The sequence below is a fragment of the Hyperoodon ampullatus genome (genome assembly GCF_949752795.1).
Source record: "Hyperoodon ampullatus genome assembly, chromosome: 17".
Taxonomy (NCBI): Eukaryota; Metazoa; Chordata; class Mammalia; order Artiodactyla; family Ziphiidae; genus Hyperoodon; species Hyperoodon ampullatus.
In genome coordinates this window covers 10,997,936-11,136,743 of record NC_136930.1, presented here as the reverse complement: position 1 = coordinate 11,136,743, position 138,808 = coordinate 10,997,936, and the positions used below count along the sequence as shown (strand labels likewise).

General features: G+C 40.0%; 1 protein-coding gene and 1 pseudogene across 3 annotated transcripts; one reads left to right on the top strand and one right to left on the bottom strand.

Moving 5' to 3' along the window:
- Positions 1–30,980: 30,980 nt before the first annotated feature.
- PDE7A (phosphodiesterase 7A) lies at positions 30,981–136,668 on the top strand (the record flags this gene model as incomplete). 2 transcript variants are annotated; one of them, XM_079722800.1, is made up of 13 exons in its annotated part: positions 30,981–31,118; positions 90,913–90,973; positions 94,179–94,262; positions 113,064–113,215; positions 115,007–115,070; positions 120,661–120,756; positions 122,596–122,696; positions 127,776–127,907; positions 128,102–128,193; positions 131,099–131,243; positions 131,683–131,779; positions 132,442–132,522; positions 136,460–136,668. In XM_079722800.1, 13 exons carry the CDS (start codon positions 30,981–30,983, stop codon positions 136,666–136,668), a joined length of 1,452 nt encoding a protein of 483 aa, XP_079578926.1. The 2 variants fall into 2 exon arrangements, with proteins under 2 accessions (XP_079578926.1, XP_079578927.1); XM_079722801.1 differs by lacking the exon at positions 30,981–31,118 and adding an exon at positions 83,560–83,619.
- Positions 78,557–78,712, bottom strand: LOC307065766 (large ribosomal subunit protein eL39-like; annotated as a pseudogene). Its single transcript has one exon. The product of its transcript is annotated as a large ribosomal subunit protein eL39-like (transcript).
- Positions 136,669–138,808: the final 2,140 nt, after the last annotated feature.

Here is a 138,808-nt window from a genome sequence, read left to right as displayed (position 1 = left end):
TGTCATATAAAACCACAAGATTGACCAAAGTTAGTCTCAGTTATTAAAATAAAAGAAAATGTATTACAGTTAATTTAACATGTATAAATTTATTATTATCAATCACACTAAAATATAAGATAAATTCTAAGTAGAGTACAAATAATGATTATAGCAATACCACGTGTATAAAACTTTACAGTGTACAAAAATGTTTTCACAGACATTATTGATATGCATTGATTAACTCAACAAATATTTATTGAAAATTAATTATGTGTTAGGTATTTGTGCCCGGAGAGAATAGTATAAAAAATAAACATGGTTCTTGCCTTCTCAGAACTCACAGTTTAGTGGAGGAAGTTATACCTTGAAGAAATTACTAACCAAGTAATTAATAAATTACATTTGTGATAAGTACCATGATGGAGAGTCTCCAACAGGGGAGCCAGACCTAGACTAGGGCATTGGGGAGAGTTTCCCTGAGGAAGTGAAAGGAAGGTTGAGACCTGAAGAATGCATGAATCATCGTTAGCAAAGAGGAGTGTGAGCGCGAGAAGCCAAGGAAATAGCTGTGCAACAGGCCTGAGTTTGGAAGGGGTGCAGCCTATTCTAGGCAGTGAGGAGAGAACACCTGGGTGGCTGGGCATCCAGATCCCAGAGACAAGTCACATGAGAAGAGAGAGAATAGGCAGGGAGACTTGGGCTCACATCATGCTGAGTTTTGAAGACTACCATCTTCTGAGAATCTGATCACAGGACCTCATAAATTAATACATACTGGTGGATAGTGCGGGGCAAAGCCAGGCAGTAATGCATGGGTGGGTTCCACGTGGCTTCATTTCGTCACATCAAGGAAAGTTGAATGCCCCGTATCAATCCAGCTGGCTACAAACTACAGTAGCTAACAGCTGTAGAAGAGTTACCTTGGCTCTCTAAGTATCTAAATGACTTCAGAGAGTCAGGGTATTGGCGGTTAACAGTCAAGCTTTCTCACCTTAATTCCAATTCTGACTCATGGCTTTATGACTGTGGGCAAACCTTTAGCTACTCTGAGCTTCAGCGTTTTTGTTTACAGAATGGAGATAATTTTTGCCTCACCTGGTTATTGTGAGGATTAACAAAGGAAAGGACTTTGCAATGATAAAAATAAATGCTCGATGTTTATAGTTTTATGATTCTGACTCATGCCATGTTTTCCTTAGTGAAAGTCTTGAGTAATATTTTATTCTAGAAGATTTTAGAATGCCCTCTTTCATATGCCTAAAAGATAGCTTGGTGTAATAGAAAAAGCTTTGGCATTGGAAAAACCTGAAGTCAAATGCCAGTCCTGGCACTTCCTAGCTGGATGACAATGGGAAGATTGAGCCTCAGTTTTTTCATCTGCTAATTGGGAGCAATAGATGATACCTCTGTTGTTACTGTAGGTATTAAATGATATAGCATTGGTGATTCTCATACTATAGTGCCTATTACATAGCAAATCTGCAGTAAATGTCTGTGCCCTACTTCTAGCTCTCTTTCTCCAAGGAGAAAAAAATTTCTGTGTTGCATTTAAGAAAGCAGGGTAGACTAGTGCTTCACAGACATCAAATATGCATAGGAAACACTTGGGGATTTGCTAAAATGCAGATTCTGATTTGGTAGGTCTAGGATGATACCCAAGATTAGGCATTTCTAACAAGCTCCCAGGTGATGCTGTCCCAGCTGGTCCACACATCACAGTTTAAGTATCAAGGGGCTGGATGATCTTCCTAGTTTACTAATATCATCAAACTGCTCTCCACATCAGAATAAGTTAGCTAATATTGGGATGTATCTTAGTAGCCTTCCATGCTTCCTGGAAAAAAATTTAGGACTTCTCATTGTTTGATTTCATTTACATTTCTTGATCCAGAAATAAGAAACATATGCCTAGAAAATCTAGGTGAGATAGAAAAATCTAATAAGAATCATTTTTAATATAGAGGTTTGATGATCAGTCATTTGAGGGTCTCTCAGGCATGCTAAGAAAAACTAAAGATGAGCAAAAGCATGCCCATTGCAAGGAAAAACAAAGTTTGTCTTGCTTTTCAACTAAAACAGTGATTATGGAAGCCAAGAAATTACATTACTAAATATGGCAGAGGAGGCAACAAAGGATAAAATTCTTCTTTTGTTTTTATTGTGGTAAAATATACGTAACCTAGGGCTTCCCTGGTGGCGCAGTGGTTGAGAGTCCGCCTGCCAATGTAGGGGACGCAGGTTCGTGCCCCCGTCCGAGAAGATCCCACATGCTGCGGAGCAGCTGGGCCCGTGAGCCATGGCCACTGAGCCTGTGTGTCCGGAGCCTGTGCTCTGCAACGGGAGAGGCCACAGTGGTGAGAGGCCCGTGTACCGCACACACACACACACACACACACACACACACAAAATATATATATATATATGTAACCTAAAATTTACCATTTCGATCATTTTTAAGTATAAATTCACTGGCGTTAAGTACATTCACATTGTTGTGCAACCATTCACCACTATTTATCTCCAGAACGTTTTCATCATCCCAAACAGAAACTCTGTACTCATTAAAAAATAATTCCCCATGCTCCCTCTCTTAACCCCGATAACCACTATTTTACTTTCTGACTCCATAGTTTTGACTCTCTGGGGCTCCTCACACAAGTGGAGGCACACTCTATTTATCCTTTTGTGTCTGGCTTCTTTCACTCAGCATAAAGTCTGTAAGGTCCATCCATGTTGTAGCATATGTATCACAATTTTATTTCTTTTTAAAGCTGAACAACATCCCATTTGTCTGTATGTATTTGCCACATTTTGTGTATTGCATTCAGCAATTGATGCACTTTGGAGTTGTTTCTACCTTTTGGCTATTGTGTATAATGTTGCTATGAGTACTGATGTACAAATATCTTTTTATGTCCCAGCTTTCAATTCTTATGGGTATATGCTCAGAATGGGATTTCTGGGTCATACAGTAATTCTATTTCTAATTTTTTGAGGAACCACCGTACTGTTTTCCACAGAGGCTGCACCATTTTACATTTCCATCAGGAATGCCTGTCTCTTCTGAAAAGAAGAAAAATCATGTTTTTCAATAAGGGCTCATTTTTTAAAAGATGCCATGGGGGGACTTTCCTGGTGGTGCAGTGGTTAAGAATCCGCCTGCCAATGCAGGGGACACGGGTTCGAGCCCTGGTTCGGGAAGATCCCACATGCCACGGGGCAACTAAGCCCGTGCACCATAACTACTGAGCCTGTGCTCTAGAGCCCACAAGCCACAACTACTGAGCCCGCGTGCCACAACTACTGAAGCCTGCGCGCCTAGAGCCCATGTTCTGCAACAAGAGAAGTCACCGCAACGAGAAGCCCACGCACCATGACTAAGAGTAGCCCCCTCTCGCCACAACTAGAGAAAGCCCGTGTGCAGGAACAGAAACCCAACGCAGCCAAAAATAAAGAAGATGCCATGTGACGGCAACTTCCTCCTAAAATGCACTACCTTTTAGGGCCTCTGATGAGACAAATGAGCCGACTTTGCTGACTTTACTTACTTATTATTTACCACATATTTTCCCCAGAACTTTATTTTCTTTTTGTTTCTCCTGGTTCTTCAAAGGACCTCCTTTAGACAGGGAAGATAGTGTGCTGTAGCAGAAAGAACAAGGCGTTTTTGAGTGATGTATCAGAAAGAACAGGGATTTGGGGCTGTAGTATCTGGGTTCTAATCCTGACTGCCCCATACTGGGTGTGTGACTTTAAGTAAGTCACTAAGCCACTCTAACTCATTTTTCTCAAGTGTAAACTAGGAACAATAGAAATGCCTTCCCCATTGATGTGGAGGCCAAATGAGGCATGTCATTGGTTTTCATGGAAGAAAGTGAACCCCAAGGCAACACCTCCCAACCAAAACACACACACACGTACACACACACACACACACACAGAGTAAACTTCATCAGAGCAACTCCACTTTTATTTTACATATTAGTTTTCCCTGTGAGACTGATTTGAAGAAACAGCTCTAACAGAAACTGAAAACCGTTGAAATATGTGGACCTTTCTCTCTCATTTTTTTCTTTTTAAGTAGTTTGAACTGTTTTTGCTCTCTCCTGGCCATCTTCATACATGCAGGTCTCTTCTCCAGTGGAGAGAAAGTGGAACAGGGCAACTCTTCTTTTAACCCCTTCCACTCCTCCCAGATAATTTACTATTTTTCTACTTTCTTCATTGCTAAATTCTTACAAGGAGTGACCCTACTTTCTGCTTCTATTTTCTCTCCACTACTCTCCCTTTACTCCCTTATTATATGAATTCCGGCCAGAGGATTCCATTGCAACTATGTACTTAAGCTCAACTTCTCACTAAATTCCATCCCCATTCTCTTAGCAGCTTTTGAAATAGTTTACTCCCCGCTCTCTTCCTCGAACCCCCTTTCTTCCTGGTGTTCAGAGATGCAGTGAAATTCTGGCATGCCCCCTGTTTTCCCTGGCAGCTGCTTCCTAGACTCCTCCTGTCCGAGGACAGTGGTGGGTCCCCGAGGATCAGCCCTCCCTCAGAACTCTTGTCCAGCTTCACAGCGTCAGCTGTCACACTGTGAAGACCCGAGGTGTAACTAGGACCACTCCTCAGCTCCAGTTCCCTGGCTTCAGTGACCTGCTGGACTTTTCATTTCACATGTCTGGCCCTGACAACTGCTGATTAAACCACTTACCTAGACCCAAAATGCCTCCCCCTCCAGACTCCCTGTTTATGCTACGGCATCGGCAGTCTCACTGTTCTGAGATTTAACGTCACCCTCATGCTTGCTAATTCCTGTCCTCATCCCTCTACTCCCGTATCTGATCCGCCACAAACTTCCACTGACTCTTACCCCTCAGTGCTTCAGAAACCTCTTCCCCCTTCTTCGCCCCTTTTGCCTCTGGCCTTCTAGTCCAGACCCTTTAACAGGACCATGGCAGTCGTCTGCAAAGACTTATCTTCAGAGTCCGCCTTCCCTCAGCTTCTCCCGTGCACCATTTCTTTACTTTTGCCAATCTCCTATTCAAAACCTTTCATTTCTCCCTTTCACCTCTAAGACACAATTCAAACTCCTTAATCTGGCACGCTGTGCCTTCTACAACCCGACCTCAACTTACTTTTCTGAACCTATTTTCTGTCTCCCTTACTTTAAGTTGTATCTTACTTTAGTCAAATATATGACCTCACTGACTTCAGTTCCAAGAAGTGAGAGTTCTAAGAAGAGAGAGTGCTATAAGTTTATTTTATTATTATTATTATTATTATTATTTTTTGCAGTACGTGGGCCTCTCACTGTTGTGGCCTCTCCCGTTGCGGAGCACAGGCTCCGGACGCGGCTCACGGGCCCAGCCGCTCCGCGGCATGTGGGATCTTCCCGGACCGGGGCCCGAACCCACGTCCCCTGCATCGGCAGGCGGACTCTCAACCACTGCACCACCAGGGAAGCCCTATAAGTTTATTTTAAATAAAAGGCCCAACGCTGGTCTAGTTGGCTACCGTCTAGGAGTCAGGGTCATGCTCAGGTTTGCCTTCTCTGAGTATGGATAGAGGAGCTTTCTACCTTGGAAGTACAGGCAAGGAGAAAATTATTGCTAGTACTGAGAAAATGCTAAGCCAGTGCCAGCACCAAGAAAAGGGTGGGGGCAGGCTCTACCCGCTCCCCCTGACCCACCCTAATTGTCATACATCTTCCTGTAATGTGTGTGGACGTAAACGATCACTAGGAGCTTCCTCAGTCTTTTGTAAATGTAGTCTCCGGTCCCCTCCCCCACTGCGACAGGCTGCAGCCCAGAAGCCCCTGCCTTCTGAGATACCTGAGACCAGTCACTGAAGGTCTGTCTGTACAGGGATGGTTCCTTTGTTGGACATTTGACTTGGCCAAAATGACAGCTAAATTAAGTTTATTTGCATATTTTGTTTTGAGGCTACAAAATATGATAATTGTACTAAAAATATTAGAAACTAAAATTTGATATCCCATACATACAGGATTGGTCCAATATTTTGCTCTCTTGACTCTCTGATCAATTATTAGGACGAATAACAGACCCTACTGCGTATATGAAGCCAGAAGGACACTAGTTATGACAACTCACTTTTATTTACCTCTTTACCAAGATATTTTGGATTCTATGTTGCCCTAAATAAAAGCTCATGTCAAGTTTATTCATGTCATAGAATAAATATTAAACTTTAGCATAACTATGAAGAACTATTTTAAGAGAATGGAGGAAATGTAGTGACTCCAATGAACAGGTGAAGAATTTGATATTGAAATGAATTTGTCAACAAAGTAAGAAAGAACATGTTAGTGTCTTCACATTGTGTAAGAGATAGAAATTCTGTTATCTAAAGAGATGTTGTAGAGCAACTAAGTTAAACAGTCTTATTTTTCTTTTTTATAGCTTTATTGAGATGTACTTCATATGCCATAAAATTTACCCATTTAAAGTTTATAGTTCAGTGGTTTTTAGTATATTCACAGAGTTGTGCAACCATTACAAGAATCTAATTATAAAACATTTTTGTGGATTAAAAGAAGCCTGACAACCTAGCCCCTGACAACCATTAATCTACTTTCTGTCTCTGATTTTCCTATTCCGGACATTTCACATGCATGGAATCATACAATATCTTTTCGAGGTTCATCCATGTTATAGCTCATGTCAGTATCTTGTTTCTTTTTATGGTTGAATAATACTCTGTTGTGTGGATGTGCCACATTCTGTTTGTCCAGTTGATGGATATTTAGGTTGTTTCTACTTCTTGGCAATAATTAACAATGCTGCTAAGAACATTTATTTTGGTGTGGACATATGTTTTCATTTCTCTTGTATGTATACCTAGTTGTAGAATTGCTAGGTCATATTCTAACACATTATATGCTATATGATATACATACATATATATAAAGAATATATTAAACACTATATGTAAAATATATTAACTTTGTGTTTAATATTTTTAGGTACTGCTAAACTGTTTTTCATAGTGGCTGCACCGTATTACATTCCCATCAGCAGTGTACTAGGTTTCCAATTTCTCTTCATTCTTGCCAACACTTGTTACTGCCTGTATTTTTTGTTTTAACTATCCGAATGAATTTAAAGTAGTATCTCATTGTGGTTTTGAATCATTCTTATTTTTAGCAAGAGGAAGCAAGTCTTGAGTCTCGTGCTTTGTCTCCCAGCTAGTCATGGGCAAAATCTGATCTATAGAGCTGTGTTGTCTTAGAGAAAGGTATGAGAAAATACCTAACTAATTGTGAGTTTTAGTTACTAGAAGGTAGCGATTTAGGAAAGGAAGCGGGGAAAGACTATTAACTTTTTTCTTTATGTTCATCTATTGTTAAAATGAGCATTTTACGTATATGTTTTTTTGTTTGTTTGTTTTGTTTTTTATTTATTTATTTATTTATTTATTTATTTATGGCTGTGTTGGGTCTTCGTTTCTGTGCGAGGGCTTTCTCTAGCTGTGGCAAGTGGGGGCCACTCTTCATCATGGTGTGCGGGCCTCTCACTATCGTGGCCTCTCTCGTTGTGGAGCACAGGCTCCAGACGCGCAGGCTCAGTAATTGTGGCTCACGGGCCTAGTCGCTCTGCGGCATGCGGGATCTTCCCAGACCAGGGCTCGAACCCGTGTCCCTTGCATTGGCAGGCAGACTCTCAACCACTGCGCCACCAGGGAAGCCCTATGTTTTGTTTTAATAATTAAAACAAAACTGTAAGAAAACAAAATGAGAAAATCCATGTCTTCTGATTTCCAGTTCTGTAGTTAATCCTTTGGGGGTTTGGGTTAAAATCTTTTTGTGTATAAGGATTACCTATAAATGTATATAAGTTATATAATATAGTTATTAGATAATACATTTAATAATAGACGTATATAAAAACTTACTTAAAATACTGGCAGGCTCAAACTTGGCCAAATAGAATCTGAGTATTCTGTGGCAAGTGTTACACAATGGCTAATGATTTGCTGGAATGTTTGAATAAAAGTGTTACACTATCAGTATTTTCAGATTATGGAGCATTTGCCTGGAAGAAATTTGTTTTTTTGTGAGTAAAATGCAGTAGAGGTATAATGGTTCATATTCTCCTCACAATCCTTGAACAGTTTAATAAACAGAAAAGGCTTTTGACTTGATAAGCACCAAGTTGTGCCATTTGGCAGATTTGCTGCCATGCTTCTGGGGACTGATTTTTCTGATCTGGTATAGCAGTCTACAGAAAGTCATTCATACTGGCTTAGCAGTTCACAAACCTCTATTGAGTCATTCTTCCAACACAAAGAACACAATAAATTTAACTAATTGCAAATACTTAATGACAATAAAACCAACATGTAGATTAAATGTAGTTCCTCAAATGGATAAAATTTATGAAATTTTTTAAAATGAAGCTTAATGCAACTTCTGTATATCTTCTCAAAACTTTTTTGATAAAATTTTTTTTTTCCTAAAGTCTTGGCCCAGAGGCCAGTGACCTTGGTAACTGTTTTTTTTTTTTTTTTTTTAATATGTATTTATTTATTTGGTTGCACCTGGTCTTAGTTGTGGCTTGCAAACTCTTAGTTGTGGCATGCATGTGGGATCTAGTTCCCTGACCCCGGATCAATCCTGGACTCCCTGCATTGGGAGCGCGGAGTCCCATCCACTGCACCACCAGGGAAGTCCCTGATATAATATTTTCTATACATCCATGTTGCATTAGGATGTGTGGAAAACATGATGGATGCAATCTGTTTCCCATAATTGGATTTTCTAAATGCTTTGTTGTGCTCCATCGCAGTTTGAGCAAAACTGTCTAGTAGTTCTTTTAGCAGAGCTCAAGCAAAAGAGAGAGAAAAGCAGACAGAGCAGGATCTTAATAGAGTCTCAATCCAGTTATTATCATTAATCAACTACATACTGCCTGTAAGATTTATACTGGAGAATGAAAACCTGATAATAAATACTCCAGAAAAAAGGATCTAACTCCAGAATGAAAAGATAAAAATTCAAGCAGCAGCAGAAGTAGAAGACAGTTTCTTTGTGCTTTTCCTGCAATACCATTACCCTTCATTATGAAGGTCGGTAAATTGGAAACCAAGAGTGAATAGCACTTTTGAGGGCTTTGGGAACATGTTTGGGGTAGATAAGATCAGAAACTCCCAGATCTCACAAAGATAACAAGGAATGCAAATTCCAGACACAAGAATCTACCACCAACAATGTGCCTTTGCTTGCCCCGGAAATTCAGACCTTTGGAATGAAGAGCAAGAATTAACTAATCATCCTAACAAGAATTTATAGAGGCAGCACCAAGAAAACTGGTTCTAAGACACTGTAATAATCTATAGCTTGACATGTCACTGACACTTAGTTACCCTTTCTAAGGAGCTGAATTTGTACATACCCTTGAAATGAAAAGTAGGCTCCCCTGGACAGAACCCTGCTTAAGTAGGTAGGAAAGACAATTCAATTCAATAATCCACTGAGTACCTTACGTATATGTTTTGGGCTTATGTTGTTTAGAGAAAATTCCTCTAATATAAATAGAAGAATTCATAAAAAATTCTGGTGACAAAAACACCCTCAAAAGTAAGTTTTTTAAAAAATGTTTAACATTAATATTCCTCCAGTGCTAAGCAACTAATAGTATATTTTGGAATAGGAGAGAAGAAGTGGAGCTCAAAAAATACAGTAAAAATTTAAACATAGAAGCAAGTCACATACTTTCCCTTATGTAATCTCATCTAAACCTATGACCATCATACCCACCAAGAAAAAATATGTTTTTATTTTTAAAAAAAGATACGTCTTGCTCCCTGCCTAGCTTATAGCACCTTGACTATTTTTATTTTTACTATTTTTCTTACTAACTTCATTCCTTATTTGATTAGCTCATTGTGTCAGATGCCAGGGATCAGCTTGACTTAGATCATCTCATTTCATTCAGAGGCAGATTCAGGTTTTGTACAGATTCAAGCTTACATAACTGGGGGCCCTTCTTTATATAAAAGAATACACAATTATGGGGCTTCCCTGGTGGTCCAGCAGTTAAGACTCCACACTCCCAATGCAGGGGGCCCAGGTTTGATACCTGGTCAGGGAACTAGATCCCGCATGCCGCATCTAAAGATCACGTGTGCCGCATCTAAAGATCACACGTGCCACAACTAAGACCTGGCGCAGCCAAATAAATAAATAAATATTTTTTTAAAAATAAAGTTATCTGTTAAAAAAAAAACAAAGAATACAAAAATGTGAATGCAAAATGAGGTTAAAAATTAGAAAGATAATACAAATTACAATAAGTTAAAAACATTCTAATGCTGACAAATAGCCATTACTGACAAATAACCATTAATAATAAAAACTCCAGGAAAATTACATGATATTTTTATTAATTAACTTCCTGACATACCATTATATTACTTTTCTTATACATTTTTTTGGTTTAATGCACTTCGGTAGCTTCTTTATACAACAGCTATTTTGTAATATCATCTTCTATGAAGAGAATAGAAAAATAATTCAGTCTTTCTTGTGGTATAGTTGATCAAAATTTGTTTTACATATTGACACTTGGGATGCATAAATCATCACAACCTCATACACAGACATACTTGCTGTTTTTAGTACTGCTGCAAGTTTGTGCCCTAAAATCAAAAGAATTTTGATCAATTCTATTTCACACAATTCTCATCACAAAAGAAAGACATATATGGTGCGTTGATAATTGTACATTACATCATCATGTATATTCCAACTGGAAAGCCATGGTTATGCCTAGGCTTCTATGCAAACTGAATCCTGTACTCACAGTTTTTATACATCTGATGATTGGAAGAATTTTCCACACACTAGCTTAGGACATTTCAAGCACGTTTCTCCACCACTTGCCTACACAATCCTGGTAAGAGGTGTGATGGGACCCATTCATGTTGTATAAACCCGGCTTGGCCCCTTTATGTCATGGCGCCCTTTATGTCATGGCGTCCTGGAAACTATTCCTTCACCAGGACACCTAGCTGTAGCTTAACTTACCACAGAAATGACTGCAAACCACATAAAGATACCCTATGAGACCTAAACTAACAGTATCACCAACTTAACTTCCACTTACCAGGATCCTATAATGTCCACAGCCACTCCAGCACACCTAACACAAGGACAAACACTACAGGGGGCAAGTCAAAGGGGCGAGAGAGTACTGTTAACTGAGAGTGGCTTAAATATCTTCATTTTACAAATTTTGCAAAAACATATGGCACGTGAACACATTGCTTAGGCCTTTCCCAAAGCCTTGGAAAGACCTATGTAAAAAGAGGACCTGAAGCTTCAGCATCCCCTACTTTAATCCATCTGCTCCTGATCCCATCTTTTTTTTTTTTTTTAATAATTTTATTTATTTATTTATTTTTGGCTGTGTTGGGTCTTCGTTGCTGCACGCAGTCTTTCTCTAGTTGCGGTGAGTGGGGCCACTCTTTGTTGTGGTGCGTGGGCTTCTCATTGCGGTGGCTTCTCTTGTTGCGGAGCACGGGCTCTAGGCCTGCGGGCTCAGTAGTTGTGACTCGCGGGCTCTAGACCGCAGGCTCAGTAGTTGTGGTGCACGGGCTTAGTTGCTCCGCAGCATGTGGGACCTTCCCAGACCAGGGCTCGAACCCATGTCCCCTGCATTGGCAGGTGGATTCTTAACCACTGCACCACCAGGGAAGCCCTCCTGATCCCATCTTATCTCACTTCTGGTATGCTCACCCGGCGAGCCACACATGGAGAAGCCTGTACATCTCTACACAGAAATAAATCATGATTTAAAAGAAGTTAGTCTGCTTCTCCAGAAGAAAGAAGTTCACTTCCTATTATAGCGAATAAACTTGACAAGTAACTGAAGCCATATTTCTCTGAGACTTCAGGAATTTTCAGTAGAATTTCCTAGGGACGATGAAGGGAAATTACCTAGTTGAGAGAATAAGGAACAAATACCGTGGAAATGAAGCCCAGGCTCAATCAGGGAGAATCCTCTGAGTGCCCACCCAGCCAGCCTGCCTAGACCGCTAGCCCATGGCTGTCCTCACGGGTGTGAGCCAGGCAGGGCACCAGGTAGGGCCTGGAAGAAAAGAGGCCCCACAGGGGAAATGGGAAACATCAAAGAGGAACTGGGCTATCTCCAGAGTTAATGCCTGGGGCAGATTTTACCAGGCGCCCTAAAAGAAATCTAGATGCAGAATCTGAGGCCATCCCAGCAGGTCGGCACAACCGGAAGGAAAACCAACAGTGTTGAGAAAAGCGTTTTAGCTCCCTACAGAAAACTTTCCTTCCAGATTAGATCAAGACTTATTTGTACCTGAAAGCAGGAGTGATTAGATGATTTCTTACAGCATTCGTCATCAATCTATGATATCATGTGAAAAAAGGATGAAAATTTATTCTCAGGGGAGGATGAATGACAAACGTGTGGATTTGAAAACTATTCTTTTAATGCTCTATAAATCTTATAGGCTCATTAAGCCTTTCAGTATTCAAGATGTTATAATTTTCCCACTTGAGAAAACAGAAAAGAAGCAGTGAGATGATTTTAAATGTGCCTTGAAAATACCATAGAAAAATCACCGAAATGTTATTCTCTAATGGATTTTCTTTAAGTTCTTCTCAATTAATTTTTCCATTTCTATTTGAATAGGAATATAACAGAATTTTCACAATTATGATTAGGTAATATGTAAAATCTGAATTCATAACAGACCATTAAGCTAGGAAAACCAACACTTCTTTTGCAGTAGTCTCTCTAGATAAATAGTACAGCTTTAATGATCCTTAGAACACTAAATTAGAAAAAATCATGGACCTTCAACTGTCCCTAATATTTTCATTTCCTAGGAGATTCGACCTCCTGACAAGTTAAAGCTTTCCTTTCCTTTTATTTCTCCTTTGTAATTGTGACACTCTTGACAATTTTCTCACGTTCATTGTCCTGGTGATGTCACGTCTTCCATGGCAACGCTTTGTCAGTCTATTGTAAATAAGCTACAAAATTCTTGGTTGTATATAAAAAAAAATTATATAGTTCCTTAAAATGTCAGATATTATATCTGTTTATTTTCCCCCCAAATTGAATGAAATATTGGGGGTGGGATACTTTAAAATATGAGCAGAAAATGAAATTTAGGCCAAACTGGGGAGGTCAGATAACATGCTAGAGATGTGAGTAATCAGTGCTAAGATTATGTAACAACAACGCTTTTCTCTCTGGCCCTTCACACTTGATGTTTATGAAGCCAGGCTTAGTTAAATGTCACCCAAGGAGGTAAACGGCAACAATGACTTTTGAAAAATGAGCTTTTGAATAATGCCATTATTTTAAGAAAGAGGATCTGAAATTGCAACCACACAAATATATATTTACCTGTCAACAGGACTGGAAGGAAATATGCAAAAATGAAAAGAATTTTAGCGTCAGGGGTGAGAGAGTAATTTTTTCTTTTCAAAGTTTTTAATCTCATTGTTCTCTCAACATCTCCGTAACAATGATTTGAATCATGCGTGCATCATTTGGTTTAAAAAAAGAGAATCATGTAGTCTGGCTTTGCTGCCTGCGACCTCTCAACCCGGTGCATCTGGAAGCCAACAAGACAGTAGCTGTGCTCTCCAAGGAAAGACTAAATCTGGGAATTTATTTCCATACCTCACTGCGAGGGAAGCAATAACAGAAATCATTTTATAAGCTTAACACCTCTCAGGACAAAGGGCTAGACAATAAACAGCTGAGTCCTCTCCCCCAACCTGCTCCAGAGGTTTCTTTTTATTTCTTAGCTCTGAAAGAGAAAGCTTGTCCCACTCCTAGCGACAGTTATCTATGACAGAAGCCATGTGGACCTTAATTCCAAGTTTTAGAGAGTCATCTACAAATTCAAGGATTCTGTGAGACTTTGGTAAAATAATAAATTATCAATTTCATTCTTTAATGGTTAGAAAAGAGAGGACAGCACTGAAGTAAAAATGGCATCATACCACCTTAATAAATCATTTGTCTAATTCTGAATTTAAAAACAGCATTCAGGGCTTCCCTGGTGGCGCAGTGGTTGAGAGTCCGCCTGCCGATGCAGGGGACACGGGTTTGTGCCCTGGTCCGGGAAGATCCCACATGCCGCAGAGCGGCTGGGCCCGTGAGCCATGGCCGCTGGGCCTGAGCGTCCGGAGCCTGTGCTCCACAACGGGAGAGGCCACAACAGTGAGAGGCCCGCGTACCGCAAAAAAAAAAAAAAAAAAAAAAAAAAAAAAAAAACAGCATTCATCTAAGTGCTTAATTGTTACAATGAAGAGTAAGACTTGAGACAGGGGAATGATATCTGTGTTTAAAACATATTTAATGGGGCTTCCCTGGTGGCGCAGTGGTTGAGAGTCCGCCTGCCGATGCAGGGGACACGGGTTCGTGCCCCGGTCTGGGAGGATCCCACATGCCACGGAGAGGCTGGGCCCATGAGCCATGGCCGCTGAGCCTGTGCATCCGGAGCCTGTGCTCCGCAACGGGAGAGACCACAACAGTGAGAGGCCCGCGTATCGCAAAAAACAAAAAAAAACAAAAAAAACGTATTTAATGAATTAATAGAACCTTGACATCACAAAAGATTCAGAGTTGGGTGTATAGTTTGCCTTTCAAGTCTTGTCTGTTTCTGGAACACTTCTGATGATTTTATCTCTTGTTAAGATGATGTACTTAGAGCAGCCGTGCTTTTGAGTTTCCTTTCTCTCATTCTTTCCATCTTCTCTCCTTTTTCTGTCCCACTGTCTTCCTTCCTTCCTTCCTTTCTATCTTTGTATCTATCTATCTATCTACCTACCTATTTATCATGGTTTTCCCAAGTATCTCTTCTCTATCTGTTTTCCTGAGGGACCAGAAAATTGGATTCATGCTATGGCTTTGTTAGCAGTTAAAGTCTGTGACAGGGGGAAATTTTCATTAAAGCTGGGACTTGTCAGATCTGACTTTATCCTGTATAGATTCTTTTTTTGTAATTGAGATATAATTGACATGTAACATTGTATTAGTTTCAGGTGTACAACATAGTCGTTCAATATTTGTATACGTTGCAAAATGATCACAATGAGTCTGGTTAATACTGGTCACCGTTAATAGTTACATTTTTTTCTTGTGATAAGAACTTTCAAGGTCTACTCTCGGGAGTTCCCTGGCAGTCCAATGGTTAGGACTCTGCCCTTCCACTGCAGGGGGCATGAGTTCGATCCCTGGTTGGGGAACTAAGATCCTGCATGCGGCACAATGTGGCCACCCCCCCCCAAAAAAAATCTACTCTCTTAGCTACTGTCAAATATGCAGTACAGTATCATTAGCTGTAATACTGTAGCCCCCACGCTGTACGTTACATTCCCATGACTTATTTATTTTATAACTGGAAATGTGTACCTTTCAACCTGTTCACCTAGTTCATCTGCCTTCCACCCCCTGCCTCTGGCAACCACCAGTCTGTTCTCTTTATCTATGATCTATGACCCCCCCTTTTTTTTTCAGATTTCACATATAAGTGAGATCATATGGTGTTTGTCTTTATCTGACATTTTCACTTAGCATAATGCCCTCTACGTCCATCCGTGTTGTCACAAATGGAAAGATTTCCTTCTTTTTATGGCTGAGTAATATTCCGTTGTGTGTATACACACATGCACGTGCACACACACGCACACACCCCACATCTTCTTTATCCATTTATACATTGGTAGACACTTATGTTGTTTCCATGTCTTGGCTATTGTAAGTAATATTGCAGTGAACATGGGGGTGCAGATATCTTTTTGAATTAGTGTTTTTACTTTCTTTGGATAAGCACCCAGAAGTGGAATTGCTGGGTCATATGGTAGTTCTACTTTTAATTTTTTGAGGAACCTGCATACTGTTTTCCATAGTAATTACTCTTATAGAGACTAGATCTCCCAAAGATCTTCTAAGGTAGGATGCCAGGCCAGAACTTCTTTGCAAAACCATATATAAGGACAATACACAAAAGAGTTTTGAGTTCCATGTAAGAAAAATATCACATAAATAATAGACTGAAATTTCTCTGAGCAGCCTTTGATACTCAGTATTCCAGTCTAAGCCATCTATTTCCTTTCTCTTTTACTTTAATAAGTAACAAAATGAAAGCTAAATAGTCCTAAGATCTCTATCATTATTCTACATGCTCTAATGTTTGAGTTGATATAAACCAGTAAGAAAACTGTAAGCTTTTTTAAATTGATAAACAGAAGATATGGAAGAAAACTTGGGGGAGGGTCTGTAGGAAAGGGCCTCAGGAAAAGAAAAAAATAGAGAAAATTAGATGAGGAAATAAATCATCTACAGAGTAAGGAAAAGGAAATTTCCTAAAAGGGAGAAATAATGAGCAGCTGATGAGAGAACAATTGAAGGCTGATGACCCCTTACAGGAAAGAAGCTGCTTCTGGCACGATGCTGAGAAAGCAGTAACTATGCTCATAAGAGTCAACAGATGCTCTTTCATAGAATTATAGCCGACCCTCAGTATCCGCAAGGGTTTAGTTCCAGGACCCTCCTGATACCAAAATCCTCAGGTGCTCAAGTCCCTTATATCAAATGGCTGTATTATAGTCAGCCCTCATATCTGCTGGCTTCTCATCCAGGGATTCCAGATATGGAGGGCCAACTGTATCTTGTTGTAACTCGAAATATCCTAACTTTTTTTTTTTTTTTTTTTTTTGCGGTACGCGAGCTTCTCACTGTTGTGGTCTCTCCCGTTGTGGAGCACAGGCTCCGGACACGCAGGCTCAGCGGCCATGGCTCATGGGCCCAGCCGCTCCGCGGCATGTGGGATCCTCCTGGACCGGGGCACGAACCCGTGTCCCCTGCATCGGCAGGCAGACTCTCAACCACTGCGCCACCAGGGAAGCCCGAAATATCCTAACTTTTGATGAGTGAGAATTTGCTTTTCCTTGGGATAATAACTTCTTCAAAGCTGATTAATAGAGTGGACAGTTTCAATGGCTTTTCATTTTCTACTAAAATAATCAATTTTATGACACTGAATTCTATTTCAAAAGCAATAAGCCCAAATGATTGAAATACCATCTTCAATGCGTAATAATTTTTTCATGGAATTTCTGCCAAAAATACTCAACTAGCTAAAATGTAAAAGAAATCAGGAAAGTAAAACTCACAAAATCAAAACAAAGTGCATTCTGGAAGTAGAGACAGAAATAATAACCTTTCCCACCAAACCAAAACAAAACAAAACCCTCTTTGAAAGAAACTTTATGTTGAAGGCCACCAAAACATGGATCTGGCAAATCAGCAGTTGGAATGGAATCCCCAGGGTTGAAAGGAGATTATTCTTGAGAATTTTGCTGTGCCATTTCTAGAAGGTTTCATTTGGAAAGATAGTGTCTAAAGTACACCAATCTTCACTGCTTTGCTCGAATTTAGAGTTAAAGGCAGTCTGATGAAAACAGATGCCTTGATCTGCCACAATAATCTTAATGACTGTTATCAGCAATGCCACAACTCTCTCCTTGAAGCAAAAGGGAAACCAGTTTGGCTTGCAATGTAGGTCTTATGGATATCTTCGGGTCAGAACTGGACACTGCAAGGTCACAATGTGGTAGCCAGACATGTGTTTCTAAGCAGCATAGCTTAGAAAGACAACCAGTATTGTTAAGAGTGTTTTATGTCTAATTTTTAAAATGTTAGAGAATGCACTGTGTGGTCTTGGGCAGTTCACTAACCCTCTTTGAGGCTTGTTTTCTCATCTGTAAAATGTGAGTAAAAATACCTACTTCATTGGGTGGTTGTGAGAATAAATGAGATAGTATTTACGAAGCACTTAACAAAGTACCGAGTACATAGAAATGACTTCAGTGAATGGGTAACTTCATTATGTAATGATCAAACTTGACCTATCCAGCCTTGCAGAGACTGTCCTCTGATAATAGTTTTTGAGCAGATGACCGCTGTAAGTCAGGAAGGGAATTCCAGAGAGCAGAACCAGGGTTTTGCTGGGAAAGCAAAAGATCTGATTGGAATAACATAGCAGAGGCAGCCATACCTGGGCAAGAGCAAGAAAAAGATGGAAGGAAAAACTCATCATGAGTTTTCAGAACTCATAATTCGTTTTTGCTAAGAGACGCTGGAGATACTCTGGATTTTGATTATAGATTTCGGGGAATTCTTAAAGCTGGAGGGGAACTTAAAGAGATCATTTCTCCAAACTTATTTTACAGATGAGGAAACTGAGGGCTAGAAAGATGAAAAACTCTTCTGAAACTACATGATCAGTTAATGACCACAGTGGGTTTCAGAACTGTCGACTTTGATTCTAGTGTTTTTTCCATGACTTAATACCCTTTGTCACATAAAAGTGAGCAAGGCTTCACGAGAGGTTTGGACAGGTGCATCTGGGTCGTTTGCACCCAAAGGCAGTGGTGTCATTAGCATAAGGAGAAACAGAGGAAGAAATTTGGGCAGGGAAGATGATCATTTCCACTGTAGATTTAGTGAGTTTAAGGTTTTTTGTTTTTTTTTTTTTGCGGTACGCGGGCCTCTCACTGTTGTGGCCTCTCCCGTTGCAGAGCACAGGCTCCGGATGCGCAGGCTCAGCGGCCATGGTTCACGGGCCTAGCCGCTCCGCGGCATGTGGGATCTTCCCGGACCAGGGCACGAACCCGTATCCCCTGCATCGGCAGGCAGACTCTCAACCACTGCGCCACCAGGGAAGCCGAGTTTAAGGTTTAAAGAGGCAGCTCGGTGCAGAAATCTCACAGGCAGTCAGAAATAAGGGGCTGAAACTTGAGAGAACCATAGGACTGAAGATGGGAATGGAGATTTTGGAGTCACATTTATAGAGGTGAGAGAGAGTTTAGCAGTGGAGAGATGGCCGTGGTGGAGGGATATGCGTATCTGAGTGTGTGAATCTACACTCTTGTCAGTAGTGTAGACTGACAAGAGAATAGGGTCCAGGAGAGATCTTTGGAGAACATCTGTATTTAGGGGTCTGGAGAGATCATTTATGTACACAATAAAGAATATCATACCATGCAGAAATGGGAGTGCCTTAAGAGAAGTACAGATGGTCTTACAGGACCTCCTAAGAGAGAGATTGCTTCCAGCTGAGAATTCAGGAAAGGCTTCATTGAAGATGGATATTTAAACTGCATCAGATGATGTATGGGATTCGAACTTGGGGAACCTGGGTGGGCTGGGTGGGAAGGAATGGGCCCTCAATTCAGAGAGAATAGCATGAGCAAAGACGTGTAGACAAAAGGGCAAGGCCCTCGTGGGAACAGAAGTTTAGAAATGCTAGAGTGAGGGCTGTGAGGATACCAGTAACTCCAAAGACTCCGAGTCATGTGAGCTGTGCAGAAGCCAGAGCATTCTCTCCCCTCACTGCCATTTCTGGCCACTTGTTTTCCAGAACAGTTGGCATGTTTTTTCACTGATAACTTTTATTCATGCCTGTGCAAACATTTTTATTTCTACTTCTCTGAGAATTTTCATCATTGCTGCATTTGTTAATAAGTCTGAACAGCGTGATTTCACTTGAACGTGATAGAGTGCGGGAGGGGCGGCTGTGGGTTATTTGTCAGGTGAAACTCTACACAGATTAAGGAAAACATTTAGTCCAGTTATCTCTTTCATGAGACTGAACTTTGTCTAAAGTAAAAGCAACTTGTTTCTTGTGGTTCCAGAGGTATTTTTATTTATTTATTTAATTTATTTATTTTTGGCTGCGTTGGGCCTGCGTTGCTGCACGTGGGCTTTCTCTAGTTGCGGCGAGTGGGGGCTACTCTTCGTTGCCATGTGCAGGCTTCTCATTGCAGTGGCTTCTCTTGTTGCGGAGCACGGGCTCTAGGCTCGCGGGCTTCAGTAGTTGTGGCACGTGGGCTCAGTAGCTGTGGCTCGCGGGCTATAGAGCGCAGGCTCAGTAGTTGTGGCCCACGGGCTTAGTTGCTCCGTGGCATGTGGGATCTTCCTGGACCAGGGCTCAAATCCTTGGCCCCTGAATTGGCAGGCGGATTCTTAACCACTGTGCCACCAGGGAAGTCCTGTTGCCTATTTTTAAACTGAGTTGTTTGTCCTGAGAAAATTTTTTAAAAGTTTTGACCTTGGATCATTTCATTTTCTAGAGTCATGACCATTATTACTAATTATATTCACTTATTTCCAAATGAACAAATTTCACTTTAAGCTTAACTGAATTTTGAATACTGACTCCTTTCACTCTAAGAATTGTGAAGTTTTACTAATTCTTAGACAATGTGAGATTTCTAAATACTGTAAGTAGAAGAATTATTTTGGTTGCATTTAAAAATTGATTCGATACTGCTAATATATACATAATATTTTGCTATACCTTGTAAATTTTTAATTAAAAAAGTCGTTTACCTAAAAAAATTAATGCTGAGATTTTCCAATAGCAATTTCATTTTTATTCCTCAACTTTACAGTTATTTTGTTTTTGAGCTGTGAATAAGATGTTCTAAATGGATGTTAACTGGTTTATTCAGAAACTCTGGCTAGCATCTGCTCTAAAGAAGTTCACGGGCGGACTTTCCTGGTGGTCCAGTGGTTAGGACTCTGCACTTTCACTGCCGAGGGCCCAGGTTCAATCCCTGGTCAGGGAACTAAGATCCCACAAGCTGCATGGCGTGGCCAAAAGAAAGGAAGTTCAGTGGATGTGGAAGAACCCCATGATTCTGTGATTTTTAGCTTGAAAAGGGGATGATGTTTGTTGGCTTAGACGGTTATCTATAAATAACCACCATCTCTCTTTCAGGCTATTTAAAAGCTGTTCACCTGATCTCCTTGCTTCCACTTTTTATCTAGAAACCATTGTCTACAGAGCATCCAGAGAGATCTTTAAAACATATAAATCAGAGAATGTCACTTCTCTGATTAAACAAAGCAAAACAATAAAACATTCCAGTGGCTTCCCGTCACACTTAGGATAATATCCAAGTCCTTAACCAGGCCTATCAGAGCCTGCATTGATTTGGTCTCATCTCCCTTCCCTGCGTCTCAATCACTGGATTCCCTCGACATCGGCCTTACTCATGTGCCGGGTGTTTGTACTGTTTTCCTCTATCAAGAAAGTTCTTCTGTACCCACTGATCCTTGCCTAGCTTACTTCCTTACTTCATTCAGGACTCAGATGTCATCTTCTCAATGATACCTTCCATAAGCTTCTAAATACCACTTTCTAATACACTTCCCTGTTTTATATTTCTTCACAGCACCTAAAACTAGCTTGTTGCGTGATGCTATGTGTTTATCTGTTTACCGCTCTTCTCCATTAGAGTTTTCACTTCATTCAGACAGGGACCTTTCTCTGTCTTATTTTATCTCTAGTGACTAGAGGAGGGCTTAACACATAGTAGTCACTCAACGACTATTTAATGAATAAACAAATGAATGAAAAAACTGGAATTGAAAAAATTTTAAAGGACTCTTTCCCTCACCCCAGGTATTATAATTTTGATAAAAGCCCTGAATATTTATTTTTTTGGACATCTTGCTTTATTTATTTATTTATTTATTTGGCTGCATCGGGTCTTAGTTGCAGCGCACGGGCTCTTTGTTGCAGCGTGTGGGCTTCTCTCTAGTTGTGGCATGCAGGCTCAGTAGCTGCAGCACACGGGCTGTAGAGCACACGGGCATAGTTGTCCTGCGGCATGTGGAATCTTAGTTTCCCCCACCAGGGATTGAACCTGTGTCCCCTGCACTGGAAGGTGGATTCTTAACCACTGGACCACCAGGGAAGTCCTAGCCCTGAATATTTGTTTCCCAGGACTGCTGTTCAAAGTTTCACAAACTGGGTGGCTAATGGTAAATTTTATGTTATGCTGTATAATCTGGGTGGCTTAAAACAAGAGAAATTTATTCTCTCACAGTTCTGGAGACCAGAAGTTCAAAATCAAGGTGTCTGCAGGGTTGGTTCCTTCTCAGTGCTCTGAGGGAGACTCTGTTCCATGTCTCCCTGCTAGTCTCTGGTGACAGCCAGTGATCCTTGGCTTGTAGATGCATCTGTCCAGTCTCTGCCTCCACCTTCACATGGCTGTCTTCTTATGAAAACACCCGTCATAATGGATTATGGGCCCATCCTAATTCACTATGACCTCATCTTAATTCAACTAACTATATCTCTAATGACCTTATTTCCAAATAAGGTCACATTCTGAGATACTGCGGGTTAGGATCTCAATGTATCTTTTTTTGAGGGGGTGAAGAGGGTGAAGAGGTGGGGAGGAGCTGACATAATTCAACCCATAACACCCTGTAACCAACTGCTTTAAGACCTTCAATATCTCTTTTTTTTTTTTTTTTTGCGGAACACGGGCCTCTCAGTGTTGTGGCCTCTCCCGTAGTGGAGCACAGGTTCCGGACGCGCAGGCTCAGCAGCCATGGCTCACGGGCCTGGCCGCTCCACGGCATGTGGGATCTTCCCAGACCGGGGCACGAACCCATGTCCCCTGCATCGGCAGGCGGACTCTCAACCACTGCGCCACCAGGGAAGCCCAATATCTCATTATTTTTAAGAAGATATTGGACCCTAAGACAAGACACTGGAATTAAAAGTGTAGGAAACGTAAATAACACCAGTGGTTTCTTTAAATCTGTTACTATTTCATACAAAAATGGCAGTTAACAAGTTCAGAGATACTTATTAGTTGGATAAAATGTTTAGTAATCAATGTTCAGGTCCACTTTAAAAGAGTTTGCTGTTTTGGGGACTTCCCTGGTGGCACAGTGGTTAAGAATCCGCCTGCCAATGCAGGGGACACGGGTTCGGGCCCTGGTCTGGGATGATCCCACATGCTGCGGAGCAACTAAGCCCATGCACCACAACTACTGAGCTTGCACTCTAGAGCCACAGCTACTGAGCCCGCGTGCCACAACTACTGAAGCCTGCACACCTAGAGCCTATGCTCCGCAACAAGAGAAGCCACCACAATGAGAAGCCCGTGCACCGCAACGAACAGTAGCCCCCGCTCACCGCAACTAGAGAAAAGCCCATGCACAGCCATGAAGACCCAATGCAGCCAAAAATTTAAAAAAAATTTTTTTTAATTAAGAAAAGAAAGAGTTTGCTGTTTTGAATAATGTTCGCTCTGTTCAACATTTTACCTTATTATTATTGTGCAGGGTGTGAAGGAAGAGGGCCCTATCCTTATAACTATTCTTCTCCAGAGACAGCAGGAGAGAAGGGTATCTTAAAAAACAGAAAGTAAATCTCAGGCAGGCGTACACTTAAATATTTATAACTAGAGACCAAAATTCGTGCTTCACATTTGCCAGTTCTCCCACGTCCCTTAATTGAACAGATGGGTTTTATACTGTGCCCTAAAAAAACAAACAAAAAAAACCCCAGCTAACTTGATTAGTTTTTTTTTAACCTCAAGTGTGGAAATGTACTTAGAAGAATTGACCCTCTGTCAAACAGCTCCTGCTCCAATTCGGATACACAGAAGTTGAGTAACACGATTGTATTAGTTTCCTTAGTTCCTGTGGTAACAAATTACCATAAACTGGGTGACTTAGAAAGACAGAAACGTATTCTCTCATAGTTCTGGAGGCTTGAAGTCCAAAATCAAGATGTTGGCAACGCCACGCTCCCTCTGAAGGCTCTAGGAGAGAATTTGTTTCATTCCTTTCTCTTAGCTTCTCGTGGTCGCTGGCAGTCCTTGATGTTCCTTGGCTTGTAGACTTAACACTCCAATCTCAGTCTCTGTCTTCACATGGCTTTCTTCCCTGTGTGGGCCTACAAATCCCCCTCTTCTTACAAGGACACCAGTTGTCGGTGTCAGGCCCACCCTAATCCCATATGACCTTACCTTAACTTGATTACATCTGCAAAGACCCTATTTCCAAATAAGTTCATAAGTACCAGAAGTTAGGACTTAAACATATCTTTTGGGGAACACAGTTGAACTCACTATAATTATTTTAATTTTTTTAAATAAATTTATTTATTTTTGGCTGCATTGGGTCTTTGTTGCTGTGCACGGGCTTTCTCTAGTTGAGGCGAGCAGGGGCTACTACTCTTCCTTGCGGAGCACAGGCTTCTCATTGCAGTGGCTTCTCTTGTTGCAGAGCATGGGCTCTAGGCATGTGGGCTTTAGAAGTTGTGGCATGTGGGCTCAGTAGTTGTGGCTCACGGGCTTAGTTGCTCAGTGGCACGTGGGATCTTCCCGGACCAGGGCTCGAACCCGTGTCCCCTGCATCGGCAGGCAGATTCTTAACCACTGGGTACCAGGGAAGCCCTATTTTAATTTTTTAATGAGAAAAATAATACATAGCTTTTAGAGTTCAATAGTTCTACTATATTATAATAAACCTAGGAGCGTCTTGTTCCATCTCAGTATTCTACCAGTTCCTGCTCTGCTGAGGCAAGAATGTTCACTGTTTTAAATTGCTCCTAACAATATTTAGCTCCATATTATTAACTCACACCCCAATTTTAGATATTATCTATTAATAGATATTATTGGGTTTTTTTTTTTGGAGGGAGGATTCTATTGTTTCTGTTTCTTCTTGTTTGTTTTTCTGTTTTTTCTATTGTCTCTCATTTTATGATATCTATTCAAATTCTGGTAATGCTTGATTGTTCTTTCACATTTAAGAATGAGACACTGATAATGCTATTTGTAACTCCATGTATATGGGTAGGACTTACCTTAGATTTATGTGTGGACCCACTTATTTGGTTGGAAGACTCCAAACTGATAGAACCTGTAAAACTTTTGCCTTCGATAGGTTCACTTTCTAAAAGAGAAATCTTCCAACCCCTTGCCTCAAGGATATTAACTTGGCTGTCAACAAGTAGACAGATTCTCATTTATTCCACTGCTTTCCATATGGTACTCTCACCCCACTCTCAGTTCTGCCTGGTGAACCCATGTCCAGAGCTTGTTTGGTTCAATCTATCCAGTCTTCTGCTGAGGTGAAGGAGAGCACAAGGTTGTGGAGGAGATCTGGGGTTCTAACCACTTGTTTTAAAGAACTTCAATTGATCTGTTTCTTTTTCAGCCCACTTACATCCTTGCCTTCCAAAACAGCTAGGGCCTCTAATTTCTGCAATTATTCTGGTCGTTGCAGCAGGAATTGGGTGGATATAGACCTCCCCATTTGTAAGCTTAGGTTTTAGCTTCCTGTTCTGCCAAGACATGTACAACTTGTCCATTCCCTTTCAGTTTCTAGAAGACAAACTTGTCAGTTTTCATTTCCCCTTCTTTTCTCTCTGTCTTTCTGGGTTTATGCCTTATTTTCTTCCTTCAGTGTCATTTACTTAGGGTTTGGGGAGGGAACAATGATGGATGCATGTATGTAATCTGCTGTGTTTAGCCAGATGTCCTCTGACTGATTATTCATCAGTGTACCACCAAGAAAGGTGCTTGTCAATTAGTGTTGAGCTACTAAATAGTCTAGAGCAACCAACCCTCGGGTGAAAATTTCCTTCAATTGTCTTTTATTTCATTAAACATTCATCATTGCATTTTAAACATTTTATTTTTATTCATAGTTTATATTTTTAACAAATTAATTTTTGTTACAAAATAACATTTATCTTAGAAAACTTGGCAAATAGACTTGATCAAGAAAACATTTTAAACGAAAAGGAAAAACCATAATCCGACCACTTCTAACATTTGGGGGATGTACCTTGGGGACTATTTGGAGGGAAAGTACAGAGCTTACTTTATAAGCATTATTAAGTAGAGAAACTGAATTAATAATTTTAAATCCTCCATAAAGAAAAATCCAGGTCCAGATAGTTTCACTGGTGAATCCTATCAGATATTTATGTAAAAATACAGTCAGCCTTTTCCTCCATCAACCCCTGGCCTTGCCCAACAGACTCATGAACAACATGGCCATGGTGGCAGGATGAGGGTTAGATGTGGCTTTAGCAGGATTGATTTTCACTCAACAAGACCAATCTGGCTACAGCTATTGCTTAAGTGCTCAAGTTGCCTACAGCTGAGTGTAAGACTAAGCTTCCATTTCCTGGAGGTATCACTTAGCCATCAGGTACATTGCATTAAGCCTCTTCCATTATGCAGAAGCAGCCCTTTTTTTCTCCCTAAATAGATACTTATTCTGGAAATGAGTTTCCTTCCCCGATTGCCATGCTTCTATCAAAACCACCATGCATGGACTTAACACCATCACACTATTCCACCCAGTGTTACTTCTAACCAAGAAACTCATTCTACAGCAAATAAAGCAATGGGTTCCTGCTCATAGAATTTACTGGTCTTATTATGTTGCCTATTACCCTGAAGTAGCTGGCTTAATAGGACGATCAAATGGCCTTTCTCTTCATTGTGATAAAATTACAATTTTAACCATTTAAAAATGTACAATTCAGTGGCATTAAGGACATTCACAATGCTGTGCAACCATCACCTCTATCTAGCTCCAGAACTTTTTCGTTACTCCAAAAGGAAACCCCATACCCATTAAGCAGTCTCCCCATTCCTCCCTCTCCCCAGCCCCTGGCAAGCACTAATTAGCTTTCTGTCTCTATGGTTTGCCTATTCTGGATATTTCATATAAATGGAGTTATACAATATTTAGCATTTTGTATCTGGCTTCTTTCACTTAGCATGTTTTAAGGTTCATTGGAATGGCCTTTTGAAGACTCAATAATCAATCATACCAACTGGGTGGCAGTACCTCATGTAGCTAGGATAATATTCTCTGTGTTTTGGCATATGTTCTAAATCTAAATGTATATCCATGATCCAGGAATCAAGGAGTGGGACTGGGAGTAGATCCTCTTACTCTTACCCCTAGTGCAAAATTTTGCTTCCCATTCCTGCAACTTTGGGCTCTCCTGGTCCAGAGCCCAAAGAGGTCTTTGTTTTCAAAGAAGAATGTTTCCACCAGGGTACACAGCAAGAGTTCAATTAAACTGGAAGTTGAGACTGCCACTTGGCCATTTGTCGAGCCTTGTGCTAGTTAACCAACATGCAAAGAAAGGGGTTACTCTACTGCCTGGGATGATTGACCCTGGCTACTAAGCAGATTTTGAGCTGTTGCTACACAATGGGAAAAGGGAGGAATATGGCTGGAATGCAGGTGATTCTCTGGGGGTGCCTCTTAGTACTCCAATGCTCCGTGTTATGACAGTGGAGAACTACAACCAAGAATATGTCTACCGATAGCAGTAGAACCTCTGCTGGCCCAGATCCTTTAGGAATGAAGGTTTGGGTCACTCCACAAGGCAAGTGGAGTGACCCACATCATTTTCAGCGGAGATGCTTGCTGAAGGCAAACGGGATATGAGACAGGTAATGGGAGCAAGAAAATAGTTATAAATAGTAATTATGATCATGTTGTCAGTTGCAGATACAAGGACTATAACAGTTCTGAGCATTTTTCCTAATTTTGATATGAATTTATCTGTGTATTTATTAACCAATTATTTTCTTTTACTCCTCTCTCATTCCCCTATGATGTGTTAATAGTAGGTAAACTTATATCTTAGTATATAAGTTACAGGATAGCCAAGGTATATACTGTGACTCGTCAAGAAGAGGAATTAACATCACTCAAAGACTCTATCCTCTTGGGGAAGGAGGGAGCTGTTTTGGGTTGTATGAAAGAGAGTTGCACCATATGGACAGAGGCATGATTTCGCTATCGTCTTTATTTGAAAATTAAATACGATTAGAAGAGTGTATGGATGGATGTCGAGTTGGCAAGTGTTGGACTGGGGTGGCTATGTTCTGACAGCTTAGCTAATTTGGAACTACATTTCCCAGAATTCTCTTCCTTTTATAGTTTTGGTTATGGTTGGCCACAATAGAAATTTGCAAAAGAATTAAAAAGTGGAAGTGAAGCACCAGCCATTACACTTGAAAGGTCCCTGCAGGGTCCCAGGCACCACTGTGATTTTGCACATGATCCAATAGCTCTGCTCACTGGCAAGGGGGCAGCTCCTCCAGCTTCTCTACCCTCTGGAGGAGGAACATAGGTGGCAAATCAATCTTGCTCTCTCTCTCTCTCTCTCTCTCTCTCTCGCTCTCCCTAGCTCTCTCTCACTGGCTCTGTATTTACTCTATAGATTCTGCTTTTCTGAAGAACCCTAAGACACTCTCCAATACAGTAAAGAACACTGAAAACAGCTGAAGTTCTGGTCTTGAGCAACCACACGGTGTGGTGGAAATGCATGGCTCTGAAATCATACAGAACAGAGTTCAGTGGCACAAATGATTTATGGCCTCGAAACCTGATTCCCCATCTGTAGAGTTGGGATCAAGTTTTTACTTTTGCAGCTGTTGCATAGGGCTAAGTTAAACACTATATAGAATACCTATCACAGTTCACAGTGGGTGCATGGTAAATGTTAGCTCCCCTCTCTGCTGAGGGAGATCTGAGTCTTGTTAAATGATTTCATCAAGTCTCTTAGATGTTATTAAATATGACAGAGTTACTTGGCATATACTGTCTGATATCACACCAATACAGCTTTCTGGGTGTTTAGATGAACACAGAATTCAGACATTATTTGAGGTAAGTTCTGCCATTTATCTGTGGAAGATCTAAGGCAAGTCATGTTTCCCTGAGCCTCCTTTCAATTTAGAAACTATTACCTCATGGGGTTTTTGTCAGATGTAAATACGAGGGAGAACTCAGCTTAATCACAAGTATACAGAGGATGCTCAAATCTGCTAGACGTCGTGGGAGTAATTAGGGTTTCAAAGATGACTTGGGTCAGTTGTTGGGAGACAGGCTGGGACCTGAGACCCTCTGCTGCAATGCTTACACCTAGACCAACAGCTCCTCAAGCAAGAGAATACAAAAACAATAAGGGACTAAAAATAAATGCATGCATACACAGCTGGGGCAAATTATGAACAAGATACAAAAAGACCAAAAACCCACCTGCCACTTCTGAAGTGTCCAGAGCAAAAGCAGGGTACTGTGCAGGATCCCTGCACACAACACCGTCAAAGGGGTGGGTAGACTACCTAAGCCACCCCCCAGCACGACCCCAGGATCCTCTCCTCCCTCACCCCATCTAAGGGGCCAGCTCAGGACCTCCCCCTCCCCTGCCCGCCCAGTTAGCAAGGGAACCTGTTATTTGTTTTCACTCCCTCCTGCAGTAGCAAGAGGCCCAATAAAGCCTTGCTTGAGCTTCCCGTCTGGCCTCTTAGTAATGAGTACAAGAACCCCGGTTGGTAACAGTTGCGCTGAAGGGAAGCTTACCATCTAGTGAAGACAAAAACCACATTGGAAGTGATATCCTTTTAATAGTAGAAAGCAGACAAGTAGAAAAATGCCCACGAGAAGGTAGAAAGTTTTAAGTGATATAAAAGAAACAGATGTCATGGAAAGACGATAAAAGGTCTTGTAGACGTCTGCTGATTTATGGGATCAAGAGCACATGTTACCTGATCTTATCGGTACTGGCTATGCAGTACTTTCAGAGACCTGCCACCTTGCCAGTGGCTGGTCATAGCACGGAAGTGGAAGCTTGGGTGACCTGAAAGCAGAGCCAAATCAACAATTTTGCCAGCAGGGGAAAGCTGGTTCAGGCTGACGTCCCAGAGGCTGGAATGCACTTGAAACAAAGGGTTGCAGCTGAAAAGCTTTGATGGTTTGGGAAGAAATGTGACAAAATGAACCTGCAGTTTCCAAACCATGTCAAGAGTTATTTTCTCCTGCCTTCTACAAAATCAAAGCCAAGAAACGAAAACACTTTTGGTAAGAGGGCATGCAGTCTCCTTTCCCCCTCTGGCTTCTCATTTCCATCCTTCCCTTATATTCTCCGGTGCATACTCTCACTTCTTCTTTCTCAGTCTCGGTGTTCCCTCCCCACGCCCGCGCTCTCGGCTCAGCTCTTGGCCCCTCCGCCTGGGACGGCCCCGGGGCCGCACCTGCCAGGGGAGCGCCCAGCCCGACCCCGCCGGGGGACTGGCAGTGACGTAGCGGGGAGGACGGTGCCCGCGCGGCCCGCTGACGTCACTGCCGCAGCGGTCCCGAGCGAAGCCCAAGAATGGGAATTCGAGGAGGGAAACCCGGCGGTGACCCCGCGGTCGCGGCTGAGCGCAGCGAGTGGGCCGCGTGCTTTGGGTTTTTGGAGCCGAAAAGCCGGAACCGCGCCTCTAGTGTAGGCTGAGCCCACCCCACACTCTCAGCGCGCCCGAACGCCAGAGTTTAGCGATAAGGGGAATGTCCCCAAACGGTGGGGCCTCGTGCGCACGCGCCTTGGCTGGGGGGCCTGCAGGACGAGGATTGGTGGGGGAGGAGGGCAGCGTGAAGCGAGTGAGGACGGTGACTGAGCTCCAAGGTGCGGCACAGGAGGAGGGCGGCGCAACCCCTCCGCTGCTAGCCGGTCTCCCTGGACGCTGCGGCGGCGCGGGGCCTGCGGCGCAGCGTCGTGACGTCACGGTGGCGGCGGCGGTGGTTGGCCCAGGGTCCGCGGCTGCAAAGTGTGAATTACGCCGGGCTCGCGCTGGCGGCGGAGTGAAGTCAGGCTCCGGGGGAGGGGAGGGGAGGGGAGGGGCAGGACCGCGGCGGCGGCGGCCGGAGCTGGTGGCTGCACCCGAGCCCCGCGCGCTCTGGGGTCTCGCTGCTGGCTCCAGCAGTCTTTTCTTGCACCGCTTTGCTCTGTCCTTGCTCCGCTCCTGCGCCGCTGGCCCCGGACCCTCTCCTCTCGGCCGAAGAGCCTGGCGGCGCCGGGGTTCCCCCTCCCACTTGGCTCGTGCTGCCCCCGCTTGCACCCCGGAGCCGGGCGCGTGCTGCTCTTCGTAACCGTCGCCGCCGCAGCGCCTTGCCGCCGGCAACCCGGGTGGAGTGTTGGGGTGGGGGAGGCGTGAGCGCGGCTTCCCCGCCCGGGGTCGACGCCCGCCCGCCCGCCCTGCCCCCGCCTCGGCCCGGCGCCCCCGAGCCGCGGCCCCTTCCCAGTGCAGGGGCCGGCGGCCGCGGCAGGGCGGGCGCCGCGCGGGGGCAGGGCGGGCGTATTCAATGGAAGTATGTTACCAGCTGCCGGTGCTGCCCCTGGACAGGCCGGTCCCCCAGCACGTCCTCAGCCGCCGAGGGGCCATCAGCTTCAGCTCCAGCTCCGCGCTCTTCGGCTGCCCGAATCCCCGGCAGCTCTCACAGGTAAGCGCCGCCGCCGCCGCCGCCGCCGGGGGCCCACGCCTGGGGGCTTCTCTGTTGTTTCCCCCCTCCCACCTGGCTTCACCTCCGCGACCCCTACTCCCCAGTCCTCGCCGTTCACCCCAGGTCCACTACTGCCCATTGTTCGGGGATTCCTAGTCTGGCCCCTCGATTCGAGAGCCTTTTCCTTGACCCTCGGGGCTTCAGCCCCCCGGCCTGCTCAAGCTTGGACCCGGGTGGGCTCTGGGAGCCCTGCAGACCCTTCCCAGGCCCGCCCCCCTCCGTGCTCAGCGGCTTAAGACTCAGGAATGACTTCGTCTTCCTCCCTTTCTCGACGTCTCGGTCTGGAAGTTGGGACTCTCTTCGTCGGCGGTGGTCCTGGGCACACCTGGCCACCCTCACGCCCACACACCTGTGCTGGGTGCGTGCCTCGCCTCCCGCAGCTCCCGCGCGCCCTGCGGTGCTCGGACGGTCCTGCGGTCCTCCGAACAATAGGCCGATTCCCAGTTGCTCTTTCCCCCGACTCCTTCGATGATGTGGATGGACCCTAAGTGGTATCGGTCTCTAGAGTGCTTCCTCGAAGCTTCGGTTTTCGTAAAGTTGATAGCCAGGAATCAGTTTTGTTTTTAATTTGATAAGGAGGTTTTAAGAGAAAAACTACCGATGGAGCACTCCCAGGAAGACTTTGTTTTGAATGGGCCAATACCGGTTGCCCCTGAGAATTTCGTGTTTTGTTTTTTCTATGGTGATGCTGTTGGCCCAGCTTCTACTTCTGGCTGATTTTGATTGCCGGATTTAAAATAAGGAGGTTAAAAGAATTTTGTTTTGTTTACATTTGAACTGAGTGAGTGCCCTCCATTTCTGCTGCCAGAACGTCACATGTTCACGATCACTTTTTAAATCACGTATATTTATTTTTCCTGTTGATTAATGTTAGCTTCTTTTATGGGGGTATATGTTTTTCTCTCCTATTATATTGTAAATATCTTGAGCCAGGTCTGTATTTCTTTTGGTTTTTACTGGTAATGTGGATAGCACCCGATAGAGATTTACTTACAGTAGGTGTGTCCAGTAAATATTTGCCATTTGCTTCTTTGCCTAAATTGTTTGTAGAGAGAGAGCAGTAGCCTATATTTGGGTTTCTCTGTGAATTGGTTTTATTTAAAATCAGACTTCTTTCGCAGGACAAGGTGGTATGCTAATGAGGTCAGAGCCAACTTGTAAAGATTACTATAATATTAAGTGACATCTAAAAATAATGCTACATAGTTACTTTTAAAGTTAGGTCCGTGATCTGCCTTTACAGTACTGCTTAAAGCATTTTCAGGTTCCAAATTTAATACTGAAGAGATACTAATGCATTAAAAAGGTTTTTAATGGTAGTAACTTTTTCATTTCTTATATCAGCAGCACATGACTAATACCCATTTCCGTTTCAGTCTAAATAATCAAGGCAATCAGCACTCATTTGTAAAATTATAAAATGTGAATAAAGTTACTTGTGCATCCCAAGGAGAAAATGAGATGGGAGATTCCAAGGTAGTTACAACAAGTTACGGCTGATGCCAGGGAGTTTACCTGATGTCTTAATTAATCCACAGAGACCAGCTTTAAGCTCCATTCCTTCTTGACTCATTTCCTAGCCTTAGATTTAAATGGGTAATGGAATTTAAAAAATATGATTGGCAGATAAAGCAACACTTTTTTCAAATTAGCGATGCACAATATTAAAATGACAGTAAACTTACCATGATGCTGAATGGGTATATTTATCATTGTCAAGACTTTGATTATCATTTAATACTAAAACATATGTCATAGTGATTTCTTTAGGGCCAGATGGGAATTTGTAATAGACTGAAAAAGAGGTAGAAAATCTTGGAATCTTACTCAGAGCTGTATAAAGTAAATATTTGGTTAAATCAAAAGCTTTCTTTACCCTTGAATCTTCAGTTTCTAAGTCTTAAGTTACAGGAATTATAAAAAGTTTGGGTGGTTTTATAGTTTCATTTAAAAGACTTCAAGAAATCTGTTTTTCTTTTTCTTTTTTTTTTCCTTAGGCACTAAGTAGAACAGTTATTTATATTAGAGTACTTGTATTTTAAAATATGTTCACAACTAGCAGTCTTTTCAATTTTCATTGTAATATGGGAGGCCAGTTCTTAGTAGGGACTTAGTAATGTTGGTTGAATGAGCAAATGGCTAATGAAGTTATCTCTGACTGAGCATCCGTTGAAAATAGGACATCAACGAAAGGACTTTCATCCAGGTATAGCAGTAACTCTTTTATCCAAAACTTGGCTCTCCAGACTTTAACAGATTCAGGAAGGAAGCGAAGACTCTGAGCAACCAAAGTAGATTTGGAGATCCTCTCAAAGCCAGTGTGTTTTAGGCAAAATTCTGACGAACTCGTTTTCCAAGTAGCAGCAGATTTGAAGGGGGGTGGGAGGCTGCTAGAGTCAGGTTCACACTGATAGCAGCAAAAGTTGACAGCTGACGCACCAAAAGCTCGGGGTCAAAAGAAACGCCCTTCAAAGCCAAAAACTTTTTAAAAGGACATAAAGTTTGGCATCTTGAGTGTTATACAACACAGTCATGTTTTTGACATTAGTCAAAATAGCATTTAATGGAGTCTGTTTTTAAAAGTTGAAAGATTTGTGCTGTTTAAAAAAAACCTCCATGCCGAACAGTTTAAGTGTTGATGTTTAAATGGACAAGCCCGAGTTATCTGGAAAATTCATTTATGTGGAGCACCAACTCTCCCAAGGATGCCAAGTAAATGAAGCATTAACTTTTTGTTTTAAATCAGGTCATGTACTACTTTCTCAAATGGTTAATACAAATTTTTTAATTATTTGAAAAATAAGGATAACAGAAGATGATTGGTGATTGTTTTCACCATTTTGGGGATATCTGTTGTTGATAGTTGAGTATAAAAACATTTATCTTGCAAAATACGTTTCTTATTTGGAAAAAAAATACTGTGAGAGCAGAAATTATCTTGTTCACCGCTGTGGTCACAGTGCTTTGCATAGGTAGGTGCTTATTAAGCATGGAAGTTGAGTTAGTGTATTGATAGCATGCCAAAACACCGCACCTGGGCTTATTTCAGTCAGATTTCCTATGCACTGGAAACAAATCTTATTTGGGTTAGAAATCTGAGGTTTAATTTTTTAAATTTAACATAAATCTATGATATGTATTATTACTGAACAAAATTTTGGGATCTAACATGTAAACATATGCTTTTAATACCATAATAAGCTAAATTTGATTTCTAATTTAGCACCTGTATCTTTTTTCTTAAATAGGCTTGATTTTTTTAGAGCAGTTTTAGATTCACAGCACTGTTGAGTGGAACCCGCAGAGATTTCCCTCACCTGGAACATGCGTAGCTTCCCCATCATCAGTATCCCCAACGTGAGCAGTACATGAACCTCCCTAACACATCAGTATCACCCAGAGTCCATAGTTTACCACAGCGTTCATTCTTGGTGTCTTTTTTTTTTTAATCCAGAAACTATTCCACAAATATTTACTGAACACCTCTGTGAACGAGGCTCCTTGTGTTAGGTGCTGAGAAAATGTAAAGAATTAGTAGTTTAAAAAAAAAATCACTTGGGAGCCTGCCAGCCTAACCAAGGTTTTCTTTGAAGCATTGCCTTCCTGATTCATAAACAGTTTTCACCTGTAGTCACAGTCCACACTTCTGTTGTCTTTGGTAATGTTCTAAGTATATGACAAATTATCGAGGTCCTGTATGTGCCAGAACAGTTCAGAGCCCCTTGGATAAGAGTTGGTTTCTCCTTGACAAAGCTCACAGGATTGTGGTGGGGGAAATGGTATGCTTATATGTGATGTAATTTTTGTACTGGGGTTATCAAGCTGTAATGAGGCTACAAGAAGGTATACCTGAATTTCCTGGGTAAATCAGGGGAAGCCTCACGTGGTAGTTGAGCCTTAGGGTAAGGCCTGCAGGTTAAGAAGATGTTTCTGGGTAAATGGGTGCATGTAGGGGAGGAGGAGAGAGGAGGCGCAGGTAGCTATGTAGATCAGCACCATCAAAAGAAGTTTTTGTGATGATGGAAGTGTTCTCTGCAGTACCTAAGATAATAGTCACTGGCCACATAGCTAGGTGAGCCCTTGAAATATGACTAGTTTTGACTGAGGGATTGAATTTTAAATACAGTTTTGTTTAACTAGCTCCATATGGCTAGCGGCTACTGTATTGGCAGAGCAGGTGTGTGGTGTGCTTAATGATGGGTAGTAGTGATGTCATGTTGATCTGTCCGTAGCACATTCTCCGGATGCGGAACATGAGAGCTACTTTCAGGTTGTTGCTGTTGGCTGCAAAACTTCATTTAATACCTTCATGCAAGTTTGATAAAGTCCTTAGAGTGGAAGCACTAGATTGGGTCGAGAGGTAGGAACACTTTTTGGCTTTCTAGAATTCTCTCTTCTTTTACAGTGCAAAGATGAATGAGCATATCGCTTTCATCTCCAGTCACATAGTATTAAATTGTAATACTTATATGTTAAATAACTATTTTATAAATATTTTATAAACATTTATACAAACGTTTTACTGCTTCAGTAGGTGTGCTGTGGTACACCGAGTTTGTTTTCACTCGCAGTGAGCAAGGGTGTACAGTTTCTCAACTGTTTTTTGTACATTTGCGTTACCTCTTTTGTGACATTTCATTTGCATATCCTGTGCTTATTTATGGAGGCTGTTATATATCTAATATCAGTTTGTAAATTGCATCTTTTCAAATATTGTTAGCACAGTTGTTGCCTTTTCACAAGCTTGCGTTTAGAAGCCAGTACATGAGTCGTGTGAACAGTGGTGAACGGGGGAGTGATTCTGTTCCTGACACCTTCCTCCCTGCCCACTCGCAAGACACTCCTTTGGTTGGGACCTTGGTTTCATTTTTCTGTTTTCAGAAATGCTTCGTATTTTGATTTAAATTCAGTACTACCGTATTTTGGGTTATACTTCAGAACCAATATGTATTTATACTATACTTCAAATAACATGCTCAAACATAATATTAATGTAAATTTATAGTGTATTTGGACTGCAGATTTGTGTGTGGAGTAGGGTGTTCAAACGAGTGGTTTATAAGTTGTCATCAGGAATACGTGTAGTCTGTGGGATGTGGATTGAGAGGTTTTAGACCTGTGTCCAGATTTTGGTGCTTTGTTGCAACGCCTAGAGTTCTGTCAGTTGTACATACTGTCTACTCAAAAAAATTTTTTTAAACACAAATGTCCTGCGAGAGGTATAATATTAAGCTCTTTGCAGGAGTTAGGAAGATTAGGGCGCCCACTTTGGGTGGAAAGAGGGAGAGGGAGGTACCGTCCATTCTCTTGGAGGCAGTTTGATAAGCCTTCTGCGAACACTTCAGTGTAAATTTCAACTCTTCCTTTCCCCTTCCCTCCTTCCCTCCTTTCCTCCCCTCACTCCTTTTTTCCTTTTTCAGAAAGGATTACAGCAGTTTTAGAGAACTGACTTCTTTTCTGGGGATGGCTATAGAGACAGGCTTGGAAGAAGAGAGCTGAAGAAAGGGAAACGGACAGAGTTTAGCTTAACTCAGTTTTTGTCTGGGATCATTAATAGTCATAAAGACACCTAGGAAATTTAGATGATAAAGAACCCTCATTGCATGCAGATCCTCTTAATGAATTTAATTTTTTTCTTTTTCTGTACTAAAGACTGTGTGTATCACGTTTGTTGTGTGGCTATAAAATCTTTCTAATTTTGTTAGAAGTCTCTTGACTCAATATCTTTAGTGGAAGTTTTCTGGACATTCTTACATTCCCTTTGGCCACTCCAGAAAACTTCAACAATTAATTTTTAATCTTCTAATTTAAAAAGAACTCAAAATATTTTTTTCTGGCTACAAATTGCTCATATTTTATGATTATTTTGAATTGGGAGACTACTAAGTGTATATTCTCTTCCACATTTAAATGGCCTGTTCTTGCCTGAAAATAAGGTAGACCATTAATTTTTACATTGTTGCCAAATATGCCTTTCAAAAGATTATTCACAAGTAAATGATACATTTTGCATGGTTGCATTCAGGTGTAAGTGTTCACGCGATCAGTATGTGAGGAAAGGAATAAAAACTATATTTGTAGATGAGCCTTCTAATCTTGCGGGGCTTCATTTTGGCTGCTGGCAGGAAGCCTTCTGAAGGGATCTCTGCCACTGATCCTGTGGTTGACATCAGAGTCTCTCTTGCTTATAATTTTGGATTATTGCTCCATGCCTCCACCTGCTGGTAGGGATGGCTCTTCGTTTTCTGAAGATGATGGCTAGAGGGAGGAGAGGGCAAAGGCAGGGCATAATTTGGGGAAGAAAAATTATTAATCAGATAACTAAATTTCAGCAAAACCTACTCTGTTTCTCGAAGTTTTGAGTAGACCAAACTCTAGCTCAGGACCATGTAAAGTACTTGGTAAACAGTGCTTAATAAAGATGCAGTAGTCTTGGTTCAGTATTAATTATAATTATTTGTTTCCATTTATTGAGGACCTCCTACATGCCAGATACTGTAATTGATGTTTTTAATCTTCACAAAAGATTGCTTTATGAGATAATTGGCGGTACTCATTTTCACCAAGGAGTGAGTAAACTGAGCTTAGAGACATTAAATCCCATTTTTACCAAGAAGTAAGTAAACTGAGCTTACAGGCAAGTTAACTCGCTTGTCTGAGGCATCAGGCACGATCTTGGAGAAGAGCCTGTCGTGTTCCACACCCTTACCTTCAAACTGGTCTCCCTCATTGGTGAAGGTGAGTGGAATATAGTTAGACTTTTAGGTTTACGGATTATAGATTTTGTTGGTTCATGGATCTTGATAAAGAAAACAAATTTGACGATTTGAGATGATTATTTGAAATGATAACCTTTGCTCTGGTCTTTCAAACCATATCTGGACTATTTTGTTCTAGATGCCATGTTCTAGGAGGAGATGATTAAGCTAAATCAGACTCTGAAGATAGTGACCAGGGTGGTGAGGTGATTTGAAAACTGTATTGTTTGACAGGTGACTGAAGAAATGGGAGACATTTAGTCTGGAGAGAAAAGACTCAGGTTTTGGGCCAGGAGGGGTGGGAATGGAGGTGGGGAATGCTTGGTGAGAGATGGTGGAGCATTGCTGTCTTCCAGTGTTTGAGGGATTGCCATGTGAGTGAGAGGGAGGAGGAGAGGATTAACTCAGATTTTGATTGGTTGTGTGTTCTGGATTGCTGTAGCCTTTTCCTGCTCTGTGAGGTCAGTTGCTAATATACAGGAAGAGATCCAAGCTTAAAGTTGTCACTTGTCCAAGGCCACACAACTAGGTACTGGAAATGGATTAAACTCTGGGTCATTGTGACCCTAAAGCCCATGCATTCTCTTCTACTTCCTCTTACTGCATGGAAAAAGGATGTTATCTCAGAGGGTAGATAAGTACCAATAGGTAGAAACAATAGAAATAGAAAGGGAGATCTTGTGTTTAAGCACACTAGTAATAAAAGAAATGCAGGTTAAAAGAATGATACTGATTTTTGCTTTCAGATTGACAAATTAAAAAAAAATAAGTGTATAGCTTGAAGATTATACTCATGTAATGCTAGTAGGAGTCTAATTGTTTTACGTTTTCTGAAAAGTAATTTAGCAATTGAATAAAAAAAATTAATACTTAGAAAATTAATACTTTTGCCTGATAATTTACTTTTGGGTATCTGTCCTGAGCAAATAACTAGAAATGTAGATAAAGATTAATGATCTTCAAGGACATTCATCATGTATTTATCACTGAAAAATTGAAAACAAAAAATTTATAAATGGTTAAATTAACTATAGTATTTCTTATTGTGACTATATGGTATTTAATTTTATATTGTGTGACCACTAAAATGCATTGAAGAATTTAAAGTATGTATAGTGTAAATAGTTTACAAATGGCTAAATAAATTTTAGTATTTTCTACTATTTCTGTATTGTGTACCCACTAAAATACTTGGAAGAATTTGAAGAATATTTAATTGCATGAAGAATTGCTTACAACATTAAGCTAGCAAACAAACAAACAAAAAAACCTCAGGGTATTTACAGATTTATCCCGATTTTGTTTAAAAATAAATCATAAAATATATACATATTCACATACTGTGCATGATTGCAGAAGGAAAAAAAGCCAATATATATCCCAAAATGCTAACTGAAGCCATCTGTGGATGCTGAAATTATAAGTAATTTTTAACTTTTTGTTTAGAATTTTGTGTAATTTTACGTCTTCTTCTTTTAACATGAATCTCTGTTTTAACTACAATAATCCTAGAAAAAGTCAAACAAGTTGTATTTGGGCCCAGATCTCTGACAGAGATGTCCAGAGAGGAAGTACACTGCCTCATGAGATTAAAAATTCCCGAAAGATACTTGGATGAGGTTCCTGTCAAGGGGTTTGACTTTTCTGGTTCTGTCTGACTTCATGATTCTATAATTCTTTGCGTAACTCAGCTGTATGTATGACAGGTATTTTTGTATAGCTCTGATAATGATAAAGTAGCTTCACTCTCCATGGGAGATGTTGGGAAGTAAATTTAAGTGCCGTTATTGTTTTAAAGAAGAGCTGTTTGATGACAGCACGTGAAGAGATCTTGAACAATGGCAGTGGTGGAAGGAATAGAGATAGGAAGTCAGGAGTTAGGTCCTCGGAACTGATTTGATTTGAGAGGTTAAAAACAAACAAACAAAAAACTTCACCTTTTAAATTTGGGAGACCAGGTAGATCATGAAGCTAGTAATAAAAATACAAAAGGAAGAAAAGGCAGGTTTTATTTTTCTTCTTTTCCTCTTTTGTGTGTGTGTGTGGAGGATTGGGGGAGGGTGGTGGAGTACATTATAAATTTACTTTTTAAATATGTTGAGTTCAGGTGTCTGGGAGCCCTCCAGGTTGGGGTGTCCAGTAGGCAGTATCTTAGGACGAAGGTTAAGACTAATGACATATTTTGACTTCTACTACAAGGGTTTTCGAACATTTTTTGCTCACATATCTCTTTGAAAAACTAGGGGAAAAACCCACAAAAAACTGGATACCTTCTTACATATCTAGAATTTTTCTTCCAAGTGTATTTGTAAATGATGTAGATTTTGGTGTATTATTTAAATTACAGTTTTAAATACATCCAGGGGAATTTTTAAAATTTGATATCCCCATGATCTGTTTTAATAAAACATGAACAAGCTCTTAATTTTAACAGAATCTTTACATCCCTTATTTTTCTCTTTGAACTCATTTCTGTTTGACAGTCTCTGCATATTCTTATCCTAATGTATTCTTTTATACTTGAAAACATTTTATCAATCACAGTGTCATACTTTTCTACAACAAAAGTAAATTCATTCATTAACTTAGTAGATGGAAATAGAAAGTACTTAAGCAGTGTCACCCAGTTCTTCTGAGTTCTATGCAAAAACAGTTATAATTTAAAACATTTGAAATTTCCTGTGTCTGTAAGGCTGTATCAGATTTATTTTGGATTGAGTTACCAATACAGTCATAACCAGTAGACAATCAAAACAACATGTGAGTTATTAAATTTAATAAGTATTAAATAGTAAAAATTTAATTGGAAATGCATTTTATTTATTTTAAATCATTTAGAAATCTATTTTATCCATTTATAAGTATTATTGGAAAAGATGAGGTTCTGCACCGATTCTCTTCCTTTTTTACTTTAAAGTATTGAGAAATCTTGTCCACAAATTTAGTAGATGGTAATAAAAAGTGCTTTATTTTAGCAGTATCACCCATTCTTTTGAGTTGACAGCAAAGTGATCCACAATCAAAAATACTTTTAAGGCTTTCTCAAGTAGCAAATGGATTTGGTTCTCCTTCCATTTTCATGGAAATAGGAGCTGGTGACCACTTGATTTGAAAAAAATTTGATACCCAGTCTGGAGAGCAATTAACTTTTTCAGCATTAATATTTGAAACTCTCCTTTTGGCTCCTCAGCTGTTGTTAGGCCCCAGCTCCACAGTAAGTTTCAGGACTTGTAGAGGTTTATGTAGGGCAGAAGAGGAGAGGTGAAAGGGGAGAGGAGGTAAATGAAAACTGACGTATCAGTAGAATAGTTCTAGAAAATTGTACATATGGAAGTTGAAGACCTAGAAATCAATTCCCTTGAAACTCTCCATGCCCAGGTGCTCCTCAGGGTATGTATGCATGACCCAGTGTGTAGACCACTGTTTACTGTATTTCACCTTATTACCTTGTTGCTGTATTTTACTGTTCTCCATAGGCATACAGAAATAATACCTTACACATCAGGGTTTTTTTTTTTCTTTTCCTGGTTTTGATTGCTCATAATCCTGGATCTCCATACTTAATCATTCTAGGCCTTCTTTAGGAATGGAATCAGAATATTAATGCTTGAAAGAGACCTTTTAAGTAATTTAATTTATCTTCAACAGTTTGAAGATTTGGTTGTCGAGACTCAGAAAGGTCAGGATTTCTCCAAGATCACACAATTAGAAAGTGGAAAAATTAAAGCTGTAAACTTAGTTCTTCCAACTTTTAATCTGTTGCTTTTCTCACTATACCCCTACTTCCTTATAAAAGGATTGATATATAGGATTTCCGTAAGTAGCAGTCTTTCTTTACTGAACATTATTCCTTTGAGTAGCATTTGCTGATGGACCAGTGATTATTTGAAAAAGTTAAAGGACAAACACTCAATTTTTAAAATGTCTGTGTTACTTCTACTTAAAGTATAGTCAGATAAAGCAAAACCACTACCGAAAGTGTATTGGGCCAGTTACGAAGATATTTGTTAAAATGTGATTTATGTGTAACTCAGCAGGAATAACCTTTTGAAAAGGAACACATATTTCACCTGTATTTTAAAAATTAACAAGAATAAAACTTTTTTTTTCCACTTTAGGGAATAAAAGAATTTTAGCAAGTAAAAGAATATTCTTGATATACAAAGAGCTCACTCTCTAAACCATTTATGTGTGTACTATGTATGAAAGGATGAGTGGTAGAATTTTTTTTTTTACTTCATTTTACTTTTTGCTTGAATTCTTCATAGTGCATATATATTTTAAGAAAAACAATGAAGTTATTGTGAAAAGCGAACTTTTTTTAAAGAGCAATTTTAGTTTCACAGTAAAATTAAGAGGAATGTCAGAGATTTTCCATGTATCTCCTGTCCCTACACATGGTTAGCCTCCCCCATGATCAACTTCCCCCCAACAACGTGGTACACTTGTTACAATTGATGAACCTAAATTGATATAATCATGCAAATTCCATACTATGTATATACATTAGGGTTCACTCTTGGTGTTGTACAGTCTGTGAGCTTGGACAAATGTATAATGAAATGTATCCATCAGTACAGTATCATACGGAGACTTTTCACTACCCTAAAAATCCTCTGTGCTCCACCTAATTATCCCTACCCCTCAATTCCCAACAACCACTGAATGTTTTTACTCTCTCTCTAGTTTTCCCTTTTCCAGAATGTCACATAATTGGATTCATATAGTCCTCTGCCTTCAGGATGGTGTCTTTCACTTTGTAATGTGCATTTAAGGTTCCTCCTTGTTTTTTCATGGCTTGGTAACTCATTTCTTTTTAGCACTGAATACTATTTCATTGTCTGGATGTATCACAGTTTATTTATCCATTCATCTACTGAAGGACATCTTAATTGGCTTCCAGGTTTTGGCACCATGAATAATGCTGCTACAAACATCTGCTGGTTTTTTGTGTGGACATAAGTTTTCAACTCCTTTGGGTAAATACCAAAGGAGTGTGATTGTAGGATCATATGGGTAAAAGTATATTTAGTTTTGTAAGAAAATGCCAAACTATCTTCAAAGTGGCTGTACCTCTTTGCATTCCCACCAGCAGTGAATGAGAATTCCTGTTGTTCCACATCATCACCAACATCTAGTATTGTCAGTGGTCTGGATTTTAGCCATTCTAATAGGTGTGTAGTGATAGCTCATTGTTTTAATTTGCATTTCCCTGATGACATCTTTTCACATGCTTTTTGCTATCTGTATACCTTCTTCAGTGAAATGTCTCTTAAAGGTCTTTGGCCCATTTTTAACTGAGTTGTTTTCTTATTGTTGAATTTTAAGAGTTCTTTATATATTTTGGATAATAGGCCTTTATCAGATGTCTTCTTTGCAAATATTTTCTCCCAGTTCATGGCTTGTCTTCTCATTCTCTTGACATTGTCTTTTGTAGAGCAGAAGTTTCAACTTATCAGTTTTGATTTTTTTTGGTGGACTGTGTCTTTGGTGCTTTATCTAAAAAGTCATCACCATACCCAAGGTCATCTAGATTTTTTCCTGTGTTTTCTTCTAAGAGTTCTATAGTTTTGTATTTTATATTTAGGTCTATGATTCGTTTTGGGTTAATTTTTTTTAATTTATTGGAGTATAGTTGCTTTCCAGTGTTGTGTTAGTTTCTACTGTAAACCAAAGTGAATCAGCTATACGAGTACATATATCTCCTCTTTTTTGGGTTTCCTTCCCATTTAGGTCACCACAGAGCATCAAGTAGAGTTCCCTGAGCTATACAGTAGGTTCTCATTAGTTAGCTACGTTTTGGGTTAATTTTTGTGAAGAGTGTAAAGTCTGTATCTAGGTTCATTTTTGCATGAGGATGTCCTGTTGTTCCAGCACCATTTGTTGAAGAGACTATCTTTGCTCCAGACTATCTTTGTTCTGTTGTCAAAGATCAATTAACTGTACTTCTGTGGCTCTATTTCTGGGCTCTCCATTCTGTTCCATTGATCTATTTGTCTATTCTTTCATCAGTACCACACTCTGTAGATTATTGTAGCTTCATAGTAAGTCTGGAAGTTGGGTAGTGTCAGTCCTCTGACTTTGGTCTTCTTCTTCAATATTGAGTTGGCTATTCTCAGATTTTTGCCTCTCCATATAAACTTTAGGATCAGTTTGTCGATATCCCCCAAGATAACTTGCTAGGGGAATTTCCTGGCAGTCCAGTGGTTAGGATTCTGTGTTCTCACTGCTGAGGGCCTGGGTTTGATTCCTGGTCGGGGAACTAAGATCCCACATGCCTCATGTTGCAGCACCCCCCCCCCAAAAAAAGATAACTTGCTGGGATTTTTGATTGGGATTCCATTGAATCTGTAGATCATGTTGTGAAGAACTGACATTTTGACAATATTGAGTCATCCTATCCATGAACGTGGAATGTCTCTCTTAAATTGTAGTTGTTCATTGCTGGTATATAGGAAAGCGATTGACTTTGTATATTACCCTTGCACCCAGCAACCTAGCTGTAATAACTCATTAGTTCCAGGAGTTTTTTTGTCTATTTTTTTACAGTTTTTCTACATAAATGATCATGTGATCTGTGAACAAAGAGAGTTTTACGTCTTCCTTTCTAATCAATATACCTTTTATTTCCTTTTATTGTCTTATTGCATTAGCAAGGATTTCCAGTATGATGTTGAAAAGGAGTGGTGAGTGGCCTTAGTCCTTGAAGGATTCTTTACTTTTAACAGGGCAATATAATAAGATCTATAGGAAAAAAATTAAGACTACTCAGCAGAAGGTTAGCAGAAGACTCACTCAGTTCCAGGAAGAAATACAAATGTAGGAAAACAGGTTCAGCCTTGCTAGTAATAAAGGAAATGCAAAATAAAATAAAATAAATTTTAAAAATTTGGGGGGTGGGGGAAACATTTTCTTACTGGCAAAGACTGGCAAAACCCAATCTTAGGGCTTCCCTGGTGGCGCAGTGGTTGAGAGTCCGCCTGCCGATGCAGGGGACATGGGTTCGTGCCCCGGTCTGGGAAGATCCCACATGCCGCGGAGCGGCTAGGCCCATGAGCCATGGACGCTGAGCCTGCGCGTCCGGAGCCTGTTGCTCCGCAACGGGAGAGGCCACAACAGTGAGAGGCGCGCGTACCGCAAAACAAACAAACAAACAAAACACCAATCTTAGCAGGGTGTGAGGAAACAGGGTCTTTTTTTGTTTGTTTTTTAAAATATATTTATTTATTTATTTAATTTTGGCTGTGTTGGGTCTTCCTTGCTGCATGCTGGCTTTCTCTAATTGCAGTGAGCGGGGGCTACTCTTTGTTGTGGTGCACGGGCTTCTCCTTGCAGTGGCTTCCCTTGTTGTGGAGCACAGGCTCTAGGCACGTGGGCTTCAGTAGTTGTGGCATGCAGGCTCTAGAGCGCAGGCTCAGTAGTTGTGGCGCATGGACTTATTAGCTCCACAGCATGTGGGATCTTCCCGGACCAGGGCTAGAACTCGTGTCTTCTGCATTGGCAGGCAGATTCCCAACCACTGTGCCACCAGGGAAGTCCCGAAAATAGGTATTTTTATAAATGGAGCTGGGAGCATCATTTGATTCAGTCTTTTGGGAATACAGTAGGTCTTTACAAATCAAAATTTTAAATGTGAATACTATCCTTTCTGCAGTCCTATAATTTATCCAAAGGGACAGTTAGAACAATTTGCTAAGATACATGTGCATAGATTTTTGGCAACAATTTGCAATATTGATAATGATGGATGTTTAGGTTATTTCAGTGCTCATCATTGGATATTGTTAAAATACGGTGTTTTAATTCAGCGTAAAACTCTATATCCAGTAAAATGATGCCAGAGATCCATATTTGTCTTGGAAAGGTATACATAACAGTTTGAATGGGGAAAATTTTAGCTGAAAAGTGGCATGTATGTATTAGCCTGTTGATTTAACTTTCTATGTAATATCTGTATTTGTCAATTTGCCAAATTTTTTTCCAGAAAGGTGACCCCAATTTACATTTCCATGAGCAGCACATGAGTGCCTTTTCATGCCTTTTCAATATTTTTGGTTTCCACTTCTTGGATTTTTCTTGATATTAAACTTGGAATATATGTTTATTAGTTACCTAGTAACTATCTTGGAATTGTCTATATCCATTGTTTATTTTTCTATTGGCAGCTTAGTATATTTTAAATCAGTTTTTAAATTTTATATTGATAATGAAAATTTTGTCATATTTGTGGCAAAGTTCCACCTTTTTGACTTATTTTTATTTTTTTAATTAATTTATTTATTTTTGGCTGCATTGGGTCTTCATTGCTGTGCGTGGGCTTTCTCTAGTTGCGGTGAGCAGGGGCTACTCTTTGTTGCGGTGTGCGGGCTTCTCATTGCGGTGGCTTCTCCTGTTGCGGAGCACGGGCTCTAGGCGCGCGGGCTTCAGTAGTTGTGGCACGTAGGCTCAGTAGTTGTGGCTTGCAGGCTCTAGAGCGCAGGCTCAGTAGTTTTGGCTTAGCTGCTCTGCGGCATGTGGGATTCTCCTGGACCAGGGCTCGAACCCATGTCCTCTGCATTGGCAGGTGGATTCCTAACCTCTGTGCCATCAGGAAAGTCCCTTGACCTATTTTTAATAAAATGATGTTCTACCTGTACTGCTAAGCCTTTATCTAGTAAGTCTTATCTCTTTAATGATGTAGTCATCAGAAGGAATTTTTGTTAATAAAAGTTTTCAGCATTTTAAATCCTTCCACACAAACTTTTTGTCTTCAGCGTACTAATTTGATAAAGATCTTTTTCATTTTAATAAGTTGTATGGATTGTCAATAACAAATTATAGCTAATTATCTCTTTGTATTTTAAATATATTGTAAAAGGAAGGTGACATAAGTACTTTTCCAGAATAGAACCAAGAATGTGAAATTGGAGGAAAAATTTTATGCTTGGAAAATATATTGAAAATGAATGACTTGAGAACTTCTGAATGTATTTTCTAAGCATTCTTACCACTAAAGCAATTGGCATGTAACCTATCACCCTCCTGCAGACATTTTTAATTTTGTGATAGTAACTCAAAGTTTGTAGTAAGAAAAATGGAAAGTAGGACCCATTTTACATGGCTTTTCTAAAATCTCTAAAATTTTAGAGAGAATTTATGTCTTACAAACATTTAAGAGGATTTTTAATGGCTTATAATATTAACATAAAAGAGGACAATTTGAAGATAAAAGCAAAAACATAGATTACTTGCAGTGTGTAGAGCGAACATTTTCATTTTTCTTTCATCCCAGTGAAAATACTCCAAATTCATTTTCAGAGAAAAACTTTCCAGAAGTAACTTCAAGAATTTTTTGTGGTTGGCCTCAGTTCATTTCCATTTGAGGTGTAGTTTTAATAACTTTTTCAAGGCTTTCCACATTTATTTCCCCATCAGTGGTGGTTTTTAATATCCTTTTTGTCATTTTTTTTGTTTGGTTAAGTCCCTTAGAGCAGTATTCAAGAGGGCTGTGCAAGAAAAGCCATTGAAGATGTAAAAATAAAATTTTAGAATGTTTATTTATGTTTATTTTTAACCTTATTGTTTCAGATCCTAATTTTATTTATGTTACATGGAGTACATAAAATTATATGTATCTAATTCATAAATAAATGCATTACAAGTTTGGAGACTGCTATCAGAGAATCTGTTGATTGTAATGTATTTCTCACATGCACATGTGTGCATGCACACATACACACGCATACACACACACAGGTCATGCAGGAACATACACATTTCAAAGGGTTCTTGGAGTCCGTCCATCATACCTCTAGAATACTCGCGTTCCTGTTTAACCATAACCTGCCTTGCCTCCTGAGTGCACTTAGCCGCAGCTCTTTGTCTACTGATTTATTTAATTTTATTAACCAACTCTGATTTCCATCCTTAAGGTTCCAGCCGAGGGTTAACTCTTAGAAGAGCCACCTTGTGTACCTATCTGTCCTGATTTCAGTTTGGTTAAACTATGAGCTCCTTAAGAGTGGTCACTGTTTATTTAGCTCTCTTCAGCCCAGTGCTTCATACAAAGTAGATATTTAGCAAATGAAGAGCGTGCGTCAAACCTTTATGAAGTCCTGTCAGTGACCCATCCTACAGAGTCCAGCTTCCTGTTCTCCCCACACTCCCTCCTATTTCCCCCTTCCCACGATGCCACCTCATACGCTGCTGCGGCAACAGTCATTTCTGTCTTAAGGGATCTTATGCCATCTCAAGGTGGCCACTCTTAATTCTTTGACAACTGAAGGATTTCTGGAGGGCCTCAAAGTGGTAGTAGTATTCAGATCCCCTCATATAAAGCTGGTAAATGACATGGTCAGGATCAGGGCTGGGCTTTCAACCTTGAGGACTTTATAAAAGGTCTCTAGGGCTTCCCTGGTGGTGCAGTGGTTAAGAATCCGCCTACCAATGCAGGGGACACGGGTTCGAGCCCTGGTCCGGGAAGATCCCACATGCCACGGAGCAACTAAGCCCGTGTGCCACAACTACTGAGCCTGCGCTCTAGAGCCCGTGAGCCACAACTACTGAGCCCCCGTGCTACAACTACTGAAGCCCACGCACCTAGAGCCCGTGCTCCACAACAAGAGAAGCCATGGAAATGAGAAGCCCGCGCACCACAACAAAGAGTAGCCCCTGCTCGCTGCAATTAGAGAAAGCCAGCGCGTAGCAACAAAGACCCAACATAGCCAATAAATAAATAAAATAAATTACAAAAAAAAAAAGGTCCCTGGATTTCCCCTGGGGCTTTGGTTGTCCTAATGGATTATGGACCCTTGTTGTTGAGTAACCAGGTGATGACTATAGGTAGCCCTTTTCTTCAGTACACTGTGGGATGTAGCCCCAGGTCAACACACCCTCTTTCTTCTTTTTTTTTTTAAAATAGATTTATTTATTTATTTGTCTTTGGCTGCGTTGGGTCTTCGTGGCTGCGCGCGGGCTTCCTCTAGTTGCGGCGAGTGGGGGCTACTCTTTGTTCTGGTGCGCAGGCTTCTCATTGTGGTGGCTTCTCTTGTTGCGGAGCACGGGCTCCAGGTGCACGGGCTTCAGTAGTTGTGGCGCATGGGCCCAGTCGCTCCATGGCATGTGGGATCTTCCCGGACCAGGGCCCGAACCCATGTACCCTGCACTGGCAGGCAGATTCCCAACCACTGCGCCACCAGGGAAGCCCACCCTATTTATTCTTTAGGATATAAGTGTGGAACTAGAGAACACTAAGCCAAAAGAAAATGGTTATAAAATTTTTCTTGTTAGAAACTAGACTGGTTGGTTCAGGTATAACATTAGTGATGCCCAATAGAAATACAGTGTGAGCCATGTATGTCATTTAAAACTTTCCTGTAGCCACATTTAAAACAGTAAAATGAAACAGGTGAAATTAGTTTTAATGTATGTTATTTAACCAACTCTATCCTAAATATTATTAATTTAACAGGTAATCAATACAAAAAAGATGTTAGTGGTAAATTTTATGTATTTTTGGAGCACACATCTCGGTTCTGACCAGCACCATTTAAAGCACTCTGTAGCCACAGTGGCTATTGATTCACTGGACAGCATGGCTCTAGAAATAATGATATTTTATAGTACATCTTGTTAGAGGGCGTCAAGGCCACCTCTTTTTTCTATAATTAGACACATTTGTTGTTACATTTTATGGGGTTCTGTACATTTCCCCTATTCAAACCTTGTTTACTTATTAGGCTTGGAAATACCAAGATACCAGTATAAGTTAGCTGCATTTTTAGAGAGATTGTATATAGTAGTCCCCCACCTTGTCTGCAGGGAATATGTCCCAAGACCCCCAGGAGATGCCTGAAACTGTGGATGGATTGTACCAAGCCCTGTACATACTCTGTTTTTTCCTGTACACACGTGTGATAAAGTTTAACTTAAAAATCAGGCACAGTAAGAGATTAACAACAATAATAAAATAGAACAATTATAATAATACACTGTAGTAAAAGTTAAGTGGATGTAGCTCTCTCAAAATCTTAGTGTACAAATCTAATGCCTTTTCCATCTTAACTAAGTACTTAAAAATGTACTGTGGCCATAACTTTTGCAGTTTGAGGTGTGACAGCAAAACTAGCACAAATTTCTTTTTCCTTCACAATTTCGCAGGTAGAAGAGTTGTTCTTACCACAGATCTTAGCAACCTCAGCATACAATTTTTTCTTAAGTCAAGAACTTTCACCTCTTCACTTAAAGGAAGCACTTTACGGCCTCTCTTTGGCATATCTGAGTCACCAGCATCACTACTTTTGCACTTGGAAGCCGTTATTAAGTGAATAATTGTTAAGTAAGATAAGGGTTTCTTGAATATAAGCATTGAGATACGATGTTGTTCTGATAACTGAGATGGCTACTAAGTAACTAATGGGCAGGATATGCTGGACAAAGGGATGGTTCATGTCCCAGGTGGGACAGTTCGAGACTTCATCACGCTGTTCAGAGGGATGCACATTTTAAAACTTGTGTATTGTTTATTTCTGGAATTTTCCATTTAATATTTTCGAACTGCGGTTAACCGGGGGTATATGAAACCGTGGAGTGTGGAACGTGAAATAAGAGGGGACTACTGACTACTGTAGTTTGAAAAATGAGAGGACAACAGAGTTTTTAGCAGCTCTGTTTTGCTTTCTTTGGGCTTGGCTGTTTCAGTTTCTTAGTTCTGGTGTGTAGGGACTTCAGTCTTAAAAGCTATGCTTTTCATAGTGGGGCCAGCTCTTGTCCTTCTCCAGAAAGATTTTTTTAGGTTGAAGGAAGTTGCTGGTGAGAAAAGGCATAAAGCTTCTTGTTGGTTCAGGTTCTGTATATCCCCTTGCACTCATGGAGACTTTGTTTCCTCTAAGAAATACAAATGTGAAAGATGAAGCAAAAGTTTTTTTGTTGTTGTTGTTTTGTGTTTTGTTTGTTTTTTTACAAAGTAGAAATAATTTAGTTATGTGAAGCCAGTCTTGTTTGGGTAAGGCTGTTAGCTAGTACCCTAGAGGAACATGGGTAAATAATTCTAAATTGTTAAAGAAAGAACACAATGGCAGGATTGCAGACCAGGTACCTTGGATGTGAACATTGGCCAGAGGATCCATGCTTTATACCGCTATGAAAGTGGATAGGATAAAAATCCTTTAAATCTGGGGCTTCCCTGGCAGTCCAGTGGTTAATACTCCGCGCTTTCAGTGCACGGGGTATGGGTTCAATCCCTGATCAGGGAACTAAGATCCCACATGTGTCACAGCTGAAAAACTAAAAATAAATTAAAAAATAGGGGAAATTTATTTTTTTAAAAATCCTTTAAATCTGTTTTGAAACCAGTTTTTAAGACAATCTTAAAACAGAATGGTAAATGTTTCAAAGCAGATTTAATTCAACAATTTCAACTTTTTAAATTATCAGACTAAATATTATTGAAAGTTTGAAAGGAATAATCATCCATAATCCTACCATTATAGCATTATTATTTTTATGCAGTTGCCATGTTTTTATGTGTATTTCAAGGTAGTTGTGATGAATGGGTATATTTAATTTTGTAGCTTTTTAGAATATGTTACTTTTTAAAATGTGGATTTGTAATGTTACTCAGTAAGAAGATACCTTTTTATTGAGTTGTCATACAGTAGCCTGAAAATAGATACAGGCTGGTGAAGTGATTCCATTCCTTGAAGTAATACAGGGATTTCATTTGTCATGGTTGTCTGTGACTTGCTGCCAGTCTGTGGGAACGGGAAAGAGAGGAATGTCAGGGCAGTTTACATCGAGGAGGTGAGCAGGAAGCTGTGGTATCTCTTCCACTCTTGTCGCATTGGTGAGAACTTACGTGGCTCCACATAGCCGTACAGGAGGCTGTAAAGGAGAAATAACACAGTAGGAACGTGCTGTGCACAGCTTTCTCCACATTGTGGGTTTCCCTAATGTGGTTTTTATAGAACTGGGATTACTGGTCCAAAGAGTATGAACATTTGAATAGAATATTTATTTCTACATTACTTTTGTAAAGCAACCATTTCATTACTCTGGAGACTGACCAAAGGCCAATTGCATAAAGCTTTGAAAAGTGTAATGCTGTCGAACTTGGAGTAAGAAAAATGGGAATCTCTGGCATTCTTGGCTGGGGCTACGCACATTCCACCCCACTCTCTCCCAGCTCGGTTGGCATGAGGTTCTGCCAGCAAGAAGCAGGCCGTGAAGACCTCACCTTGAAGAGGGCTCAGCTCTTTGGAGTGGCGGGTGATGCTCAGTGGCATTTTCTGTGGATGCGGATTTCAGAGGTGGCATGGGAGGGCCAGTGGCTCCACTCATACAGCAGACTGCAGTACTGTTTGGGGCAAACGTATTCCTGGATGAGGCTGAGCATAAGCACAGAAAAGGTCTGAGCAGGCCCAAGGTATTGACATACTTTTGACTGACCCTGAAGTTCCATGCATGCACCTAGGAGATGTGAAAGGGCCTGAGGAAAGATAAACCTGGGGCAAACTGGAAAACAGACTGAATTTCACAGGAGCTCCCCTACCCATGCACATACCCATCAGCAGAGGTGGGAGCCTCACTGGCTCCAGGTGTTTGAACGTAACCTCTGTCCAGTCACAAGTTGACCATGAACTTATGCAAAGCTGCAACCCCTTAGGAAGTCAGGCTTAAAAATTAAAAGATATATTTAAAACAAGACTGAGCAGAGACATCAGTGGTGGCATATCACAGGGAGACAGAGTTCACATATTTAACCCAGACATGATACCAGACAGAAACAAAAGTAAGACAGCAACAATACCTATTAGGGGGGAAAGAATCAAGAGTTCAGAGTTGCTATATTATATTATATAAAATCCATAGGTTTAACAACAAAATTACAAGCCACGGAAGGAAACAGGAAAAAAAAGTGTGACTAGTGCACAGGAAAAAAAAGCGGTCAAAAAAAGTGTCTCTGAATGTCCCCAAATGTTAGATTTAGCAATTATTTCAAATCAACTATTATAACTATGTTAAAAGAACCAAAGGAAACCATATTTAAATAATTAAAGGAAAATATAACAACAGTAAATCAACAAATGGAGATTCTCAATAAGGGTATAGAAATTACTTTAAAAAACAATAAAAACCAAACAGAAACAAAAAACAAACCACTCGCCTCTCTACTGTTCTTTCCCAGGACCTAGAACTTGAGTCCAATCATGAGAAAACAGCAGACAGAGTGAAACTTGGGATCATGCTACGTGAGCACCTGACCAGTACTCTTGAAAACTGTCAAGGTCATGAAAAACTGAGAAATTATTACAGATTAGAGGAGACTAAGGAGACATAATGGCTGAATGCAATGTGGTATCCTGTACTGGATCCTGGAACAGAAAAAAAGACATTGATGGGAAAGCTGGTGAAATCTGAATAAAGTCTATAGTTTTGTACTAATATTAATTTCTTTATTTTGACAGATGTGTCATTATGTAAGATATTAACATTAAGAGAAGCTAGGTGAAGCATATACAGGCAGTCTCTGTACTGTCTTTGCAACTTCTTTGCAAATCTAAATGTATTCTGAAGTAAAAAGTTAAAATGGAAATTCTAGACTTGAAGACTACAATACTTGAAATGAAAAATTCACTAGAGGGTCTCAACAACAGTTTTGAGATGCTAATAAAAAGAATCAGTGAATTTAAAGACAGACCAGTAGATACGATTCAATCTGAAAAACAGAGAAAAATGATTGGAGGAAAATGAACAGAGCCTCAGAGTCAAGCATACAACATAGGTGTAATGGGAGTCTCAGAAGGAGGGAGAAAGGTACAGAAAATAGCCTTTTGGGAAGCTTTCCAAATTTGATGAAAAACTTTAAACTACACATCCAGAAGCTCAGTGAATCTTAGTAGGATAAGTATGAGACCTGTGCCTAGAAACAACATAGACAACCTTGTTGAAAGACAAGAGAAAACCTTGAGACCAGCAAGAGAAAAAGCACCCATTGCATACAGAGGATCATGGGTATCATCAGTGGCTGCCTTCTCGTCAGAAACACTTGAGGCAGTGGGGTGGCACACCTGAAGTGCTGAATGAGAAAAAGCTGTCTATGAATAATTCTATATTTAGCAGAGCTATCATTCAGAAACGAGGGTGGAATACATTCCTCTGCGGAGACTGAGACTTTGTGGCAAGCAGACCTGCCTTACGAGAAATATGAGAAGTTCTTAAGGTTGTCAGGAAATGACACCAGATGGTAACTCAGATCCACAGGATGAAATGAAGACACTGGAAATTTAAATATGTAGGTTAATATGAAAACTTTAAATACATTTTTCCCCATTTCTTAACTTTTTAAAAAGGCATTGAATTATATCTAAAAACAAATTAAGTATCTGTAACATTTCATTTCCCCCCCACCTCCACCATGTTATAATTCATTCACCCCAGTCGTACACACATTGTTCCCAGCTGTTTGCCTTTTGGTCCGTACGATCTCAAAATTTTTGGTTTCAGGACCCCTTTCCACTCTAAAAAATTGCTGAAGACTCCAACAGAGCTTTTGTTTATATGGGTTTCATCTACTGATACGTTTTTGTAGTAGAAAATAAAATAGAAGAATTCAAATACTGTTCACTTAAAAATAACTGTAGTACCAATTGCATGTTAACATAATGTTTTTTAATGGAAGAAAATCTATATTTTCCAAAGCAAAAAAGTTAATGAGGAGAGTGGCATTGATTTACACTTTGCAAATCTCATTAGTTTTGGCTTAATAGCAGACAGTCTGCTTGGAACTTGTTGCTTTGGCTGAAGTACATGAAGAAAATCTGGCCCCGCTAGTTGGAAAAGAGAGGGGTACTGTAGTAGCCTGTCCTTATAATTGCGGATATTTTTCTTTGATATGAACCAGAACTCAAGAAATGGTAGTTTCTGAGAAGTTAGTTGCAATGTGGGATCTAAAACATACCAGTGAATTTTTTGATTCATTGTTACATTAAACTTTGTTCCATTAAAACTCATTCCTGTTTAAAGGATAATGGAATGAAAAGTTTGCTCTCTGAAGTAATACATTTGGAAAAAAACTATTAGGGTAATCAAGTATTACGTAAGAATGTCTTTTGAAAGGCTTTTCATTAACCAGCATTTGAGATTTCTAAGTTAGGACTTAGTTTAAACTCCTGGGAGCTGGAATCACAGATTTTCTATATCATTACTAGGTACTTAATTTAAAGCTTAGTTATAGCATCATCATCACCACCATCATTATTGTAAAAGTAATACCTCCTTGTGGTAAAATTAAAAAATTCAGAAGGGTATAGAATGCAGTTAAGGAAACCTTTCCTTCCCAATTCCCCAGAGGTAAGTAGTGTTTATAGTTTCTTGAAGGTTTTTTTTTTTGCAAATTTGGTCACATATAAACACCTTGATATGTATTACAAGTATACATAGGAAAATCTTTTTTAAACACATGGGATCATAATAAACGTTGTTCCGTAAATACACAAATCTTGAGCATCTTTGTATCAGTGTAGTAGGTATGTCATTCTCTTAGAGACTGCTTAGTATGTATGTTACTAGATTGGTTATTGGAAGAAAAAAATTTAGTAATAAAGCACCACTTTTAAAATTTGTTCCCACTTAAGTATTGTTCCTGATGCATTATTAACATTTTTATTGGTCAAGTTCAATAAAATCAGCTGCAAAATGAAATTGCTTATCTTGCAAAAAGTATGCAGGTTTTCATAATATTCATGGGTGTGACACTAAAAAATTCAAAGCTATTGACAGACTGCCAACTGAAGATCAAAGATGATAACATACTAGATGTTTTTATTTTTTTTTAACATCTTTATTGGAGTATGATTGCTTTACAATGGTGTGTTAGTTTCTGCTTTATAACAAAGTGAATCAGCTATACATACACATATATCCCCATATCTCCTCCCTCTTGCCTCTCCCTCCCACCCTCCCTATCCCATCCCTCTAGGTGGTCACAGAGCACTGAGCTGATCTCCCTGTGCTGTGTGGCTGCTTCCCACTAACTGTTTTACATTTGGTAGTGTATATATGTCCATGCCACTCTCTCACTTTGTCCCAGCTTACCCTTCCCCCTCCCCCTCCCCGTGTCCTCAAGTCCATTCTCTACGGCTGCATCTTTATTCCTGTCCTGCCCCTAGGTTCTTCAGAACCTTTTTTCTTTTTTTTTTAGATTCCATATATATGTGTTAGCATATGGTATTTGTTTTTCTCTTTCTGACTTACTTCACTCTGTATGACAGACTCTAGGTCTATCCACCTCACTACAAATAACTCAATTTCGTTTCTTTTTATGGCTGAGTAATATTCCATTGTATATGTGTGCCACATCTTCTTTATCCATTCATCTGTCGATGGACACTTAGGTTGCTTCCATGTCCTGGCTATTGTAAACAGAGCTGCAATGAACATTGTGGTACATGACTCTTCGAATTATGGTTTTCTCAGGGTATATGCCCAGTAGTGGGATTACTGGGTGGTAATAACATGCTAGCTGTTTTTTAAGGGAGCCTGATTCGATTGCAGTGACTTTTGATACAAATGATGAGAGAGAGACCCATAGGAAAAATGGATGAAGCCATTCAATATTTTTGAAAAGATGATCATTGTGATTGAGAAAAAAACATGAAGGATGTATTATATTATGTTATCATACAATTTTGTTGAAAAGCTTACACTAAAAAATAAAGTCAACACGATTCTTTTTTTTATTCTTAGAATTTGTGCATAGTTAAAATTATAACTTAAATCTTGTTAACTATAACTTAAACTTGTTTTTATATTTATTTTTCAAGTCAAAATCTTGAAAATCAGTTATCATTTTCAATTTTATAATCACATTTTGGTGCTTAGCTTGAGAGAGTTCACTAAGTGGCCTTTTCCCAGTATCAGTCATCTCCAGAAGACTAGGAACTCATGAATTCCAGTGCATGGATGTACTTTAACTTAGGTCCCTGTCAATTAAGATATTTAGGCTAACGAATTCCCTGACAGTCCAGTGGTTAGGACTCAGCACTTGCACTGCAGGGGCCTGGGTTCAGTCCCTGGTGGGGGAACTAAGATCCCGCAGGCCACGTTGGTGCGGCCAAAAAAATAAAAAGATATTTAGGCTAACAGTATTTTTTTGTGCCTCTTATAAACAGTGCTGCAGTGAATGTCCTGTGCACATATCTTTACATACCCACGTATGTCCATGGTATACGTTTCTGGAAGGGGAAGAACTTGGGTCTAAAGCTACGTGCATTTACAATTTTCCTCCAAAAGGGTTGCATCAGTTGACATTCTCCCTACAAAACTATGTATACTTCACAGTGTGTTCCTTGTTGTCCAGGTCTTTTCTTAAATTAGCATAGTGACAGTTTGTACAATGAGTTCAAATAGTGAAAGGTGAGGTGTTATTGAAATCTGTTTAGCTCTTGAGATTTGGATGGCCAAAGTAGGGACAGCCTGGACAATGAGGGGTCCATTTGAAAGCTGATCATACTCTGGTTCCTGAGTTTGATGGTGCGAGTTTGAACAGTGCAGAATACCAGCTGTTTCTTCTATCATCTCCACACCCTCACTGGCAGTGAGGTATTATCAATGTTTTTAGTCCTTGATAGCGTGATGGGTTAAAAAAGGTGTCTCATTAGGTCTGTTTCGCTTCCCTTTAGTTATAAGTGATACTATGCATATTTTTATTTTAGTGGCATTTATATTTTAAAATAATATGTAAAATATCTTCTTGTATCAGAGTAATTTTCCACCATTAGGGAAATAAATTCATTTTATAATATTACTAATATTTTATCTAATTTCTTTTTACTTTTTATGGTAATTTTTTTGTGTGTGGTAGTTTTATTTAGTGAAATGTATAATTTTTCCCCTCTTAAGACTTCTGGTTATATGTCATACTTATAGAGTATTATCTGCTGTGCCCCAAGATAATAGATCTTTCATGTATTCTCCTACAGTCTTTTACATTATTCTTTCGATAATTCTATTTCCACAGTTTGTTTTTCATGTTTTGATCTTTGCTCCATCTCTGGAATTTATTGTGGTGTAAGGAGTAAGGCAGAAATCCAGCTTTTTTCCTCTACTTACTATCCAGTTTCCCCTAAATCATTTATCAACTAACACACCTTTTCTCCCATGTATTTGAAATGCCGCCTTTATCGTGTGTGAAGTTGTTGTGTCTGTTTGGTCTATTGCTGGGCTCTGTTGTGTTTCAGTGAGCATATTCATGTGCCAGGATTAAACTGTTTTAATTACAGCTTAATAGTATTTTTAAATATGTAATAGGACTATTCTCCCCTCTTTTCTCTCCTACCTGATTGTGCATGCATGGTTATTATTCTAGAAGAATTTATCTTTAGTCAAAAACTCCCCTCTCACTACCCGTAAAATATCCTATGGGTGTTTTTACTGGGATTGTTGGAATTTGTTGTTTGGGCAAACTGGCATTATTAGAATTAATCCAAATAAAGTGGTTAGAGCAGTGCCTGGCATAGAGTAAACAGTCAAAAGAGACTGGCTGCCGTGCTGGATATTCTTTTCGCGCTTTCAGTGTATTCACTCCCTCCCTCTTGCTCTGTGCTTCAGGAGGCTGACCTTTATGGACTGCCTCACCCGGGCCGTCTTGCCACTGGCTTCTTGTTGGACTTGGCAGGACTGGTAGGAGATGGGAGGGTGGGAGGGAAGAGGGGTCAGGGTGTATTTCGCAGCCTGTCACCCTCTTAGCACTGTGTGTCTCCCGAAGGCTCACCTTCTGCCTGATGTTTCCTTGCCCATAGTGAGAGTCCTCCCAAGGGTCTGGAAGTAACAGTGGTAACAGCTTCCTGCTGCTGTTGCTGCCCCCTGGGAGCTTCACCCTGCCCAGTGCTTAGTAAATAGTTCTTTCATGAATTTCTCCTCAGTTACTCCTTGAAGCGTGTCATCAGTTTTCCTGCCAGGAGCCTGACTGATACAGCTGCTCTCATCCTAATACTGAATCTTTCTATTCTAGTCTTTTTTGAGATCCCTCAATAGAGATGAAAACTAGAGTCCATTATCATTTTTGTTGTTTATACTCAGGTTTACTTCTCTTTGGTTGCAATTGTAAACGGAATCTTTTCTCTCATTATGCTTTCTGTTTGTAAATAGACAAACTATTGATTTTTGTATGTTAATTTTGTCGTCAGCTGCATACTGAATTTTCGAATAGTTTTTCAGTACCTTTTCTTGTTTATTTCATAATCACTTGCAAATAATGATAACTTTGCCCTTTTTATCTTTACTTCATTGGGAGTATTTATTTGGGAATGGTTGTTTATTTTATTCAGATGCATTTTGGGGCATTTGAGATGCTTAAAGTTTTTCACCTTTGATCTACTAATTTGGTAAATTATCCTAAATTATCTAAAATTAACTTACTGTTATATTCCTAGAATGATTCTTTCTTGGTTAAGGTATATTATTCTTTTAATGGTTCTACTTGCTAGTATTTTGTTATAGGACTTTTGCAGCAATATCTCTTACAGAAAATTATCTATAACTTTCACTCCCCATCCAGTATCATGTTGCGGTAATAGTACTCTATTGGTATCATTCTTGCATTTTTTGAGGCAAGTCAAAAACAGTAAGGCAGCAAAGAAAAGAAAAATTTTTTTAAATACAAAGCTTTTTAAAGCAGTGGGGAAGTTAACTGGTTACCAGGGAAACTAGCATCATACATTGCTAGTTATAAGGATGTCTTCTGTATCAGAGTGGAACAAAATACAATTGTTACAAGACTTAAGATGTGTCTGTAATGAAGTGGTGACACATAATACCATCTTTCACTTAATAGTTCTTTCATCTACTTTGTCTCATACTGTGAAGAGAAATGGGTAGGTATTAGCCCCATTTAACAAATGCGAAGGTTTAGAGGTCCAGAGAGGTTGCTGCTTGCCAGAGGCATAGGGCCAATAAGCTTGACCTCTAGACCTAGAAACCAAATCTTTTGACTCATGCCAATGCTCCTTTTACTTCATTATCTTTAAGAATAGAGTTAATGCAGTTTCACGGATCATATCACGTACGTATTTCAAAATGGGAGAGATTTTGGCTTAGATTTTATTTTCAAAATGATTATGTGAATTCAGCACCCTTCTTATAACGCATATTATAATTCATTTTCTGCCAGCAACATCTTCTTGGGGGTAGTGTCAGAGAACAGGGTTATAACTTTGTACTATAGATAGTAGCACAGAATCATCCGATTTAAAAACTGGAACTATCTTCCTACCTGCAGAGAATTGTATAGGCTCTACCTGGATACAAATGAAATAAAAATAGTGTCTTCTTGTGTTCATGAACAAAAAACACTAAATTTCTTCCTTTTAAAAGCATAAATTGTGTTTTTCTTCGTTACTAAGGTAATACATGTTCATGATGGAAAATTTAGGGAAAAAAATAGTCGTGCAAAAAATACAAGAATCATCTGTAATTCTACCACCCGGAGATGACAGTGTGAACATATTGGTGTCGAGCTCAACAATCCTAGTATCTGTCTATCTAAATATATTCTCTCTTTCTGTCTCTTACTGTGCATAATGTTTTATAATCTTTTTTTAATTTACATTATCAGTAATTTTTCATATGGAGTATTTTATAGCAGTATTTCAGATACTTGAGGGTTTTTTTTCCCTAAATAAAGCCTTATTAGAAACCCAAATATATGCAGTATTCTCTTGGTAAATGCTAATTTATAGCTTCATTATGGGAATAAAAAGTTTGGTTTAATGAACAGAAAATTTGAAATTGGGTTGTATCCTGTGGCGTGCTGGGAAGTGTTTATAATGACTGGATCCCTGAGTTGTGGTGTTTGCCAGTTTCTGTAGTGTCCTTACTCTTAGCATGGTTGATATGAAGCTCTCGATGTAAAATCAGTGAACGAGATGATGGGACAAGTGCAGAACCGGCTGTCTTGAGCCAGTGTACGCAGGCTCCAGCTCACCACTCGTTATACAGATAGAGTGTTGTTAGTTGCAGGTAGCAAAAAAACTAATTCCAGTTTCTGCAAACAAAAGACTTACCAAGAAGACTCAAGAGTGGCTCCAGATTTGGTTAATTCAGCAGCTCAGTATCATCATTACTGACCCAGGTTCTGTCTTTCTGTTTTTCTAGCTTCAGTATGTTGGAGTTGTGCTCATGCCGTGGCTGCACAGTGGCTTTAGTAGTTCCATGTATTCAGACATGACAGCTTCCAGAGGAAGAAATGGGCTGTCTTCCCTTTTGTCTCATTTTAAGTTTAAAGAAACCCATCCCATGAGGCGCCCCACTGTAGACTTTGCACCACACCTGTTTTACGTGGCTATTTCTAACTCAGTCTCTGGCAAGAAAGATGGACCTATTATGACTGGTTTGGACCAGTCAGGGCCCACTCTTCAGGGCTGAGGCTGCCCGCACTCCCCTGAAGCACATGGCTGCCCAGACACGTGAACAAAATGTTGCTTTAGGAAGGAGGGAAGGGAGGGGTGGATGTTGAACATACAACCAACAGTGTTGTCTGCACAGGGTTGTGGATGGCTCTTCCAATCATATTATCAGCTTCAGTATTTATTCTTCTATTTTATTTTGACTGTGTGATAAAATTTTTCATTCATCGAGAAAAATTGCAAATATTAACAGTATTCTTCTCAACTCATTCTGTGAGGCCAGCATTACCCTGATACCAAAACCCAACAAAGACATCACAGGAAAAGGAGACCACAGACCAATATATCGTATGAATATGGACACAGAAATCCTAAACAAAATACTAACAAACTGAATCCAGCAACATATATAAAGAATTATACACCCTGACCGAGTGGGATTATCTCAGGAATGCAGGGTGGCTTAATGTTCAAAAATCAATTAATGTAATAACCATGTCAATAATAATACACCCAGAGAACTAGGAATAGAAGTGAACTTCCTCAACCTGATAAAGGGTATTTATGAAAACCCATAGCTAATATCATACTTGATGGTGAAACTTTCCCCATAAGATCTGGAACAAGGCAGGATGTCCAGTCATGCTACTTCTATTCAACATTGTGCTAGAGGTTCTAGCTGGGTCAATTAGGCAAGAAGAAGAAAAGGCATCCAGATCAGAAAGGAAGAAGAAAAACTCTATTCACAGATGACATGATCTTCTTTTTAGAAAATACTAAGGAATTATTAGAATAAATTAGTTCAGCAAGGTTGCAAGATACAAGGTTAATATACAGAAATCAGTTGTTTCTATACTCTAGAACAACTGAAAATGAAATTGAAACAATTCCATTTACAGTAGCATGAAAAAAAATAAAATCCTGAGGTGGTTTTTTTAATATTGAGTTGTATGAGTTCTTTATATATTTTGGATATTACCCTTATCGGACATATCATTTGGAAATACCTTCTCCCATTCAGTAGGTTGCCTTTCCGTTTTGTTGATGGCTTCCTTTCCTGTGCAAAAGCTTTTTAGGTTGATGTGGTCCCATTTGTTTATTTTTGCCTTTGTTGCCTTTGCCTGAGGAGACAGATCCGAAAAACTATTGCTAAGACCAATGTCACATCACATACTTGTCTGTTTTCTTCTAGAAGGTTTATGGTTTCCGGTCTTACATTTAAGTCTTTAATCCATTTTGAGTTTATTTTTGTATATGGTGTAAAAAATAAATGGTCCAGTTTTAATCCTTTTGCATGCAGATGTTCAGTTTTCCCACTATCATTTGTTGAAGATGCTATCTTTTCCCCATTGTATATTCTTGCCTCCTTTATCGTGGATTAATTGAACACATGTGCATGGGTTTATTTGGGGGATCTCTGTTCTGTTGCACTGATCTGTGTGTCTGTGTTTGTGCTAATGCCATACTGTTTTGATTACTGTAGCTTTGTAGTATAGTTTGAAGTCAGGGAGCATGGTACCTCCAGCTTTGTTCTTTTCTCTCAAGATTGCTTTGGCTATTTAGGGTCTTTTGTGGTTCCACACCAGTTTTAGGATTATTTGTTCTAGTTCTGTGAAAGAGGCCATTAGTATTTCTATAGGGATTACATTGACTCTGTAGATTGCTTTGGGTAGTATGGGTATTTTAACAACGTTAGTTCTTCCAGTCCACAAGCACGGTATATCTTTCCATTTATTTGTGTTGTCTTCAGTTTCTTTCATCAATGTCTTATAGTTTCAGAGCACAGGTCTTTTACCCCATTGGATAAATTTATTCTTAGGTATTTTTTTTTGATACAAACAATCTGGCTGACAAATGGGAAGCGGACACAAATAGGCATTTTTCCGAAGGAGACGTACACATGGCCAACAGGCACATGAAAAGATGCTCAACATCACTAATCATCAGGGAAATGCAAATCAGAACCACAGTGAGATATCACCTCATGCCTGTCAGAATGGCTTTCATCAGAAAGACAAGAAATAGCAAGGGTTGGTGAGGATGTGGAGAAAAGGAAACTCTTAAGCACTGTTGGTGGGAATGTAAATTGGTGCAGCCGCTATGGAGAACAGTGCGGGGGTTCCTCAAAAAGTTAAAAATAGAACTACCAGGGGCTTCCCCGGCAGTCCAGTGGTCAAGACTCCACACTCCCAATGCCGGGGGCCCAGGTTCGATCCCTGGTCAGGGAACTAGATCCCGCATGCAGCAACTAAGAGCTTGCATGCCACAACTAAGAGCCTGCATGTTGCAACTGAAGATCCCATGTGTGCAACTAAGATTCAGCGCAGCCAAATAAATAAATAAATACTATAAAAAAAAATAGAACTACCATATGATCCAGCAATTCTACTTCCAGATATTTATCCAAAGAAAACAAAAACAATAACTTGAAAAGATATACGCACAGAAATATTCATTGCAGCATTATTTACAATAGCCAAGATATGGAAACAACCTAAGTGTCCATCAACAGATGAATGGATAAAGAAAACATGGTGTTTATTTTTATACATAGATCCGTACATATATATATATGTTGTGTGTATGTGCCACACAGTGGAATATTACTCAGTGCTGAAAAGGAATGAAATCTTGCCATTTGTGACAGCATGGATGAACCTAGAGGGTATTATGCTAAGTGAAATAAGCCATACAAAGAAAGATAGATACTGTATGTTTTCACTTATATGTGGGAATCTAAAAAACAAAACAAATTAACAAATATGAAACAGACTCACAGATAAAGAGAACCAATGAATTGGGGGGTGGGGCGATAAGCAAAATAGGTGAAGGGGATTAAGAGGTCCAAAGTACCAGGTATAAAATAAATAAGTCACAGGAGATAATGTATAGCACAGAGAATATAGTTAATATTTTAATAACTTTGTGTGATGTGTAATGTATAAAAATATCAAATTACTCTTGTACACCTGAAACTAATATAATATTGTAAGCCAACGATACTTCAATTTTAAAAAAAAAGAATGAAATACTTAAGAATTTAGCAAAAAAGTGCAAAACATTCTCTGAAAACTACAAAACATTGAAAGAAATCAAAAATCCAAATAAATGGGAAAATACCTTATGTTCATGGATCAAAAGATGAAATACTGATAAGGTGGCAGTACTCCTCAAGTTGATCTATAGTTTCAGCACAGAATCTCAGCTTATTTCTCTATAGAAATTGATAAGCTGACTTGAAAATTTATATGGAATTGCAAGAGACCCAGAATAGCAATAAATAGTCATTCAAAAAGAGAGAACAAAATAGGAGGACTCACACTTCCTGATTTCAAAACTTACTACTACAAAGCAACAGCAGTCAGGACAGTGTGGTACTGGCACTTAAGCTTGCAGTACTTACCTTTTGTACTTATAGACATATAGATCAATGGAATGAATTGAGAGTTGAGATAGAAACCCACGTGTCTTTGATCAACTGAGTTTTGAGAAAAGTGCCAAAACCATTCAGTGCGGAAAGAGTACCTTTTCAGTAAACTGTGGTAGAACAACTGGATAGCTAGCCACATGCAAAAGGATGAAGCTGATCCTTATAAGTTAAAATGGATCAAAGATCTCGTTTTAGGAACCGAAACTATAAAACTTAGAAGGAAACATAGGGTGAATCTTTATGACTTTGGATTTGGAAAGGATTCTTTGATCTGAAAAACGCATGAGCAACAAAAGAAAAAAATAGATACATTAGATTTCATCAAAGTTAAAAACTTTTGTACTTCATAGTACGCTATCAAGAAAGTGAAAAGACAACCCACATAGTGGGAGAAAATCATATACCTAACAAGGGAGTCATTTCTAGGATAGAAAAGGAACTCGAGGGACTTCCCTGGTGGCATAGTGGTTGGGAATCTACCTGCCAGTGCAGGGGACACGGGTTCGAGCCCTGGTCGGGGAGGATCCCACATGCCACGGAGCAACTGGGCCTGTGCGCCACAACTGCTGAGCCTGTGCTCTAGAGCCTGCAAGCCACAGCTACTGAGCCCACGTGCCACAACTACTGGAGCCCGTGCTCCATAGCAGGGGAGGCCACCGCAATGAGAGGCCCACCCACTGTGGCGAGGGGTGGCCTCTGCTTGCTGCAACTAGAGAAGGCCCGCGTGCAGCAATGAAGGCCCAACACAGCCATAAATAAATTAAAAAAAAAAAGATAATGCAATTAAAAAATGGACCAAGGGTCTGAATAGTCATTTCTCCAAAGAAGATATACAAATGGCCAAAAAACACATGAAACATGCTCCAACATCTTTTCCATCAGGGAAATGCAAATCAGAACCACAATGAGAAATGTCTAGAATAAAAAAAACCAAGATAATAAGTCTTAGCAAGGGTGTGGAGAAATCAGAACCCTCGTGCACTGCTGGTGGGAATGTGAAATGGCACAGCCTCTTTGGATAGCAGTTTGGCAGTTCCTCAAGATGCTAAACGTAGAGTTACCACATGACCCAGCAGTCTCACTTCTAGGTATATACCTAAGAGAAAGGAAAACCAGGCCCCACAAAAATTTGTACATGAATGTTTATATCAGTAACTGCATTATTAAATAACCAAATGGTAGAAATACCCTGAATGTTCATCAACGGATAAACAGATAGACAAAAAGTGTTATGTCCATAATGGAATATTATTAAACAATAAAAAGGAATAAATTTCTGATACATGCTGCAACTTGGGTGAACCTCGAAAACATGCCGAGACACAGAATAAGCCAGACACAAAAGGTCACATTGGGTGTGATTCCATTTATATAAAATATCCAAAAATTTGATTGCTGTAAGGATAGAAACAAGATAGGTCGTTGCTGTGGGCTGGGGGAGGGAGAATGGGGACTGACTGCTCCCAAGTATGGGGCTTCCTTTGGGGTGAGAAAAATATTATTAACAGTGGTGATAGTTTCACATACGTGCGACTACACTGAAAACCATCGTACTGTGTATTTAAATGGGGGAATTGTATTATTTGTGAACTGTATCTCAAGAAAGCTGTTTAAAAAACCTAAATAGCATTTTATTTAGAGATTTCCTTGCAGTTTCAGAATATTTTTAAATTAATGATCCAGAAGTTTGAAGGAAAAATAGTCGGAAATGTTCATTTCAATGTATTGTCAGCAGTAATATCTAAAATTTTATCCATCTTGTTTGTCATAAATATAAAGTCAGAAAAGTAAGCCAAAGTTGTACTAAGCATTCAAATTATAATATACAACCCCAGTGTGTTCTTACATGTTCATCTGTTAGTATAAAGCTGCTTCGTTTTAATGAAAATATATGCTGAACAGATGCATCTGAGCTTTGCCTTGCATTTGTTTATGGAGCTTAGTTCCTTTGGTGGAGCACAGTTTTCCACGAGGACCCATGCACAGGCACAAATGAAAAAAGAGAAGGTTAATTCAGAGCCCAAACTTTGCTAATCAGTAACACGTGTATGAAACAGTCGTATCCATATACAGAGATGCCAGAGGATGGCCTAATTTAAGATACATGCGAAAAGATGTTACTCTGGGAGCATAAATTAATATTTTGGTAGGAGTCTCCAAAGAGTTAAAATTTAAATGTTTGAATATGTGCATTTTTTGAGAAATGACTCACATACCATAAAATTCACCCTTTTAAGATGTACAGTGTGCTTTTTAGTGTATTCACAAAGTTTTGCAATATTGTACACCTTCACTGCGATGTAATTTCAGAACATTTTCATCACCTAAAAGAGAAACTCTACCCACAGTCATTCCTCCCTCCCCAGCCCCTGCAACTAGTCATCTACTTTCTCTCTGTATTTACATACGGAATATGTGCACTGTTTTTACTACAAATTTGAAATAGTTAAAAGTATCCAAGAATTAAATTAAATCTTGTTGAAGACACAACATTTATGTTTTATAGCATTCACTTTAAATGATTGTAGGTAGTCCATATTTCACTTTAGTAATCAACCAGTCAGTCCATTACGGTAATTTCCTTAAGATTATTTCCTAGAAGTGTTATGACTAGTTAAAATGTTAGGTGTAGATTAAAGCCTTTTGATAAACATTGCCAAACTACCTTCCAGAAAGCTTATATCAGTTTATACTCAAACAGTAATGTAAGAAAGACTCATGTAAGTTGTAAAGTATAATAATACAAGTAACTAAATTTGTATATAGGGAGAGAGGTTCATAACTGCCTTTTAATTAAATGTTTACTTGTCTAATTTTGAAAATTGTTTTCTCCCCAACACTTCAGAAACTTTTAAGTGAACAGGAGTCATAATTTTTAAATCAATTATACTTGGAACATTACCTCAAATTAAGAATGCAGCTGCATAGTACCAGTTTGTATTCCAGGTTCAAAACAAGAAACTCTTTAAGTATATCTTATTCATCAGTTGTAAATTGCCTGTACTTTATGTAACTGGCTCTTAATTGTTCATACAATAAATCTTTCAGCTGTATCAAATTACATATTTCAGTTAGTTTTTTTTTTTTTTTTTTTTTTTAACGCTTCCTCAGTAAATCTTTAAATGAGCCATTTGGATGGCCCAAATGACTGATTATTTTTCTCTTTATACAACTGCATGTTGGAGATGTTAAAACTGATGTGACTTTCCCAAGTGGAAGGGAATTTATTCAAGATAGAGGAAATGAGTTGGGTACAGGTATGGCAGTGGTCATGTCCAGGCTCTGATCAGGAAATTGTGAGCAAATTATTTGGTTGGAATTGGGGTACATAAAGGGTGAAAATGAGATAATAAGGTTAAATTTGTGCCATAAAAGGCAAATATTAACTGGTTTTCTGTATCTTCTTGTTAATAAAAAAATTGCTGCTAATAGGGTATAGGGGAGGATGTATGATAAGGTGCTGTGTATGCAATTTGATGAGAGGGTTAAAGATTTTGTGCTCTTTGGAGTGTCACCCCTTTTAACCTTGATCATATAGGTTTTTCTTATCATATCAGTTTTTCTCATATCAGCTTTTCCCCCTCAGTTTTATCAGGGTTTTTTTTTTTTTTTTTTTTAAGTGATGTGATGGTGTACTGAAGGGGGCATATCTGTTTCAGAAGTGTGTATTTGGGTGGGGATGAGGGGGAAGGGGGAAGGGCATGCATACACACACACCTGGCCTTATCATCCTCTGACCAGTAGTTCCTAACTGATAATGGCAAATCCCAGAAGAATCTGGGATTTTGGCAAGGGATTCATGAATCCACATGTATTTGCAATAGTAAACTTAAAAAAAACAAGCTCATACATATTATTGTTTTTCACATATAAGTAGATACACCTGTGATTAATTAAATAAAATTCATTTAAACATAACTACTGAACTCTCAGTGTTATATCATTTTGTATTTTCTCGATCAGTGGATATGTTTTGTATTCTTTTATGAGATGGTCAGTCACATTAGTCAGCCACAGGGGAGACATGGGAAAAGCTCACGAAGAAACAAGGTGTATTATGCTCATGGGTCCTAGAGACAGGAGCCCTGGTACGCCACACAGGGCCACGTGGGAAAACACCAGGGTGGTCAGAAGGCAGAAGACAGGAGTGAAGGGAAAGTTAGGCCATGGCCTCTATTCAGGTTTCCTAGGGAAAGACAATGCAGGGCAGAGTGAATGGTTCAGAATTGGTTAATTTGCATCATTTTGCAGGCTTTGGGCTACAGGAGTGGTCCGTAGTTGCCTGGTACCTGACCGTGGGATGATTAGTTGTTTTGAGATGCAAGGGTCTGATGGAGGTCTGGCTCTGGATTGGCTGGTTTGCATAATCAAAGACATGCTTCTGGCTGTCTTTAAGAGTTGGCTATCCCATGGAGGGGCAAGTCTCCCCAGTCAGAAAGGTTTTTAAGATGTCAAAACAGCATTATATGCGGATAATAATGGTATAAAATTACACACAGTGCAGGATGTCAGAAGAGTAACCCGTATCGTGTGGGGTGCATGGACTATTGGACACTTAGGAAGGTTAACCACCGCCTATGCCCTCCATGTCTGATCTCCAAAAGGGGTAGAATTGTGACTTAGACCCTGAATAACTTGGGCAAATTTCTGATTGTTACGTGCCTGCCTGTTTTTGATGCCACTGACTGAAAATTTGATAAGGGGAGCATTATGGTCAAGCTTTTACCATGAGCAAAAACAATGAGTAAGTTAATGAGTTTTTTTTTTTTTTCTTTTTAATTCCATGGCTGTCTTACATTGTAACTTAGAGAACCTGGTAATTTAAGTAGGAGCTAGGTTGATTAATGTCTGCTCTGTAGAGAGGGGAAAGCCATTTTATAGAATTTGATTTGAGTCTTTGATATGCCTGAATATATTAAAGCACTGGTTAGAGGGTGTTAAATGATTTTTAAAGGCTTATAAATTTTAGTTAATGACCCTTTCCTGGGACTGTGTTGGAGAATTGGGTAAGAACACCTCGGTGACATTCCTGGATTATCTTTAAGCATACCTTAGCTGTCTACTTTCCCATTATCCAGCTGGAGGAAGCCAAGGCTTTTAGAATGTAACTTTTGTATCAAGACTCCATGATAGGAAGGGTAGACCTCAGATCTGAACCCACGATCGCGTACCTGATCCAAAGTCTCTGCTCTCCTGGTTCAATTTTAAGAAGATAGTTGTTGGCATGAATTTCAAACTTAAGAGAATGCCAGACTTTGAGGAAAATTAGATGAAAATATTTTTCCTCTGTACTTTTTAAATTGTACTAAAATACGCCAAACATGAAATTTATTATTTTAACCATTTTTAGATGTACAAACCATCATTTCTCTCCATTTTCCCAGCTTTCTCATTGGCCGCACAGAAACCGTGTACCCATTAAACAGTAACTGCTAGTCCCTTCTTTCCCAGCCCCTGGAAACCTCTATTGTGCTTTTTGTGTCTATGAAGAAAATTTCTTTGTAATGAGAGAATTTGTTGATGTTAGATGATATAAATTAAGTTTTAAATTTCTTTGTAGAGTGTTGATTATAAAGGCATTTCTTTTGAACAAAGAAGTACCATGTACTTCAGTGTAAACTAAAAGTTAGTTTTGCCCTTTTAATTCTTTGCCTATTCTGTTTTAAACAAAATATTATAATTACGTATGCAAAGTACAGAAGGCTCCGCATTCTCATTTTGTTAAATGTAAACAAATGGTGTTAATTTAAGAGAACATAGTTCTTTTTTCTGAACCTTTTACCACATTGCTTTTTATACAATTGTTCCAGTTCGAGCTCCTTAAGGTAGCATTAGTCTTAATTGCCTTTGCAATTAAGTTCATCAAAATGGTAGCAAATTCAAAAGAGGACAATCTTTTTGCTAGCCTGCCTAAATTTGTATCATGTTCTCCTAGCTGATGGTTGTCAAATTGCACATGATTTGATTCACGCTATTTTTTTAAATGAGCCCAGAATGTTACTATTATTGCTCATTGTATTCCATTAGCAATAGTTACTGGGAGGAGCTCTAGACTTGGTCCAGACCCTGGGCTTTGGGCTCTTTTTGTTGGATATACTCAGGAGGTTGTGAAAAACGCAGAGTTCAGGTTCACCCACTTTACTTTGACCTTGCAGTGAGAGCCAGCTTCAGTACTCTGCCTTTATGCATACCTGCCTTTACTTAGTTTTTGCCTGAGTGTTCCTTATTTTATTACCAGCTCATGGATTCATTTCAGTAGGTATTTTCTGTATTTTCCAGCATTTTCAGTTGTTTTCAATGGTAGGGTCCACTCTCTAAACTAGTCTGCTGTTGGAAATGATTCTGTGATCAAATGACTCCTGTGATCTCAGAGACTTAAACTGAATCATTACAGCCACCAGGTAAATAATGATAGGAATAGGAACACAGGTTTTGTCTTGATTATTAGCTATAATTTATTCTTGGCTGCTTCTTCCAAATCAGTGTCTGTTACAGAACTGGATGGCAGAATTTTTAATATTATCTGCTATGTCTTGCTTTCATTTTGTAAAGGAACTAAGGGAGCCTAGATTGGAGGAAGGAGCTGAACCAAAAGTTCCTTCTCTAGCCTAGGTCTGGAAGAAAGTATTACAAGCCCTACAGGGGATGCAGTTTGAAATTTGTTGAGCGTTGGCCTTCTTGTCACTTGCTTTTTGTATTACAGTTAAAGCTGTTTCTTACTGGCTTTAATGTTACAGAGATATAAGAGGGAATGTTATTTATATTTATGTGTGAGAGAAAATAAACGCGTGGGGATGTGCTGTTTAGTTTGAATAGTTACCGTTTGCGAGTTTTGGTCTTTTGCCCTCCCAGTCCTTTCCTGTTTGTAAGCCTGAAGATTTTGGTTTTAACCGTCTTATCTTCTCTCCTTGAGTAATCTTACCACGTGGTCTTGAGTGCTTGGGAGGGGATTACTCCCAAATCCCTTCTTCAGCTCACCACAAGCCAGACTCCTGGATGGACATTTCCACTTAGCTGTCCCTGGGGCCCTGAGCCCTCTCCTGAAACAGAGCACATTAGTCTCCTGAATCCTGTCACCTTTCTCTCTGTTCCTGTGACCACTACCCTAATCTCAGCCATCGTCTTATTCTGGATTAAGGCAGCAGCCTTCTTACAGAGCTCCTGAAGACTGAAGTCTTCCGTTGTATTAATCCATTCCATCCACTGGCACCCAAAGTATTTTTTCCAAAATATAATTTATGCATCACTCTCCTAAATAAAACCTTTCAATGGCTTCCTTTTGTCCTTTGTACACAATTCAGACCTGTCAATATTGTTGACAGTCCTTATTCTCTAGTCTCAATCCCTTATCACTCCCACCTTCACTTTACACTGTAATCTGTACTAAACTTCCTTTGTGGGTGGGAGGAAATAGATTTTGCTCCTCTTTTTGAAATTAAACTTTATGGAGGTATAATTTATACAATGTGATGAGTTTTAACAAATGTGTACACCTGTGCAGCTACTATCCTAATCAAGATACTGTGCTCTTCTATCACCCCCAGAAGCTCCCTTGGGCTCCTGCCCCAGACCACCACTACTGATTTGTTTTGCTTGTTCTCAAACTTCATGTAAATGGAATCATACAAAATATAGTCTTTTTTTCCTGATTTTTTTTTCACTTAGCACAGTGTTTTTTGAGGTTTATCCATGTCATTGCACATATCAGTAGTTTCATTTTATTGCTGAGCAGTATTCCATTGTATGGATATACCACAGTTTATTTATCCGTTAATTAGTTGTTGGATGCATGTGTTGTTACCAGCTTTGACTATGGGCATACCTCATTTTATTGCACTTTGCAGGTATTGTGTTTTTTACAAACTGAAGGTTTGTGGCAACCCTGCATTGTCAAATGATGGTTATCATTTTTTTTTGGCAATAAAGTATTTTTAAATTAAGGTATGTACATTGTTTTCTTGGACATAATGCTATTACACACTGAATAGACCACAGTATAGTGTAAACATAACTTTTATATGCACTGGGAAACCAAAAAATTCATGGGACTTGCTTTATTGCAGTGGTCTGGAACTGAACATTTAATATCTCAGAGGGATGCCTGTATGAATGAAGCTATGAACATTCATGTTCAGGTCATTTTGGGGACATATGTTTCATTTGCAGAGTTCTAATTGCTCCACAGCCCAACACTAGATATTGCCAGTCTTTTAAATTTTAGCTGTTCTTGTTGGTTGTGTAGTGGTATCTTGTGGTTTTAATTTTCATTAAATTTAATTTTCATTTAATTTTCATTTCTCCAGTGATTAAACATGTTGAGCATCTTTTCGTGTGTGTATTAGCTATTCGTATATCTTCTTTTGTGACTTGTCTGTTCAAGTTTTTAGCCTATATTTTAAATTGAATTAGTTGTGATTAAGATACGAGTTGTCATTAATATATGTATAATATATTCTGGATCAAATCCTTGGTCAGATATTTATATTGCAAATATCTGAGTCTGTGTTTTGCATTTTCATATATTAACACTGTCTTTGAAGAGAAGTTTTTAATTATAATTAAGCATAATTAACATTTTTTATGACTAGTGCTTTTGAATCTAGAAATCTTTACTTAACCCCAAATCATGAATATATTCTCGTACTTTTTCTTAGAAATTTTATTGTTTTAGCCTTTATGTTTAGATATAATGATCTGTTAATTTTTTGTATAGCATGAGATTGCACGTTGAGATTTTTTTTTCATAAGTTTATATAGTTTTTCCAGTGCCATTTGTTGAAACGATTACATTTTCCCTTGAATTACTTGGGCACCTTTGTCACATATCGATCGACCACATAAGTGTGGGTCTGTGTTTGAACTCTGTTGAGTTCTGATGCTCTACGTCTGCCTTTATGCAAAAACCACATTGTCTGTAGCTTTAAGTTAAGTCTTGAAATCAGGTAGTGCAAGTCCTCCAATCTTCTCTTTTCTTTCCAAAACGTTTTTGGCTGTCCTAGATCTTTAGTGTTTCCATATAGATTTTAGAATTTGCTTGTCAGTTTCTTTAAAAAAAAATGCTGGAATTTTAATTGGGATTGTGTTGGATTTATAGATTAACTTGAGAAAAATTGGAAACAATATTGAGACTTCCAATCTGTAAACATGTGTATTAGTTTCCTAGGGCTGCCAAAACAAAGTATTACAAACTGGATGGCTTATAGTACAGAAATTTATTTTCATGGTTCTAGAAGCTAGAAGTCAGAAGTTAAGGTGTCAGCAGGGCCATGTTCTCTCTGAAGGCTCTTGGGGAGGAATCCTTCCTTGTCTCTTCTAGCTTCTTGTGGTTGCCGGCTGTCCTTGTTATTCCTTGGCTTGTAGATGCATTACTCCAGTCTCTGCCTTTGTGTGGTCGTGTGTCTGTGTCCAGATTTCTCTCTTCTTATAAGGACATGAGTTATACTGGATTTCAAGCCCACTCTAACCCAGTATACTGTTATCTTAAACTTGATTACATCTGCAAGGAACCAAGTAAAGTCACATTCATAGGTACTGGGCGTTATGACCTTGACAAATCTTTTGGGGAAAACACAATTCAGTCTTGTAACGACATGATATATTTCTCCATTTATTTAGGTCTTTAATTTCTCTCAAAAATGTTTTATAATTTTCATTGTACAGATCTTGCTCATATTCTATTAAATTTGTCTCTAAGTATTCAAAAGTATTCAATAGCATTGTGGATGCTATTGGAAGTAGTATTTTTTAAATTTCATTTTTCAATCATTTTTTTGTTTTTTGTTTTTTTGGGTTTTTTTTTGTGTGTGTGTGTGGTACACGGGCCTCTCACTGTTGTGGCCTCTCCTGTTGCGGAGCACAGGCTCCGGACGCGCAGGCTCAGCAGACATGGCTCACGGGCCCAGCCGCTCCATGGCATGTGGGATCTTCCCAGACCGGGGCATGAACCCGTGTCCCCTGCATCGGCAGGCGGACTCTCAACCACTGCGCCACCAGGGAAGCCCTTCAATCGTTTTTCACGAGTATATAGTAATGCAATTGATTTTTATATATCAAATTTGTGTCCTGTGACATTGCTAAATTTTTATTAGCTCCAGAAATTCTTTTGTAGGGTTTTTATGATTTTCTATATAGATGATAATATTGCTTGCAAATAAAAGACAGTTTTTCTACTTTCTTTCCAATTTGTATGCTGTATGTTTCTTTTTCTTGCCTTAATGCAGTGGCTCTGACTTTAAATACCATATTAAAGATGTAAAGCAGACATCCTTGTCTTTTTTGTGATCTTAGGGCAAAAGCATTTAATTTTTAAGTATGATGATGGCTGTAGGTTTTTTAATAGATGTCCTTTATCAGATGAGGGAGTTTCCTTTTATTCTTAGTTTAGTAAGAGTGTTTAGCATAAATGAGTTGAATTTTGTTCAGTGCCTTTTCTTTATCAGTTGAAATGATTATATGATTTTTTTTAAAATTCTAATATGTTGAATTACATTTATTGTTTTTTTGAACAGAAAACCAATTTTGGATTCTTGGGATAATCTCTAGTTAGTCATATGCATTTCCTTTTTATATATTGTTGGATTTGATTTACTAATATTTTCTTATAGATCTTTGTGTCTATGTTTATGAGTGATTGGGTTTATGATTCCCTTCTGTAACGTCTTTGGTTTTGGTATCAGTTGTTTTTTTTAGTAATTTTATTGTGATGTATCTTGGTGTGGCTTTCTTTGTGTTTCTCCTATTTGGGGTTCATTGAGCTTCTTTGACATCTGTATTAATAGTTGTCATCAAATTTGGAAAATGTTTAGGTAATTTCTGTTGATCTCTTCTATAGCATTTAGTCTGCTGTTAAGCCCAACTGCGAATTTTTAGTTTAGATGTTGTATTTTTTAGCTATAAGTGATCCTTTTTTTTTAAAGTTTCAATTTCTTTTTTTCATAGTGTGCATGTTTTCTTTAAAATCTTTGGATATATTTACAATAACATTGTAAAAGTCCTTAATCTGCCAATTCCATCATCTTGTTCATTTCTGGGTTTTTATTGACTCCCCACCATCACCCCGTTTGGGGTCACATTTTCTTGTTTATTCTCCTAATTTGTTATTTTTCACTTGTCATCTTTAAAAGAGTGTTGAGTTTTGATCTGGTAAGCAACTTAGTTACTTGTGGATCAGCCTGATCCTTTTAGGCATATTTTAAGCATCATTAATGTGGGTCCAGAACAGTGCTGTCCAGTAGAACGTTCTGCATTGATGGGCTACATTTGCCCTTCTCCTGTGCTATGGCATTTCTTGGGTCGCTATGGAATGTCCCAGGTATTCTGTGAGAGCTCTTCACTGTGGTTGGTGGGGACCAGATGTTTCCCAGCTCCCCTGTAGCTGTTCTTTTCCCAGCCTCATGGTATCTCGTTCTACACATGGCTAGCTTAGCATTTAGCCAAAGACTCAAGGAGACCCATTTTCAGACTTCTGGAGCCCGTTATCTTCACGGCTCTTCCTGTCTGGTACTCAGCCCTGCAAAATCCAAGTATTGTACCCTCCCTGAACTCCAGTCTCTGTGTCCTCAACTTTGTGAGACTTCTTGCTCTGCAGGGTTACTCTGCTCTGCTTTGGGGTTTGGTAACTGCTTTCAAGAAACCTAGGCAATTATAGGTCTCACCTTGTTTGTTTTCTTCCCCCTTCTCTCAGGGATCAAAGTCCTACACTACTTGTCTAACATCTGAAAGCAGTGTTTCACATAGATAGCCTAGTTCTCTAGTTGTTCATGATGGGAGTGCTAGTCCACTACCAGTTGTCCTATCATTTATTGAACCTTGTTTATATTTTTATAAACAAGCCGTGATTTTGCTTACCTTGGATTTTTGCACATACTGCTTTCTCTGTGCCTGGAACTCTTTCCCCCACCTCTTGTGTGACAAACTCTTATGAAATCATTTAAGAGTCAGATTATGTGTCACTTTTTCCCAGTGGTCTTCCTAGCTACTACTGAATCCTGGGTTAAGTGTCATATTTGGCACTCATAGCATCTCACATTTGCTTGTAATCGTGGTTATTTGTCATGATTGTTTGTAGTCCCCACAAAAGTCTGAGCTGTGTGAAGGCAAGGACTGTGTCCACTTATGTTATATCCTTCATGCCCAGCACAGTGGAGATCTCAAAGTCTCTTTCTGCATCTCCTTCTGTCTCTTGCAGTACTATATGTGGAGATGAAATGGTACTATTCGGTGTGCCTCAAGTATACTTCAGAAATTTTTTGTGCTTCTACTCTGATTGGTTTGGAGAGGGGAACAATTGTTGACGGTTGGCGTTTCCTTTTTAAATTTGACCAGTCTCGGAGAGATTAGTATTTTTCTTCTTAAGTCATTTATGTTATAAATATTTTGATATATATTTACCCACAAGTAGTGGTCAGTTCGTAGTATTATTTTTAGCGGGACGTTGTTTTCCTTACCTACAAATAGTTCTCATTTAAAAATTATCTTTTGAGCTAAATACCAGTAACCACTTAGATGTTAATAACTTTGAGGAAATCAGTATGGCTAGGTCTGTGGGGTGTGGTGGGGGGTGAATTTCCCATTGAAGAACCTTTAATAACAGCTTTCTTAGAAAGGCTTCTTTGATTATGAAATCGAGTCAGGTATAGTATTGTGGGATCTGAGAACTGGCAGAGACCTTGAAGGTCATTTTTTCTAGCCTGCTCCACAACCGCCTTGACAGAGGCTAGTTTGAGGCAGCTTCTTTCGATTTCCATGGTTCTAACTGTAGAAAGTTCTTAGAAAGTAATATTGAATCAAATTCTGTTTTCCACAAACTTGTGCCCATTGGTCTACTTCCACCTTTCATAATTTCACAGAATAAAGCTGAACTCCTTGGCTTATTTTATCTTATAGCAGTTTATATATTATCCTTATCTGCATTTAAAAATGTTATGTATGAATGCATCTTCCAGTGTAATATTGAGAACTGAATTCAGTCTTATAAATGTGGCCTGTATTGAGAACAGTGGAGTATCCTTGATTTGGATACTTATCTGACCCTCAGTGCTTCCCTAAGATTGCCTTTACTTACTGTCTCTTACTAATTTAGAGTTTAAACTTTCTGGCTTTTTTTTTTTTTTTTAAGGAAACTTGTAAACTCCATTTCCACTGTTCCATAAGCATGCAGTTTATTTTATTTTAAAATTCATACTTCATTCTCTTTTTAAGTTATTTTGTAATTAAGCACGGTGGTTTATACTTTGTGTTTTATATGCAGATAGGATATGCATTAGTCCGATCTGCATCCCAATAAATAAACTGTGGAACAAGACAAAGTCAAATATAGAGTTCTGTTAGCTACCTCTAGAATTCTTCCACTAGCTTGATATCAGGTACTTAAACTTTGGTTATGTTTGTTCAGTCAGCTAGGAGTCAGCCTAACGTTGCTCTGTTTTGTTCTCAATGATGCCTCCAGAGACTATGTGTGCAGCCTTGCTGAAATTAAAATGTCCGGTGTCTGTGACATTCTCCTTGTCTTATATACTAGCAGCCTAAGTCCAAACTCTACAGTTGTCAGATCTACACCACTGATTTTTTTTTTCCCTTCTGGAAATTGTGACCATTTCTACTTTTCCATAATTTTTTTTTCTGACAAAAGGTCTCACATATTTATTACTGAGCCAAAGCACTAGTGCAGAAGCACAAAGAGAAAAATCATTTTCCCAATAAAAAACGTCCAGCTGTTCAGATAGTAGTGATGTTCTCAGAGTGATATGGTAAGATGCAAGTGACCTTGACACAGCATAAATAGGTGTGCCACTTCATACGCGAGGCTCCTTATAGACCCAGCTTGGGTCTTCTCCAGTGTCTTCTCTTGGAGTTGTACCTGATTTTATTACCAGTTTTCATTCGAATCCACTGGGGAATGGGACGATTCTGCTTTCGTTTCTTGGCCGGGAATCACTTGATCCTGAAAGTGTTGTGAGAAGACATGGCGAGGAGCAAATTCCCATAATTTTTAAAATACTGTGAACAGTCGTTCAATAAGCAAATCTCTGAGTTCTTTTAATATCATAAAATGTAGTTTTCTGGACCAGAAGACTTGAATGTTTGTAAAAGGTCAGGGTGTTTTTATTATTGAATACTTACTTCATACCAAGACTAATCACATGTTCATTGCCATTAATTACTATCCAACAGAAAGCTTAATTCAGAACTCTAAATCAGTATGACACAAAGGTCTTCATTAAGTGGTAAAACTCCCATGTTACCATAGTTTTTAAATAATTTTTGTTACTTATCAAGGATTAATTTTTTGGTCAGTTTCATATCTCTTGAAATTCATAACATCTGAAAAATAATAAGCTCCGATATGTGGTTTTTAGTAAAAGAAAGAAAAAACCCCACCCTGATTTACTATTTGGTATTAAAATTGGTTGGAATTCAAAATGATAAAAGCACAGTTGGAAGGTTTAGACTATAGTATTCACATTTTTCTATTATAAATTTGGTTATAATTTCCAACAGACACTACATTTGTATAAAGAACTCTGGGATAGGCTCTTCTCGTCAACAGGATTCCAAAATTATAGACACTGATGTCAATGCAGATGAGGTTAGCCTAATTTGGTCAAGAGAAGGACATGCTGAGTCTCTATATGGATAGCTAAAGGCTATTGCCAAGATTGACAGGTGTCCTGTGAGTGGCAAAGAGCCCCAGGGATAAAATTTGCGCTTGAATTACTTCTCTTAAGACACAGTGATCAAAGCTGTACCTTTTCCTTCTATTGATCATGCTCGTAAAATAGTGAGATTTGCTTTTAATACCCTGACTGTTCAGATATTACTTTTATAAGCCCCAGAAAGGTAAAGAGTTTTATACTTTTTTCTCATAGTATTAAATTCTGTTTTCAAAAGCTTAGCTATCTCCTATGCATTAATTTTTCTAGTATAGTCAAGTGATTTTTTTTTGTTGCTCTGTCATGTTTCACTAAGGCTTTGAGACAGGTGAGAAAAGTTAATGTAAAAGAATACATTTGTTATTATTGTAAAAGAGGCAACTATTTCTTCATGGGATAATAAATTATTTTATATTTAGAAAGATTTTAAGATAATTTTCTAAGAAATAGACATAATATTGTAAAGGAGTGTTAATACAATTTGATAACAGCTTTTGTTTCTATTTTGTCTTATTGAAAATTTTTTATTAAGAGAAGCCTTATACTTTATCAAGATAAATTAGTGATAAATATTTCATATCTCAGAATAGGAAAAAGTTTTAAGGCCATTAGGTCCGTGCCATTAAGAAAGGTAAGTGTACTGTTTTAAGAAAAACTTGTATTGCCTGAGTTTTTTGTAAGATTTGAGTGATGTAAATGTGTCATCAGCAACGAAGGAGCTATGATTTTAGGCATAAACTTAGTAGCTGTTTCTATTCAAATAGGAAATTTTCTGATCTGGAAGGACTGTGTCTTGCTTATCTCTGTATTTCAGTGTCAGACATACAGTAGATATTTAAGGAAGAGGATGCTGGGGAACCATTCACTGGTGTGAAAAATGACCTTAGCCCTACCAGGCCCCAGAAGAGGTTCCCAGGGCACTGGGCAAGCACAGCACACGTTGCCCCCATGAACCACGTGATTTCAGTTAAGTCCAGAGTTGGGGTGGAGCTGGAGTGGTTAGGTCATGATCATTGTTAGGTCTTAATTATTTAATTTGGACTTGGCTGAATGTTATTGAGAGCCTGCTGTGAGTGAGGTATTCATTTACAGATGTTATTTAACTCCTGTGAAGGGAGGAAAGCAAGGCCCTTACAGGTGGTGATTCCCCCAGGTTCACTCAGCTCTTGGCAGTACAGCTGGGAAATAAACCCAGGCCCTTGACTCCAAACCCAGTAGAGTTTTGAGATGCTGGGATAATCTCGACAGAAGTTCATTTAAATGAGAGAATTTTTAGGCCTGCCTTTCTTTTTTTCCTGTGTGTCTCAGTTCTGATTCTTTCCCTCTTCCCTTGTTCAATCCTTCACTTGTATTTATCTACTTCTTTTTGGCTCCGCCCTGCCGCACGTGGGATCTAGTTCCCCGACCAGGGGTCGAACCCGCGCCTCCTGCCCTGGAAGCACGAAGTCTTAACCCCTGGACCACCAGGGAAGTCCCAATCCTCCACTTTTAGATGAAAAGCAAGTTGAGATTCTTGACCTCACTGTTAACCAAAAAGGCATTTATCAAAATGTACCAAAAATGACAGTATCATATTTGCTTCTTAGAACTCAACTTTTCGAGCAGCTGACTGGCTGGGAACTGTGAGGATAAGAAGTATTTCTGGGCTGAGCATCGAGGTAGTAGGCTAATTTGGAGTGTGCAGCCCAGGCTAGTGCGGCAGATAATGAAGGATGACCACCAGCAATTCTCCTGAGAGTGAGCTGATTACATCTGGCTGCTCTGTTGTATTCCTGGGCATCCTTTGAGTTTGCTGGCTGGAAACTTACTGCCCAGAGAGTAATCCAGGACCCTGACAATCTCATGTCACACCTAGTTTCGTGACAGACTAAAAAAGTTATCTCCATTTGTGCAAGGATTAGCATTACAGCTTGTTAGTTCAGTAGAAAGAAGAGGTATGTATATATATATATGTGTGTGTGTGTGTATATATATATATATATATATATATAATGTATAAGGTGTAGTGGGAAATGTATGGCCATATGTTATGTATAGCTTCAACTTAGAAAAATTGTGATGTGCATCTGTAATTTGAATTTATGCCTCATTTTGACAGGTGGAGAATAAACTTTTAAAAAAAAATAAACTTCCTACTGAGGATTGGATAATGAAAACAGCATTGGTATTTGAACTATTTGGGCTGTTTTCAAATATTTTAGAACCGTCATGTGGGTACTGCCACTAGGCAGATGCCTTTGTCTCACCATGAACTGCAGCCCATGACGTAGTCCTGTCACAGCCGGAGTGTTTCCCAGCCCGTCCACGTCTCCCCCCAGCACAGTCCGTGAGCGCCTCTCCGGGGCCTCCGCTGTGGCCTCCTGACCGCCCCCCCAGCCCCTACCCCAGTGAGCTGCCCTTGACCAAAACCTGCTAAAGTCTCCAGCAGGGTGGGATTAGCTTTTAGGATGCAGACGAAGCCCCTTCTCGGGGCGTCCACCGTGGCGGTCCCACAGTCTGCACTCCAGCCTCCTCTGCTGTTCTTCTCAAATCTTCTGCTTGTCTTTGTTGTGCGTTGTCATGTCTGGGAGGATCTTTCTTCCCATCCTCTTCGTGTTCTTGCCCTTGCAGTTCAGCTCAGGGGCATTTCAGGGCCTCTGGGAAGAAGCCCCTGACCTCCTAACCGGGTCAGACCCGGGGCTTTGTTGGCGGTTCCCATCACAGCTCCATCGTACTTGTTTCCGTTGCAGTTTTACATTTATTTGCAGACTTTGATGAATGTAGACTGACTAAACTGTAACTTTCGGGAGGGCAGGAGCCCTTTCCGTTTTCACTCAAAGATTATACCCCTGGCGTCCAGCAAAGGGCCTGGTACCTAGTTGGAGCTTAATGAATACTTGCATGAAAGTTTCATGAAAGGCTTTTTCTCTGCTGGCTGCTGTGAGAGATCATGAAGACGAATAGAGACCCACTTTGCTTCCGCCGAGCTCACTCACAGCCGAGAGAAGAACGAGACGTGTAACACAAATAGTATCGTGTAAGCTAGATTGCAAGTCGGGCTTAGAAATAGTGTACTTTTTTGTTTTTTGTTTTTGCGGTACGCGGGCCTCTCACTGCTGTGGCCTCTCCCGTTGCGGAGCACAGGCTCCGGACGCGCAGGCTCAGCGGCCATGGCTCACGGGCGCAGCCGCTCCGCGGCATGTGGGATCTTCCCGGACCGGGGCACGAACCCGTGTCCCCTGCATCGGCAGGCGGACTCCCAACCACTGCGCCACCAGGGAGGCCCAGAAATAGTGTACTTTTAATTGCTTGAAAAATGCAGATAGGCTGGCCTTTGTCAGTAAATCCATAATGAGTGAATTATAATAATGTTAAGTAGCACGACATTATCTATGAAAGCCCCTAGCATTCATAAAGTAATCCTAGCTCTAAAGGAAATAGAGTTGACCAATTCAGTATTTAAAGTTGAAAAAATAGGGCTTCCCTGGTGGCGCAGTGGTTGAGAGTCCGCCTGCCGATGCAGGGAACACGGGTTCGTGCCCCGGTCCGGGAAGATCCCACAAGCCGCGGAGCAGCTGGGCCCGTGAGCCATAGCTGCTGAGCCTGCGCGTCCGGAGCCTGTGCTCCGCAACGGGAGAGGCTCGCGTACCGCAAAAAAAAATAATAATAAATAAAATAAAATAAAGTTGAAAAAATAGAGTAAAATGCATTAATATTTTAAAATGCCAGGACATTATATCTGTGACACTGGTCTACGTGGAGGAAATGAGGAGATTTTTAGTACTGCCAGACATTTTTTGGAAGTTACTTGAAAGCATTCCTGGTGTTAAGGTAGAGGATGTGCTTGGGCCCAGCTGGAGACCTCGTTTGCCTATATTTTGAGAGACTGTCAGGTCAGCGCTCACGAAGGTGTTTCCTCCCCTCTTCCAGCTTCACTGACTCTCCTTCCCCAGCCCTGGGCTGTGGCATTAACCACGCGCTGTTAGGAAGGCCGGCTGGCAGCATTTTCTCAGAGAGTCAGGTGACCCTTGTTTGAAGGCAGCTGCGTGAGGTTCAAGGCAGGCAGTGTCCCCTCTCTTCTGCCTCGGGACAGCTGGTTATTGTCAGATCCTAACAAATCTTCCTTGCTTATTGCTCTCTGGGAGAGGAGGGAGGCTATGCAGAGGGCTTTTCATTGATCCAATGGGAATTACATTGATCTGGTGTCTGGCCTTGGTTCTTATCAAGTGGATCGCCTCTAAGGTAGGCCATCTTTATTTTTAGGATTGTGACATTAATCGTTAGTTTATATATGGGTAGGAATGAACTTGCTAGTCAAGTTTCTTCTCCTTTTGCTTCAGTTTTATTTCTCTGATTAAAAGAGCTACACGTTTTACCTGTCAGCTGAGAAGCTTGAGATGACTGCATGTAATTTTAATTCTTCTCCCACCTATTCCTCCTGAAGGGCTTTTTATGGTATCATTCCTTGGTATCGAGGTAGCTTTCCTCAGGATCATTCCTTTAAAGAAGTTTTTACACTTAAAGAAGGTCAACTTTTAAGATTATGGAATTAAACAGTTTAGACATTTGGTGTACGTATTTTAAACATTCTCTTCTGGAGATAGCAAATTTACTGTTGCTTATAAATTTAAAGTATAATTATTGAGAGTTTCTAAACAATTAAAAACTTTTAAAAAACTAAATACCACTGTCTCTCATGTTCTCACTTAAGGTCTTCCTGCTGCTGAAATATATGCCTTACTTATAATATGTTGAAAAGAGTAAGATTATTATATATCTGTTGTTTTTAAATTTGGATTCCAAATATCGGGCTTAAGAAATGCTTGCTATAGTATTTCATCAACTGAATCTAGCATTCCATATTAAGTTGTCTTCATTATTCCTTATTAAAATTATGCTATGATTAAAAAAAAAAGAAATGCTTGCTAGAATGCTAGCCATTTGCCATCCGAATGAGAGTTCAAAGTAGGAAATACTTAAGATTATACAATTTGAAATTATTTTTCTATACTTGTATAAAAATGATGGTCTTTCATCCACCAGGCAGCTTTTTGTCTTCCTTTATTAAGAAATTGAAAAGTGTGAATAGTAACTTAAAATGTATAAGGCCATCACTGTTTGCTAATAAGCAACACAAAAGCTTCTTTTATATTTCTTCTTCAAGCGAGGTTTGAATCCCTGATAATGTAATGTTTTTCACATTTAAGCATATTGTTTTAAGCATAATTGTCTTTTTCTTGAAGCAGTTCTGTTTTCTTAGTGAATACGATTGAAGAAATCTCTTAAAAACAGTGCACTCAGATTTTTAAAATCTTGTGTTTTGTAAGTTAAGAATTAATTTTGTTGCACTCACACCAATTTACTAATTGTTTTTAAAGGATTAGCTTGCCAAGTTACTGAATGAAGATCAAGTTAATATTAATAATGCATTAGTGGAATTGTGGATGTTTTCAGAGATTTTTTAACTTTTGTTATAACCACCAAAAAATTTAAATTAAGTTTTTAAACAAAAAGAAGGCTAGTATTTTAAGAGTGTGATTTTTTTTTTTTTAATATATTGTTTGCATAGGGAAGAGGATTGGGAAGGACAGTGTTCAGTGGATGGATTCGTCCTTGGATAGGCACTCAGGTGGGAACGCTTTCCTAGCGTATGTAAGATGAATACAGTCTGAAAAAGCTCACTTTACTGCATCAGAGAAAACTGCTTTCAGAACTTTGGGCTTCATCTTTTGTAGTGTGTTACCATTTTTGTAACGTTACCCAAAAATGTATTTAGTGCTGTTGTGTTTAAGCCCCGTGACCTGTTTACTAATCTCCAAAACCCGGCGTATAAGACCTGCCTCACAGAGGTCTTGTGCGGGTAAGTGAGGTTTTGTATGAAAGCGCCTGGAGCATTTTCTGGCACAGAGTAGGAGCTCAGCAAGGAGTTAATATATCATTACTTCACCATCTAAGGGAAAGACTCACGCCTTTGCACAATAGATTATTTTACTGGAAAACCCAAACAAGATAAAAGCCATAGCACTTAAGATACCTTTGCTCAGTTTTAAGACATGTCTGTCTTGGGAATTCCCTGGCGGTCCAGTGGTTAGGACTCGGCGCTTCCACTGCCGAGGGCGCGGGTTTAATCCCTGGTTGGGGAACTAAGATCTCATAAGCTGCGCCAAACAAACAAAAAAAACATGTCTGTCTTTAAAAGTTTGTATTAACTAATATCAGGAACAACTTTTACGCCTTTGGTCATTTACCTTGTAAGTCAGATCTTTTGCGGAAGAGCCGCGATTCATCCTGATGCAAGGTTGAGTGTCTTACCAGGGCACTCAGAACGCCTGTCTGTGTGGTGGTGGATCCTTTGGAACCTTAGAGTTTAACTTGTTTATGCTGCGGCTGTCAGTTTCTGATGAGCTGGGCCTCACCCGTGGTTTGACTTACACTAGTTTGCTTTACCGAGCTGTTCCCAGGATGGCTAAATTAGAAAAGTCACGAGTAGAAGCTTCTCCGTTGTTTCCATTCACTGGTGAGGTGAGGTGGGAATGTGGATGATAGCCCCGAGTGTTTTATGACTGACAGTGTGACACGGGAATTTGATTAAATTTGTTTTACTGTCTTTATTAAAAACTATTTTACTAGTATATGGCTTTAAAAATGATAGTCTTTTACAAAGATATATGTTAAGTCTGTGCTGCAGTCTTGGTGTATAAAGCACATATAATTATTTTTTAAAGTAACATTCTAACATGGAAATCAAATTTCTAATTTTATAATTTATAGTATATTTATCCAAAAAGAGTTACTTTAGATTATTTTACCTAGACTGTTTACAGTTTAATAATATTCATTTAAATCTTGGTCTGTGAGGCAATAAATGAGTAAATTATCACTCAGAATGTATTCATTGATGGGTCCACCTTTTTTTTAAGTCCATTCTTAAAAATTTTTTCTGTTATCTCATTTGGATTTGTTTCATGAGAGTTGTGTCTTGCAGGTTAGGATAGCATTTAAGCTAAGTATTTGTGGACCAGGCTTACTTAAATTAGTAAGGAATAAAATAACTTGAATATTTTGCACATCCCAAAGTAATTTGTTAAAATATATTAAAATTAAATTCTACCGTTTTTGCCAAGTTTTTGTAATGGTTAACTAATACAGACCCTAAGTTAGTGCCTCTATAAATAAGTCTAAAGTGATTACCTTAAAATAAATTGTGTCATAGTTATAATCTAGATTATGTTCATTACCCAGTTTTTTACTTATACTATTTTAATAGCTGATGTTAGTCTTTCTCAATCCTTAAAGTGATAAATGAGACTTTACCTTTCTAATTAGTGGCTCTTTTAGTAAATACCCTTCCCCTCATTTAAAAAAAAAAAAAAAAAAAAAGGCAACCCTTCTCCTGAAGAGAACTGTTAGAGATAACAGGTTAAAATTTGTTTTAACAAGCTATTTGCCCAATTTGATTGGATACTAGTGAGTTGATAGGTCCTGACCATGACCAACTATTACATAATTATATCTGTGGTTTCATGAATATGATTTGGCCGATAGAAATATTTATCTCCACATATGTGCTCTCCAGACTACTAGGTTTTCCTCTAATATGGTGGTATTAAGGGGAGTCTTGAAATCTAATAAGATAAATATCTTGGGGTAGCCATGGGAACAGCAGGTGTGAGTCGTGCCTTTTAATACCAAGTGATTACAGTGGCTGTTTGCTCCAGAGCAAGTAGTTTACCGTGAAACACTGCAGGAGGCTCAGGGTCTTCTGTTGGTGGAAGACACTAACTTTATTAAAAGCATGATGCTGCCAGCAGTGTGTTCTGTATGATTTAGTCCCTTGGGTTTTGAGATCGTCCATTTCTTTGAAGATTTCTTTGTAGTACATTCTTACTGTAGCTTTAAATTTTAGTTCAATGTATTTTGTGAATATATAATAACTACACATGCTACAAAATTCAAAAGATATTCATTGAAAAGTCCTCTTCCTACCCTTGTATCTTTCTGTCCTTCAGCTTCCCTGGAGGCAGCCAATGTTGAAAATTAGAATTTTATTTTTGCTTGTGACTTGTGTTCCTTTTATATTTCCTGAACTGTTGGGGTTTTTTGTTTGTTTGTTTAAGGATACATTAAGTCATAGCAGTTTAATTGATGTTTTTCTCTTAAATGATAAGCACCGAGGAGATAATAACAATATTTTGGGGAGCTATTTTGCATACTAAATCCAAATGAGGGCTTTAAATACAGTAACTTTTCTTTATAATAACAGTAAAAAAAAATGATTATTTTTCCTTGAGATTTCTAGGTATATGTTGAAGAGTTGTAAATTTCATGCCAGGGGTTTGTGAGGAAAGAAGATCATTAATATGTAAAAATACCATCTCATTTCCTTAATATGTATTTTGTTAATGAAGTCAGGCATTTTTTCTTATGTTTATTAGTTTATTATTTCTCTTTCTGTGAGTAGTGTTTTTATGTCCTACCTGTTTTTCTCTTTCTGTGAGTAGTGTATTTATGTCCTCCCTGTTTTTCTACACTATTATTCATTTTGTAATTGATTTGTAAGACACTTCTTTTTTCTCCCTTCATTTTTAGGAGTAACAGGGAAAAATTAGCCCTTTGTCGTATCTGTTGAACTCATTTTTCTTCATTTGGAGTTTGTCTTTTGCCTATGTTTATGATATATTTTGCCATACATAATTTAACTTTTATGTGGCCAAATTGACTTCTGGATTTTATAGAACAGTTAGGAAGGCCTTTCCTAGTTAAGATTTCTTTTTGAGTCGTTATTTAAATTAAAAAAACTTTATTGAAGTATAGTTGATTTACAGTGTTGTGTTAGTTTCAGGTGTACAGCAAAGTGATTCAGTTATATATATTCTTTTTCAGATCCTTTTCCATTATAGGTTATTATAAGATATGGAATATAGTTCCCTGTGCTATACAGTAGGTCCTTGTTGTTATTTGAGATTTTTTTTAATACAGTCATGTTTTCTTCTAATATTTTCATGCTTTTTTTTTTTACATTAAAATTTCTGTTCCATGTGTAATTTATTTTGGAGTAGGAAGGTAATAATACAGCCTTATGTTTTTCCAGATAACAACCACTTAATCTAATATTTTTAATCAAATAATTAATATTTTTCCCACAGACTTGATTTTTTTTTTTTTTTTTTTTTTTGGCTGTGTCACACAGCTTGTGGGATCTTAGTTCCCTGACCAGGGATTGAACCCCAGCCCTCGGCAGTGAAAGTGCTGAGTCCTAACCACTGGACCGCCAGGGAATTTCCTCTCCCCAGATTTCAGATCCTTTATTTAGCATATACAAAATTTCTGTACATTCTTGGATTTGATTCTAGATTCTCTGTATTGTCACACTACTTTATAATAGCTCATGATGCTAGTTCTATTTATTACTGTTTTTTAAGAATTTGCTTGCCTGTTTATTCAGCTAATATTATTGATTACATTAGAATGTGCTGGGCACTATTCTAAATGTTGGGATTTATTCTATATCTGGGGATACAGCGTTGAACAAAGTCTCTGCCTCCACAGAGGTTAGATTCTGGTATGAGGTTTGGTTAATTTTATCTTCTAGATGTTTAGTTTGTCTTTATATCAATTCTGTTGTTCATTAATTTATTCATCAACTTAATTTGTAAATGATTATTCACTAATTTATTTACAATAAGTGCATTCAATCATTTATTTACCAAATATTTATTTAGCATCTACTAAATAATAGTAGTTTTAAGGGCCAAGGACACAGTGGTGAATAAGTCAGACATGGTTCATGCTCTTGTGAAGCTTTTGTTTTAGAACAAGCTAACAAGAATAGGTCAGCTAGGTGTGCTGTACAGAGCAGGAACGTAGGGACTCTGGGGAGGGTGACTGCCTGGTGACTTTGGGTTTGGTAGTCTGGGACTGCCTCTCTGAAGAGATGACATTTCGTCTGGAACCCGAGAGGTAAGAAGGGAACGATGATGCAGTGATCCTGCACAGAGCAGCAGGTGTCAAGGCTGTGCGTGTGGCGTGGTTGAGGAAGGGCAAGGCGGCCAGGGTGGCTGGCTCTTAGTGGTAGAAAGAGGGAGATAGGACAAGAGGACTGAGGGGTAGGCAGATCATGGAGAGTTAGGTGTTTGTGGAGTTTATTCCAAGTGTAGTGGGGGCCATTGGAGGACTTCTGAGCAGTAGCTGGAATGTTCACTCTTGCTTCTGCGTGAATGGACTGGGGGCCAAGAGATGCAGCAGGAAAACCAGTCAGCAGGGCAGAACATTGCAGGAGTCCGGGTGAGAGATGCTGTTGCCTGAGACAGAATGAAGAAGTGGAGATCGAGGAAGGGAGACGAGTGTGAAGGTGGAGTTGGCAGAACTTGCTGAGGGTGTTTCGGGTCTTCCAAAGGTTTTTTTTTGTTTTGGGGGTTTTTTGGGTAATTATATTTAAAATATTTGCAATACTCGTTATTTTTTATAACGGCTTTACTGAGGTATAGTTCATGTACCATACAATTCACCCATTTAAAGTGGGTGATTTTTTTTTAATTCAGTGCTTTTTGGTATATTCACAGAGTTGTGCAGTCATTTCCACAGTTACTTTGAGAACACTTTCATCATTGCAGGTAGAAACCCTGTGCCCAGTAGCATTCACTCTCCAGTTCCCACCAACTCTCCCGACTCTAGGCAACCACCAGTCTACTTTCTGATTCTGTGGATTTGCCTGTTTGGCAAATATTGGAAACATATGCTTCGTGGTCCTTTGTGACTGGCTCCTTTCACTCAATATACTGTTCTCAGGGTTCAACCATGTTGTAACACGTATCAGTACTTCAGTGCTTTTTATGTCTGAATAACAACACTAGATATTGAATACTGAATAATATTATACGGCTTGGTAGACATTTGGATTGTTTCCAGTTGGGGGCCATTATGAGTAATGTTGCAAGATACTTTTTATACCTGTTTATTTTTAAGCTCAAAATGTATTTTTAAATCTGTTCTCTTTCAGTGCACCCCAGTTTTTGTTTTACTCAAATTCCTTTGAGTACACTAATTACATTTTTAAAATTCTCTTATTTCTTGTAGCTTCTGGGCCATTTGGTTTTTCATTTTGTTCCATTTATTTCTAGCTAAAGAGTTTCTTCAAATGTCTGATGATTCTTGTTTGCTTATTCATTCATGTTTAAATGAAGGGAATAGTGAAGTAGTTGAACTGTGTCTCTCCATCAGTTCCGTCTACCTCTGCAGAAGCTCTCTCTTCAAGTGGGCTTGTATGATGTACCCTGACATTAAATTTCCACCTACTGTGTTCCTCACTCTGTATCCACTTCTCCAACAATGCTTAATCATAATTGTGTTATAATTATTTGTCTTCCTCACAACTAGAGATTTCAAGAGCAAATGCTGTATTTAATTTCATTTTGTTTATCCCACCTTCTCTTGCACAGTGCGTCACAAAAAAATAATAAATACATGTTTGTTGAATTGAATTTTATATCACATTTTAAATTGTCATGCATTAAAATGCGTGTTTTTTTTTTCTAGAGGCGTGGAGCTATCTCCTATGACAGCTCTGATCAGACTGCGTTGTACATTCGTATGCTAGGTAAGAATTATTTATTTTGCACCAATATCAGTTAATTTTGTTATCTGCTGTTATTCAGGATCGAGATATCTTTCATTAGGTAGCTTTTCATCACCGTTTGCAGCAGAAATGACCTATTACTTTGAAGTTGAGTCTAGAAGCCAAAATTAATATGATGTGAATAAAGAGGGACATCTTAGAGTTTGGGTAATTGAGAAATCTCTGGCTTAATAACTGGGACTCTGTGATTAGTATACAATTTTAAGTTGCATCCTGATTATTTTTCATAAAAAGAGTCTTAGATTTGTACAGTTGCTAAATACTAAACGGTAACATGAACAAAGACGAGGCTGTGAATTACCTGATCGCATGGTCCTGTCACCGGATGTGTTTGTTCTCAGTTGGCTGGTGAGAAGGCCATTTGTCTTCTCCTAGTCTCAGTTCTTAAATCTTTAATGTATTACTCAAGTCCAGAGGGTAAAATGAATTTGATGTGTGTATATATACATATATAATTGAGATATATATATATATATATATATATATATACACACACACATACATATATGTGTGTAGTTTCTCTCTTTCCCTCTCTTTGCCAGATTTTTCTCTTCATCCACGCACTCCTTGATCCCTGGTACTTTTAATTCATACTACTAAAAACATACTATAAAGATCGCAGTAGGCACCTTAACTCACCTTTTCTTACTGTCTTTTCTTCATGACTGCTCTCCTTATACTCAGAATTCCTCGCTCAATTTCTATGATATTTAGTCATCCTTATTCTTCACCTGCTTCTGGGGTGGTGATTTGGTTTTGGGTTGTTTGTTTGTTTGTTTGTTTGTGCCTCTTTCATTAACTCCCTTTCATAGTCTTAAGCCTGTGTGTTCTCCAGTGTCCTGTTTTTGCTCTTCTTCCCTTTTTTTCCCCTCTTTAATTTACCTTGTGTATCTTACCTGCCTAGTTCCATTCTACTCTAGCACATATTTTCCCCCAGGAATGTTGAGCCTTTTCTTCTTTACTGTCTCCATCTCTCTCTGTAGACATGTCAGGATTCTACTCTCCTCAAAACAGAGTTTTAGACTCCTGTTTTCTTCACTCTGTAGAACATCTCCACGTGGTTATGGGCACCTCACATTTAACATATGTGTTAAAAGATTTGTGTTCCCCAGGTCTGTGATTTTGCATTCTTTCACCGTCTCAGAAAATGGAACTCCATTCTTCCGGTTGTCAGGTCAGGAACCTTGGCGTCATTCTTGAGACTCTTATTTCCTCTGCGTTTACTTCATCACCAAATCCTCTTGGCTGATACCTTCAAAGTGTATCCAGAACTTCACCACCCCAGTGCTGTTTACCATCCCTAACTGAACCACAGTTACTCGGTGTTTTATCGGTAGCTGTCGTCACATAGTTGTACATTAGATCTCCAGAACTTCCCTTGCGTAGCTGAAACTTCGTACCCCCTTGACCAGCATCTCCCCATATCCCCCTCCCCGCAGGCCATAGCTGTTGCCTCGTTGAATGCACTCACTCCTTAAGTGTCTCCCTGCGTCTTCCCGTGCGTCTCTACTTGAGTCTAGTCTATGCAGCCAGAGTGAACCTTTTCAGACCTAAGTCCATCTCACCCCTCTGTTCTGAATCTTCCGATAGTTTTCTATCTTGGAGTAACAGCCAAAGCTATTATAATGGCCCATTGAAGGTCCAGTGTGATGTAGCCCTACTATTTCTCTGACCACACCTCCTACCAGTTCCCCTCATTCACCTCACTCCAGCCGTGTGGGCCTCTTTGCTTGACCTTGAACGTGACAAGCATGCTCCCGTCTCAGAGTCTTCGTACTTGCTCTCCCTACGTCTGGGCCCGTCTTCATCCAGGTAGCCATGTGGCTCACTGCTTCACTGCCTTCAGGTCTCTGCTCAGATGCCTCCCGTTCACTGAGGTCTCTGACCACAGTTATGAATCACTTCTCCCTACTCCCCCCTCCTTGTTCTTCTTTCCTTGCTTTACTCTTCTGCATGGTGCTTATTACCATCTTCCATAGAGTGAAATTATTTACTTGTTTTATTATTTGTGTCACTCCATGAAAGGGTGAGCTTCATGAAGACAGGGACTTTATATATTTTGCTCACTGCTGTGTTACCTGACATGTAGTGAGTGCTCAGTAAACATCTGATAGAGAGTGAAGGCATCTCCACGTGAGAGAAGTGATTAATCGTTGTGGGATGGACTCATGGTGGATGACAGGTACCTTGAAACAAAGAATAAGCAGGAAAGCCTTCCAGGCAAGCGGAACTGCAAGGGCACAGGAATAGGGACTGGAGACTTAAAGGTTATAAACTCGGAGGCTATGGAAGTGTAGTGGGAAAGGTGCTGCCTTTGGAGCCCGCAGAGCTAGGTTTAAACCCTGGCACACCTTTACACTAGCGTTGTGGCATGTGCGTGCCCTTAAACATCTAAAAATCTCAGTTTCTGCATCTGAAAATGGGGGTTAAGATTCCTATCTCTCAGAGTTGGTTAGAGAATTAAATGAAATAATGTCTACAAGGCACAAAAAGAGTACCTGGCAGAAGATGGCAGTGGTTATGTTGCTGTATGGAGAAGTGGATCCAAAAGTCATATGAATACAGGAAGAAACGGTACTGAGCTTATCAACAACAAAGTTTAAGGCCCAACTAAAGACCTTGACTATACCCACTGTCAATGAGAAAAAAGAAGATGGATCAAATTAAACATTTCAGGCAAAATCTTTAACATTTTAATTTTCTGTACATTTAAAAAATTATAAGCTGCTTGAGAATAGGTACTATATTTTCTGTTTCTTCATATCCCTTATAGTATAGTGTTAGGCACAGAGTAGACACTTAATAAATATTTGCTTCTCATTGTGGCTTTTTAAAGTTTTGTGCTGAGGATTTTTTTAACTCCATGTGAGTAATAAGAGATGAGGTTGGATTATCATATACATGAATCATCTTTCAGAAGGTGACTCTAAAATAGAGATTATAATTATTATAGGGGTAGGCTAAAAAAAACCTCATCTAGACTTATAACTCAGTGCCCAAAATTTGTAAACCCTTTCAAATAAATCAGCTCTTAACTACTTATTCCATTTGTATCATTAGTAGCCTGAGTTACGGGTATGATCCCGCATAGACCTTTATTGCATGTGGGAGCTTCTTCCTGAACGGCAGCCTTCTAAACTTATGTGTTATTCCTGATTCTGCCCAGGAGATGTACGCGTAAGGAGTCGAGCAGGATTTGAGTCAGAAAGAAGAGGTTCTCATCCGTATATTGATTTTCGTATTTTTCACGGTAAGTGTTAGCAGATGCAGTATTTCTCTCAGACTTCCAGTAAAAGATCTTCATAAAATTATGTAATTTTCCAAGGGGAAACGAATACAAGGAAAAACATATTATGTTTAAAATGTTTTTAAAATACTGGGTCACTTTATTTCTAAATTTCTAAATTTCTAAATGACACTTTATTTCTAAATAATGCTTGTAAATGTTTAGAGGCAAGTAGAATTGGAAAGTATCAAAATAGGAAAGCTGGTTTGGTTTTTCTTCTTTCTAATTGAAATGTGAAATTACTTTGGTACATTTTTTTCTTTTTAAAAACTATATTTTCAAAAAGTTGTTTTATTCTAAATGTTTTGTCTTCACTACTCTAGATAAAATGTTTTTGTGCGGGTGACATTATATAAAGGTATCTCATAGTTAACAAGGTATATATCCCTTGGATTTATTTAAAAACACCCATACCCCTGAAAGATGTTTGGTAGAATGCGTATTTTGAAAACAAACATTGTTTGGTTCCGGCGCATAATGGGAGAAAAAGGGAAAAAACAGGATTTCTAAAACCCTTAAATATTAACCATATTAAATCTGTCTTTGGAGGAGTTCCTCTTTTGGTAATGTTGGATAAGTTATTTGGATTAACGCTACATTTTAAAAAATTAGAAAAACTAGACACAGTAGAAAAGATGTGTATTTGAGTGTATCAGAGTGCTGTTGAGGCAAGGACAAGGCAGGCATTTCAGGCTACTTTTCCCCTTAGTGGCATCTGCTAATGCTGGGAAAAGTGGGTGAGAAGCTGAGCAGAGCTTTTGTTGGACACTTGAGGCTAGAAAACCAAAAACGGGTGTTCGTAGTTCACCAAGGTTGGGGAATTGTCCTGGTAAACTCTCTATGCTTCAGTTAGAGACCCAAAGTGCTTTATATTAGAAATAAATCCCAGCTTTAAACTCTCTCAAATAATGGTTAGATTAAGGTGATCTGTGATTTTAGTGCCTCTAAGCCACCTGCTTTGAAGTAAGTGTTAATCTTCTTTGGAGGAAGGAGACTCTTGGATTTGGTTTGTGGATATTTTATTGAGAATTTCTGCATTTATATGCATGAGAGAGAATGGTCTGTAGTTTTCTTTTTTTATAATGTCTGATTAGAGTGAGTTAGGAAGTGTTACCTGTGCTTCTAGCCTCTGAAAGAGATTTTAGAGGATTGGTAATTTCTTCCTTAAAGAATTCACCAGTGAACCCCTCTAGGCCTGATGTTTTCTGTTTTGGAAGGTTGCTGATAATTGATTCAATTTCTTTAATAGATATAGGCCTTTTCAGATTGGTACCTTCTTCTTGTGTGAGTTCTGGCAGACATTTACTGTGGGATTAACCTGGTCAAGCTCCTGGAGGTACATCTCACAAAATTCTGCTCCCCCCTTCCCACCCCATGACTGGATTTCCCTGGAGTTTTTAACTCTCAGAGAAGCCTCCGGAAGTTCATCAATTATAGTTCAGGTTTCTCTGCCCCGGCACCGGTTCCCAAGGAGGCTTCCATTTGTGAGTCTCTGTGCCAGTAAGTTGTCTCTCTTCGCCTGTCTCTCCAGTCTTGGGGCAGTGAGTTGCCCTGTGTCCTCACCTCTGCAGTGGATCCTAGAACAGTTGTTGATTTTTCAGTCTGTTCAGCTTTTTATGTGTTGTTAGGACAGAATGGCAGCTTCTAAGCTCCTTATACGCAGATCCAGAAACCAGAAGTCCTATTGTGTTATTTCTAAATGAAATGATAAATAAGTATTTTGAATTTTTGTTTATTATGGAAAATATCCGTAGATATAACGCACCTAAACTAAAGCCCTTTGAGGCAGTAAATAATTTTAAGAGTGTAGAAGAGTTCTGGGGTCAACATGTTGGAGAAAGCTGCACAAGAGTTACCTCTGTAAACGCATGAGGTCCAATATATACACTACCAAACGTAAGGTAGATAGATAGTGGGAAGCAGCCGCAGAGCACAGGGAGATCAGCTGGGTGCTTTGTGACTGCCTGGAGGGGTGGGATGGGGAGGGTGGGAGGGAGGCAGATGCATGAGGGAAGGGATGTGGGAACAGATGTATATGTATGACTGATTCACTTTGTTATAAAGCAGAAACTAATAAAAAAAAAAAAAAAAAGCATGAGGTCCAGAGATTTTTCAGGCAAATTGTTCAGTATCTTTAAGAGACTGATAATTAGTTTCACAGCACTTTAAATTCTTTCAGATTACAAAAAAAGGAGTCATTCAGAGTTATTTTTATAGAGCAAATATAACTTTCAAGAGGCAAATGTAATTCTCTAAGTGTAAACGTCTATAAAAAAATCTTTGCAAAAAATATTAGCAAAAAGAATACCAACAGCATAAAAGGATAATACTCCAGGCTTAGTGGGTTTGTCTGGGGAAGGAAGCGAGAGTGATTCAATATGTAGTGATTCTAATGTGTAACAACACATTAGACCTTAGTAACATGGGTTGCCTCCAGGAGGGAAACTGGGCGGCTTGAGGACGTGAGAGAGAAGGAAGCTGTTTGTTTTACACCCTTTTGCATTTTGATTCATGTGAACATATTACTCGCTGAAAAGTTTAAATAAAATTGTTTGTAAATATTGTAATATACAAAGATTGGCTCTGAGTAAGGATATCAGTAAAATGGTTAAGTCTCAATATTGACCTAAAGAAAAGCACAGTTGCATTGGGAGGCTCTAGGTTACCCCTTGTCTTCTACTGCATTTAGTGAAAGGATTTGAAATTTTTAATTGTTATAAGATGCTGGAAGTCTTAAATAGGAGACATTTCTGTGGGGGAGGGAAGTTGGAAATGACCAAACTGTTGGAGGTACTCTCTCATGGAATTCAAATAGGATGTTTATCTTCTAAATCATTATGAAACCAGGAGCAAATGATGTAAAATCTTAAGGACAAAAGGGGAAAAGTACGAGCAAAGGTATCAATGATGGCAGTAAAGGTAAACGGATAAAATATTCCTTCTAAGAGATAAAGATGCTCAGATTGGGTGAAAAATGAAACCTAGTGGCAAGAAATGGTTGAAAGCAGTGTGCAGCAATCCCAGGCTTGAGGATGTTCCTCGGGCTTGGGGATCTCCACTTGCATCCTGACCTCCTGATGTGGAGCCTCTGTGGTCTGGTGTCTCAGGACAGCGGAGGCCACTCGGCTTCTAGGTACGCAGATTCTCTTCACAACCCCATCGTGACAAATGTTCTAAGACTCTAGGCTGTAGCTGGGAATTGTCACTGTGGAACTGACCCTGTAGTTATTATAAAACGAGTATCTCTCTAAGCCAAAATGATAACGTAACTTGGAGGGTTTTTTAAATAGAGAAAAATGAGTCATTCTTCCCTACTCGTGTCGTAGGTTCTGTTTATCACACAGCTCAGAATTCTGAAAAGAAAAAATTTTCATCGAGCGTATTTTGTGAAATGTGATCTAATCAGGGGGTGAGCGTATGCCCAAGCTGTGGCTGAAGCCTCCCGAACCGTGTCCCGCGGACCTGGCCAGTGCTGTGGGGTGGGCGTAATCCCTCTAGGGCCTGAGCAATGTGCCCTCTCCTTTGTATACAATTAAAAATACGATTTTATTTTTCACAATGACATAAATGTTTGCATGCTGAATTTAAAATAATTTCTAGAATGTTCTGAATACAAAATTCTGGGTAGGTGTATTAAATTCATTGAAGCTAGAATTTTCTCTGTGTACAGCTCCTCACCCCACGCCTTCTCTGCATCTCTTTGGTTTTACCTTCAACTCACTGTTAACGTTCCCAATTGTAAAATTCTTGTCTCTCTCAGTTCTTTCATTGCTTACATCCAGTCTCCATTCAGTCCCATGTATTTAGTAACCGAAAACAGCTGTCATTCTCCTCTCCTTTGTGTCCTCCTTATCTCCTATCCTGCTTGATTCAGACCTCTGTTACCACTGTCTGGGGTTATTGTGGTGGTCTCTTAACCGTTGTCTTTACTTTTAGGATTCTGTCTTGTAATCTGTCCTCCCAGGGCAGGGTCTTTTTAAAGAGAGAGAGAGTTTAAAATATAGGAGAAAATGCATATCAACAGGTTAGAAACATATATTATACTATTAGTACATTATAACTACTACTTGTCTGTAATTTTGTATTTCTTCTATGTGTTCTGTTTGTGAGGTGCTGCTGATGTGTGTTTAGGTGCTGGAATAGTTTTAACTTGTTTCTGGATTACGATTTTCTCCACGTTGAACATAATTGTCTTTATTAAATTTGCCTAGAGATTAGACATCTACACTGCAATATTGAGCTTTTTTTGAAAGATTCTTTTATATATACGGTTTATTATAAACAGTGTTTGGGTTTACCATCTCAAGGTGCATTCTCCTCTAGCTGTTTATCCAGTTAGAGAACAATTACAGGCTCCAAAGTTAGCAAGTGAGAGACCTCAATAATTTATTATGTAAATATTGCAGTTTTTTCTGCCTTGAGTTTTTGTGGTTTGGATTATCTTTTGTCATAAATCCTTATTCTCGTTCTCGTGAGGCCTACAAATGGATCTTCACAATAGGATTTACCATGGGCATTATCATGCAGCAAGTTCTGACTTAGAGCCTTTCTAAAAGGGTATAAAGAGGCAAAAGAAGAAAATTAGCTGAACACATGAGTACATTAAATACAGAAACAGTGTTCAACTTCACTACTAAACAAATTCCTGTCAAATTTAGAAAGTTAAGCAAACGGTCAGCTAAGGCGCTAGTGATACAAGTTTGCGTTATTACAAACTTTTTAGAAGGCAGTTCGTCACGACGCATCGAGTCGTAAACATTTTTTTCTCTTTGATTTCAGCACTAGACATGTATGCAAAGGGAATAATCTTACACAAATGTCAGTGTATGTGTGAAGACATTCACATTGGTCTTATTTATAATAGGAACATGTATTAGGTTGTGGTGTTATTCACTGAAGTATTTGAGGGTAAAAGACCAGAATGTTTATAACCTTCCCTCAGATGTTCAGAAAAAGAATCAAGTACACACCACACACACACACACACACACACAGTACAAATGGTAAAGCAGGTGGATAAAATGATAACAATGGCAAATCTGAGTACAGGGTAGTGATAAAGGGTATTCCCTGTACTATTTAGTTTTGCAACTTTTTGCATTTTTTATTTATATTTCAAAATGATCTCTAAACAAAAAGTTTTTAAAGTATGGTAATTAAATTATGCATTTATTAAAAATCATGGGTTTATAGTCGGAGTGCAGATTTGTTAACTGGTATTAGACCAGGTCTGTGGTTGTTTATAAAGAAATGGGAGAATTCAGACTTTGGGAAGACGTTTTGAAACTAACCTGTATTCATGGTTACAGAGGGTGGAGGGATTTTGAAGATCATGAATCCTCTTTGCCAGGAAGTGTTTGCAAAAGACCTGGTGTAAATCTGCAGTCAGGGTTAGTCTGGCAGTTTGTCACAGATTCTGCTTTAATCAATAAATTCTACTATAATTGTTAAGTTATCATACAGAAGCTTTCATTCTTAACTAGGTTTTGTTGTTTGGGGGTTTTTGTTTGTTCGTTTGTTTTTTGGTGTCTGCTGCTTTAAGTAGACTGTTCATGCTAACTTCTTTGTGAATTTATCAGGTGTTATTATCTTGGTTCTATGGGGCAAGAAAACAAATTTTCCCAGGTATCATCTCTCACTGAAGAGATTTTATGAAGCATTCTTTTTTTTTTTATGCGGTGTGCGGGCCTCTCGCTGTTGCGGCCTCTCCCGTTGTGGAGCACAGGCTCCGGACGCGCAGGCTCAGCGGCCATGGCTCATGGGCCCAGCCGCTCCGCGGCATGTGGGATCTTCCCGGACCAGGGCACGAACCCGCGTTCTCTGCATCGGCAGGCGGACTCTCAACCACCAGGGAAGCCCTATGAAGCATTCTTTTACCTTTGTTTGTGTTCTTATTACCTATGTTATAGTACAAAAGATAATATATATCATACATATTTACATAGTTTGAATTTGAGAAAGGGATTTTTCATGTAAGGAAGTCTTTGTTGACATTATTTTAGGATGATCAGAAACATTTTTTGGAATATTGTTTTTTCAAACTAATATTTTCTTCTCTGGGGAGTGTTCCATTTTGCAGTTTAGATAGAACATGCATATCAGTGGGAATTATATGATGGGTTGTGTTTATTAAGAAATTTGGAAGATCTTAGCTCATTAAAGATACTGCTGAAATTTTCAGATGCTCATGTTAGTCAGAAATTTTTATTCAGCCCAAAAGGAGATGTGAAATTGCTTATTGAATAGAAAGCAGTTTCTGGTTATACTACTTAGAAAGTGTCATGACAGTCCATGAGTATTCACAGTATGCTAATCACTAATTGTTTGTTTAGATAACAAAAAACTAAGATTGGTGCTTCTTACTTAACCTCTTTTTCCCTTGTCTGTCCCCCAGAGCTGTACATGGAATCCTGTAATGGTGTTTAGGGCTATCGGATTACTAGCAGATAATGCAGCTAGCTCTTCTAAGCATGTGATCATTTTATATAACTTTTTCTTTTTTAAGGATTGGTCCACTTTCTCAATAGGCAGATGATTAGTTTCTGACAAATATTTAAACTTCAGTGTTAACATTAATACTTCTTTGATACCTACTGAAAAACTTCAGCTTTCATCCCATTTTTAGAAGATCCCTAACCTTTCAGACCTGCCCTATCTAGGAATTACTCCCACTAAGGTCCAGATTTCTGGTCCTCCAGCATTTAATAAACTGATTCTTGATGTCCCGCATTCAACTAATTTTAACCTATTTAGTCTCCTGACCTTATGTTGTGAAAATTCGAGGTTTGAGGCACCTGATAAGGATGAGCAATATATACACTACCAAACTGGGAGAAAGAGGTAATGGGGGTAGAGAAGAAGACTGGGGAGAGAGAAGCTGATTGATTAGAGAGTGGCAGAGATGTTAGGCTGCTGGCTGGGTGGTGTGAACTGAAAAGCGCCCCAGAGCTGGGTCTCCCTGACACGGCTCCGTGGCTCCTGAGTGTCTCTCCTTAGCGTGACAGCTCCTCCTCCGCGGGCTTTCTCAAGTTCTGCTTTCACTCCGCTCTCTGTGGAGAGAGAACCAGGAGCCTCCCTCCTGTCAGTTGCCTCCTTTTGAGTATGTTGGCTTTAGTAACCAACTTTCCGTAGGGTGGATTAAGAGCCCCAAATTTTCCTACAGATATTTTTCTATGTCCAATTGGCCGTACACCTGGTCTCTTGAAATATAATACTTTGACTTTTAAATTAGTTGGACTTAATGAAATGGATTCCATATTGACTTTTTGTCAGAATTCATCTCTTGTTTGCTCTAAATTTGATGTCCCTAAATTTAGTAAATTATTCTTTTAGTTACACATTCTTTTTAGCATGTATAGTAATCAATTCTAATACCTTTAAACATAAAAGCGTTATTATAATTCTGCTCCACATGTGCCCTGATATCTTCCTTTGAAAGGTTCTGGCATGGTTAAGTAGTAAGGGGAGCTGCCAGCTTGAAATTTTCATGGAATTCACCAAAGCTCATTGACGTCATCCAGACTGGAAGCCACGGTCTCTCTGCCAACGTTGGACAAGATGTAATACGAGGAGAATGTTTTTTCATGTCCACACAAACGCAGTTTTCCGTTTTCTCTTACTCTGACACATGGTAATGTTCCATTCTATGTAAATGTGTTTTGCCCATTATCTTGAGCCTTTTTATTCATTTTAGCGCTTATTCCACCCCATACTAGGGAACCTTTCAGGATATTTACATTGGAGCCTAAAAGGCTTTTAGCCTTACTCATCTTTTTGTTCCTGGTTTCTGGCAGCCTCTGGCTCATTGTAGAGATTGAATATATTCCTGTTGCATCAAATTGACTAAAACTGTGTATCTTCTACCAGTTAGACTTCATAGGGTCCCACTTGTATTTCTCCAAGTACGATCTGTGTTAGCTGTAAACTGAATTCAGGCTGGCTATTGCCCTTCTGTTGAATCAAATGTCTCATGTTGTCTTTATTATAATGACCCAGTCTGAAAGCAGACAAAATTATTAAGTTTTGCCTTAGACCCTCAGGTGTGTTTGATTTTGTGCTGTTTCTTATCTTCCTAACAGGGCTGTGTTAGACTTGGATACTTGTTTCATACGCAGTGATAGGATCAGAAAGAACATCTGTTTCTGCGTTTATTTGGAGCTTAAAAGCTTATGTCATACTGACTTTACTGCCTTAGTTTATCTTAGTCTTTAGTGTATAGTAAACTCCCACACAAACTCAGGTCCTCTTATATTCCGAAGCTTTTACTGCTTCTTCCCTTTAAGAATAGAAGTTGTTGCGTGGCGTTTCCCTCAGCCATGACTTTTTCTGTGTTACATTGTTTTTCTTATTATCTTTCATACTGTACTGCCTGTTCATCACTTTCCTATTTACAAGCATATTTTTTTTTTAGCCATTATTTGTTTGACTTGCTAAAGTGGCTGTCCATGATTTGTAATTTAGTCTCTCATTCAGATGTGAATGTGCCAGCCTCTACTTATAGTTCTGGTATTATAGACTAAGGTCATATCTGTCTGGAGTTTCTATTAAATTTTAGTTTGTTCCCAGTCATTCATTTATCTTGAAATCGTATCTGGTTGTTTCAGAAACATTTCTGTAATCGTTCATAGTCACAGGAAACAATCTCATGTCCTTTTCCCCTGTCTGTTCATCATGCGTGTTCCTGCCTCCTTCCTATAACAATCCCCTTGCCAAGCAGTGCCTGTAGAGATGAGTACTGCTGTGCTGAATCGAATTAGGAAACAGAGCATTCTGCCCCACCTGTATGTATTTTTTTTAATGTATCTAGTTTTCCAGTAGATTGTGAAGTGCCTGCATTTGAAAAACCACTGATTTTTGTTTCTTTTTTTGTCTCAAGTTGAAAGAATATCTTATCTCCTAGATATCTTCTCTAACTTCATAGCATAAATTAGGGAATATGGTTTGGACCTTAACCTTAATAAAATTTAATGATAGTTTAATTCTGCCTGTCCTTTGGAGAATTGGAGAAATTGGAAATTTAACTTTAAGCTTTATTTTGTATATTATACAGTAAGGCTTGTGTGCTTTCTTTTCCTTATTTTTTCTCAGCTCACTAATAAGGGAATTAGGAATGTAACAAATAAGGAGCTGTGTTTAAGTCCTAACTTTGAGCATAAGAGGGACCCAACATGTCACATATCCCATCTCTGTAGGAGAGTTGAGAGTGACACTGCTCAAGACGTGTTGATTTTCCAGCCCTTTTGTTTCTTTAACCTATTACCTATATTTCTTTTTTCCGTCCACTTTCTAATATGAAGGAGAAAAGAAATGCCTAATCCATAACAGTAAGAGTAATCTTTTAAAAAGGGTTTTATATTGACTGTTTTATCAAATCCTGTCAAAGTGAATATTGAATTCTGCAAACTAAAGTTATAAGAATTGCTTAAGGGAAAGAATATTAGTTTATTCTCATGTTAACATTGATCTAATTTTAGATTATGAGTAGCTCATTTATTTCTTTGATTTGTAGTGAAGCTTGGAATGTCTATATATTTATTTTAAAGTAATGACATATGCATATTTTGAAATCTTTAAATACGTGCATTTAATTCTACAGTATGTAAAAGTATACAGTGGTCTTCAGGATGAAGTTATGCTATCATGAAGAATAAATCTGGCTTTGTTAAAATAAATAGTATGAAGTCATATGCTTAAAAATATTTAAACATGAAACCAATGTTATATGTCAGTTATACATATTGTTTTAAAAAAATTGATATCTGTAACAACTATAGCCATTAATGTTAGTGTTTATTCTTTGCCCAAAAAGACATATTGCTGTATTATCTCATTTGATTTTTACAACAGTTCTGTAAGGCCTGTTTTACAATGAGGAAACTGACAATCAGTTCAATAACTTAAATAACTTTCCTAACGTCACAAAACTAGTAAAAGGGGCAGGGCTGGGATTCAAAATCAGATATGTAACTCCGAAGCTGATGTCTTTATTTGCCCTGCTGTACTGACTGCTTCTCCGTATCAGAACAAGCTACTCTATTAAAGACCATTGCTCTGAACACCTAGCTGTTTTTTCTCCATTTATCCATGCATGCTAAATGTGAAAATTCTTCCAAGAAAACTTGAATTTAGATGTAGCTAAATGTGTTTATTCAGTATTAACAGTAGGCTTTCTGATATGGCTTCCGTTCTTTTTAAGGAAAATTAAAGAGGAGATTAGAACGAAGAATGTCTTAATATTTTCTATTCAGTTATCATTCAATATGACCTTGCCCTAGACTAGAGTTAAAACCTTACAGCACTGAATTTTTTTAAAAAAATTTTATGACAGTCTCCAAGGGTAATTCATGCTAATGCATCTAAATGATTGTTATGGTTTTAAGGTAGCAGGTATAGTGACTGCAGGACTCCCTCTTGTGGACAATTAAAGCAAGTAGTGGTCAAGTCTCAAGATCCAAAGGCTTTTCTGTTAAAAACCTCTTTTGTCTAATAACTAAATATTGGTGACATCTTTGCCATGCCGTTTGGATGACAGAGGAGAGGGTCTGTAGGAGAGTTGGGAGTGACACTGCTCAAGACGTGTTGATTTTCCAGCCCTTTTGCTTCCTTAACCTATTACCTATATTTCTTTTTTCTGTCCATTTTCTGATATGAAGGAGAAAAGCAAGAGAAAAACATGGCTTCTAAATTTGCTGCTATCCCACATTTCATTACTGGCTCAGAGAAGCCAGGAGTGGGTGACTGGAAGTAATTCCCATGATCATTATGTGACGATGCTCATTTAGTTTTGGTGGGTTGATTAGTTCGTTCATGATCACAGAGTGAGGTAATGTGATATTTTAGACGAGAACCAGCAGCGCCCACAGTTCTTAGTAGTAACTTGATTAAGTCACTGAGCCCTGTCGGCTTTCTAAGCTGGATTGGAATGTAGGTAACCATGTAAACTAGAACAAGCCCGAGACTTAAAATAAATAGTCCTAGCCTGGTGGAAGCTGGGCTTTAATAAAGACAACTTTAATCTGTTGTCTGTTATGCTGTGAAATAAATACTGGTGTTTCTCATGTCACAAAATGAGTTCGTGAGAATATTGGTTAATAGGGTCAGATTTTATGTAATATGGTCAGGGGGTGAGCCTTTTAGCCATTAAACTGTCTGAATGAAAGTACTAGTTAAGTTCTCAGGGATCACTCTTTCTTGTTCCCAGTTCCCCATGTGTCCTCTCTTTATCTGTTCCTAAATGATACTGCTTACTCAACTTGATACCTTCTCAATAGTGGCCTCTACTTGCTTGTTTCAGTATAGGAATTTTATTTTTAATCATTATAGGGAATCAGTGTGTATCTGTTGTGGAGGAAGGCTGGGGGTGGGGTGAAGCAAACCTGAAACTAAAATTTTCCATCTTAACATGATCTCATCATGCTTCATCCTTGATTCATAGTTACTGATTCCCTTTTCTTAGATCATATTTTGGAAGCTATTCTAGGACAGTTCTGGAAACCTCTCTAATTTTCTCTTAGAAAACCTATTCTCCAGTTTGATAGTGTGTTTTAGAAGCCATTGAAATGTGCTCCTATGTGCTTGTTCTACTTCTGAGGGTTTGTTCTAAGGGAATCAGGACGTGTGCAAAGATTCAGTTATAAGAATGTTTATTACAGAATTGTTGGTAAGAAAAATGAAAGTTAGGAGCAGCCTAACAGCAGAAAGATTTAGTAAATTATGTTAGTTTCATACTTTAGAATAATATGTGGCTAGTAAAAATGATGGCACATGTAAGTGCCATTTATTGACTTGAAAAGATGTTCGTGATTTCTTAAGTTAAAAAATGCTGTGAACTGTCTGGGATAAAAGAGAAAATGTATGGGGCTTGCCTGGTGGCGCAGTGGTTGAGAGTCCGCCTGCTGATGCAGCGGACACGGGTTCGTGCTCCGGTCCGGGAAGATCCCACATGCCGCGGAGCGGCTGGGCCCGTGAGCCATGGCCGCTGAGCCTGCGCGTCCGGAGCCTGTGCTCCGCAACGGGAGAGGCCACAACAGTGAGAGGCCCGCGTACCGCAAAATAAATAAATAAATAAATAAAAATAATGACAGGGTAGGAAGCTCTAGGAGTTGGTTCCTGCATCAAAGCAACCACTAAACTGGAAAAAAAAGATGGCAGAATTAACTATTTCAGAACTCTGGACCCTGACTGGACACTTATAACAGCCAGGGGAGTGCTTGTTGAGGGAGGGGCTGCTGTTCTTTGGCAGTTGAGCAGTGTGCACAAACCAGTGATCATCCCCCGCTCCTCAGCCCCTCGACCTGTGGGGAGAGTGGCCCGTGTTTCTTCAGTGACTTGCTGAAGCCAGGTGGGCAGTGGGGACCTAGTCCTCCAGAAATTTGGGGTTGCTTCTTGACGTCAGTCTGGCCGATCCTGAGGGTTACGCACAGATGTTTGCCTTGGTTTCAGTCCTTTCAGCTGCAGAGCCTTTGCCCTGAAGCATCTACCAGAAGATTTAAAGAATCGGTCCTTCTCTCCCCACCCCCCAGCCTTTGGAGCCAGACATTTAAGGGAAGTCTGTGTTGGGTCTTTGGCAGACTGCAGAGATACTGTAGCAGGAATTTCAGTGACCACACACAACAAGGAATAAACAAAATCAGATAGATATGCAAAGACAAAAATAGTTTGGTCACAAAATAGTCATGAAACAGATGGCTTCCGCCCACAACAAGCAGAAATAAATAGCCCTGGAAGAGTGAGAGATTAGATTTCCAGTTGCCCCAGCATAATACTCACAATGTCCAGTTCTCAATTAAAAAATATAAAACATACGAAGAAAATGGAAAATATGGTCCATAGATATGAAAAAAAGAACTTCACAAAAACCATCCTGAGGAAGCCCACACATTGGAATTGCTCATCAAAGAGGTTAAATCAACTGTCTTAAATGCTCAATGAGGTAAGGCAAACCATGGGCAAAGAACTAAAGGAAATCAGGAAAACGTTGTATGAACAAAATCAGAATCTCAATAAATAGAAATTATAAAAAAGAATCCAACAAGTTCCGGAGCTGACAAGTGTGATAACTGAAATGAGAAATTCACTAGAGGGATTCAGCAGCAGATTTGAGCAGGCAGAAGAAAGGATTGGCAAACTTGAAGATAAGAACATTGAAATAATCCAGACTGAGAAGGAGAAAGAAAAAAGAATGAAGAAAATGATGAGAGCCCAAGAAACCAGTGGAGGGATCATCACGTGTACCAACATATGACTGACTCATAGGAGACCCAGCAGGAGAAAGAAGAGAGAAAGGCGCAGAAAAAATGATTTGAATGGTGGAAGACTTCCCATATCTGATGAAGACAGGGATATACACACCCAAGAAGCTCGGTGAACTCCAAGCAGGATAAACTCAAAGGGACCCACACAGAGATACATTATAGTCAAACAGTTGGAACCCAAAGGCAAAGAAAGATACCTGAGGCAGCCATGGTAAAAGCACCTGAATATTGAATATGTTTAATGCTAGAGCTGAACTTAAACTGCAAGTGGGGATTGGAGTGAGAGGGGGGAAAGAGCACCCTAACAACTAACCAACACTGGAAGAGGAAGAGGACAGGGCAAAGAAGGTGGGATGTAGAGTGATTTCCTGTGTAGTGTTATTTCCTGTTTGTAATTAGAAAACATGGAAGAATGATATCTAAAGCTGACAAGTAGTGGAAATATAAGCATATTTAATAAAATGAAGGGATTTTTGCAAATTGTGAAGTTGTAGCAGTGCCCTTCAGTAGAGGATTGGTTAAATAGATGATGGTCCATCCATATGATGGAATACTTTGTAGCCTCAGAATGAGGAAGGTCTCTGTGTACTGATAGGGAAAGAGCTCTAAGATAAATTAAAAAACAAAGTGCAGAACAGGTTATATGGTATGCTGCCATTTACGTAAAAGAAGTAGAAACATAGTATATAATGATGTTTCCATATATTTGATCCAAAAACTGAGAAAGGATACCCGCAAAACTTTTAAAAGGTGATCATTTTAGGGGAGAGTTTGGCATTTGGTTGGATCAGAAACTGGGTAGGGGTAAGGTTTTTCACTGCGTTCTTTTCTCCCTCCCTCCTTCTTTCCCTCCTTGATATTCATTTTTGAAACGTGAGTGCAGTACATATTAAAAATTAGATTGGGCTTCCCTGGTGGCGCAGTGGTTGAGAGTCCACCTGCTGATGCAGGGGACACGGGTTCGTGCCCCGGTCCGGGAAGATCCCACATGCCGCGGAGCGGCTGGGCCCGTGAGCCATGGCCGCTGAGCCTGCGCGTCCGGAGCCTGTGCTCCGCAACGGGAGAGGCCACAACAGTGAGAGGCCCGCGTACTGCAAAAAAAAAAAAAAAAAAAAAAAATTAGATTAATGAAAAAAAAAAATCAGACACCACCCCTCCCCCCATTTTGGTCCTATACTAAGTCTCAGGCAAAGCTTTGAGGTAGTTTTAATTACCATCTCTGCAAAGTCTCATGGGATTTTCAGTTCTTTCTGGAATGTAATCTTCTTAGGTATAGGCTCCTGAGGCCCCCTAGGTGAAGAAAATTCTTTTCACTGGATGATTTGCCATTTCATTTGGACAGGTTCTCTGTCCTTTCTTAGACTGTATGTGAAATAATCAGTAATTGTTAAGGCTGGTTCTATCACCAAGTGAAGGTCTGTTTCTTATCCTGTTGTATATATAGGTTATTTGTGGGATTAGTCTTGCTGGAAGGCATTGGGTTCCTGTGATGAGTGAGCTTTTCCCCTTTGGTTAATATCTAATATTCGTGCTCAACTTAATGTGGTCAAAACAGAACTCTTGATAATGAGTCCCAACTTCAGGGCTCTGTGAAACAGGAAAAAAGACACGAATTATGGTTAGTTTTTTTTCAGTTAAGGAAAATGAGACATTGAGAAGTTGTGACTTGTGAGAAGTCACCTAGAAGATAGGAATAAGGCAGGGGGAGGTACAGCCGTGATCTCGTGGGTAGAGCCCTGACTCCCAGACAGTGCCACCCGTCTTAACCATTGACAGTGTGAATCCTGCCATGTTGATGTAGGGACTTAGCACAGTGGATTGAGCCCCTTCAAATGAGGCTTATTAATTTTTTGGACCTTATGTAATTATCCTCCCAAAGAGATTCTCAAGTTTACTTCAAGGGTGGATTAGTTTGGACATACAATTTGGGAGCAGTGATCCTACTATCAGTGTCCACACACAGGATGCAAAGGAATTGCCAGTGATAAAATTGTTACCTTTTGTGCCTGATTTAAGATAGTAAATTGAAGGGAACGCTCATGAAGTCATGCTTATGACCTTGAACTCTTTTAGGTTGCTTTTCCATAATGAATAGAATACGTGTCTTCTGCAACATTTTTTAGAAGCTTTCTAAATGCCTTGGCTCTAATGCGTTAATTGTATTGCATTTCTACTTTGGTTTCTAAGGTTATATTTGTAAAATGGGGATGATAATGTTTGCCATCTTCACAGGACTGTTGTGATCATTAAATGGGACGGCAGATGTGAACGTGCTTTTTGTAAGACAGAAAGTGCCTTGTAAATGCAGAGATGGCAGCACTCGTATTAATTAGCTCTCATCCGCTCCCCATGTGTTCGTGTCATTCCACTCTGGCCCTTCCAGGTCCAGTCTTTTCTAGGAATAAGACTAGAAGGGTCATATTAAATTCTTGTATTTCTGGGACTTCCCTGGTGGTGCAGTGGTTAAGACTCTGCACTCACAATGCAGGGGGCCTGGGTTCGATCCCTGGTCAGGGAACTAGATCCCACATGCATGCCGCAACTAAGAGTTTGCATGCCACAACTAAGAGCCCACAACTAAGACCCAGCACAACCAAATAAATAAATTATATATATATATATGTATTTAATTGAATACTTTTATTTCTGTACGTTAGCTTTTTTCCCTCTGTTTCTTTCTGTACATACTTTCATCTAAATAAGGACAATTTTGAATAATGGTATACACAGAATTTTATCATAAACAGTCAATAAACCATACTGTAGAGATGTAATAAGAAACTTGTGCGTAATACTGTGGACACACAGGCTTTGTCAGAAGATCTGTGTTTTAAAATCTAGTTGTCAGGGACTTCCCTGGTGGTGCAGTGGTTAAGAATCTGCCTGCCAGTGCAGGAGACACAGGTTTGATCCCTGGTCTGGGAAGATCCCACATGCCACAGAGCAGCTAAGCCTGTGTGCCACAACCACTGAGCCTGCGCTCTACAGCCCTCGAGCCACAGCTACTGAGCCCAAGTGCCGCAACTACTGAAGCCTGCGTGCCTAGAGCCCATGCTCCGCAGCAAGAGAAGCCACTGCAAAGAGAAGCCCACGCACCACAGCAAAGAGTAGCCCCTGCTCACTGCAACTAGAGAAAGCCCGCGTGCAGCAATGAAGACCCAACACTGCCAAAATAAATAAATAAATAAATTTATTTATTTTTTAAAAAAATCTAGTTGTCACCCTATATTGGCTGTATGATCTTATATATATATAATCTCTTGTAGATTCAGTGTGCTCGTGTATAAAGTGGAAGATAATAATACTCATTTTTTTTACATTGTTGAGGGCTAGATGAGATACCTTTTTTAAAAAATTCATTTTATTTATTTATTTTTGGCTGCACTGGATCTTCGCCGCTGCGTGCGGGCTTTCTCCAGCTGCAGCAAGCGGGGGCTGCTGTTCGTTGCGGTGCACGGGCCTCTCATTGCGGTGGCCTCTCCCACTGTAGAGCATGGGCTCCAGGCAGACGGGCTTAGTAGTTGCGGCTCGCGGGCTCCAGAGCACAGGCTCAGTAGTTGTGGCGCATGGGCTCAGTTGCTCCGCGGCATGTGACATCCTCCTGGACCAGGGCTCGAACCCGTGTCCCCTGCATTGGCAGGCAGACTCCCAACCACTGCGCCACCAGGGAAGCCCTAGATACCTTTTTTTAAAGCACGTGGAACATTACTTTCACTGAACTTATTAAACTAACCTCATTTCCTCAAACATACTATTTCTAGTTCAAGCATAATCGCTTGACATTAATAACATTACCATTTTGGTTCTAGTCCTTTTAATGTAAGTTACATTGATAAAGACAAATATTTAACTCCACAGTTGTTCTAGATACTCTATTTTAGATCCACTGGGATGAAAAATGAGAAAAAACCCACGTAACTGTGCGTTATCTTATTTCTGGCTTACGTGCGTGTATGGGAACCTCAAAACTCACCAGGTATTTCAAAAACAGTATGCATTTATCCATTTACTCAATATGTTTTATACATACCTACATGGCACTATTATTAGGCTTTGGAATACAAAGATGAAGAAAACTAATCCGTGCCTGTATTGGAGGTCATCATTTGTTGAAGAAGACAGATAAATAAGCAATTGTAATACCAGCATCAAAAGTAGTGTGAGAGGTGCCTGCACGGGTAGCCTTGAGAACCCAGAGGAGGGGCCTCCCATCTCTCCTAGATGGGGAATGTGTATACAGGTGTCCAGGTGTGCTTCCCAGGGAAGGTGTCATCTGAGTTGAGTCTGGAGAGAGCCAGAACCTGGAGCATGAAGCCGTTTCTTCCAGGCCAAGAAGATGGAGTTCATTTTAAAATGATGAGGGATCAGTGAATATTTTCATTTAGAGCAACATAAACAGATTTGGAACTCAGGATAATTACCTAGATGCATACCTCCAAGCAGTGGCAACAACATCAATTTTATTATCCTCTACAGTGCCATCATTTATTTAATACTTATTATATATCTGACTCATGTGTATATTATCTCATTTAATCCAGCACCCTTTGAACTAGATATTATTGCCATTATTTTATAGATGAGAAAACACTGTGTGATAGAGGTTAATAGAACAGTTAGTGACTGGACACACAAGAGAGAATGTGTTTGATTACCTGTTATTCCACCAGTGGGATGTTAATGGAAGGTAAGATGAGAGATGATGATCTGTTGATCCTTAGTCTTCACTTTGATGTTTTGTATTATGAACATTTCACTTAACTTAGTTAGATTCTAGAATTTAAAGATAACATTCATGCCCTACAAGACAGCTTGTAACCAATGTCTTTTATTTTGTCTGGTGCCCCCAGAAACTTTGGTTCATTCTAACACTGCAGGCACACATGGCTGTTAGACTCATAGAAAGAAAACGTATCCGTATCCAATGTGGAACCACATTTTTTTTTCCTAGAGTTTTTCTTCTTGCAGGATTTTTATCCCTATCCTTTAGAACTCTTACAGGGTATAAGCTACTTTATTCTCCATTCCATCTCCTTTTCCTCTTAATAAAATTCTCTTAAGGAAAGATTTGAAATGATACCTCATTAGGATTTGAGATGTTTGAGTTGAATAATTAATTCTTAAAGTCTCATATATAACTTGGGACCTGGCTTCTCAATATGAAGGATAGTTTGAAACTAGATTTTGTCTTTCTGCTTCATAGTGTTTGTATAGTGTATTGAAGCGATGGAGTGAAAGGTAATAATTCTTAGGAAGTTAAAGAAAAACTGATTATTAATCTAACCACACTCCTCATTAGCTTTCTAAATGCTGATAAAATTGGCGATTTGCCCCTTCATTCTTAGCTCTTTAATTGAAAGTACAAATAAAGTACCTCTTCTCTCCTAGAAATATGGCATGGCAGCTGATTAATTTTAAGAACTATTTGTATGTAACTAGAAGGGGTCCAACAAAGATAGGGGTATGCACAGTTTTGAGTCACTCTACTCACCTTTTACTCCTTTTATTTCAGCTCAATCTGAAATCGAAGTTTCTGTGTCTGCAAGGAATATCAGAAGGTTACTAAGTTTCCAGCGGTATCTTAGATCGTCACGCTTTTTCCGTGGTACCAGCGTTTCGAATTCTCTAAACATTTTAGATGATGATTATAATGGACAAGCCAAGGTGTGTATAGCTTTTTCAAGAAAACATTAATTTTTAGATAAGTTTAACGAAGCCTTGTTTTTCCCATATGGTACTGATTTATAGAGCCTTTTTTTGTATGTGAAATCAGTTGAACCCGTTTTTCAGGTTTTCCCTTTAGAGCAGCTAGCTGTTCATCCTATAATTAGGTATTACAGAGCAAGGAACATTTCTGAAGTAACTAAAATAATGAAAATGTTTTCAATTTATTATAACAGCAAGTAGATCAATAGAAAGTTAAGCTATAAGATCACACTTAACGCTGGGAAGAATATTATGTATTGTCTGATCTAATTACTGTATTCTGTAGTTAAGAACAGTATGGCCTTTAAAAAAAAAAAAAAAAGAACACTATGGCCTAAATAGTATAAGGAACTTGGTTGAGCTCCCCCAGCACGGGAAGACTCATGACTTTCAGTCAAATGATTTTTCATAGTCTCTTGTATCAGTGAGATATTTGGAAGATTTAGATTTTTAAAAAATTAAACTCGGTGATTGTGTGCATTGTTTTCTTTATACAGTTTAAAAGAAGTATGTTAATGAAGGTGGAAGTTAGTTGAGGTTGTTTTTGACCAAATGAGGATTTTTTAATAATCTTATGTTTCTAATATTTGTAAAAGTATTCTTTGACTTAATACTTACAGGCCAGATGTTGTCAGTTTGTGTAGATAGGGTCGGGGTACCCACTCTACGGTTATACTAAAGTGAAACAATTTGCCTCCCAGTTTGATAAAACAAATCAGTGGAAAAGTACTGATGCTTTCCTTAAATTTTAAAAAGTTCACAAGTTTTGTTTTTTAGAATGAGAATATTATGTGTATCATTGGTTGTTAGTATTATAATCTCAACCAGTAGTACCTTAATGTTGCTTATGTCGATTAGGTCATAAATGTATATGACAGTGAAGTTTTGGATACAAAACAAAAATTTTTTCTTGAAAATAAAGTTCACAAAATTTTCAGGTTACAAATATATGGTGTATAAATATCTATTTGAGTTTTAGGGTTGTGGGATTTATTTACTTGGCCGAAATAACTATCAACCTAAAAATTAATGTAGTAAATGCTGTTGACTATTTTATAAGGATATTTAAAGAATATAAATAAATACCCATAAGTTGGGAGTGTATTTTCAGAAAACGAATAACAAATAATTTAAGTGTAGTATAGTGTAGGTGTCTGGTGCCTAGGTTCCAGAATCAGACCACCTGACTTCAGATCCTAAGCTCTGTTACTTTCTTGCTGAGCAAGTTAGAACTTTTTGCCTCTTCCCCCATCTATAAATGAGGATTGAAAACAATGCCTGCTTGATAGTGTCGGTATGAAGAGTAAGAGTGAGTAAAGAGTAAAGCACTTTTAACAGTACCTGGGATATAGCAAGTGTTCGGCTATTATAATTTACTTTTATTCGATTTAAAAAATCTGGTTTCTAGACCATGCAGTGTATGAACCACACTTCTGTGATGCTAAGTTATATTAGAACTCTTGACCGTTCATGGGAGTATAGGAATAAGTCGAAGGGAACACTAACCTTACCTATACATTTCTTAACTGGAAAACAAAATAATAATTGTTTTTTCAAATGGAGTTTATCCCTCTGGACATGTTTTGGAGCCGTTTGGAAAGGTCATGATTAAAGGGAGAATGATACTTAACATTTCTTAAAGTAAATCAGCCACTTCCCATTTTCATTAACTTCCTGTGGACTGTCTACAAAAGATAGAGAATGTTACTGAAATTAAATTACAGTAGGAATGTTTGGTTTTCATTTCAGTGTATGCTGGAAAAAGTTGGAAATTGGAATTTTGATATCTTTCTATTTGATAGACTAACAAATGGTAAGTGAAGAATTTGACTTACTCAAGTTAATGTACTCTTGAGATTGTTGCACTGATGGTACAGCCGCTGGTGGGCTGCTGCTTTCATTTACTTAGGTTAGGAGCCCTCCGCTGGCAGAGGGAACATTGTTGTGTTGCTTCTTTAGTGACTGATTTGTAAGCCTAGAGAATCAATCTAAAATTTTATATTTTGATTATTACTCTTAGTAGTCATCAAAAGTAACCACTATCCTCATCACTTGGGCATCCCTTATTAATGCTACTGTTGTTAATAACCCAAGGCGAACATCACTATCTCCTCGTTCTTGATTTTTCTTTTTTGGTTTCTTTTGTACTGTGTAGTCACAGTGACATCCTCTGATCTTGTATTCCAGTTTTGATAGCCCCAGATATGTGGTAGATTAATGACCTTTTGAGAGACGGCTTTTCTTCTAGCTCTGGCTCCTAGGCTTTCCTTTCTCTGCTCACTTGAGAGATGGCGTGTTAATGATCAGCAACAGTGGTTCCTTCTGGCACTGCTTCTCCATGGCGGGGTCGGGTGGGGTGGGAAGAGCTCATGGCTTCTTGAGGGGGCGTATCAGAATCTACGGAAAGTATGAGTACTTTGAAAAAGACAGGTGATTTTTTTTTTTTTTTAAGATGTTGGGGGTAGGAGTTTATTAATTTATTTATTTTTGCTGTGTTGCATCTTCGTTTCTGTGCGAGGGCTTTCTCTAGTTGTGGCAAGCGGGGGCCACTCTTTATTGTGGTGCGCGGGCCTCTCACTATCGCGGCCTTTCTTATTGCGGAGCACAGGCTCCAGACACGCAGGCTTAGTAGTTGTGGCTCACGGGCCCAGTTGCTCTGCGGCGTATGGGATCCTCCCAGACCAGGGCTCGAACCCATGTCCCCTGCATTGGCAGGCAGACTCTCAGCCACTGCGCCACCAGGGAAGCACCAAGACAGGTGATTCTGATCTGTTTACCTCTTTCTGAGTTTTGTTTTGCTTTGCGGGAAGGGTTCATTTTTCTTTATTCTGTTTGGGAATGGGAACAGAATTCCCTTTGAGAATCATTCTTTATTTAGTGTAAAATTTTGGGCATTAAAAAAAAAATGTGGGCTTCCCTGGTGGCGCAGTGGTTGAGAGTCCGCCTGCCGATGCAGGGGACACGGGTTCGTGCCCCGGTCCGGGAAGATCCCACGTGCCGCGGAGCGGCTGGGCCTGTGAGCCATGGCCGCTGAGCCTGTGCGTCCGGAGCCTGTGCTCCGCAACGGGAGAGGACATGACAGTGAGAGGCCCGCGTACCGCAAAAAAAAAAAAAAAAAAGGTGGTACCTGTTGTCCAACTAGACTTTGTCCCTTTTGCCTTAATATGTTTTAACTGAAGCAGAGTGGGAAGTTCACTGAGAGGAAGTCAGTTCTGATGGTTGAGAATGAAATAAATGTGATTCACTGCTGTACTTTGAAATCACTTTGTTTTCTTTTTTTACTTTGGAATAAAGCTCCTTTCCTAAGAAAGCCAAATATTGGAAATGGACAAGCAAACAGAACTGTCTTCATCTTGAGAATAGCATGGGTCTAGCTTTTTAGTATCACTACGTCATTCGCTCTGAGCTGTATGGCCAGGCATAGTGAGGATGCCTTTGTGATCACCTTGTGGTTGTCTGTGGACTGCTGACCGAAAGTAAACTGGAGCGACCCAGGCACAAGTGTAAAGACAGTAAAGTTCTCCTCAGTGGCGGAGCCTCCCTCCCGCTTCCCTGCCTTTTGTTTTTCCCCCTCTTCTGTTCCCGCTCACCTCTCTTTTGCCCTCTGGTGACTAGTGTCTGTTCCTCTCCCTGCCCCCACTTGGGCCTGTCCACACGGAAAAGGCTCTAATATCATTTAGGGCCTATCAGAGGCTCTTGATATCAGCTGTCCTTCCTTGCAGCCATCCCCTTTTTGAAAATATAGGTGCCTCAGCTTCTCCTAGATCTGGGAAACTCCCCTTTCTTAATGCAACACAAATATTACTTTAGTCATTATCTCAAGATAAACATAGATAAGACAGTGCCGCCCTTAACACCTTCAAGGTCTAGCCTCACATAAACACCGAGAGCTCATAGCCTATTCTTAGCCTCCTGGGACACTTGTCACCCACTGAAATAGTTGATTGTTTTCCTCTAGATTTTATTTTTAAAAAGAACATACCTGCTAGTCAGGGGGCGTGGCGATAAAAGTGGAATGAGGGTGACAGTGCAGGATGGGCAGGAGTAACAGCCACTAGTCCACGTCAGTTAACTTAGCACTTGGCTTTCCTTTACTCATCTCACTCCTTGTTTGTGGAGAAGGTGGCCGAATGGTTTCTTCTTGGAGTCGTTAGGGGCTAGTAGAAACGACCCATGGTTAGCCACCCACCTGTGCTTTTACAGGTGGTGATATGTATGTTCTGTTCATTCCAGTCACCCAGATGTTACAGGAATTCTATACATGAAGAGGTATTATTGGGAAACAAGTGGGCAGGAGGAAATTCCTTTCACTTGCATTATTTAATTGGATCTGCTTTCCTTTCAAAGGTGCTTAGCCTGAAGTGAATTCTGGATGATACACGTACATAGTCTCCAAGTATATAGTTTTCCCTTCTTGCTATTGATCCGGTGTGTTCTGTGTTTCTTCCTCTGGTGATTTCCCAAATGATGCTGTGAGGAGGGCCGGGAAGAAACAAAACTGATTCCCAGCTTGTCCACTGCAAAGCGGGAAGTAGGTACTCTCTGGTAGGATATATTTGATGTTGCTTTTGCAGGAATGAGTTAGGTTACATCAGATAGAAAGATAGGGCTTGTCTCCCCCAAAAGTCACCTGGTGCATGAGGACCCTCGTTGCCAGGCCTGTGTTATAGCCGTAGCCCAGTCCTGCCAGCTCCCACGTATTGAAGAGAATCACGTCCTAAAACCTGTCAAGAGCCTTAACACCTTAGACAGGTCCGTCCTTTGATATATCTTTATATAAAGGGTAACTTTTCTACAAGTACAATTTTCTTTTCCAAGAAGGTGTTTCCATTCTCATATAAAATAACTTCTTCTATGCCTGTTTCTTGTTTAATGTATCGACTAAGCATCATCACTTGCTTTGAAATGTTTCGTTGACTTGTGTTCTTATTTACTGGTATTAAGTCAGCTGGTATCTTATAAACTGAAAATGAGAAAAAGTGTTGCATACAGTTTTTCATTTTGATATGGGCGGTACACTTTGTTAGATCGGTTCTTGTCAGATTCCCCTCGGGTTCTTGGTGGAGGACATTTGCCTGAGTTCCAGATGAGGGTATTTTACCATTTGATTGCAGCTTTCTTAAAACTTATTCTAGATCCTAGAAACTGGTAATTTATTTCATTAGGTTTGGGAAACAATTTGGGGAGTATCCTGTGACTACCTAAATATACAGAATGAATATACATTCTTTTTTTTAAATTGAGGCATAATTGACATATAACGTTATGTTAGCTTCAAACATACAATGTAATCATCTGCTGTTTGTATGTCCTGCAAAATAATTGCCACGGGGGGTCTAGTTAACATCCGTCAGCATACATAGTCACGGTTTTATTCATTATGATGAGAATTTTTAAGACCTTCTCTCAGCAGCATTCAAATACACAATGCACCCATTTTGTCCCCTGGCCCCACCTCTGACAACCAACCACCGGTCTGTTCTCTGTATCTGTGAGCTCGAGATTTTTGTTGTTTTTGTATTAGATTCCACATATAAGTGAGATTATACAGCATTTATCTTTCTCTGTCTGACTTTTTTTTTTTTTTTTTTTGCGGTACGCGGGCCTCTCACTGCTGTGGCCTCTCCCATTGCGGAGCACAGGCTCCGGACGCGCAGGCTCAGCGGCCATGGCTCACGGGCCCAGCCGCTCCGCGGCATGTGGGATCTTCCCGGACTGGGGCACGAACCCGCGTCCCCTGCATTGGCAGGCGGACTCTCAACCACTGCGCCACCAGGGAAGCCCTCTCTGTCTGACTTACTTCACTTAGCACAGTTCCCTCAAACTCCATCTGTGTTGTTGCATATGGCAAGATTTCCGTCTTTCTTATGGATGGGTAATATTCCACTGCATATACACCACGTTTTCTTTATCTGTTCATCCATCAATAGGCCCTTAGGTTGATTCCATGTCTTGGCTATTGTAAATAATGCTTCAGTGAAGATGGGGGTGCAGGTATCTCTTTGAGATAGTGATTCCATCTCCTTCAGATATATACCAGCAAGTGGGATTGCTGGATCATAAGGTAGTTCTACTTTAAATTTCTTGAGGAAGCTCCATGGTTCTCCATAGTGGCTGCACCAGTTTACAGTCCCACCAACAGTGCACCAAAGGTTCCCTTTTCCTCACATCCTCGCTAACACTTGTTATCTCTTGTCTTTTTGATAATAGCCATTCTGACAGGTGTGAGTTGATATCTCATTGTGGTTTTAATTTGCATTTCCCTGAGGATTAGTGATGCTGACCAGCTTTTCTTGTACCTATTGGCCATTTGTGTGTCTTCTTTGGAAAAATATCTATTCAGATTCTCTGCCCATTTTTTAAAACCAGATTGTTTTTTGAATATACATTCTGAAATATCTCTGTATATGCCCTAAGAAAAGTTGGTTGTTACAGTGGTTATAACAGAAACAGAGCTCACTTCTTCACAAATGATTCTAGACCACATGAGCTCATGTTTGTACCAGTAGAGTGTTACTAGGGTTTGAATGCATTTTTACATTTAACTCCTTAAAGGTAAAAGATTTGAAATGGTTTTTTCTTTCTGCTTGAAGGTGATGTGTCGGATGGTTTTTAGGAAGACTCTCTCTTGGTTGCCACAGCCTTTCCAGTGTTGCTTATGCAAACCTTGTTCCAGTTAGTTTACTTTTTTCCTCATCTGTGGGCTTCTAAACAGTTGTTCAGGCAGTTTTGGATAATTAGTTTAGCCTGATAGTTCTTTGTAATTCTTCATAAATATTATTACTACAGATTTTCATTGTGGGATTACTTGGGTCTTTTATACATGTTTGTAAGAATCATAGATTTTTTTCGAGAATACCGAATCATGTTTATGTTATTGGTATTGTCTGAACGCTGGCAGTAATTTATGAGCTCACACACATTTAAAACCTACAGTCTGTTTAACTGTTAAATAACATAGCATATGCAGCCAAGGCACTTTGCTCTGGGACACCCCCATTCAGAGCAGCATGGTGGAGGGATGTTTATGAGGAGGTTAAGTGCAGCCATGTTTTAGGTGCTTTGGGAAATTGAATTAAACTTACTCAGTGTGGACAATTTTCAAAGTTTTCTATCAATTCTAATTATTTTGGTGTCTTTAAAAAAAAACTCATCTATTCAAAAATGTTTATCTTCCAGTTGTTTGGTTTTGGAAAAATAAAACCAAAAAATATTTTTTTCTTAGAATAGAAAGAACATGTGATATTTAAAATTCAAAACCGGTAAAATAAGTTGTAAATTTTAGATAGACAAAAAGTAGGACTTAGTTCTCTTTATGTTTTATATTCAAACCTATATTTGGAAGTACAGTGCAGTTACATTAGCTTGTATTCCTGCTAATATCTCCTCTTCTTCCTTTTTAGGAAATAGTCTAGTAAGTTTAACCTTTCATTTATTTAGTCTTCATGGATTAATTGAGTACTTCCATTTAGATATGATGAAACTTCGTAGATTTTTAGGTAAGTGATTCTAACCCATTTAACAGTAATAAGATTTATACTGGTACTTGTTTAACTTTTCTCTCAATTATATCAGCTGTTGCTCTAAAACTAATCACCCCAAAGTTAGTGGCTTAAAAAAAAACACACACATTTGTTTAGCCCCGAGTCTGCAGGGCTGCGGAGCGCTGCTTCTGGTCTGGCTGAGCTTGTTTGTGCCCCCGCCCTTGACACCCAGTGAGCTGCACGGCGGCGTCGTGGGCCTCAGCTGGGACACCGGGCCTGACCCGGCTCAGCTCTACATGATCTCCTGTTAAATTAAAAGGAGGCAGAGGAGTTTGGCACCATAATAGAGCCACTTTAAAAACAAAAAAGGGAAAAAACTATTTTACAACAAGCCGAGCTTCTTCAGAGAGCAGTGGCCAGTTGGCAGGAGAGCGCTGGCACATCCAGACCCCCGAGCCCAGCCTGGACACTGGCCTGCCTTGCTGTCCGCCGCATCCCAGTGGCCAGAGCCCGTCAGATGGAGGGGGGGCCACACCTCCGGGTGGGGAAGTTGCGAAGGCCCAGTGCCGCTGGGGGCTGGGGCTGTGAGGTGAAGAGTGGGTCAGCTTTGCTGTCAGCCTCCCACGTCAGCCACGGCTTCCTCACAAAGATGACACAGTTTCTGCCCTTTCCTAACTTCTTGAAGGCTAAAACCTTAACAGATCCAGGTACACTGCACTTGGGTCTCCTCTTTTTCTGATCCCAGAAATCTCTTGACAGTAAACTTCAAAGATTATTTTGCATATGTTTTAATGTGCAGTGATATTTAAGAGCACTGTGCTAGGAAAAAAACTGGAGTCTTTCACCAAATAAAGAAAAATGTTAGAAGAAAATTAGCAGGAGGATTCTTATTTTTGTAACGAAGGTGATATTTTCTTTCCTCTTAATTAGCAAACTAAGATAAATTTATTACCTAAGACGTTGAGAAACTTCTAATGCGTATTTATTTACAAATGGTATGCCTGCAATACTGTACTAATATCTGTTATAAAACACATAAATAGATATTAACACGAGTATCTAGAAAGCTATTTTAAAGGATGGGATCAAAGTAAATACAGAATTCGAATGCTGTTCGCCTCTCACCAGTGAGTCCTAGCTCACCGCCTTGGGGTTGGCTCACCACACCTGGACATCACTGGGTTGAGTGTTAGGCTGTGAGGGCCACAGTGCAGGTTTGGTGGCAGTGGGGACGGCTCAACCCCCTCATCCTAGTCTACTTTTTCATGGTAGCGTAATACAGACCCTGAGCAGAGAAGGCAGGATTAACAGATCATCCTTCCCTACTACTGAAAAACTAACTGCAGATCTGAACCTCACCTCACCGATGGAGCGTCCCAGGGATCGCGTTCACATTCCCCAATATCTGTATTGTTTTAGCCTCATAAAGATTTTTGTCCTCTGGTGAATTCCTAGTTCCTAGAACAGTATCTACTACAATGAGTATTTGTTGATTGAATTGTACAGTTTTTATTAAACTGAGAAACACTTTTTTAAAAAAAAGTCAGAGGAGTGTGGCACAATGATAGATTGACATTTTAAAAGAGAAAAAAAGGAAAAAATAATTTTATAATTTTGACATGAATACCATCGTGCCATTTAAAGAGTTTCAAACAAGAGTCAAAGTGGTGTTGATGCCTTGGGCATACATGTGAGTTATGATAAGTGATTATCATCTCCCCGAATCAGAACAGTTAGCTGATAGCCGCATGAGAAGGGTAAGTGGAGAATGCATAATTGTTGCAATTTTTGTATTTGTACATGCCTCCTGTTCGCAGTTAAATTTGGGGTCTTTTTTTTTTTTCTTTGACGCAGTTATGATCCAAGAAGATTACCACAGTCAAAACCCTTACCACAATGCAGTCCACGCTGCAGATGTTACTCAGGCCATGCACTGTTACCTAAAAGAACCTAAGGTAAGGTGTTGGCATTTACAGTCAGTGAAAATCCTGAGAAAATGCCCTTGATTTAATTTCAAATACTTTTCCTTAAGTTAATGATTTAATCAGACTTAAAATCAGAAGCTTCCTTCACAAGAATGAGATGTAGCTGGATCAAGTTTCCAGGTGTGGCTGTATTTGTAAGTTGACAGCTAGAGAGCTGGGGTGATTGTCGAGAATGAGGTTGGAGAAGCCCAAGCGAGGGTCAGGCTGTACGGCCCGGCCACACATGTCAAGTCACCCGGCGTTTACGCCGAGCTCCACGAGGGCAGGGATGACACTCGTCAGGTCCCGTGATGAATAGGGAGCTACGGAAGGGAAGCAGGAGACTTCACAGAGCTCTCCTGGCCGTGGGGGGAGAAGAACTCAGACGAGACCAGAAACATGCACGCTGCCCGTCAGGAGCTGTTTCGACAGCCTTGGGGCAGGAGAGAGGCAGGCGCTGGGTGAGATCTCTTGGGAATCAGAACATGGAGGATGTGGTGTCTGGATGCATCTAGGGGAGTGAAATAGGGAGAGAAGTCGGTGGAGACTGTCCCCGGCAGCTGAGTGGCAGGTGGGAGTCGCTGTGAGAGAGAGAATGTAGAAAGGAAGGGAGGGCTGGCAGAGATGATGAGCTCCGTCGTGGGCACGTGCGGTTAAATGTATTCGAGCCATATCCGAATGCAGATGTCTAAGAGAGAGTTGGAAAGGAGTCTGAAGCATAGCAGAGAAATCAGGGTTGGGGACCGTCAGCTGTAGATGTTAATGGAAGCCGTGTTTGCCCCTGGGCGTTTCCTGATCCTGGAGGTTGTAAAGTTACATCTGCCACCCTTAGCCCTACTTCTAAACTCGCCTCCCCAGGGATCTTAGTTCGGCCGGATGTTGGGCGGGAAGGAGGCTGACTGAGCCAGTTGGCGCTAGTTGATGCCAACTCTGAGAATATAGCCTTGTGGTTGCCAGTCTCCTGATTTTTCAAGAGATGTGGAGTATGTGAAAGTACCCCAATTTTTAAAGTATATTATGGCTTAAAAAAATTAACTTTATTGTGGCATCATTTATATGCATACATTTTATGTGTGTAGTTTTGATAAATGAATACTCCCATGCACCCCAATTTTTTAATTAAAGTTTAAAACAAACTTTGGGCCAAGCCTAAAGTGTCTCTGTTGAACAGTCTTGCGGGAGAAATTGGTAAGTAGTCACCATACAGCCAGGGAAGTGGAATGATGGAGCTAAGTGCCCCATGGGACACCGAGGAGATAAACCTAGTCCACAGGGCTGTGAAGGCCTCACCCTCTGACTGGCCACGCCCAGCCCGAAGCCAGGGCTGAGGAGCACCAGCACCCAGCAGGGCCAGAGGGGCAGAGAGAGAGTGCAGGGCGAACGTGGGTGCAGACACTGTCTGACCCATGCAGCTCTGGCAGCACTAGTTGTAAACACTTTTTGCCTATGTAGCTCTGATCATTCTTATTTTAAACACTTTTCATCATTAACATACTCAGTGAACTCTTCAGTCAAAGCTTCAGTTAAGGATACAGATAAAAGCACTAAGATTTAAAATACAGCAGTTCCCTTCCCCTTATCATAGAGATAAGAAAATAGAAATAGAGTCACTCAGAGTTGACTGTACCTCTGTTACTTCCTGGTCCTTGGGTCCTTGACTTGGCATCGCATTGTCGAGTGTTTTCATTCATTTGTCCTGTCCGTTTTCCTGGCGCTAAGAATCCAGTGGTAAACAAGACAGGAAAGGTCCCTGGCCTTCAAAAAGTTGCCCTCCCAGTGGGGGGCAGCGGGGGCAGTCTTTAAACAGAACTTTGACCTCTACTGTGGGAACTGCTGCTGTGAAGTCACGTAAATAGGGTGATGTGCTGGGGAGTGACTGGGTGGCTGGCGAGAGCTCACAACTTCAGACAGACGGTCGGGAACCATATAAACCCAGAGGCAGTGTTTGAGAAGGAGGCCGCCACGGAGAAGAATCCAGGTGCAGTGGGGACCGTGAAGAGAAAGCTGTATAGACAGTGTGTAGTGGGAAACCTGCTTCCATTTGTTTGTTTAAACACCAACTTTTATTTTATGGATTGGTGCCGTTATTGGTTTTCTTTAATTGTCGTTTATTTTTGGCTGCGTTGGGTCTTCGTTGCTGCGCGCAGGCTTTCTCTAGTTGAGGCGAGCAGGGGCTACTCTTCCTTGCAGTGCACAGGCCTCTCGTTAAAGTGGCTTCTCTTGTTGCGGAGCACGGGCTCTAGGCACATGGGCTTTAGTAGTTGTGGCATGTGGGCTCAGTAGTTGTGGCACACGGGCTCTAGAGCGCAGGCTCAGTAGTTGTGACGCACAGGCTTAGTTGCTCCGCGGCATGTGGGGTCTTCCCGGACCAGGGCTCGAACCTGTGTCCCCTGCACGGGGGAATCCGCATTGGCAGGCGGATTCTTAACCACTGTGCCACCAGGGAAGTCCTGCTTTCGGTTTTTATATCTTATGATTTATACATAAGAGCTAATTCCTGGCTCTTCTAAGTAAAAAAAAAAAAGAAAGAAAAAAATATTTGAAAACCAAGAAGTTATTGAAAGTTCCTTCTGTGTGTACTTGTATCAGCTCTAACTTTAGTATTTATTTTTTATGTCCTCAAAGCTGAACCTCAGAATATAGATTATAATTTTGTTCCAGTTGAGCCTAACGGCACCTAATAGCAACAGTCAGAAATGGGAATAACATTTGTCTTTTTTTTTAAATCTAGTTTTAAAAATTGCATTAATGTCATTGACTTCCTTGTCTTTGTTAGGAAACTCATAAAGTTTTTTTTTCTGATGAAAGATTTTTGTAACAGCAGAAATGTTGCATTTTTATTCAAAAAATTTTTTGCATGTGTGATTTGTTTTCAAACTTAGAACTTACTTTTCCTTCACAGAACTTTAACAACCCAACTGCTGCTTCTCATGTTTCTATTTTTAATAGTTAACTCTTTAATCTGCCTGAGACTGTTTGATGTCATGTGTAAGTCATACATTAATTTTTAACAATTCTGGATTATTGCATTCTCCCAGGCTGGTACACGTCTGTTCTTCTGCCAAAGTTATCATAAGAATATAACACTTCTGAATATTGCTTAACAAATCACATGTTCATAAGATATCCACAGCCATGCCTACATTTTTATGTCAGGAGGGGATGTGGCTTTATATGCAGTATGCTCCATGGAGCGTGCCTTCTGTTCATCTTGATTAGTAAGCAGCACCCTTTTTACTTATTTATTTATTTTGGGCCGTGTTGGGTCTTCGCTGCTGCGCACAGGCTTTCTCTAGTTGCGGCGAGCAGGGGCTGCTCTTCCTTGCGGTGTGCGGGCTTCTCATTGCAGTGGCTTCTCTTGTTGCGGAGCACGGGCTCTAGGCACGCAGGCTTCAGTAGTTGTGGCTCGTGGGCTCAGTAGTTGTGGCTCGTGGGCTCAGTAGTTGTGGCGCATGGGCTCAGTAGTTGTGGCGCATGGGCTTAGTTGCTCCGTGACATGTGGGATCTTCCCAGACCAGGGCTTGAACCCGTGTCCCCTGCATTGGCAGGTGGACTTGTAACCACTGTGCCACCAGGGAAGTCCAAGCAGCACTTTTAAAACCTTTTATTTTTTTTAATGCTTTTGCGTATCCTCCAGAGGAAATAACTGTCTTCATCTTCTACCCTTTCATGGAGTTTCTCTCTCTATATATATACCATTTACAGGTAATACAGAAATAAATAATTTACATTCTCTGCCCTCAAACAGCTTACACTATTTTAGCGGATTCAGGCCCTCCGACAGTGGTTTTTTTCAGACCAAGATGAACTTGGCTCAGGGGATGGAAAAAAAATCCATTCTGGCATAGAAAGAATATACTAGAATTTGAATCAAAAATTTTTTATCTCATATTTTAAAACTTTTCAGTTTTCATCCGTGTTTTATCATGTGCAATATGGGTTGGCTCCGTTTTGTAATCTGTAAGTAAGTACACCTATATGGGTGGCCTGTGCTCAGAATACTTTTCTACTGTTAGGGCACAGGACCCTACACGTTTAGAGAGCCCTGCCCCAATGTAAAGCTAAACAGGCGCACGCTGCGCTCTGGCAGCGTTAGCGTGGCAGGATGTGAAATGTGCTGCAAGAACGCAGTCAGTCATTTGTGCGCTGGGGCTGGGCGACGGCTGGGCTGCAGGCGGAGAACGGAGGTGGGCTGGGGGGGCGCTGGTGGAGCTGGGCCTTAAAGGGTGAGTAGAAGCTTGCCGGGAAGCGAGAGGCGGTTCATGAAAAGCAGGTGCGACACACTCCAGCTGAGCATTTTTTGTCGTTGAAAACTCCAGTCAGGTAAATAAGCTTATTTAGTGTGATTATTTTATCAAGAATAGTAAATGACCGTTGAGAGTAAACTTATAATAGCTAGTGTACAGGATGGCTTTTTCTGAGATGAATACACTGTGTGTGCTGTTCTGAACTGTCCATCCATTGGGAGAGGATTTCGTTACCAGCTTGACATAAACTTCCGCTCCGTGATTACTCAGTAGCTTCCTTCAACACTTGGGACCTCAGAAGTAACCTTGCATTTGGGTTCTTGATTGAAGCCCAGTAACCAATTTATTGATAAACACACACGCTCAGTCATAGGTTCACAGTATTGTACACTTAAACATCTGTTAAAAGGGTAGACCTCACCTTAAGTGTTCTCACCAGGATAAAAATGTTTTTAAAGCCTCATAGGCCTTCTCTGACTACAGTAACAGAAATACTCAAATCTGTTTGTTGTCTGAAAACTTTTATTTCTCAAAAAGGTGGTTTATACTTTAGCTGTCATCTTAATTATGCTAGGTTCAAATGAAGGATGAGCTGCATCCATGAACTCCACGTGGGCAGGAACACCCTTATACCACGCCTGTCGCCAGGGTCATGAGGAGACCAGCCCCTGGCAGGCACTGCGTGGCCTGGATGAGCAGTCGGAGAAACATGGCGGGAGGAGACCGCCGACACTCCGTCGGGGCTGATTTAGAACAGCTACTGTAATGGTGCAGAGTGTGTTTCAAATATGTCTGTAATCAGTTATTCCTTGCCGCACTGCAGCTTGCCAATTCTGTAACTCCTTGGGACGTCTTGCTGAGCTTAATTGCAGCTGCCACTCATGATCTGGATCATCCAGGTGTTAATCAACCTTTCCTTATTAAAACTAACCATTACTTGGCAACTTTATACAAGGTTAGTGCAATTTTATCCTCAAAATTTAATATTCTTGCATTCTAGAAAATGTGTCATGTTTAAAGAAGTGAAAGGAGTAAATAAATTCTCAATGAATGTTCGAATTTTAATCAGATTAATATTACTTACAAATAATTCTTTATGTGCAGAAAAAGACTTACCATTTACTCAGATATGCCCTTTTCTTTTTGTAGAATACCTCAGTACTGGAAAATCACCACTGGAGATCTGCAGTGGGTTTATTGAGAGAATCCGGTTTATTCTCACATATGCCATTAGAAAGCAGGTAGGTTGGATTAAGACAAAATTAATTAGTTATGAACTGTGGAAATTAAGTTGCAAAAACAACCATATAAAGTTTTTAAAATTATGTTGTTATATTCAGGTGTTCCACAATTTTTGGGTAAATTATCTTATTTTACAAATTTACATCAAAATTTTAATAATTTAAACCTGTTCTGAAATACAGTCAGTAGTAATTTTTTTTCAGTGAATTTTTATGAAGGATCACTCATAGATACTATAAAATCCACTCCAAATACACAATGGCTCAGTCATGGTTTACTGCTTATTTATGTAAATGGTATTACATATTTCCATTTTATGCTCTTTTGAAACCATAAGTTCTAGCTGTAAAGGTAAATTGGATAGAAAGTAAACAATCTGTATAAGAAATAGATTCATTAAAATCTATTCCAGGAAGTTTTCAAAACTGGTAAGATGTGAAAAGAATGCTTTTGTATCCTCAATAACATAGTCCTAGAGTCACTGCTAGAGTTGTAGGATAAACTAATGAATTGAAAGAACAGAAAATACTACATTTTTTTTAGATAATATCATTTGATGTTGAGCAGGCCATTTGAAAGGCTAATAAAAAGCATTAATGTAAATGAGCCCAATATGATAATGATGGTGGTGGTCAACAAAATCTCATGTCATTGGTCCACAAACTGAAGCTTTTAATGATGCCTCACCAAAAGAAGGTGCACTTAGGAAAACCATGTCAGTGGATATAAACCAGCTACTTCTAGAAAAAAGGTGAGACATAGAAATCCATTTGGGTATCAAGATTTAAGTTACTGTCATTTTTCTTTCCTTTCTCGCTTTCACAATTTAAAACAACTTCATAAAAAAACAAAAATGTTTTTGGTAATGTCCGTGAGAAAAAAGCTGGACTTTTTATTTTTTTAAATCTGTATTCACGGATACCATTTGGAGTTATGACAGTACTTCTGGTAAGTAAAATTGTTTCTTGTCATAGTACAAGTATAAAAACTGCTTTTAAACCACACAGTGTTTGTATATATTAAGTTCTCTTTTTCTTGACTAAGGCAGATTAAATTGTTTGCTTCATTATTCCCTTTGTATCATGTTTTGCATTTCATGATTAACCCTGTTGAATTCTCATATTTTAATACAAATAAAAACTGAAAATAAGGAATACTGCATAATAGCATTCTTTTATGTTTGCTTAGGTTTTTTTTTTTATTTAGTGTTCAATACTGTGAGCCTTTTACATTTTTATTTTTATTTATTTATTTATTTTTTACATCTTTATTGGAGTATAATTGCTTTACAATGGTGTGTTAGTTTCTGCTTTATAACACAGTGAATCAGTTATACATATACATATGTCCCCATATCTCCTCCCTCTTGTGTCTCCCTCCCTCCCACCCTCCCTATTCCACCCTTCTAGGTGGTCACAAAGCACTGAGCTGATCTCCCTGTGCTATGCGGCTGCTTCCCACTAGCTATCTGTTTTACATTTGGTAGTGTGTATACGTCCATACGACTTTATTCAGAAAGTCGGCAGACCAAGAAGATGGTGGACTAGGGTCCCCAAAAAACCATCTTAGAGCCTTTTAATCTATTGACTGCTCTTTACTGATCATTATACAAAGATAGTGTTTGTGGTGGCCCATTGAAACAGAAGGAATTTTTAAACATTTCTCTTATTTGACTTGAAACCGTTTTTTTTTAATACCTTTATTGGAGTATAATTCCTTTACAAGGGTGTGTTAGTTTCTGCTGTATAACAAAGTGAATCAGCTATACGTATACATCTATCCCCATATCTCCTCCCTCTTGCATCTCCCTCCCACCCTCCCTATCCCACCCCTCTAGGTGGTCACACAGCACGGAGCTGATCTCCCTGTGCTATGCTATGCGGCTGCTTCCCACTAGCTATCTGTTTTACATTTGGTACTGTATATATGTCCATGCCACTCTCTCACTTCGTCCCAGCTTCCCTTTCCCCACCTGTGTCCTGAAGTCCGTTCTCTACGTCTGCGTCTTTATTCCTGCCCTGCCACTAGGTTCATCAGTACAGTTTTTTTTAGATTCCATATGCATGCATTAGCATACGGTATTTGTTTTTGAGGCGGTTTTTTAAATGATAGAATGTATTTGTTATTTGTATTAACATGTTACCTTTTCCCTTCCAGAAGATTTGGATAATTAATTCTTGAATTTGGCCCTGAAAGCATAGTTGAGTCTAAACTTTATTAATTGGTGGAACTTCGTCAGGTTTTAGTCAGACACGCTCACAAGTCTGCAGAAGTCAGTGGTGGAACGGGCTCTCCTCCATCTGACCCTCCTTCTGCCTCTCAGATCTCAGGCACCAAACAAGAGTCCAAGGTTGTTCACTGCATCCCAGCGAAGAATTTTCTCAAGCAGCATGCCAATCTTACATAGACTTTCTTAGGCATATAATTCCACCTTTAGGCATTCTTTTTGGAGTGTTTGCACATTGGCATTTTCCTACCAACTCTCTTGGTTTTAGTTTTGATTATTTTAGTAGGTTTTTAAAATGCGTTCTTTAAATCCATCTTTTTGGTAGGTTAAAAGTTGAATGGGGGGCTTCCCTGGTGGCGCAGTGGTTGAGAGTCCGCCTGCCGATGCAGGGGACACGGGTTCGTGCCCCGGTCCAGGAGGATCCCACATGCCGCGGAGTGGCTGGGCCCGTGAGCCATGGCCGCTGAGCCTGCGTGTCTGGAGCCTGTGCTCCGCAACGGGAGAGGCCACAACAGTGAGAGGCCCGCGTACCGCAAAAAAAAAAAAGTTGAACGGCAGTTAGAATATCTTAGGGCCCTGTAAAGCTTTCTGAGTATTAAGACTTAAGGAAAAAATAATCAAGAAGTAGCTATTCAGTTGAAAGACTTGTACTTCTCTTTATGTTTCTCTAATTCCAGACAACAGATGGAGGCTCAGATAGGCGCTCTGATACTGGCCACGGACATCAGCCAGCAGAACGAGTACCTGTCCTTGTTTAGGGCCCATCTGGACAAAGGCGACTTACGTCTGGAAGACATCAGGCATAGGCATTTGGTTCTACAGGTAAAATGAGCTTGGAAAGATTCTATTTCTAGAGCAAATCATATGACTGTTAGAATAAAAATGAAATATTCTCGTGTAGTCTTCTGAGTGGTTAAATCTTGAGGGAAGGCATTTCATTTTAATAAGTTCTCATATCTAAAAAATGAGAGAGAAGTGGCTGATTTCTTTGTAGCTTTCTGGTTAGTGCAGTCCTATGTTTGCCTCTCCAGAATTATCAGACGTGTATAATTTGCTTAGTAGCCTTTCAGTGTTTCTGCAAAAATGATGGTTACAACTAATAGTATCGTAAAATCAGTATAAAGGATAATGAATTTCCTGTTGCAACGTTTTCTTTTTCTTTTCTAAGGTGCTCTTTTCCCCACTATTAACGTATATTAAGCTTAGTAAAATTGACATTTTACCTTTTTTCTTAAGACAATTTTAATATTTTGCTTGCTAGATGGCTTTGAAATGTGCTGATATTTGTAACCCATGTCGGACCTGGGAATTAAGCAAGCAGTGGAGTGAAAAAGTAACCGAGGAGTTCTTCCATCAAGGCAAGTTACAGTATTGAGGGATAATCTATTCAGTTCATTTTTTAGCATCATCTGAATAAAATAACTCAGACAATTGCAGAGTCTAGCAGAAGGTGCCTGATAGTTTTAGTGACGATTCACAGTAGATGTACGTATAACCAATAATGCACAAATTGAGCATCTGTTTTGAAAACTAGCAGTTCTCTTTTGAAATGATCTGATGTGTGTGTAGGCATTTATGAACTAGACATGGAGCCGGCTGGAAGGTTTTCTGTACAGAACGATTTTCCGGCCCTTGTCTTGCGTGGCGGGCGTGGCCGTATGACCACCTAAGACAGGTTTTGTGATTTAAAGCCAGGAACCAAGGATCTGCGTTCCATGCCCCTGCCTTTCAGAAATCTGAGTTTTAAATTAAAATGCTGACAGAATTAGTCTTGGGATAACACCTAGTAAACGTTTTCCACCCTCTCCATGTAAAATGGGATGTCGGCTTGGCAGCCTTTTCTATGTATGAATAACTTAAAGTTTAAAAAAGAGCTAATTTAGAAGGCATCCTCTCATGAGGATTAAGTGTGTTACATTATTCCTAAGGATTTACAGGTAAGATGAAGACTTTCATTATATAGTTAACCAATAGGTATATTCCGCATTAAGAATTCTTTTTTTCTTTTTTTAATTTCTAGGAGATATAGAAAAAAAGTATCATCTGGGTGTGAGTCCACTTTGTGATCGTCAGACCGAATCTATTGCCAACATCCAGATTGGTAACTATGCACACTTAGATATAACTGGTTTTTAAAACGCCACTGATTTTAAGTTTGTCAAGAAGAGAGGTACATCTGAAATATCAGTATTAAAATCATGCTTATTTCTAATTTTTAAATAATTTAAGAAATTTGATTCTGGTTTTTCCCTTTTTTTGGCTCTTATAATTTACTCTCATTTGATTTTAGTTCCTAAAAAGCAGAGCAGGTAGCAATAACTTTCTGTTCTGAAATGGAAAGAATGCCTCATTTTCCCATGTGGGAGCCTCACTGGCGTCATTCTGGGACCGCTGGGCCTGACGGTCATGGGAAGACCAGCTTCCATGACTGCCGGCTTTTCTCGCACCGCTGCCTGCTGGTTGAAGCTAACTCTTCAGCACCTCACACAGGCCCCTTGTAACCTGGCCTCCAGTTGTCTCTTCCGTCTTCTCCCCAACACCTTCCCCCTCGTTTACCTACAGAAACTTGGGACTCCCCAGGGCTCCCCAAATCCCTGGGGCTCCTTCACTCTGTGCCTCGCCAGTCCCCCCATCTGCCTATAGCCTCCTTTGCCTTGAGGGTCCACCTCAGATGTCACCCCCAGAAGCCAGCTTTCACTCTCTCCGGGCGGCCGTCACCCCTCTTGAGGCGCTGGATGCCTGTCGTCACAGCTCCAGGTGCCGACCTGGCCTTTGGGGGGGGGGTGTGTCCCCGAGGCCAGCGCTGCCCCTCGGGGTGGGGTCACTTGAGAACTGCTTGTTGAGTGGACTGTGACCGTTAAGAGAAAGCATGATGAAGGGGCCGTGATTCAAGTATGTGCAGCTTGTCGTAGACGAGCTGAGGGAAGACGGGCCAGGTTTGGGGTATGGTGGGTGGATTGCCAAGTGGGGGTCACTCAGAAGGATGTGGAGGAACAGGCGTAATTTTGGTGGCTGATACTGAGCAGGACCTCTCAGGACTCGGGTGACAATAGTGAAGTGTGTCCAGAAACTTCGGAGAGAGAAAGTTTCTAGAAATTCGGAAGGTAGCACAGTACCGTGGCATTGCTAATACCCGGAAAAGCGGACTGTGCTGCAGGGTGAGAAATTCAGAAACAGAACTCTAACACTGTACAGCAGCTGCAGAGGATCCTCCGGGGGAGGCAGTGGGCAGAAACGATCTGGCTGCAGAGGAAGCAGTAGAGATGCGGGAGAGTGCGGCCCAGGCCTGCGGGGACAGCGCGGGGACAGCGCGGGGACGCCGGGTCCCCCGGGAGCTGGGACTGGCCAGGAGTGCAGGGGAGGGGATGACGGGACAAGAAGCCCGTCTGCTCTGGCCGGGTCCTCAAGGGAATAACCTTCGGATGCGGAAGAGCAGATGAAATACGGGCAGAGGGGACTTGAAGAGCAGGGAGGGCTTGTGCACACGCCCCAGCTTACTTCGTGCCTCAGTAAGTTACTCCCTTGATTCATGAGAGACGTTGCAAATGAGGTCTAAAAAACTGAAATTTTTAAAAGGGAAAAGAAGCTAGATCCCTCAAACCGTTCTTGTCTTTCTGACCTTGTCAGTGTTGGGCAGTTGTGGACCCGGTCCCCCGGGGGGCAGGGATAAGGTAGAAGGCGGTGACAGTTGACGTGGCTGACCCCCCACGGCACCCTAGGACACAGGCACTGCTGGTGTTCTTTTCCGCATAGTTGGCCCAGTTTATACAGATAAACGGTGTTGGTCTTTCTGACATCAAATCCTAGGTGAAATGGGGCTTGCAGAGGTTCTCTTCTAGGGTAAGTCAGGGGACGATTAGAGTGAACTCCGCGCAGCAGTTCCTCGGAGCCAGCACACAGTCAGCAGGCAGAAGTGTTTAATTCGTACGGCTTTCTTCTTTGGTAGGAACACTAGGGCCTGTCACGTACCGGGTAAGGGTGAGGCGTTTGACACAGCGCCCTGTGGTATCTGAGGAGAAAAGGGAGAGGCGTGTGGGCTGGGACAGTTAAGGGGGTTCACAGGTGGATGAGCAGCTCACGAGCAGCGTCCTGCCGCCTGGCTGTGTCCGCGGCCCCAGCCCGTGCACTGTTATCAGGTACTTGAGACCTAAAAGAATCCTAGGTACCATAGAGCCAGAAGTGAGAGCTGATTTGCTGGATGTGAGAAGCAGGATGCAGCTCTCAACCAGCTGCAACAGTGGGAGAATCGAAGAAGATGGACCGTGTGAAACCTGCGGTAATAAGGTTCTGTATTTGGGTGCAACGCTCTGGCTGCTCACGACTTGACTGTGGCACCTGGAAAAGACAGGGCTCTGGCGGCTGGCTCAGCCTGACCCAGCGCTGAGGGGGTGGCTTGGCTGCCAGAAGCCGCTCTGCTCTGTGACTGCAGTGATGCCGTTTTCCCGTGTCCTCTCTCTCCTCACCAGACGTAACTTGTGGAGAGCACATCTTGTCTGTCTGTCTGTCCACTGCTTATCCGTGGCCACCCCAGAGCAGTGCCTGGCATCTAGAAGGTTCTCAGTTAACGTGTGTAGGGGATGGAAGAGATGAAGGAAAGAAATGGAGGACTTCCCTGGTGGCGCAGTGGTTGAGAATCCACCCGCCAGTGCAGGGGACACGGGTTCGAGCCCTGGTCTGGGAAGATCCCACATGTCGCGGAGCAACTAAGCCCGTGCGCCACAACTACTGAAGGCCACGTACCATAACTACTGAAGCCTGTGCACCTAGAGCCCGTGCTCCACAACGAGAGAAGCCACCGCAATGAGAAGGCCACACACCGCAACGAAGAGTAGCCCCTGCTCGCCACAACTAGAGAAAGCCCGCGCACAGCAACGAAGACCCAACGCAGCCAAAAATAAATAAATTAATTTAAAAAAAAAAGGAATGGAAGAAAGCCTTATTTCCAATATCGTAACTACTACTTCAGATACCATAATCTGTACACTTAAAAAATTCAATCATCTGACTGTATATGACTTTTCTAATTAAAAGTAGTGGGCGCTGGGCTTCTCTGGTGTCACAGTGGTTGAGAGTCTGCCTGCCGATGCAGGGGACACGGGTTCGTGCCCCGGTCCGGGAAGATCCCACATGCCGCGGAGCCTGTGCATCCGGAGCCTGTGCTCTGCAACGGGAGAGGCCACAACAGTGAGAGGCCTGCGTACCGCCAAAAAAAAAGAAACGAAATTGAGTTATTTCCAGTGATAGAATTTGAATGTACATTTTCCTGTCCTTGATCAGAAGTTTAGGAAGATAATGTTATTTGCTTCTAATAGATGTGATCCGATTGTGAAGGTGAGGCTTCTTTCACCCTGTGTAAGACACTATGTAGTATTAAGTCAGCTGTAATGTGGGCTCGAGTGCCATGTAACCCAGAGATGCAGACGGGCCCGAGACCACTCCTTCTCCTTTTTTGACTGTGAATTAAGGGAGATCGATTGTAGGAAGCGTCTGTAAAGTAGGCCCCTGGTACACTTTTGATGTTCACTTTCCTAATTGTCTAAACTAGTCTCCTCTTCGTTTTAGACTCACACTTTGTGGCATGCGTTTGGGCTTTATAAATCCTGGGGTTCATAGCGGGCCCACTGTGCTCATGACCAGGTGTGACGCTTACCAGCCCGGATGGTAGGGCAGCCGCGCCCCAGTCTGGCCTCGTCACCCGCAGCCCCGGGGGGACCCCCTTAGCCTTGGGCACGCTGTGCCCTGTTCCTCAGGGTCGAGAGGGCTGCCGCGGGTTTGCTGAAATAGAAGGATATGGTTGGTGCAGCTGAGAGGAGTTGTCAGAAGAGATGGGCTGTGCTCGTCAGTTCACCTTTACTTCAGGTTTCAGTAAGTGACCTAAATAGATTCTTCAGAGAAGATGTGTAAGTCTACACACACATCTTTTGAAAAATAAGAGGTAATACTGGAAAAAGAAGAGGTAAGACTTAAGAGAGTAAACACTATCTCGACGTTGTAAAGTTTCAGAACATCCACTAATACCTTTTCTCTTACTGTCTCAGGTTTTATGACGTATCTCGTGGAGCCTCTGTTCACAGAATGGGCCCGGTTCTCCAACACCAGGCTGTCCCAGACAATGCTCGGGCACGTGGGGCTGAACAAAGCCAGCTGGAAGGGACTGCAGCGAGAACAGTCCAGTAGCGAGGACGCTGATGCTGCATTTGAGGAGCTGAACTCACAGTTATTACCTCAGGAGAACCGGTTATCCTAACCCTCCCGGTCAGTGGGCAGCTGCCTCTGGAGCTCTTAAGAAATGTGAATGGGGTCTTGAGGTGAGAGAACTTCACTCTTGACTGCCAAGGGAAGTGAATGACGCCAGCATTATTTATTTCCAAGATTTCCTCTGTTGGATCATTTGAACCCACTTTTTAATTATAAGACCCAAACATACAGCAATATGCATTTGGCTTTCGTGTGAAACCTTGAATATGCAAAGCCCAGCGGGAGCGAACCGAAGGGAATAACAAAGTTTTGCAGGAAGCTTTGCGGTGGCCCTCGTGCTTCTCGAAGCATCATGAAAACTTGAACCGAAGCCTTCAGCAGAAATCTTTGGAATTTAACCCGTCTGACGCGACAGTGTGTATCTGTTACCTTCCACTAAGTTCTCTCGGAGAAAATGGAAATGTGAAGTGCCCAGCCTCTGCGCCTCTGGCCAGACTCGATGTTTACAGACCAACTCTGAAATACTGGTTCTCAATCCGCCTCGGAGCATGACTGTGAAGGAACCACTAAGAATTTTAAAGATCAAACCTAAACTGCGGCTCTTTCCCCCGGTTTGCCTTTCTTCTTCTTTGGATGCCACCAAAGCCTCCCATTTGCTGTCGTTTTATTTTGTGCACTGGAAACTGAGCATTTATCCTAGAGTGCCGCCGAGCTTTCACTCCAGTGCTGTTTGGCAATGCAATTTTTTTTAACTCCTAGTTTTTAATTCGGGGCGGGCGGGGCAGAACCCGTGTCCTAGCTGTATTATGATTCCGCAGTGAAGACATTGCATGTTGTTTTCACTAATGTACACTTGACCTGCACATGCAAGAAAAGGGTGGAATGTTTTAAAACACCATAATCAGCTCAGGGTATTGCCAATATGAAATAAAGTGGGGTGGGCTGGTGTGTCCTTCAGAGCAAGGGCACTAAAGTCCCTCTCGCTGCAGGGAGTGAGAGGTATGTTGTGTGTGTGCGGATGTGTGTGTGGCGCACGCTCGTGCATGTGTGACTGTGCATGTGTTCTATTTATCCACGTGGGAAGGATTGGGAACGTCAGCTTTTATTTATTATTTTAGAATGTGACATAATGAGCAGCCACACGTGGGGAGGGGAAGGGAGGTCAGCTGTAACAGATCGCTCCAGATGCCTTAAACTATGCACAAAGCTAAGTGACCAAACTTCTTGTTTTGATTTGAAAAAAGTGCATTGTTTTCTTGTCCCTCCCCCTTTGATGAAACGTTACCCTTTGATGGGCCTTTTGATGTGAACAGATGTTTTCTAGGACAAAATCTAAGGACTAATTTTAAACTTACAACATTCCACTTTTGTAATTTGTTTTAAAATGTTTTATGTGTAGTAAGCACAACTGTAATCTAGTTTTAAGAGAAACCGGTGCTTTCTTTTAGTTCAATTGTATTTCCCTTGTTACTGTAAAGGACTGTTTATTAATTATGTTTACAAGTTTGTTGCAACAGTCATTTTCTTGGGAGAAAGCTTGAGTGTAAAGCCATTTGTAAAAGGCTTTGCCATACTCATTTTAATACGTGCCTGTTGCTGTTAACTTTTGACGAATAAAAACCTATCTTTTCACATTTTCATCTTTGATATTTACCTATAAGTCAGTCCGTTGGAAACCACAACGCTAAATTACTAGGGAAGCAAAGAATTCGCTTCTCGGCTCCGGCGTTCGCTCGCCATACATTTGTTCAGGCAGAGTCCTGTGGGCTCGTGTGCTGCCTGCATCTCACAGGTGAGCAAGCTGAGGCCGGGATGTAGGGGACGGAGTCCTAACAGCTGGGAGAAGTCGGCTCTGAGCCCAGCCTCCTGACTCCACAGCCCTTTGTTCCCACGGCGGGAACCTCAGGCCTTCGTGCAGGTACTAAACTACTACTCGTGTTGGCTTTTAAAAGTCAAGTAATAAGAAATGGCCACTTAATACTACTTTGGGTATCAGCGTAAGAAAGGTACCACTGGGCCTCTCCTGGATCCTCCCAAGTCTATTTTATTAGAAGGGATACGTGTAAACTTTGAACTCAAACGTAGTCATTAGTTGCATAGAAGAGCGATGTTGCATAGAAATACAGTGTGAGCCGAGTCAGTGACTGTCAGTCAGTGACTGTCAATTTCCAAGGAGTCACATTTAAAAG